At 47.7% G+C, this 139,771-nt stretch overlaps 9 protein-coding genes across 27 annotated transcripts; 8 read left to right on the plus strand and 1 right to left on the minus strand.

Annotated features, from left to right (window-relative positions):
- The first annotated feature begins 801 nt into the window (after nt 1-801).
- anapc4 (anaphase promoting complex subunit 4) lies at nt 802-7,855 on the plus strand. 2 transcript variants are annotated; one of them, XM_028962452.1, is made up of 29 exons: nt 802-925; nt 1,088-1,207; nt 1,657-1,762; nt 1,846-1,978; nt 2,069-2,143; nt 2,219-2,245; nt 2,325-2,369; nt 2,466-2,550; nt 2,636-2,743; nt 2,832-2,915; nt 2,991-3,077; nt 3,421-3,485; nt 3,813-3,855; nt 3,942-4,018; nt 4,116-4,216; nt 4,313-4,364; nt 4,576-4,631; nt 4,717-4,763; nt 5,004-5,060; nt 5,140-5,196; nt 5,263-5,356; nt 5,431-5,528; nt 5,640-5,701; nt 5,783-5,821; nt 5,904-6,002; nt 6,216-6,299; nt 6,377-6,550; nt 6,639-6,762; nt 7,260-7,855. In XM_028962452.1, the coding sequence occupies exons 2-29, from the start codon at nt 1,100-1,102 to the stop codon at nt 7,503-7,505; spliced, it is 2,433 nt and encodes an 810-aa protein (XP_028818285.1). In that variant the 5' UTR covers nt 802-925; nt 1,088-1,099; the 3' UTR covers nt 7,506-7,855. The 2 variants fall into 2 exon arrangements, with proteins under 2 accessions (XP_028818285.1, XP_028818286.1); XM_028962453.1 differs by having other exon boundaries at nt 6,380-6,550.
- A 4,943-nt stretch (nt 7,856-12,798) lies between these two features.
- Nucleotides 12,799-25,069, plus strand: slain2 (SLAIN motif family, member 2). Of its 7 annotated transcripts, none has more exons than XM_028962454.1 (10): nt 12,799-13,391; nt 16,118-16,260; nt 18,260-18,427; nt 18,513-18,683; nt 19,547-19,888; nt 20,022-20,159; nt 20,832-20,918; nt 22,451-22,486; nt 22,814-23,012; nt 23,612-25,069. In XM_028962454.1, exons 1-10 carry the CDS (start codon nt 13,027-13,029, stop codon nt 23,676-23,678), a joined length of 1,716 nt encoding a protein of 571 aa, XP_028818287.1. In that variant the 5' UTR covers nt 12,799-13,026; the 3' UTR covers nt 23,679-25,069. The 7 variants fall into 7 exon arrangements, with proteins under 7 accessions (XP_028818287.1, XP_028818288.1, XP_028818289.1 ...); XM_028962455.1 differs by having other exon boundaries at nt 18,272-18,427; XM_028962456.1 differs by lacking the exon at nt 22,451-22,486.
- A 146-nt stretch (nt 25,070-25,215) lies between these two features.
- On the plus strand, nt 25,216-28,633 carry slc10a4 (solute carrier family 10 member 4). Its single transcript, XM_028962462.1, has 3 exons — nt 25,216-26,141; nt 26,504-26,714; nt 27,393-28,633. Exons 1-3 carry the CDS (start codon nt 25,762-25,764, stop codon nt 27,918-27,920), a joined length of 1,119 nt encoding a protein of 372 aa, XP_028818295.1. The 5' UTR covers nt 25,216-25,761; the 3' UTR covers nt 27,921-28,633.
- A 1,094-nt stretch (nt 28,634-29,727) lies between these two features.
- On the plus strand, nt 29,728-31,406 carry zar1 (zygote arrest 1). The gene is made up of 4 exons (XM_028962587.1): nt 29,728-30,378; nt 30,456-30,548; nt 30,637-30,711; nt 31,182-31,406. The coding sequence occupies exons 1-4, from the start codon at nt 29,728-29,730 to the stop codon at nt 31,323-31,325; spliced, it is 963 nt and encodes a 320-aa protein (XP_028818420.1). The 3' UTR covers nt 31,326-31,406.
- A 787-nt stretch (nt 31,407-32,193) lies between these two features.
- On the minus strand, nt 32,194-85,456 carry fryl (furry homolog, like). 11 transcript variants are annotated; one of them, XM_028961180.1, is made up of 65 exons: nt 85,124-85,456; nt 80,456-80,495; nt 65,719-65,933; nt 64,801-64,854; nt 64,012-64,151; nt 63,211-63,307; nt 62,814-62,893; nt 62,422-62,502; nt 61,909-62,077; nt 61,533-61,625; nt 61,320-61,418; nt 61,132-61,233; nt 60,065-60,109; nt 59,254-59,357; nt 59,057-59,165; nt 58,828-58,914; nt 58,424-58,595; nt 58,205-58,337; nt 58,030-58,137; nt 57,718-57,955; nt 56,770-56,949; nt 56,598-56,684; nt 56,093-56,361; nt 55,750-55,957; nt 55,533-55,657; nt 55,386-55,443; nt 55,210-55,301; nt 54,944-55,116; nt 54,686-54,846; nt 54,471-54,581; nt 54,214-54,368; nt 54,025-54,124; nt 53,757-53,925; nt 53,337-53,605; nt 53,069-53,209; nt 52,821-52,989; nt 52,651-52,732; nt 51,949-52,061; nt 51,707-51,857; nt 51,508-51,611; nt 51,256-51,438; nt 50,892-51,087; nt 50,477-50,598; nt 50,208-50,395; nt 49,894-49,988; nt 49,396-49,688; nt 48,681-49,013; nt 47,726-47,994; nt 47,499-47,639; nt 46,871-47,071; nt 46,352-46,513; nt 46,197-46,271; nt 45,897-46,073; nt 44,146-44,154; nt 43,555-43,755; nt 42,579-42,764; nt 39,088-39,416; nt 37,505-37,712; nt 37,258-37,407; nt 36,810-36,908; nt 36,172-36,240; nt 35,394-35,411; nt 34,488-34,598; nt 33,533-33,720; nt 32,194-33,373 (listed from the first exon to the last, which is right to left on the minus strand). In XM_028961180.1, the coding sequence occupies exons 3-65, from the start codon at nt 65,836-65,838 to the stop codon at nt 33,061-33,063; spliced, it is 9,264 nt and encodes a 3,087-aa protein (XP_028817013.1). In that variant the 5' UTR covers nt 65,839-65,933; nt 80,456-80,495; nt 85,124-85,456; the 3' UTR covers nt 32,194-33,060. The 11 variants fall into 11 exon arrangements, with proteins under 11 accessions (XP_028817013.1, XP_028817014.1, XP_028817010.1 ...); XM_028961181.1 differs by lacking the exon at nt 85,124-85,456 and adding an exon at nt 80,645-80,667; XM_028961177.1 differs by lacking the exons at nt 80,456-80,495; nt 85,124-85,456 and adding an exon at nt 75,886-76,302 and having other exon boundaries at nt 43,594-43,755.
- Nucleotides 85,457-86,438: 982 nt separating this feature from the next.
- On the plus strand, nt 86,439-90,371 carry ociad1 (OCIA domain containing 1). Its single transcript, XM_028962333.1, has 8 exons — nt 86,439-86,620; nt 88,122-88,206; nt 88,294-88,347; nt 88,469-88,516; nt 88,604-88,733; nt 88,925-89,151; nt 89,296-89,451; nt 89,819-90,371. Exons 1-8 carry the CDS (start codon nt 86,561-86,563, stop codon nt 89,854-89,856), a joined length of 798 nt encoding a protein of 265 aa, XP_028818166.1. The 5' UTR covers nt 86,439-86,560; the 3' UTR covers nt 89,857-90,371.
- A 710-nt stretch (nt 90,372-91,081) lies between these two features.
- npl (N-acetylneuraminate pyruvate lyase (dihydrodipicolinate synthase)) lies at nt 91,082-95,038 on the plus strand. The gene is made up of 11 exons (XM_028962073.1): nt 91,082-91,326; nt 91,402-91,475; nt 92,454-92,541; nt 92,631-92,688; nt 92,768-92,843; nt 93,016-93,108; nt 93,499-93,644; nt 93,795-93,841; nt 93,996-94,080; nt 94,161-94,200; nt 94,503-95,038. The coding sequence occupies exons 1-11, from the start codon at nt 91,259-91,261 to the stop codon at nt 94,646-94,648; spliced, it is 921 nt and encodes a 306-aa protein (XP_028817906.1). The 5' UTR covers nt 91,082-91,258; the 3' UTR covers nt 94,649-95,038.
- A 2,003-nt stretch (nt 95,039-97,041) lies between these two features.
- On the plus strand, nt 97,042-100,417 carry sec22bb (SEC22 homolog B, vesicle trafficking protein b). Of its 2 annotated transcripts, XM_028962237.1 has the most exons (6): nt 97,042-97,209; nt 98,044-98,055; nt 98,347-98,456; nt 98,537-98,697; nt 99,415-99,561; nt 99,670-100,417. In XM_028962237.1, the coding sequence occupies exons 1-6, from the start codon at nt 97,135-97,137 to the stop codon at nt 99,822-99,824; spliced, it is 660 nt and encodes a 219-aa protein (XP_028818070.1). In that variant the 5' UTR covers nt 97,042-97,134; the 3' UTR covers nt 99,825-100,417. The 2 variants fall into 2 exon arrangements, with proteins under 2 accessions (XP_028818070.1, XP_028818071.1); XM_028962238.1 differs by lacking the exon at nt 98,044-98,055.
- A 6,716-nt stretch (nt 100,418-107,133) lies between these two features.
- On the plus strand, nt 107,134-137,184 carry notch2 (notch receptor 2). The gene is given in 35 exon segments (XM_028961169.1): nt 107,134-107,416; nt 114,728-114,806; nt 120,839-121,104; nt 121,414-121,758; nt 121,939-122,061; nt 122,144-122,377; nt 122,472-122,627; nt 123,327-123,512; nt 123,704-123,817; nt 124,037-124,150; nt 124,251-124,484; nt 125,245-125,355; nt 125,437-125,629; nt 125,752-125,897; nt 125,997-126,110; nt 126,282-126,401; nt 126,473-126,625; nt 127,586-127,814; nt 127,932-128,133; nt 128,233-128,386; nt 128,602-128,786; nt 128,876-129,008; nt 129,090-129,332; nt 129,434-129,546; nt 130,853-131,382; nt 131,799-132,140; nt 132,260-132,405; nt 132,495-132,696; nt 133,068-133,158; nt 133,253-133,400; nt 133,578-133,879; nt 133,963-134,110; nt 134,382-134,479; nt 134,584-135,809; nt 135,811-137,184. Coding segments are annotated over 35 exon segments (7,530 nt in total). The 5' UTR covers nt 107,134-107,340; the 3' UTR covers nt 136,085-137,184.
- Nucleotides 137,185-139,771: the final 2,587 nt, after the last annotated feature.

Here is a 139,771-nt window from a genome sequence, read left to right on the forward strand (position 1 = left end):
CTCTGAAGCCTTATCCAATTCATCCATGTTTTCTACGTTCTGCAGTTCAGAACTGGGGAGGAAGAACTCCATTTACCCTCTACCTCCTGTTTTCATGTTCAGGAGAGTTGTTTGTTGTAAAGACGCTGTTTCAAATGGATGAACCATGATAAACAAGAGGTCAGGGGTCGCCTGAAGGCCCCAAGGTGCAGGAGATGTGACACAGATGCAGCCTATGGCCTAGAGAGTGCAGCAGGGTCTATTTCTGGGTCTTTATCACAGTCGAGTCGGAGGGAATGACCACTGCGCTATTCCTGTTCCTCCACAACCCACTGATTAGAGCTGGACAGCAGCGAAGGGCCAAAAGGACGTTCAGGAAGCTTCTGCAGAATTTCACCTGGACCGACTTCACAGTCCATACCGTTGTGGGCCGTTTTAGAGCTTCTTCAAACTGAAAGGCTCCTTGTTATGGTTGAAATTATCTCCAAATATCAAGACATTTTTATAATTGGATACGCAAAACAATTTTAAAAAGAGAATATATTATTGTATTTTTTTTAAATAGTTTTGCATATCCCATTCCAAACCATTTCCAAAAATGTTTTTATGACTTTTTTTTTAAATAAAATACTTCATAGAAGGCTCGTCATTTCATCTCAACACAACGAGCTAAACAAATCTTACATTTTCCGTCACTGACGCCTGCCGTTCATTATTCTCGCGCGTTTTTCGGAGCAGCGAGAGTCGCCTTTTTTGTCCCGCCGGTGCCCCCGTCGCCAACTTTTCATTGGCTCCTCAGCTCCGAGCGTGATTGGCCGAGCCGCCCGACTCGGAGTTTTTGATGGCGCTGTACAGTGTGAGAAGCGCACCGTGCCGCGTTTAATACCTCCATTTCAGCGAGTGCGCTCCATTGAAATAAATCGGCATTTACACGCGTTGCATTACAGTAAGTCTACGACGTTTAGCTACTGTTCTACTGCGACGGGGTCGGCTTGCGTTGTGGTTAGCGAGCATCACCCCAGTTGCAATTGATTATTTCGTGTGTATATAGAATGTAAAAATGCAGCCGGAGAGATGAATTTGGTACTTTGCACGTCATGTTTTCCAGGGACCAGGCACCATGCGTGCCTTCCGGCAGGTCGGGGAGAAGCAGCTCCCCAGCCCGGTTCTCTTCATGGCCTGGTCCCCCAAGAGGGACCTGATCGCTCTGGCGAACTCCAGCGGGGAGGTGAGCATCAGGGGTCCGTGCACGTCCACGATGCACGCACGTCACGATGTGGGGTGGTAGTAGCCTAGTGGGGTAACACACTCGCCTATGAACCAGAATCCCACTTACAACCATTGATAAATTGAAGTGATTGTCATTGTGATACACAGCAGCACAGCACACGCTGCTTTTAACCCATCACCCTTGGTGAGCAGTGGGCGGCCATGACAGGTGCCCGGGGAGCAGTGTGTGGGGACGGTGCTTCGCTCAGTGGCACCTCAGTGGTACCTTGGCGGATCGGGATTTGAACCGCCAACCTTCTGTGTCCCTGAGCAAGACACTTAACCCTAACAAAGGTTGATCTTATCTAGTCTTAAGTTGCTCCATGCGGGACTGTCCCTGTAACTACTGATTGTAAGTCGCTCCGGGTAAGGACGTCTGGTAAATGTAATGCTGTTTTCTGACCGCAGCTGCTGCTGCACCGGCTCGCCAACTTCCAGCGTGTGTGGAGCTTACCCCCCAACGAGAACACGGGCAAGGAGATCACCGCCTTGGCGTGGAGACCCGACGGCAAAAGTAACCACTATTCCGTCCTCAGACGCCGCTTGCTTCTGTCTTTGCTCGCTGCAGTGTGTGCTTTGTTCATGTTCGCGTCTCAGTTCTGGCCTTCAGTTTGGGGGACACAAAGCAGGTGGTCCTGTGTGATGCAGAGAGGGCGGAGATCCTCCACCTTTTCCCGGCGGAGAGCCCGGTTTCCTGTATGTACTGGACGGAGGTACAGGATGAGAGCAGGTGTGTAAATGTGCAGCTTTTTTATTTTTTTTTTTTACTCTTGTGAAACTTCCTACGTACGTTAAACATGCCATTGTTTGTCTCTTCCAGTGTCCTAGCGTCATTCTGCGACTCCGAGGACGAGGCAAATCGCTTCTTACCCAAACTGCCGACCCTTCCCAAAAGGTACAATATTCCTCGGCAGGCATGGATTTTATTGTTATTCATTTGAAACCTCTTTCTTCATGTTTGGTCTTGTAGTTACAGCACCACTACCAAGATCTTCAGGTCAGTATCAAGTTTAGCTTGTATGACCATTGTTGTCCTGGCCTGCTGCATTGGGAGATTAATTTTGTGCCTCTTTCAGCGAAGAAAGGTCAGACGAGGTCACCAATCTTCTTGGTGAAGTCAGGTCAGCGTTGCAAAGCCTCCCTATGTCTTTTTACGTCTTGTTTTGTCTTCTTGAGTGCATTATGTGTGTGGTGCTGATCGTGGTTCTGGTTGGCAGGCTTAATGTCTTGGTGGTGGGGGGACCCATGGGCTTCGTGGAGCTCTATGCATATGGGTTGTACAAGATAGCGACACTTAATAGGGTGAGACCACTACTGCACTATACTAAAATCCCTTTAAAGAGACGGTGTGTCGTTTTTAAAACTGCTGTGTCTACGCCCAACTCAGATCCCCGGGACATGTCGCAGCCTTTGTCTCTCCAGTGACCTGAAGTCGCTTTCTGTTGTCACAGAGGTCAGGTCTGACGATGACCGCCCTGAAGTGCATTACGTCCAGGTACAGCTTGCATCACGTACAAATTCACTGAGCATTGAGACATGCGGAGAATATTCTGAATTTGCTTCATACCCTGTCGTCGTCTCAGCTGGATACAGGACTTCTGTCTTCCTGTCTGCCAGAGCTCACCAGGATGGCGCGCAAGTTCACACACATATCCACCCTCCTGCAAGTGAGTGACGTGTTACCCTGGCAACAAGGACCTCCATTAGAGTCCCACTGACCGTTCCTCATCCCTCTCTCGCAGTATCTGCGTCTCTCTCTCGCCTGTATGTGCGAGGCCTGGGAAGACATCCTGCTGCAGATGGACCTCCGTCTCACAAAGTTTGTCCAGGTCAGTAAATCAGGAAAAAGCGGTATTTTCATGAACGTTATGCAAAATTTCCCATACCCAATGAATGTAGGCCACACTTGTTTACATTTACGGCATTCACCAGACGCCCTTGTCCAGAGGGACTTACTATCAGTAGTGACAGTCCTTCAGGAGACACTCCATAAACAATAGAATATAATATTTTTTCCCTTGCTCTGCACCTTTTATAGATAATTTTCAGTTCATTTAATATATTTGAGTGGCCATTCTTTAAAATAATGAATTAATATGTGTGCACCTCATTAGTAAACAAGGTATTAAAGTAGTAATTAGACAGTAATGCATGCTTGGTGTGTTTATAAAGGAAAAGAATACCAGCACGCAGGTGCAGGATGAGTTTCTGGAGCTGTTGCTTTGGGGACATGCGAGGTAAGTGGTAGTGTCACGACTCTTTTTAATTTGGATTTTACAATAGGCCCGGTGCCCAGCCACAGTCTGAGCAAGTTCCTGTCCCAGTCTTGAATTTAATATCGCGGGTGTGAAAAACACATCTGGCCATTTCTACTCAACTTTCATGTACTGTTCAGAAAACGTCTTCAGTGCAGACATGCAAGTAATGCGCCACGGTGCCACAACTGTCCCACCAGATCATAGTCATTCCCTTTGAATAAGGTTCTAGCTTCTTGTTTTTGGGGCATTGCTAGGGTATGGGATGTCAGGAGCATCTTGCACACTCTTTAATCCTCCTTTTCTTAGCCCTGAACTACAAGCCCTTCTTATGAACCAGCTCACAGTCAAGGTGAGTTCTGAATGCATGCTCTATCTGATATTGTTTCCGCAGAGACACTGACGTTGCCACTAACGCTTTATGTTGTCGGGTTTCAGGGTCTGAAAATGTTAGGCCAGTCCATCGAGTCGTCCTACTCCAGTATCCAGAAGCTGGTGATCAGTCACTTACAGAGGTGGGTCGGGCTTCGCCGGCCGTGGACGTTCCATGCAAATCGCTAATTCAGGGTCTCGCTGACGAGCATCGCCTTCTTTTCTTCTTCTGCCGTCCAGCGGCTCAGAGGCTCTCCTGTACCATCTGAGTGAGGTGAAGGGAATGGCTCTGTGGAAACAGAAGTTTCAGCCGCTTGGGCTGGACCCCGCTGCCATAGAGGGTAAGACCAAGAGCTCTCACATTTTCCCAGGTCTGTGGAGCTGTGATCGCTGATATGATTATTAATAGGGTTTTTCTTTTTCTTCTTTCTAACAAGACGCTGTCACCGCGGTGGGGTCATTCACCTTAAAGGCCAGTGAGCTCCTACAGTGAGTAACACTGAAGTTCCCTTTACTAGAGCTGGAGAATATGAGCTATTTACACATCACTATATTGAAATGGGCATTTTTTTGGTAATTGAAACCATATTTCTGTGTTTGTAAAATATAATTGTAATATAATTAGGGAAATGTACTGAACGTACAAAAGAATCCAAGTTATTCTAAGCAGGAGCCCCTCATTCTTGCTTTGCTTCCATAGAGTCATTGATAAAAGCATGAAGAATTTCAAGGCCTTTTTCCGCTGGCTGTACGTAGGTGAGGACAAGTTTGGAGAGACACTAAAAAGGCCTTTACATTCATATCACCCCTTAATATTTACATTTATTAATTCTTTTTCTAGCCATGTTGCGCATGTCAGAGGATCACGTCCCTCCTGAGCTCAACAAGGTGATTTTGATACAACTACACGACTAGGCAAATTTGTACTATAACAATGCCAACAAATCCACGTTAATCTGCAGTTGATGAGGCGGGCGTTTCCATGATGATGTAGCACAGTGCATGGGTGTCACATGGTCTCAGGTCACATGATCATATCAGTCAACATTGTACATTGTCACAAAGCGCCTAACAAACAGAACAGTGCTGAAAGCCCCAGGTGAACATGAGCTGCACTTTTAATTCCAGATGACGCAGAAAGACCTGGCCTTCGTTGCAGACTTCCTGGCGGAGCATTTCAGCGCGGTGAGTCCTGATTCGGTAAGAACATCCTGGTAGCCGGATCATCCCCGAGCTGACGTTCCGCTGCCTTCTGCTCTGACAGAATGAGGAGCTGTTCGACAGAAAGGGGAAGTACTTCAATGTGGAGCGGGTTGGACAGGTGAGGGCCTAATTTCGGCTTGGAGTCGATGGCGCCAGGATCCTAATTCCCTTGTATATGCTGCAGTACCTGAAGGACGAAGACGAGGACCTGGTGTCTCCACCCAACACGGAGGGCAACCAGTGGGTGAAGTTTGTGCAGGAGAGCGCCCACCTAAAAGGTACCGCAGACGCTGGATGTGCTTGCGTGGCTAAAACGTCGACGCCTCACCTGGTTCCATTTGTGCTGATGCAGAGAGTCCGCTGCTGTTCCCCACCTATCCTCAGAAGTCCCTGCATTTTGTGAAGAGGCTGATGGAGGGGATGATTGAACTGTGCCTCCAGAAACCAGCGGTCAGGAGCTCTTGTGGTCATGTGTCACCCTGAGGCCCTTCAACTCCTCATCAGTTCTGGTGAGGGCGATGGATTATATCAGGAGGGCTGATGATGTGTTCTGTGCTTCAGGAGGTGATTGGGAAGTCCGTGAAACAGGCCGTGTGTTTGCCGCTGTACACCTTACCAGACGGGTGAGTTGTGATGTTGATGGCAGTTTTGCCCTTGCTGTTCGTTTTTTTTTTTTTATCCAAGTCTTCTCTTTCTCTGTCCAGCTCTGAAAATACTCCAAGGCTGCTTGAGCTGCCGTCACTGTAAGTTGATATTTTCTTTATTATGGTTGTCCGGCTGCTGAGGCGGCCAATCGGAGCTCGTTCCTGCTTATTTCCTGTTCAGGTGGAACGATAAGAAGGCCGGCATGCACTACGCAGTGTTCTGCATGCAGAGCTCCCCGTCCAAGATCTACTTACTGAGGAGAACCACCGACCCACACAAGTATGTTTCTCACGCTGCTTCTTTCTTCTACCCCCTTCCTTTTCTTTCTTTTCCTTTTAATAAAATATGAAAATTCGTTCTTTTTGAACCTTTAAGTTCTGTAACAAAAAAAAGTGAAATATATCAATGAAATGCAATTGTATGAAGAATTTTCACTAGGAAAGAAAAAGGCTGATGGCCACATTTTTCGTGCGTCTTCTCTGAAATATTTAGGTCTCTGGCCAATGGGCTCGTAGCGCTAGATCTGAACCGAGCTGCGAACACCAGCACTGATGAGGACTCTGCCGGTGAAACCCTGTAAGACTGCTGGCCTGTTGTATAGCAGTGGTGTGTGGTACGGCCACGTCTGAGGCGCGTTCTCTGCCCGTCTGAAGCAGGCCCGGCGGCCCAAGTAGCTGCCTTGACGCCCGCCTGTACGACGCAGAGACGCTGACGGTGGTCCTGCGGGGGCAGGAGGAGGAGGGGCTGAGGGAACATGTGCTGGCTCAGCTGCCACTGAGTGCCGCGCTCGCCAGTTACGAAGAATTTGCCTGGGACCCATCTCTCCGGTGCGTATGTCCTTTTATGTGCGAGCCGGAGGGTTGACCTTTGACCTGGCCGAATCACACCTACATATCTTACTTACTGTGCTGCCAGCCTCGACCAGCAGAGCAGCCTTGTCCCGTCACTCAGCCTCATCTGTGAGAACCAGTGGAGGTGTCTGGACAACATGAAAGCGCAGCTGGTGGCCGTCAACGGGCTCCGCAAAGTGGCCTGTGTGGTAAGATCAGGAAGTCACTTACCTGACTGACATTACTAGAACATTTAAAGGTGCCGTATCATGAAAATTATTTAACAGCCTGTCTATGGTCCTGCAGTGGCTAGAAATGGCGATAGGTGTAAAGAGCGCTTTGGTCATTCTGCTTCGGCAGCTCAGACGGTCGGATCTGGAATTTTTCCTGCTTATTTCGCATTCACACGAGCCTCTGGAGAACCAGCGGGTTCATTTAATTTTTTTCTAAAAAAAAAAAAACGCAGACACGACTTCCTGTGTGTGCCAAAAATTGTACTTGGTGAATTGTGTTGATGACGTCATTTCTGCGAATGTCCCGCTCAACTTCTATAGGCCGCTCTTGTCCCGCCTCTCTCCTCCTCATTAGCATTTAAAGCTACAGACACCGAATCGCTGAATTTCAGAAAGAAACTTCAGAAACCGTTTTAGGGGACCAATAACACCAGTGTGTGTGTGTGTGTGTGTGTGTGTGTGTGTGAACCCAGCTGAGCTCAAACCTGCGCCATGTGCGAGTCTTTGAGATGGACGCCGAGGATGAGGACGAGGAGGAAGAGGACAGACAAGAGTCACAGGACCCCACCTCTGACCAAGAGGGCCTGGAGGAGACATTGACCAGCCAGAACGAGGCTGGCGTGGACATGGAATCCCAGGGTGCGGCTGAGGAGCAGAGCGCAGTTGAGGTGGAGTCCAGAGACCTTCTGGAACAAACGTCCGGGTCAGACACACTCTGACCCCAATGACCACCCCCCCCCAACTGTCCTTCCCACCAGTAACTGGACTCACTGCACCTGCTATAGCCATTAGAACTCACAGCTGCGAAGATAATGGCCCTCGATTTTGGGAAATGTGGACACAGAGGTGAACCACTAGTCTCCCCGTGAAATATAAAGGACATTTTGATCGATAAAAATCATTATGGAAATCTGGCGGAAAAACTAATAATGACTGTAATAAATATAATAATAATAATAATGCAAAATAGTCAAAAGAACTGAATTGTTTTGTAAACTTACACTGATGATAAGTTTAGAATAAGAATTTTCTTCTAAATAAATCTCAACAATTACATTGTTCAAACTTTTCAAATCCAAACAGTTTCATTTCTTTCAAATCACAGCATTCTGTTTTTTTTCATGTCTTCTCTGTATTTGTGGTGGTGAAAGTGTTGCTTTCTCTGGGTTCTGTTTGCAGAGTAAACTTTGCCCGCCACAAGTATGTTCTAAAATGCGGTCGGTGAACGGCTTGCATAGGCTAGCCGTTCTGTCCATCGGACTGGATCAGTAGCCAGAACGAGGCTGGCGTGGACATGTGCTTACGGTAAACTAAGCACGGCCCACTCTCCAAAGCTTCGCTCGAGCACACTACATTCACGTACATACACAACAATTGGCACATGGTGGAGGGTGAATATAATATACAGTACAGGCCAAAAAGTTTGGACACCTTCTCATTCAACGTGTTTTCTTTATTTTCATGACCATTTACCTTGGTAGATTCTCACTGAAGGCATCAAAACTATGAATGAACACATGTGGAGTCCTTTTATTTTTGTTACCAATACACTTTTTGGGGATGTGGGCCATGGAATTTTTTATTTTTTCCTCCAATGGCCGTGACCACCCGTAGGAACAATAAACTTTTTTTTTTCTTGAGTTTCACGTTTTTCTACGTTTTGCCTCCCTGCCTGCCTCATTCCATAAACCTCCAAGACCATTGACACGCTCCCATTTCTACAGGAATCTCGATTTCACTTGTCCACTCCCATGTCTGTCCATTCCTATTCAGCGTCTGTAGCGGTTCTGATGGGTCTGCATAGTTTGGTATGAATTTCATGAGGAATGCACAGGTAGGAATGGACTAACGTAACAGTACATCCTGAGGTCTCTGTGCTTGGTGTCGTTTAATTCCTTCAGCGGTGGTCAATGACTGCTTCCCAGGCTAGGGTGATGTGTTAAATCCAGAGGACATCTTTCAATCACTTCACTTTCATCTTTGTTGTGGAACCGGTTCGTCATTCCTCCAAAGACCACGGCATCATCCATGTAACATACACACAACACGGAGTCCATAGCCTTCTGATGATCCAAATGGAACTTTCCTGAAACAGTAGCACCCTCTACGCGTGATGAATTTGGCCGGGGGTCTGGATTCCGGGGTTAAGTCTCACTGCCAAAGTCCTATCTGCGCACCTTTGTTCCTGTACTGACTGTGATGTACCTTCTGCTGTTGGAACCGGCCGTCTTCCTCGAATCACTGCGCCATTCCCTTCCCCGAGGTCTACACACAGCCCCACTTCTTTTGCATCTTTAGAAGCCCACTCCGATCCTTCATTCACTTCTTTTATTATGTCCTGTTCCAGCATCCTGTCCAGCTCCTGGTTAACAGCTTCTACCATGGGATACGGGACTCTCCTAAAACCGTGTGCCACAGGCCGGACTTTTTTTCATCGACTGTAAACCTTTAATCTGGCTTGGTCCTTTAAAAACTGGACTGAACTGAACTCTTTAACAAACTCATCAAATCTCTCCGCGTCGCTGTGTTCACTTTTCCTCCTGTGTGAAGTATCTTCATTTCAAGGCTTGGGACTTCTTCCTAGAAGGAAAGGTCGCAGCCCTGCTATCGTGTAGACTTTATCTTTCTGTCTTCTTTTTGCCTCAAAGCAAGCCACCCATTTGAAAGTGAAGTGATTGTCACACGTGATACACAGCAGCACAGCACACGGTGCACACAGTGAAATTTGTCCTCTGCATTTAACCCATCACCCTGAGTGAGCAGTGGGCAGCCATGACAGGCGCCCGGGGAGCAGTGTGTGGGGACGGTGCTTTGCTCAGTGGCACCTCAGTGGCACCTTGGCGGATCGGGATTCGTTCCGGCAACCTTCTGATTACGGGGCCGCTTCCTTCACCACTAGGCCACCACTGCCCCTAAAGTGGAGTTGTTTGGGCATAGACTTCTCTTCTTGGTTGGCTTCAGTGTATTTCTTGTGAACGGTGTTGTGTTATACAGGTTTTCTTGTATCTACAACCATTGTCCAGTTACGCTGACTGTCTCAGCTCCTTCAGGATCTACAGAATGGACCAACTCGCCTGAGTCTGAATCAGAACTGCTCTTCTGCTCTCAGTGTTTTACCCGGTCTTTTTTTGTCTCGGAAACACATGCGTAAGTAATGTCCTGTTTTCTGAAAGAGGAGAGGAGGCGCGTCGCCTGTTGTCAGTGTTCATGCCACATCTGCAACACTGGGAGTCGCTGCCGGCTTCCCGATTCACACGAAGCGAATCCCGAAGCGAATCCCGCAGTGAAGCGAGTCCTGTCCGTAAAAAAGTTCCGATTCTGTCTGTGCCGCTTCGAAAACTCTCTCGGTCGACGACGCGTTGTCTTAAACTCAGTCCACCCTCTTTTTCAAGGTACATTTATTTTCTCCCCACAACCGGATCTCTTACGTCGCTTCGATCGCGATCTTGTTCACTAACTAACCGGGGCACTGACGTGTACCACGCAACAGCGCAACTCGCCTCGCCCAATCTGGCAAAATACGAATCCTTCCACAGGTTGCACTCGTCTTTCTTTCCAGCGGGGACGTGGAACCGTCGTTCTTTCCTTCTTTGTCTACGGGTTCTCGGCGCCGAATGTTGTGTCAGGGCCAACAAACAGTTACTTGGTTTGGCTTTTTGTCATTTACTAACACGCACTCGCGTGTTTAATCTCACTGTACCTGCAAGTGGTGAAAATAAAAGGCATCCTATTCCACGTTCTACTCTATTCGACATTCCTTCACGCTCTGTCCGTCGTTTTCGGATCTTCCCGTTCCCCCTACTCTCGCGATATCTTGGTGTCATTAACTATACTGCATCAACAAAGCGATGAGTTTAGGGTTGACCGCATGAAAGTTGAAGGTTTTTTCAAATAGAGCGAGACCGACTGTACGCTTTTGGTAGTGGTGACCCCCGTGTTGACCTCGCTTCCATAGCCCCTGGTGAAAGATCATTGATTACAAACCTGGGTGTTTATTACACTAAGCCTTGGTTATCACAAATCTATGAGGGCGTCAGTCCTTTGTGTGACCGATGTCAGCAGTCCCCTGCCAATATTATTCATATGTTCTGGCTTTGCCCTTCTTTACACCAGTACTGGACTGAAATATTTGACATGTTGTCAGCATTTGTGGGGAAAAGAATAGAGCCCAACCCACTTGGGGCATTGTTTGGGGTTTTCCACTCACCTTCTTACATTTACATTTATGGCATTTATCAGACGCCCTTATCCAGAGCGACTTACAATCAGTATTTACAGGGACAGTCCCCCTGGAGCAACTCAGGGTTAAGTGTCTTGCTCAGGGACACAGTGGTAGTAAGTGGGATTTGAACCCGGGTCTTTTGGTTCATAGGCGAGTGTGTTACCCACTAGGCTACTACCACCCTCTTCATTATCTGTTCATCAAAAGGACATGCTGGCCTTCTCTACCTTACTGGCAAGAAGACTCATTACAACAAACCGGAAATCCTCGAAACCTCCCAGCCAAATTCACTGGATACGAGATATTCTTTATTTTGTTAAACTGGAAAGGATAAGACTTTCACTTAGGGGTTCCCTTAAGACATTTAAAAAGATATGGGGTCCTTTCCTTGATCTGGTCAAGAATAAGAATTTCCCTTCTGGTTCTGGGTGATGCAGTCCGCGTCTCGGTGGAGCTCTGCAGAGGTGGTTTTAAATGTATTTACTTATTTATTTATTTTTGTATAGGTTGATGGTGGGGGTGGATTGTAGGCTGCTTTTTTGTTTCGTGTTTTTTTTTTTGTTTGTTTGTTTTTTTTCTTTCCCTCCTTTTTTGGGTGTAATATCTGAATGTGTATGTATGTATGTATCAATATATATATATATATTATTTTATCTTGTTATTTTTTTTAATTATTATTATTATTATTGTTCTTCTGTTTGGTTGTTTTTTTATTGGGGTCTAGGTTTGAGAGGTTGAGCTGTTTTCTTTTGTAACCTTTTGAGAATATTGTTATTGCCTATGCTCTAATTCTAATAAACAAAGTTTAAAAAATAAAAAAATAAAACAAACCTGGGTGTTAAAATGGACTCAACTCTGAAAATGGATGCACATGTTAACAATATTGTAAAATCGTGCTTTTTTTTCAGCTGAGTCGTCTGACCAAACACAAGCCAGTCCTTTCCAAACGAAATCTGGAAACAGTGATTCACGCTTTCATTACGTCCCGCCTTGGCCTCTGTAATTCATTGCCTTTTGGGATCAGCCAGACATCTCTAGCTCGCCCACAATTAGTACAAAATGCAACTGCACAATTTCTCACTGGTACAAACAGGCGAGATCACTCAACCCCGACCTTAGCCTCAGTACACTGGTTCCCTGTCTGTTTTAGAGTCGGTTTTAAAATTCTTTTATTTAGTTTTAAGTCACTAAATGGTTCGGCTCCAGCCTATTTGTCAGACCTACTCCATTCATTCAGACCACACTCCACCCCGTTCTCTCAGGTCTTCAGACCAGAGACTATTGTCTGTTCCTCGACCTGCCAATCAGTGTCAGACAGTGTCACTGTGTTTAAATCTCATTTAAAAACTCACTTTTACACGCTGGCTTTTAACCCAGTGTGACGTGGTTCTTATACAGTGTTCTTATGCAGTTTTTTATGTGGTATTTTAGGCAGTCCTTTCTTCACTCTTTTAATATTAATTCAAATTGCTGCATGTTTCTCTTATTTTATTTTATTCTGTTTTCTTTCTATTTTAATGAACTTTTTGTCCATGTCTGTCTTGTTCCTGGTAATTTAAGTTATATTCTATTTTAATGTACAGCACTTTGGTCAGCTCCTTTGTTGTGTTAAAGTGCTTTATAAATAAATAATAATTTCACAACAAAGAAAAATTGTAAAATACTGGTAAAAAAAAAAAAAAAACTCAATTGCATTCGTTTTTTAATGCGTTCTGTCAGGCGCGTGTTCCACAGTTAGTTTCAGTGACGTCACAGCGTCGGGGCGATGCGCGTGCCCGCGTCGGGGACGCGCCCAGGCCGACTGGTCACGTGGTGACGTGTTTTCACCGCCGCGCGCTTCTCCCTTCTCAGTTCGGTAAAGATGGCGGCCGCGTGTACCGGAGGCCGGAGAAGATGACGACGCTGCCCGCAGGGAGAGTCGCAGGCGCCGCGCGGTTCTGGCTGTGAACGCGACTGGAGCTCGGAGTTTTGACCCCCCCTCCCCGACAGACCGACCAGTTCCGACCCGGGGCGGGCCCATGGAGGACATCAACTCCAACATAAACGCCGACCTGGAGGTGCGGAAGCTCCAGGACCTGGTGAAGAAACTCGAGCAGCAGAACGAGCAGCTCCGCAGCCGCTCGGCGTTGCTCTCCTCCACCCGGCCGCTCAGCGCCGGATACGACTCGGCCTTGTCCGCGGGCGCCGCGGCGGCGCTGGCCGGCTTCTCCGGGGTGGGGTTCGGCGGGGTGCTGGAGAACTCCCGCTGCCTGAGCCCCAGGCGCTCCTACCACGGCGCCGCCGCCTATTACAACGGGGAGGACGGGGAGGCGTCTGTCCTGGACGAGCTGGAGCTCCTGGACCTTGAGGACATGGACTGTCTGCAGGAGGACGAGGACAGCTGGTGAGTTTCAGAAGTGACGTCACCGAGCTCCATGGCGGCCATGCTGTCAGCTGTCACCGTAGATCACCGGCGTGGGCGCACTGGTCCGCTCCCTCCTGGCAGTGCTGCGTTTCGTGGTTTCTGGACTTGTGGACCTCGAGCAGGTCCGTTGTCCTGCAGGTCAAGGGGCGCGGTCCGCGGCTCAGGTTACTTCAGAGCCCCGAAACACCCCCAGCCTTGACGTTGCGGGAATGCCGCTGGCTGGGACCTTCTCCTTCGCAGCGTTGTGTCACTACCATTGTGAAGGCCTCTAGTTCATTTCCTTCAGAGTGTTCTAATGAAGTGAAAGCGATTGTCACTTGTGATACACAGCTGCACAGCACACGGTGCACACAGTGAAATGTGTCCTCTGTATTTAACCATCACCCTGAGTGAGCAGTGGGCACCATGACAGGCGCCCGGGGAGCAGTGTGTGGGGACGGTGCTTTGCTCAGTGGCACCTCAGAGGATCGGGATTCGAACCGTCAACCTTCTGATTACGGGGCCGCTTCCTTAACCGCTAGGCCACCACTGCCCCGCCTACACAACTGTGACGAGGCACCTACAGGTGTGGCCGGGTTCACTGGGAGAATATTCTGTTATTGGGTGAAGGTGTGACCTCAGACGACCTTTCCTGTAAGCTGCCATGTGCCGAAATGTCCAGGATCCACACTGACCACCATGTACCAGGACACGACCATTTATAATGTAGTACAGTCGCGGAACGACACGCATACTGGTCTTCGGATCTTGTGGTCGGTCGTTTCTGTGGCGCACTGAAGTATAATTACAAGCATTTGAATACGTTTCAAATACTTTAATTGCCAATCACATCAAGTTTATGCAAAGATTCAAGCTGTCAATCAACTTCTGGGCCAAATCCTGACCTATGGCGGCCCATTCCTTCATAATCACTGCTTTGCAAGAATTTGCGGGTTTCTGTTTGTGCGCCCGACTCTTGAGGATTGACCACAAATTCTTAATCAGATTCCTGGCCATGGACCCTAAATTTCAATGTTTTGTTCCCCGAGCCGCTTGGTTCTCACTTTGGCCATTGCGGCGCGGTGCTCCATCATGCTGGAAAAGGCATCGTTCTTCACCAAACGCTTCTTGGACTGTTGGGAGAAGTTGCTGTGGGAGGAGGTTTTGGTACTGTTCTTTATTCATGGCCGCGTTATTGGGCAAAATTGTGAGACATGCATGGTCTCAGGATGCTATGCTGTCTGCACGAGACGGGACTTTTCTTCTCCGGGTAACCATTTTTCCAGACGGCCCGAACAATCGTAAAGGGGCTTCGCCGGAGAAAACTACTTCACCGCAGACCTCAGCAGTCCAGTCCAGTTTTTGCTCAGTGGCACCTTGGCGGTATTTGAACCGGCAACCTGCTTCCTTGCCCGCTATGCCACCAGTGCCCCTTGTAGAATTACCAGACGCCCTTATCCAGAGCGCCTTACAATCAGTAGTTACAGGGACAGTCCCCCCCTGGAGACACTCAGGGTTAAGTGTCCTGCTCAGGGACACAATGGTAGTAAGTGGGATTTGAACCCGGGTCTTCTGGTTCATAGGCGAGTGTGTTACCCGCTAGGCTACTACCGCCTCTTTAAACTGTCCTTCATCGTAATCTCGCCGTTTGTACGTAAATAACGCTAAAGTGGCTTTGAGGCTCAGGTCGCTTTACAAGGATTGTCCTCACCAGGCGGTAATCCTGGAACCACAGCCAGATGGAGGGATTTGTCCAGCGACGGTGAAACCCTGAAACAGCCGGGCGGGGCGGGCCGCTGACCTCACTGTGATGTGGCCGCCAGCGAACACTCGGCTGGAGATGCTGGCGTGGAGAACGGCGACACGCTCCTGGCTCCGTTAGGCCGTTCTTTAATGGGGACCGTGATTTTTGGGGTCTCTTGTAATGTCTGGAGGTCACGTGATTTACGGAAAGCCCATTTTCACCATACTGAAAGTGAAGTGATTGTCACTTGTGATACACAAGCAGCACAGCACACGGTGAAACGGTGTCCTCTGTATTTAACCATCACCCTTGGTGAGCAGTGGGCAGCCATGACAGGGGCCCGGGGAGCAGCGTGTGGGGACGGCGCCTTGCTCGGTGGCACCTCGGCGGCACCCTTCTGATTACGGGGCCGCTTCCTTAACCGCTAGGCCACCGCTGCCCCTTAATCACACTTCCTTCTGACCCTCATTCCTTCCATGGATACAAAACCCCTCGATATGGGATTACAGGTGTCCATGACGGGAAGCGGGACTCGGCTAAACCGGGAATGAGCCTCCGGCCGGATTAGTGCTGCAGCGCCGTGCGGACAGAATGGTCGTGAAAAATGCACAAACTCAAACCAATTAAAGGGGCGGAGCCTCACAGACGCACATTTATCATTCTGTGAGGGTTTCGGGTCCGAGCGTGTTCCGTCGAGTCTTGGCTTTGATTCGGTCAGTGGCGCGTCGTTCCGCTCTCGGGAGACTCCGCCCGCTGCGGCTGAGGCTCCGCAGTTCGTGCAGCGCGCGTCCTTCGCCAGGAACGCTCCCGTCCAGCTGCGTGTGTGTGCGTGTGTGTGTAGTAGGGCTGTTGAACTGAATCTCGTAATCGATGCGGACGTGGATGCCCGTAGTTACTACAGTACCTTAACGTGAGTCCATGAAGGTTCACGCCGCTTGTGTGTGTGTGTGTGTGTGTGTGTGTGTGTGTGTGTGTGTTTCAGGTTGTACGAGGCGAAGCTGAACAGCCCGCTGCAGAAGGCGCTGAGCCCCATCGTGTGGTGCCGACAGGCCCTGGACAACCCCAGTCCCGACATGGAGTCGGCCAAGCGCTCCCTGATCCACAGGCTGGACCTCATGATGTCAGGTACCCGTTTAGTCCTTTTCTCTGGGACGTTTGGACGTTTGTGTGTCTCCCGTTGCCTTTTCAGGGGGACTTTCACTGCGCGTTATTTTTAGAGTCAGGGCCAGTTGCCGTGCGGTTTTAGAACCTGCTGTAGTGAGCTGAGCCTCTCGTGATCACCCACGAGGTCACCACCCCGTCCTTCTGCTCTGTCACCCGTCCTCTCACCCAGTCTGGCCAGAGTTCAGGAACAACAATCTCAAGATCCAACAATCTTCCCCTCGCTTGTTCTGTTGTTTTTGGGTTTTTTTTCCCCCTCATGGATTACGACGACTTCGACTGGAATAGACACCTGGACACACGTACAGGGACAGCGTCCTCGTGATTTTTACTCTTGACGCCGTTCATTCTGCTTCAGATATCTCGTCTCTCGTCTTCTTGCTCCCTCCTGTCCCGGTGAATTCCACTTCCCTGTTTCTAATGAGGGTGTGACACTGCTGGTTGCCATGGCGACACTGCGTGTGTTGTTTTTCTGCAGTGGAGGTGTGAAGGTCCTGGGTTCCTGCGGCCGTCCTGGTCCCGGCTGCAGCTGTGTTTGTGTTTGTCCATGGCAACCGATCCCTTGTTTCCATTCCCTGAGAAAGTAATAAACAATCCCACAATGCACCGCTGAGTCCCCGTGGCTGCGCTGAGGCTGGAGTTCCAGCACGGTCACCACGTCCCCTTCAGCACAGCAGTTAATCGCTTCACTCCGAGTGTCCATCTCGGCCACCAGTTGACAGGCCCTGCACTGTCTTATTCCCACATCAGATGTGTGCCGCGAGCATCGCCCACAATGCCACGGGACAAAGCCGCCCTATTCAGAGCAGAGAACAGACGTCTCCTTCATATGGACATCGCCTGTGGGCCGAATGTCTTCCCTCTGCATCATCTGAGCCGTTTTTCTGGTGGGAGTCGAGCTGCTTCCTCAGGTCTGGGTCGGTCTGAACATGTAACCGGGGAAGGTGAAGTGATTGTCGCTGTGGAGCACGCCACACGGTGACCCCACAAAATGTGTCCTCTGCATTTAACCGTCGCCCTTAGTGATCAGTGGGCAGCCATGACAGGCGCCCGGGGGTCGGTACCTCGATCATGGGGACCTCAGTGGCACCTTGGCAGCTCGGGATTCGAACCGGAAACCTTCTGATTACGGGTCCGCTTCCTTAACCGTTTGAGTGACAGTCACCCGGTGGCCGCACGTTCGGGTCCTTGTTCTTCCACCCGCGCTCTGTCCTGGTCCACGTGCCGATTAGCGGCCAGTAATCCTGACGCCTGTCTGGCCGCTATAAATAACTGCAGGCGGACGAGGGCGAAACTGGCCCTGACCGCTCTGATCTGGGATCAGTTTGCTGGACTTTAATGTTCCGCCCTGAATAATGTAGGAGGACAGAGTGGTGATGGAGGAAGTGAATGCAGCAGCCGAGTTGGCCTTCTGACCTCATTATAACTGGAGCATTTATCAATGGAACGAGCTCTCTCTGTGTGTGTGTGTGTGTGTGTGTGTGTGTGTGTGTGTGTGTGTGTGTGTGTGTGTGTGTGTGTGTGTGTGTGTGTGTGTGTGTGTGTTGAATGGTCTAATTGAGACAGTCTCGGTGGTCAGACACTGATTCTTTGTGCTGCTGGGTGTGGAGTGTGTTAAACTCTGAACATCAGTGAACAGAGGGCAGCTAACCCCGAGTGTCTCTAGGGGGGGACGTAAGTGAAAGTTAAAGTGAAGTGATTGCCATTATGAAGCACAGCACACAGTGAAATGTGTCCTCTGCTTTTAAACCATCACCCTTGGTGAGCAGTGGGCGGCCATGACAGGCGCCCGGGGAGCAGTGTGGGGATGTCTTGGCCTTCCAATTACGGGTCCAATTCCTTACCCGCTAGGCCGCCGCTGCCCCTAGTCGCTCTGGTAAATGCTGTAAATGTGAGTGTGTGTGAGAGAGGAAGACATGGCCGGTTTGACAAGGATGTGGTAAACTCCTGTTGTGACTGTCAGCTCTTTCAACAGCAAATAAACGCAGGAGTATGTACGGCGGCGGCGGCAACGGAAGCCCATACAGCACACACACCGCCAACAGCCCCTACAGCAGCGGCTTCAACTCTCCCTCGTCCACCCCCTCCAGAGTCCCCATCGTCAAGCAGCTGGTGCTGCCCAGCAGTGCAGGTGACGTTCGCCTTTAATCACGCCACCAGCGAAGTGCACGTTCACCGCCGCCGCAAACCTGTAAGGATCCGCGTTTGACCCCCAGGTCACCAACGAGGGGGGGCAGACAGGAACCCCCCCGCGGTCAGTCCCCAGTCCTCAGTGGACAGTGAGCTGAGCACGTCAGAGATGGACGAAGACTCTGTCGGTTCGTCCACCACCTACAAACTCAACGATGTCACCGACGTGCAGATCCTGGCCCGTATGCAGGAGGAGAGTGAGTGTCCCTTTACTGTCACACACACACTCACACACAAGGATCACATCATGGGGGCTTTAAGATCTTACTTCGTTCGTCGTCTAAAGCCACACCCACCCCGTACAACAGCGCTGCTTTCTTAAAGCGACTCCCACACCTTACAAGTCGCATGCATGACGTCACAACAACAGTCCAGGCGGGAATGAATATGGAGTCGGGCGACGGTGATCATTACCTAAAACATCCCGTTTATATCTGCCAGTTCCTATATCGTTCTATATGTAGTACATCTTTCTTCAAATGGGCCTGTTTTTGAGAAAATTCTTATTGCTTTATTTTTATTATGCTGCAGTATTGTGGGAATGACATTCGCAGTGATTGCAAGGACAGTTAATATATCAAATAAAAATATATTACTTAAGATCAAATACTATTAATATTAACTGATGAGCAAAAATGATGATCACGGTTAAACACAAGCTTTTCATATATATGGCCCCAGGGGCCAACAAGTTATGTGTTAAAAATGTGTACATTTTGTCATCACCCATGAATATATATTAGTTCAGTATATATGTGTGTGTGTGTGTGTGTGTGTGTGTATATATGGGGTGGTAGTAGCGTAGTGGGTAAAACACTTGCCTATTAACCAGAAGACCCGGGTTCAAATCCCACTTACTACCATTGTGTCCCTGAGCAAGACACTTAACCCTAAGTTGCTCCAGGGGGGGACTGTCCCTGTAACTACTGATTGTAAGTAGTAATGCTGTAAATGTAAATATATTGCCATTGTAGCACCAGAAGTATGAATATTAAAGTTATTTTGCTAAATTTCTGTGTTTATGTGCATGATGTGACACTCTGGCCCTGCCCTCTCTCAGGTCTGAGGCAGGACTATGCAGCCACAACATCTCGCCGCAGCTCCGGTTCCTCCTGTCACTCGCTGCGTCGGGGCACCTTAAGTGACGATCAGGAGGTCGACGCCCACAGCCTGGAGGATGACGAGGACGCGGCGGTACACCCCGCCTTCCACCCGCCCCTGAACCGCTTCAGCCCCTCCCCTCGGCACTCACCCCGTCACTCGCCCCGCTCCCGCTCGCCCGCGCGCACCCTGGAGTACAGCCGCACCTCCCCTCAGCCAATCATTAGCCGACTGCAGCAGCCCCGCCTCTCCCTGCAGAGCCACGCCCAGGACTCCCAGGCAAACGCCATCAAGAACGAAGGTAAAGCCACTAAAGGGGGGGGCTTCCTTAACCGCTAGGCCACCCCTGCCCCAGCAGTTATAGTTGCGTGCGGTGCATTGTGGGTAATATCTGGACCTTTTTTTTTTTTTTTTTTTCCCCCCTGTGTTTGTAGAGAAGCTCAGGCGCAGTCTTCCTAACCTCTCGCGCTCCAACTCGGGCCACGCCCCTGAGCCAGTCAAAAACAGCCGGAGCTGCGAGTCCAACCTACAAGTGCCAAACGGATCCCCCAGACATCAGAGCCAGTCAGCCAGTGAGTGTGTTTATATACACACACACACACACTCACGGAAGCCGGTCAGCATGCGGTTTTCTCACCGTTATTTTGTTAATTTGTGTATATATTTAGTACCGTAGCACTACTGGTTTTGTCTTTCCTCCTTTTACTTCCATTCCGCTCTCTTTCACACGGTCCTACTTTCAGGACCTTTTCTTAATGAACTCGTAATGAGTATGGGGTTCAGAAAAGACGGTCGAGGTTCCAGAATACTCATTTTAATCTGAATCTATTAAAATGACCGTAAGTTCAGAATGTCCTGCTGATTCGTGCTAAACAATATTCCGTAGTTAGCAGTAGAGAACAGTGGGATTTGGTCTTCATTCGTCTTCATAATCCTGGTCGTCCACAGTTCTGTGTGGTTTTAGTAGATTTGCACGCCTCTCCTGAACTCCTTCAGCGAGAACCTCTCCTGCTGCTGCTGCTCCTTCTGCTCCTCCGTGGCTGTGATGCTGGTCGAGCACGTGCCGCTTCCCGCTCTTGGCTGAGATTACGGCGGGTCTCTCTCTCTCTCTCTCTCTCTCTCTGTCTCTGGGTTGAGCCGCAGCTCCCTCTAGTGGCTTCCGCTGCCGCACCTTTTCGCTGTCCCCTCCGCGCCAGCGAGGCTCCGGCCTCGGACCAGAACCGTAACGTGTCCTTGTCTTCCAGCGGCGCTGCAACAAAGGTTCTCCTCCACCCCCGTCCGCTCAAGTCCGAAAACCAAACAGCCGCTGCAGAGCCCGTCGTCCCTACGAGGTAACCGCCCGTCACCATGGCGATGGGGTAGGTCTGGTGCAGCCTCAGGCCGGAGAGGATTTCCTTGGTTTTCATCGGTTATTTTGAGGAACCATGATGGCAACTCGCCTGTGCATCCAGGATAAAGAGAATTTCAACTTCGGTCTTAATATCAGTTGGTCCAGATGATATTAGGTCACCTGCGACCAGGACTCTTGTGAAGAGTAAAAAAAAAAAAAAAAAAAAAAAAGTCTAGTCAGTAGGGGTGTGCAAAAAAAATCAATTCACAAAAGAATTGCGATGTTATCTCTACCGATTCAAAATTGATTCACACATTTCCCATTTTGTAACGCCGCGAGGTAAATTGTTCCTCCGGATAGGAGTTTGCCAATCCTATAGATGGCGCTATGCTCGGATAGTAGTCCTTGGTGTGAATAAGGACGCGCGAGCAACGGATGGACGCGCCATGGACAATGCAATGGAGACGGAAATTCAACCTGCCCCGTCCTCATTTAAGGCAGATGTTTGGGCACATTTTGGATTCTACAACATCGATGGCATGGAAGAGATTGATACGTCCCACGTCATACGCAAGCTTTGTAAAGCTAAAGTCAAATATTTTGGAATCAATACAAACCTCAGGACTCACATGGTACGTCATCATCCAGAGGATGCAGGCGAAGTTCAGCCAAAAGTAAGACACATTCCTGGAGACCAACGCGCACTCTACATCAATGTTGCAAACTTCCAACCAACTCTGGACGGGCAAAGAAAAGAACTCGGTCCGTAGCCTGTTTTATTTCCAAAGGTCTGCGTCCCTACAGCGTTATTGAAAATGAAGGCCTTCGGTATATATCAATTTGTATAATTTAAGTTGAAGGTTTGCAGTTTATATCTTTGTAATGTGACTAACTTATCTCAGACTGATGGACGATAAAAAAATAATGAACGTTTTGAATCGCGAATAGTTTTGAGAGTCGAAATCGAAGAGAATCATGACATTATCTGAATCGTGCACCCCTACTAGTTAGTGAAACTGAAGGAGATGTGCGGCTGCTGCTGCTGGGAGTTGTAGTTTTTTTTGCTGGTCTTCCGGGAACTGGATACCAGCAGACCAAATGAACTCACAGCTGGACATGGAATGCAAATAAAACCTTTAAAAGCATTATTTTATCTTTGGGAGAGCTAATAGCATTAATGAAGATGTGCTAATGAACGCCGCGGTCTTCATTTTTAGTGAAACAGCTGATGAACGTTGTTTTCGTGTCTGAATCACGAGGAGACACGTTGACACGAGGATGATGCTGAGCACAATGTTCAGGTGCACATGAGATTAAAAGTCATACATGTGAAGGTCATGTGACATACTTTAATTAACACGGTCCACATTATTACCTTAACCACGGCCGCCCTACTCCTGATTTCAACAACTATAACACTCGTACGTACGCAGCGTGTAAACGGGATCTCCTCCGGGCTTGACTAGTGCGTGTGTAAAAGTGGGCGGGGCTTCCTCTCCAGCCACTCAGCACCTTCTCTGCTCTTCTGTTCAGTCCCCCTGGCCTGTTGCTTTGGAGAGGAAGACTTCAGTGAGTATTGGCCTGGTGCTGCAGCGCCCCCTGCATCTGTAATTGTGGTGGTGGTTGGCTGTGATTGGTCGTGATCATGCTGTGATTTATTATGTCCCAACCACAAGGGGGCATTGATGCCCAGTTGTTGGGTACGTGAGGTGTGTGTTGTGCTTGTTGTGTTTAATGCACCCTTGTGAAATGTTGCCGTCGTTTGCGTATGTCATGGTGATTTAGGAATATTGCTGTTTGTTGTGGTTATTTCATGCCGCATTTCTCTCCTCATCAGTGTTTGTGTTCCAGTTTTCGGGGCCGCAGACCTGAACTCACCTCCATTTTCTCTCTCAGTTTCTTCACCGAGTAAATTGAGGAGCCCCGCCCCTTCCCCTCTGGCTCTGAAGCAGCCGGTGAAGGCCCTGTCCACCCCCGGCTCCACCCCGACCCGCTCACTGGCCACGCCCCGCAGCGGCCTGCCACGCCCCGGGGGCCCCACAGGGACCACCGGCGTCCCTGTGTCCCGCAGTAAACTGGCACAACCTGTCCGCAGGTACACACACACACACACACACACACACACACTAGGGACATTGAAATGATTCTCATAATCGATGTATTGTGATGCAGACGTGGACGAACATGATCGGTTCTCTGGCGGCGATATAAAAATTCTCCAGAGTAGTTTGTTGAAATTTGTTGAACTTTGACCCGCTGTGCGACCAATCAAAGCGTGAATGGAGGAAAAGCGGATCTTGTTAGTCCCTGAGTGTCCGGAGATCCACAACACGACATTACCATCTTACCGGGGGTTTACATTTACATTTACAGCATTTATCAGACGCCCTTATCCAGAGCGACTTACAATCAGTAGTTACAGGGACAGTCCCCCCCTGGAGACACTCAGGTTTAAGTGTCTTGCTCAGGGACACAATGGTAGTAAGTGGGTTTTGAACCTGGGTCTTCTGGTTCAAAACCCTGTGGGTTTGGAACGAGACCTTAACTCTTGTATTAAGAAACCTCGTGAAAATTTTCTGGGATGCGTTGATAATCGTAATCGACTCGTGAGACCACGATTCCTCCGGACGTTTCAAGAAGTTACATTTTTCTGGAATGTTAAAATGTTTTTTTTTGGTTGTCTGTGGTGTGCAGGTCCCTGCCGGCACCGCGCTCCTACAGCGGCGTCAGGGATGAGAGCTGGAGGGAGGGCTGCTACTGACTGCACAGCCCGCAGACAGAACAACACGGCACTTTAACGGAAAAACGCGAACGACGTATTATCATCGTCATAATCGTCATAATCATCATCACAATCGTGGCTGAAGTGGACAGGCTGGAGTCCGGAGAACGCCAAAGAAACCAGCCAAGCTCCAGATGCTGCCGCCACCAGGGGGCGCCGTTGCCAAGCAGACAGAGATCCAAAAATAAATTTCACTCCCAATTCATTACTTTTTTTTTCCCCGAAATTCCCGTCTCTATTGTCTCCGCCCCTTTCACCTGCCTGAATTTCCACTGGAGACCCTGCAGGTCCAGCGTCCTGTAATGTTGTGAGATGGTCTGCTTTATCGCTTGGTTTGCTGAATGCACCTCTTAAGTGGCTTTACGTTGTCACAGAATCAATTTCATGTCAGTTTCATCCACGATGGTGTCTTATCTGTGTGACAATTATTTATGAAAGATAATTATTTAAAAAGTTCCTTTTCAAAATATATCCATGCACAGTATTTCTTTTTGTATGGTTGTTTTATGGATTATTTTTGTATTGCTGAATTTGAACCTCACCTCGAAGCTAAATCTCCAAAGCGTTTGGAAGGAGTCACCCATATTTGAATAGTTAAAAGAAGCACTGTGTCGCAGCTCATCTTCACTTTCTGTTATTTATCCAAGGTCACGTCTTCTGTTTCATTGAATGAGGAGAACAAGGGTCACCGGGTTCCGGGTAAAGATTTTTCAGACATTTCTGTGGCCTCCATATCTAAAAAAAAAAAGTTTAAACCACCAGCCACGACCTCTGCTGCCGCTTTAGCTCCACCAGTTCAGCACAGAGGTCGTGACTGGAGGTTAAATGTTTTATTTTATTTTTTTTAAGCAAATCTTATTCTTATTAAACTCCAGAATGGATCTATGATTGTGACGTTCCTGCACAAAGCGCCTCTGAGCAGCGAAGACGAATCTGTCTGGGAAAACTTAGTGCCTATGATTTACAAATCAAAGATTTTTTTCGTTTTGTGCCAATTGTACTTTATTTTTTTTAGTTTTGCCGATATAAATTGCTTCAGGGGTCTTCGCATTTCTGCTTGTTTACATTTTAAACTTTTTGTAATTGCATTATTAATACATTCATCGTTGCTTTTGGTCAAAGTATGTATAAAGACGCCTGGATATTTAAAACTAAATGCTCTGCTGTGGTATGAGAGGCTTTTAATTTATTTAAAGGAGCGCTGCCTGGACGTGGGGTGGGAGGTGCAGAGGGACACGTGGGCGTGGCCGGCGGAAACGCCACGCCCCTGTGGCTGGACTGTTTCCTTTACACTTTTTGTATCTCCACGAAACATGACGCTCAGTTTTCTGTGTAAGTTCACGTTTCAAAATAAAATGGTGAGAACGAAAGAAAGACTTCTTGTCGAGTGAAAGAATTGTACTTGTCGACCCATCATCATCTTCATCATCTCAGCGCACCGGCAGGATCAGATCCGGTCTTCAGAACCCACCCGCCACGCAGGTTTCTCGCTGGGTTCCTGGACAAGCCATCGGTGATCTAGGTGCACCAACTGAGCCGAAGATCGACCAGCAGCACTTCGATCTCCATGAATAGACCTGCTGGACCTTTTGCCACAGAAGACCGGCTCGATCAACGCCGAACTTCTGGTGCGCTCTGGTGCCAGGGACTCCTCTCCTGGTCCTCGGAGACGTCGTCGATCGATCGTTTTACGCAGGGTTCAGGGGATCATAGATGTGCGCGAACAGACGCAGGTCGAGTTCAGGTGAAAGCCTCGCGCCCCGGTGGTCGTTCCCGCCCGGGCTCTCGCGCTGATTCGGTTCCCGGGGCGCGCGGGAACCCCGAAATTACCGCGCGTAACGCGCCACTCCCGGACTGTCACCAATCGCCGCAAAGAAAGCGACGTTCACTCCTGACTGCGCAGAGGAGGGTCCATCTGACCGCGTCCTGGTGCGCAGACGCGGGACGCCACTGGGCTCTTTAACCCGGGGACACCAGCGTCCCCCCCCGTCATTGGTGGCAGCAGGCGACGACGACGCGCAGGGACCGTGAGAGACCCCCGGACGCGGCTCCTGGAAGCTCCATGGAGAACCCCGCGCTGTCCAACGCGACCGGAGACGTCGCTGCCGGTCTGTCCGCGGGACACCTGGTGGTGGCGTTCTGGGACTCCCCGCTGAGCCACGGCGTCAACGTGTTCGTGGGACTGGTCCTGTGCTTCACCATGCTGGGGCTGGGCTGCACGGTGGAGGTGAGTGAGATCGGGGAGCACGTCCGGAGACCCGTCGGGGTCCTGCTCGCCACGGTCTGCCAGTTCGTCATCATGCCCCTGGTGGCGTTCCTGCTGGCGCTGGCCTTCTCCCTCGACGACGTCGCCGCCGTCGCCGTGCTGCTGTGCGGCTGCTGTCCCGGAGGAAACCTGTCCAACATCATGTCCCTGCTGGTCAACGGCGAGATGAACTTAAGGTAGAGAATCATCACTAACACATCAGCAACTTACAATCAGTAGTTACAGGGACAGTCCCCCCCTGGAGACACTCAGGGTTAAGTGTCTTGCTCAGGGACACAATGGTAGTAAGTGGGATATGAACCTGGGTCTTCTGGTTCATAGGCGAGTGTGTTACCCCACCGGGCTACTACCACCCAGCACCCATAAGACTGTTCAGGATTCCCAACTGAGCTGAAAGTGCATGCACGACATGAACAGGGCATGAAAGTGGGAGTCTGCTTGTGTAGGACATTTATGACGGATCATTTTTGGACTAAACTTTATTTTCAGATGAATGAGCTTTTTCAGCACAGGTTGACTCCGTCTCATCCCCTCCCAGCATCATCATGACCATCTCCTCCACCATCCTGGCGCTGGTCTTCATGCCGCTGTGCCTGTGGATGTACAGCCGCGCCTGGATCAACACCCCCGTGGTGGACCTCCTGCCCTTCGGTGCCATCATCCTCACGCTCTGCAGCACCCTGATCCCCATTGGCCTGGGCGTGGCCCTCAGATACCACTACACCCGCGTGGCGGACGCCGTCCTCAAGGTAGGACCGTCCAGCCAGGACGTGATGGGGGGGCGGGGGCGACCGGACCTGTCACCATACGGCCGCCGGTGACGAGGACGGCAGGGCGGGCCACACTGCTGCTCTGACAGGGCAGAGCGCCGCACATTATCTTCCAGGGATATTCCACTTTATTCTAAAATAATCCGGTCAAAACCAGCAATCAGTCTTTAAATTACGATTGACGAATAGTTATGGATAATAATCGGTATAATGATAAATTAGATAGATTGCTCATTCATTGCAAGAAGTCAAGTGATTGTCATTGTGCTGCACAGCAGCACAGCACACGGTGCACACAGTGAAATTTGTCCTCTGCATTTAACCATCACCCTTGGTGAGCAGTGGGTAGCCATGACAGGCGCCCGGGGAGCAGTGTGTGGGGACGGTGCTTTGCTCAGTGGCACCTTGGTGGATCGGGATTCGAACCGGCAACCTTCTGATTACGGGGCCGCTTCCTTAACCGCCAGACTAGAGCAAGGGCCATACTCTGAATATTCACGATCAGGATATAATAGAATAAGAATAAGATACCTGAAATGAATGTACATTAAAATCTTATTTAATTAAGTATTTCTTCTACCTGAAGTACGTGTGAATTGAATATAATGATAACAATGCCGATATAATAAATGAAAATTCATCATCTTGTCCCCCCAGGTGTCCCTCTGGGCTCTGCTGGCCACCCTTGTGATGCTGTTCTTCCTGACGGCGGCCATGCTGGGTCCTGAACTTATCGCCACCATCCCCCCATCGGTGTACCTGGTGGCCGTGCTCATGCCGCTGGCCGGGTACGGCGCCGGCTACGGCCTGGCGAAGCTCTTCGACCTGCCGCCTAACAGCTGCCGGACCGTCTCCATGGAAACGGGCTGCCAGAATGTGCAGCTGTGCACGGCCATCTTAAAGCTGGCGTTCCCCCCACAGCTGATGGGCGGGATGTACATGTTCCCCCTCCTCTACGCCCTGTTCCAGGCCGCGGAGGCGGGCCTTTTCATCCTGGCGTACCGCATGTACCGGAAGGAGGTCCTGCACAAGCAGGACAACCCCGAGGACGACGACACAAACATCAACTACAGGACCCTGAAGGAGGAGGACGCCGGCTTCGAGGCGGCGTACGGGACCATCACCGTCAGCGACCCCGACTCCATCCGGCTGGAGTCTCGAGGCGGGAACCCGACCCCCGTATAGAGGCTCTACCGGATCCACCAACAATCATCATAAATCCGTCATCAACTAATCAGTCCTAGTTTATGCTGATAGAAACGCTATTAAGGTGCGAAATGAGACCAGCCCTGCATCCGAATTCTCTGTAGGTCCACAAAGGCCCTGAGATGTTGAGAAACCTTCAAGGAGCCTTCGAACTGGGCCCGGCCGTTGAGAACCAACTTTACGTTTGCTGGGAAATTCTACTGCTTCTTTAATTTTGTCTCCCGCTGAATCATGGGAAATAGATTCAGGTGCAGGGCTGGACGTTTCTTTGTTGGAGACGTTTGTAATGAGGTTTAATGTATTTAATGTATTGGACTGGTTTTGGATGCACCAGTGACACCTGTATAAGCTACACGCATCACATCATATGAAACTCGCATAAATGTATTATATTTACATCACTGGACATTTCCATTTCATCGGTGGCCCATTCAGAACCGACACATGTGTACATATAATCTATATGTGTATATATCAGATGTAAAATATGAATAAATAAGCTGCAAACTCGCCTTTGCACTTTGTTGGAAGGAAAACCGCCAGTTGACGTGACGTTTTCATGGATCCCGGACTATAAAAAGTCCAGTTTGGGGTCTGATGGGTGGATCCCGGACTATAAAAAGTCCAGTTTGGGGTCTGATGGGTGGATCCCGGACTATAAAAAGTCCAGTTTTGGGTCTGATGGGTGGAACCCGGACTATAAAAAGTCCAGTTGGGGGTCTGATTGGTGGAACCCGGACTATTCAAAAGTCCAGTTTTGGGTCTGATAGGTGGAACCCGGACTATAAAAAGTCCAGTTTGGGGTCTGATGGGTGGAACCCGGACTCTAAAAAGTCCAGTTTTGGGTCTGATCGGTGGAACCCGGACTCTAAAAAGTCCAGTTTTGGGTCTGATGGGTGGAACCCGGACTCTAAAAAGTCCAGTTTTGGGTCTGATGGGTGGATCCCGGACTATAAAAAGTCCAGTTTTGGGTCTGATGGGTGGAACCCGGACTCTAAAAAGTCCAGTTTTGGGTCTGATCAGTGGAACCCGGACTATTAAAAAGTCCAGTTTTGGGTCTGATCGGTGGAACCCGGACTCTAAAAAGTCCAGTTTTGGGTCTGATCGGTGGAACCCGGACTATAAAAAGTCCAGTTTTGGGTCTGATGGGTGGAACCCGGACTCTAAAAAGTCCAGTTTTGGGTCTGATCAGTGGAACCCGGACTATTAAAAAGTCCAGTTTTGGGTCTGATCGGTGGAACCCGGACTCTAAAAAGTCCAGTTTGGGGTCTGATTGGTGGAACCCGGACTCTAAAAAGTCCAGTTTTGGGTCTGATTGGTGGAACCCGGACTCTAAAAAGTCCAGTTTGGGGTCTGATTGGTGGAACCCGGACTCTAAAAAGTCCAGTTTGGGTCTGATGGGTGGAACCCGGACTCTAAAAAGTCCAGTTTTGGGTCTGATGGGTGGAACCCGGACTCTAAAAAGTCCAGTTTGGGGTCTGATTAGTGGAACCCGGACTCTAAAAAGTCCAGTTTGGGGTCTGATGGGTGGATCCCGGACTATAAAAAGTCCAGTTTGGGGTCTGATGGGTGGAACCCGGACTCTAAAAAGTCCAGTTTGGGGTCTGATCGGTGGAACCCGGACTATTAAAAAGTCCAGTTTTGGGTCTGATGGGTGGAACCCGGACTATAAAAAGTCCAGTTTCCGGTCTGATTGGTCCCCATTCTCACCTGGCGCCAATCAGACCCGGTTAAACCCGCTTTACTTAAACCGCTCCGCGGACCCGCCTCCCCCGGCTAAGCAAGCATGGCTTCCTACGGCGATGACACGATCGACGGTTACCTTTACTCCTCCTACAACCCCTACACCTACAGGTGCCCCAAGCCCCGGTCGTGGCGGCACAAGGGCTACCTGGCGGCGTACGGCGACGCGGAGAGCTACTTCGACAACCACCAGCGCGCCCAGCTCAAGTCCATCCTGGCCCAGATCAACCCCAACCTGACCCCCAGGCTGCGGAAGGCCAACACCAAGGACGTGGGCGTGCAGGTGAACCCGCGGGCCGACGCGTCGGTGCAGTGCTCCCTGGGCCCGCGGACCCTCCTGGCGCGGAAGCGCGACGCGCTGCGCCGGCGGCGCCAGGACGCGCAGGCGCCCGGGAGCCCCGGCGGCGGCGGCGCGGTGCGCTTCCCGCGGACCCTGGCCGTGTACTCCCCCATCGCGTCCCGGAGACTCGTCTCCTTCCTGGAGGAAGAGGAAGAGGAGGAGGAGGCGGGAGGGGAGAAGGACTGCGGCTCATCTGCGGGGAGCGAGAAGGGCGCGGAGGAGGACGTGTTGGAGACCAGCGTCGGAGGACCGCTTGGCCCCGGCAAAGAGCGAGGAGACGCGGATCGGAGCGAGGAGGAGCGGAAGATCGGGGAGAAGGAGGAGGGCGGCACCAAAGCGCGGGTGCGATTTCAGGTGAGGCCCGGACGCGCGTCACCTCCGGCGCTTCGGTGGCTTTTGATTCTCACCGCTCCGTGTCACTTGTCGCGCAGTTCCTGGAGCAGAAGTACGGCTACTTCCACTGCAGGGACTGCAACCTGCGCTGGGAGAGCGCGTACGTGTGGTGCGTGCAGGGGACCAGCAAGGTGCGTCCCGGCCCCGCCCACCCCACCCACTCGCCCGGCTCCGCCCCCCCCCCCGTGACGTTAACCCCGCCCCTTCTGCCCCGAACAGGTCTACTTCAAACAGTTCTGCAGGACGTGCCAGAAAGCGTTCAACCCTTACCGCGTGGAGGACATAACCTGTCAGGTAACGAGGTTTTTTTTTTTATATATATGTACTGTACAGGCCAAAAGTTTGGAAACCTTCTCAGTCAACGTGTTTTCTTTATTTTCACTGAATGCATCAGAACTATGAATGAACACATGTGGAGTTATGTTATGTAAAAAAAGGTGAAATAAGTGAAAACATGTTTTATATTCTAGTTCCTTTGCTCTGGTTACTGCTTTGAACACTCTTGGCATTCTCTCGATGAGCTTCAAGAGGTCGTCACCTGAAATGCTTCTCCAACAGTCTTGAAGGAGTTCCCAGAGGTGTTTAGCACTTGTTGGGGTCCAGCTCACCCCAAACCATCTGGATTGGGTTCAGGTCCGGTGACTGTGGAGGCCAGGTCTCCACTTTAAGTACCGGTCATTATGAGAAGGTGTCAACTTTTGGCCTGTCCTGTATCTACGTGTATGATTTATCCGCTAAAGAAAGGGGCGTGGCCGTGTTTTCAGACGTGCAGGAAGGCGCGCTGCACCTGCCCGATGACGCTGCGCCACGTGGACCCAAAGCGTCCCCACCGCCAGGACCTCTGTGGAAGATGCAAAGGGAAGCGTCTCTCCTGCGACAGCACTTTCAGCTTCAAATACATCATATGACGCGCCCGCCTCACCTCCGCCTTATTTATTTACTTTTCTGCCTTTTTCTCCATTTTTCTTTATGTTGGACGATGATTTGCTGCTGCCACTTCTGAAAGTGTAATAAAATGGCAATTCCCAGCACCGCGGTGATCTGTCTTCCCTCCATCATGGTTCCGTAGGTGTAATCAATGGGACCTGGAAATGAGGCAGTTTCATCATTTTCATGTGCCGGGTGGGGTACTTTCCCTACTCTCCTCCAAACCAGACGATCACAAAGTCCTGGGTTCAAACCCCACTTACTACCATTGTGGCTCCAGGGGGGACTGTCCCCATCACTCTGGATAAGGCTGTTTGGTAAACGTAATACAGCTCGTCAAAAATAATAATTCTGGCTCATGTGGGTGGTTCCTGGGGGACACCAGTCAACTTTACAGAGGCGTGCTGAACCAGATAGTTTTATAAAAAGGAACGTGTAGAAATGTGACAACATGCTGAGAACATGAATGCAGCAGCTCAGACAGAATACATGAGTGGGATTTTATTCATCCAGTTGGGGAAGAATTAAAAAAAAAAAAAAAACCAGATGGATAAACCGCACATGGAATAAAGCAGCTGCAAATAGCGGATCTCATTTAATCATGAAGGACCGTAACGTAATGAAGACCGTGATTGTGTGACTGCAAGACGCGCCCCGCCCTGAGCGGGCGGCACAGTGGTGTTCGGGTCCCCCCTCAGGGCAGCAATGCTGGGGGGGTCCCGGGCCGGCACAGAGGTCACAGTGGGGCTGAGGGATGCAGGAGGCCGCTGGTGATCGGCTGGAGGCAGGGCTTTGCTCCACCTTGCCCACGTCAGCTCAGAAGCGCTGGTCGCAATAGTGAAGTGGGTCTTTCCTTAATGAATTTTATTGATTTATTTATTGTTTTTGCATTAGCTTCATACTCTGTTTGGATCTGGAACAGTGCATTACACAAATGTACAAGGAAAAAATACTGCTTTTACACTATACAGTTTCTAAAATATATACAGGATAAAATAAGTTATTCATATTTCCATAAGGAGTTGCAGCCAGTCGTAGCACTTAACATGTAATGTGTGTGTGTGTGTGTCTCACACACAGACACACAGAGATGTTTATGGATCCTAAAGGCAGCTACTTATTTGGTTAGAAGGTAATATTTTTGTTAGAGACCCCCAGCGGGGTTTGGGGGGGGGTCAATAAAGTTAACAGATAAAGATCGCTTTGTACATCTCCCGGAGGCAAACAATTACACATTAAATATCCTAACATGTACAGCCAGGGTGGGTTAGCTCTAATAAAAAATAAATTTCTCTCAAAAAAAATATTTCTTGCAGTGCTTCGCTCTCAGTCAAGCATGCAGTTCTTTCCTTTTCCAGGTCGACGAGGTTTTTTTCCCCCTGCGTATCCTCTCCCGGATTTCCTGCTTGTTCACGTCGCTCCATCTCCGCGGCGACATGCCACATTATCCAATCCACTGTCCAAAAGGATTGGTGTCCCAAAAAGCCACTGGGTCAAAGGCCATCCCATGTCCGTTAGTCCCAAAGTCACAAGACGAGTTATTGCAGCTGAATTTTTGCACAGTTGTGGGGGAGGGAAAGGACTAAATTAAACAGATGACAGATTTAGTCATGCTGGCCCCCCCCACCTCCTTTAGCCCTTTGAGGTGAAGTCTATTAATGGCCCCGCCCACTCCGGTCCTTGCGGGGATGCTGTGCGAGGGAGTGAGGGGTAAACTCACAGCCCAGTGCTGAGTACGGTGGCGTGGGTCTCCGTCGGCTCCTCAATCTGCGTTTGGTTGTGAATGAAGGTGTGGGTGGGGGCGGGGGCAGGGGCGGGGGCGGGGCACACCTGCACCTGGCGCAGAGCCTCTCGAATCTGCAGGTTGAGCTCCATGAGGCGGCCGCTGGCCTGGGAGAGGTCGCGGCTCGGGCCGACCACCGCCAGGCATCCTGTCTGGCCCAGCGTCTGGTGGCGGAAGTAGATGTGCAGCAGCGTCTGGACAGCATCGTCCTTCTCGCTGCCGAAGATGTCGTTGGGCCACAGAGTCCTGAGGACAGAGGGGAGGTATGGAGTTCCTAGAATTTTGCTCAAATCATGTACAAATAGTATGAATTGTGGTTTAGGCACTAAACATGTTTCTAATTTATTTTGTGTGTGTGTGTGTGTGTGTGTGTGTGTGTGAGAGAGTGCGTGCGTGCGTACAAACCTGAAAGCTTTGACCTGTGTGAGAGCTGCACTGAAGTCGCGCGCTCGCAGGCTCTCGATCAGGGTGTGTATCGCCGTCTCAGTGCTGCTGTGCACCACCTCCAGCACACACACCTCCTCCTGTCCATCGGACTCCGCCTCCTTCAGGCAACTCTCCAGGAGGGCCAGCTCCTCAGACATATTAATGACCTGCAAAACACAGTTCAGTTATACACACACACACACACACACACACACACACACACACCGAAGTCTAACAGCCCTCATGTGATTATCCTGAGAAGCGGGCCTGTGTGAGGAATGAGCAAAAACCAGCAGAGTAAATGTGATTAGACTCCCACTGAGAGGAAAGATGACACAGAAGACTGATGATGATAACACATGGCGTGTGTGCGCGTGTGTGTGTGAATGTACACAAAGTAAAAAAAAAAAAAAAATGTATACGGTCCTATTTCTTAGAAATATTAAAAAAAATTAGTGCTTAGTGGAGAAGTGTCCACTAGTGAACTATATACATATAGTCGATTTGACAGTCTCCCTCTGTCAAATCGAATGCTGTAAAGAGGCTTGTCTCAGCCAACCCCCCACCGACGACCTGAAGCACAATTATAGCCTTGACATGTCCTCAAGTCCCAGTGAACAGAGAATGTTTTAATGTCCTCATAAAGACATATAACTGACATTTCAGGTCACCATAAAAAAAAAAAAAAAACACAAAGAAGTCCTTGCAGAGAAATGCTTAAATAAGAGCAGAAACATTAAAACACTGCTATAACATAACTAAAATATATAAACTAAATAAACATATTACATTTCAACTGTGCAGTGAAATGAAATTGAATAATGCTAAATATTTTGTGCACACACACACACACAGACACACACATTGCCTTCATCAGACCAAACTAGAAGGTGACATGAAGGAATGGAAGTGATGATGTGATGCACAGGCTGACCTCCGCCTCTCTCTTGATGGTGTCAACTCGACTGATGAGTTTGCAGTAGGCCTGGAACAGCAGTAGGAGCTGGAAATGCAGCTTGTAGAGGCGGCGACACAACTCCAGCTCCTGGGCGGGCGGGGCGGGGCGGGGGAGAAGAAAGGAGCGTTATAACCTTCAGAGGCATCTGCCCGACAAAAACCACAATCGTATGGGTGGATGGATGGATGGTTGTGTGTCCTGGGTTAGACGCGGAGAAGAAGATGAAGGGGTTACTCAGGCGCAGAAGAGAGAGACGCCCCCTACTGGCCGTCCTACAGGCGGTGCCGCCCACAGATGCCCATTCATAAGCACATGACATTCTGCAGCCAGCGCTCAACTCGCTGAACGGGGTGCAGTGGATTCCTCTGTAGCATCAGGAGGAAGGAGAGAGAAAAAAAAAAAAAAAAAAAAAAAAAAAAAAACAGGGAAAATGGAGGGGATGAGCATGCAGCATGGAAAAACGAGCTCGCCTCACTCCATCCACTCCTCTCTCGGTAAACCCAGGGCCAAACACCAGTCCCCTCACGGGGGGTCACATCATCATTATCGTCGCAGAACCGACAGGAAAGGTCCATTAATAAAGGGTCAGTGCAGAGGCAGGGCCTTGCAATTGGCACGTGGTTTGAATATTAATGATTGGCTTGGTGTTTAGCAGGGTTAGGAGCCGGAAGCAGGAGCCTAAAGTCCTTGGCTGCGACAGAGATGGGGAGGCTGGCCGCGGGTGCGCACTCACGCGCGTGTGTGCGCTACGAGACGTGCACACGCGCACGCACATCAGCGCTGCGATGCACATAGGAACAAATAAAAACGTGAGGCATGGTCAGTGTGTTGCTGAGGCAACGGGATGATTAGAGGAGGATCTAGAACACGAGAACCACTTACTGCTAGAACTTCCATTCGCTAAGCAAGAGGGAGAGCAGGTCACAAAAAAAAAAAATACACATAAACATAGGAGGAGAAAAAAAAAAAGGTCAGAATTAGTGAGCATCACACTGCCACCATGACATTCCTCACACAACACAAACACCCGTACACCACGCCCTACATGTCTGTCAGTGTGTGTATGTACGGACCGCTGCAGGGATACATCAGAAAACAGAAGTCGTGGACGAGGCGTTGGGACGACCAACCACGAAAAGGCGTAGAATGAAGGGAGAGAGGATATGAAGACACACAGAAATGGAGGATGTTATTAGTTCATATCACATGTGATCCGTGCTCTGTGTGCACTTGAGGGAGAGAGAGAGAGAGAGAGAGAGAGAGAGAGAGAGACTGTGTGTGTTTGGGTTGTGCCAGAACAGGATATGAATATCTGAGAGTGCATTCATTTTAACACAGATTTTGAGCAGCAGGTAATAAGGAGGAAATGAAACTGGCGTGGGAGGGGGAGTGGACTGATGAGAACTGATAGACCAGACAGAAGAGGAAAGGTGACCAGCGGATGAACAGCAGCTGTTCATGACTCAGGAAATGGCGCTTTCCCCACCCCTGTTGTTCCTCTCCTTGTTTGTCTGGCATTGAGAAGACCCAGAGCCCACCCCCCAGTGTCTGTTGAGAAGCTGTGATGGGTTGTCAGGAGAATGAGGGCAGCACTCACGTTCTCTCAGGTCACCTGAGAGCAGAAATAAATAGCGACTCTGAGTAAAAGCCGTGGCTTTACCTGGGCTCCCGTATTGGGCCGATTGCAACTGTCTTTGTCGCCAAAGGTCTTCCTACAGTTATCCAACCACTGCACAAAGAAATAAAATCAGATAAGAAATGAGTCTGTGTCACTTGAACCTGAATGCAGCATGCGAGACTGCTCACTCCTGCCCATACAGGCTCCTTTATGTTTCTTGTGTATTGTTGGGGGCAAATAGAACAAGCTAAGTGTGTGTGTGTGTGTGTGTGTAACTGAGGGTAATTGAATAAGAGTGCTGTACTTAGTGAATTAAAGCGGACCGGGGAGGGCGGGGCCTCATCTTGGGGGCGGGGGGGTCATTCCTTATTCAGTTAAGAGTGCCCCAGTCCTCTCAACCACCCCCACAGGCCGCCCCTAAACCATTTAAGGTCGACAGAGACGTATTTTTAGCCACTAACGCGCACAAACCCCGGGCTACATCTGCTCAAGTGTGCCTGTGATGTAAGTCGCCAGGACAGGCGCTAACAGGCTGGACATGAGCCACATGGTGAATGTGTGATATGGGCATATTTCCAGACACAAAAGATCCTCAACAAGGACCAGTTTATTAATAAGCCGGCAGTTTAACGTTGAAAAAGAACAACGAGTGGAGGAGGGTGGAGTCACGGGGCACTGACCTCTTGCACGGCCTCCCTCTTGCAGTTGTAGGTGTCCAGATGCTCCTGTAGTTCGAGGATGCTAAACTTTAGAGTCTCCAGAAGTCCACAAGACACCAACTGCGCACACACACACACAAAAACATTTATTCTAAAAGTTCTCTTTCAAACATTCGCTCGATATGTCACTACAGGAACGCCCTCGGCGTGACCTCACTCTGTTTATCAGAGAACCGGGGTCACATTGACTTACGTCTTGCGAAAATTGACTTTTAACTCAAGAGTCAGAGGACTGGGTGGCTAATAATACTAATGCATCCACATTAATCGTTACAGTGCAAAACAATCCTGATCACGGCAGCAAAATGTAAGGAGAATCAAATAAATAATATAAGATATAAAACAATGTAATTAAAAAATAAAAAAATGCTACATGTTTCAGATTAATAAATGTAAGGTTTGTTCTCACCGTTTCAGCATCCAGTAAGACAGTAGGGCACTGGGAGCAGGAGGTCATGACCTCCAGAGAGCTGAGAAACTGGTTTCCCATTCTCTGCAATCGGTCTCCCAGGAAGTGCACAGAATCATGGGTAATTGAGTCAAACTTTCGCTGGATGCTCTGTGAAGAGTTGAAAAATCAGCAGGTTTTTACACACACACACACACACACACACACACACACACACACACACACACACACACTACATAACACGAACCTTGAACAGTAGGGAAAACACATGAAAAGTGTAGACAGCAGAGGAGCCATCAGTGTCTGAGAGCATCTGGTTGACGTGGCAACGCCAGGCGTCCTCCTCATTGTCACAGGCGATGGGCTGGAATGCTGCCAGGATGGCGGACAGGAAGGGCGATGGAGGAGGAGAGGCCTGGATCTCGGGGAAACAGTCTGGATCTGCCTCATCCTGACTACAATCACAAAACACACACACTCAGGTAACATACACAAGGATATACAAGCAAGATAAACACGAAACCATCCCGTCTCCACTGCAGTGTTTAAAGCCACAATACACTGCACAGTGTATCAACCACACACACACACACACACACTCACAGGCCGAACAGCCTGATGAAGCAGACAGAGTAAAAGTATCTGAAGCGCGCGCTGCTGGGTGCCATGGATGAGACGCTCTTCATCTTCATCTTTAAACCCCCCCCCCCCCTCTGCGCCAGTCAAGCCGAGACTGCTGCTCTCTATCTCAGCACGGCACAGGTCTGCGTACGTACGCACACACACACACACACACACACACACACCCTCCCTCTCCAGCTACATCCTTTATGCTTGCGTAGGTTGAATCCGTTGGAAAGCCGCCATCAATCACATCGTAACAGAACAGGACAGAGCATCTTTGGAGGAACACCGTGTACCCCACGTCCTCACAAAGACAGGAGCACATCGCTTTTTATCATTTAGGATATATGTAGTTCATATTTAATGAGACACATAGTCAGATATGTCTTTGCAATGGTAACATTTAGACTCTGGGGGGGAGAATACAATTCTTTGGTCTAATTGCGAATATGTATTTATTCAGACTGTACGCAACTTAATACGAAATATTCTAAACATGTGCCACCATTCAATAAAGTGTGCACCAGTAAAGACAGCACCATTAAATCAGCAGTGCTTTTCTGCACATACATACGAGCAGGGGCTGCAACATGGGAGGACGTGGTTCAATTACATCCGTCCTCCACACAATGCTGGCCCACCTTCAAATGAGCGCGGAGATGCCAGAGCCAGGCCCTGCCAACACCCCCCCTTCCAGCCTAAACGGATTTGGCCAATTAGTCTAATGCTCTGCAGACGGATCCAAAATCACAGACGATGCAGAGATCCTGGAGGATCTAGATTAACTTGTAACCTTCTTATCGTCTAACTTATGTACAGAATCTACAACAAGAGTGAATAAAAAAAATTAATAGCTGAGGGTCCTAATGAACCGGAACTGATCTCTTCATCGATGGTAACTTGAAAGCACGTTGTAAGTCGCTCTGGATAAGGGTTAGATTTAATAAGAGTCGATTTAAAAAAAAAAAAAAAAAAACACCCAGTGGAAGACAACAAGGTCCGTCCTGCCAGCAACAGATATTGTGAATATAGTCAATTTCCCTTTCACAGGAAGAAATGTTTTCAAATTTAATTTCATGTGAGCGAGAGTTTCTTCACTTTTTTTTTTTTTTGCTGGTATTGTAAAGCATCACAGAACTGACAGTACTGTGATATCATCTGGGTGGGCATGTTATGGGCTCTTTATGTTACAGGTGGGCATCTGACCTGGACATGCCAGAGAAGTCTGCTTCCTCCTCCTCGCAGCGCTCGTCCAGCTCCTTCAGCGCGAGCGTGACGTCGTCCTCGCACACGGAGCCACGGGGGCTGTCGGGCAGGGGGGGCGGCGGCTCCGCGTCCTCCTCGCACAGAGACCCGGGCGGGCTGTCCGCCGCGGGCGGGGGAGGCGGGGCGGAGTCCAGCTCGTCGGCGGGCTCCTGGGAGTCCGGCAGGTCGCAGAGCTCTTGGGGGTCGGAAGGGAGTGGGGGGGCGCTACAGAAACCGGTGTCCTCGCTGACGCTGCTGCTCAGCTCATCCGCTGCCGTTACGCTGACGTCCTGCACACACAGGAAGCACACACGTGACGCTGGGACACGTTTGTCCTTCAGACACAACCACACAGTCTCTACACCTTATTCGTCAAAGTGGTTGTCATAGTGATACACTGCAAAGCACAGTGAAAGGAGTCCTCTGCATTTAACCCAACAACGATGGGAATTCCAGTTCTTTTAACAGAGCCGCCTCTCCACTGGGGCGGCGGGGACCTGGTGGGTAGAGAAGCGGACCCAACGTAAGGTTCCTCGAAACCCAAACCGCCAAGGTGCCACCGAGCAAAGTACCGTCCCCACACACTGCTCACTACAGGGTGAGGGCAGAGGACACATTTCATTGTGTCACCGTGTGCTGTGCTTGCTTTGCATCACAATGACAATCACTTCACTTTCACTTTTTATAGCTCTGCTTCATTACCAAAAAATAAATGTAAAATTATGTGAAATTAATTGCTAACAAAGTTTTGTATCAAATTATATCAAATTTATATTAATTATATGGCTTATAACATGGTAAAGAATAATACATTTTAAAAGGTACAATAACAAAACCATCTCAATTTGAGAAAAGCGTCCAATATTTTTTACTTTTCCTCTCACTGCACTGATTGATGTACAGTTCTCATGCGCTGATGCAGGTTATTTGTAGAGCCGGTTCAATATGAGAGTTTAACCTTGCACGCTCTGCAGTCTGCCTATTTATCATCAATGTAATTGAAATGTATCCATATGCAAATTTAACTCCGTTTCCTGCCGTCCTCATTTTGTCGCGCACGTTTCCTTCCTGTTTCTCCCTCTGTGCGTGCGTTTGCGGGATTTGTCTGCGGGTGCGTTCGACTACACACAGATTTTTCTGTCCGAAAACGTCACCACCTGTCACCACGTCACATGGTACAAAAGTCACAAGAGAAAGATAACTTAAGATTTAAGTGAAACACACCCTGTAGCACCGCCCCTCACCCTCCTGCTCTGTACTGACACGCATAGTGACCAATACAGTGCAGTTCGAGGGAGAAACAGAATTTAAAGAATTTAAAAGAATAAAAAATAAAGAAACAAAAATAGCGTCTCTGACACCGGCTCACAGGCCTGATCGTTCACTTCGAAGTTGCTGTTTTTAGTAACATTTTACTATATATAGGGACATTTTAGAGTGAATTTGAATCTACTGCCAGGCTTCACCAATCACAGAGGGAGTTGGAGAGGCGATTGGCGGTCAAATCAAATCAGCGCTTAAAATCAATCCTTTTCCAGGTGACAAAGGAGCGGTAGTAAAAACATGCCGCCAGATAAAGCTGACCAATAAACACAAGATTTGTGTTCCGCCACTCCAGACAACAACACAAAAAGCGTCAACCAGTCGCTACCACTGATGAGCTATAAAACACACGGAAATTTCTAGACTTAATTGAGCTGCCAATCAGCCATCGTGTGTCCTGGTGCTTAATAGAATATTTTGTTCCATGGGGGAAACAGAAGGCCTGGAGGGTCCAGACAAGTAGAACTTTAAATTTATCATTACAAGATGGCTGTGGCCATAAACTGGCCTGGCGGTTTCGGGAAGCTGGTGATCTCCCATCCACCTAATGTTTTATTCAAATGTTCTCAGGCACTTTGCCAGGCATGACCTCGGGAGAATGAAGGGATGGCTCTCCATGGGATGGGAGAACATCTAATTGGAAGCCTTCATATTCTCTATTTTTTCATTTACCTTATTTAAGAGTCAAATGCATTAACAGAGCGGCGTGTGGCAGGCAGCCAAAGTGGCTGCTGCATTAAAGGAAGCTTTTAAGACTGCAAGGGAGGGGGTGAGTAAGAGTATTGATGGTTTTATCTGGGCCTCATTACACTAAGAGCCAGGGCCGATTGGCAGGGAGATGCCCTTGGGCTGATATTGAGATATGACAAGGAAGCTCACAGTCAGGTTTTCTTCTCCTTCATAAATCGGGCCGGGTGAAGACTAGGGGTGTCGAAATGAATCTCATAATCGATGCATTGCAATAGCATCAGGATTAAATTTGCTTGATTATTTGGTGGCGGTATAAAAATTCAAGTTAAAAAGTAGTGCCGGTAGTGACTGCGGCGGCCTGATCTGAGTACAGTGCTGCGCTTTGTAGCTACGTTCCATTGTCGTTTCTCTGGCATTTGCCTGATGCTCTTCAAGGCTTGATTATCGATGAAATAATAGTCGTAATTAAATCAAATTGAGAGACCAGTTAAAGTTCACACATCTAGTGATGACTAGCATGTGCCTCGTTTGACTGCACTTTTCACCCATGAAATCCCATGGTCACTAAAGGAAAACTGCTGCTTCCCACTGGCTTGCAGTACAGAATTTCACCAAGTGCTACATCAAAGCACCATTCAATGTCCCATGCGGTATATGTATACATTAAGGGAATGCTGAGTGACTGCTAAATTATGTGAACATACACCCTATAAAATCTTCATGGACAAATACTATTATTCTGTGAGACAACTGCAGCACTCAAACAGGAAAATTTACAGTGGGTGCATCATGTTTTAGATATTTACAGAGGCATTAGTCATGTTAAGCATTTCAAACAGGATAAAGTGCTAAGGAGACACCACAATGCATGTTAGTTTGTTAAAGCTCTCTCTATTTCAGATTCTGGTTATGGTTATTTTGTGTGAACTGTAGGTTAAGATACATACTCACACATGGGCAGGTAGGTCCCACTGATGGAAACGCGGCTCCAGTAAGGGTTAAACAGCAGCATTTTGTTAAAATAGGAGTTAGCTTTAGCACAGCAAGCCTGAGGTGTGTGCTGCATTTGGCAATCATCTCTCCCCAGATTACATAGCAAGCAAACAAGCAAGCAGACATTTGACACCAGAAAGAGAAAGCTCTCGCAGAAAAGAACAGCAGGATGGAACAAAACTGGAAAGCTAGAGAAAAACAGTGCCCAACTAACACCACCTGCTGGCCCAAAGAGCGCAGCAGCCAAAATGGCGTGCCACAGGGTTCAATACTTGGACCACAGCATTATTGTACTCGCCACTTTGTCAGCCTCAAATGCTCACCTCAAGCACAGGAGGACCGCAAAGTAACAGTATGTGGCACTAGCACCAAAACAACAGAATTAATAGGAAAGGCTAGAAAGCACCCGTGCACCACAATTTCCTGCGGCTCCCAATTGGTCCCACCTCAGGCGGCTGGCTGCTGCTATTGCTGTCGGAGCAGGCAGTCTCTGGGAGAGGACTGTCAGGGCGGGGCAGATGCGGAAGGTGTGAGGCTTCTTCTGTCAGGGCGCTGCTGGATGACTCCTGTGACTGCTGCAGCGAGTCCAGAAGATTTGATGTAGCGTCATCTGTTGCCGAATCGCTGTTCATCTGTGGAAAAAGTAGGGGAGAAGAGAAATAATTCAAACTTAACAGCCAACATAACATTTTAAACTAAGCACACAATACAGTGTAATATTATTGGAAGCATTAAGCATCCTTTAGCAGTATTTTGTTGCTGCATCACCCACATTCTGTTTTGCAATAAGACCATCAGGCTATGTGTTAATTATAGCAATTTCCCCATTATGCAGTATAAGCGCTGAAGAGTGAAGCCAGGCTGCTTGGCGCTCAAGACCCTACAGTGTTGCTCATAAAGCGAGTCAGAACAGCAGAAAATGAAAGGCAGGTGGAAGAAAAGCAGCAGTTTAACTACGAAGCAGTTTAAAAGCACATAGGCATTACTGGTATTTGCTGTGCTGCCGAGACTCTTAAGCAAGCACAACAATTAGGGGGAATTTAACCTGATCTCAGGGCATGGTCACGACAAGCTGAAAACACCAATTCTGAGATTCTAGATTTACGCATCCTTTTACGGCTCATTAGATTTTGGATCTTTTTTCTTCTTAGATATATTACAGAACTGCCATTACTAAATAAAATTCTAATAATTTAGGTTCAGGAAACCACTTGACAAAACCACCTGACAAAAGTCAGATCAGGTGCTCTGGGGGTGGGGAAAGGCAGGCTGAGGGGGTGAGGTGAGGCAGGTTGCTGCTGGTTACGAGTGAAAGCAAGCGTCTCTCCTCTGAGGGGCATGGTGCAGACTAAGCCCGGCCCAGCACACACTCACGCCATGCTGGTGGCCCACGAGACGGTCGGGACAGGGGCAGGGACTTACGAGGTTGGAGTGGCTGAGAATCTGGCTAGCACTCAGTACCTCCTCCTCGGATGACTCGTCAGTGTCCTCCTGATTGGTGAGGTTGAGGCTGGGCGTGCTGCCCGTGTACTGGCACTCCTGCAGGGATGGCGTGTCACCCTTGTCGATGCTGTCCAGTGAGCGGCGTCGCACCCCCCAGTTAAAGTTGTCCATGCTCTCCCCCTGCAGCATGAGAGAGAAATTAAAACAATTAATTAGTGAAATTAAATTAATATAATTTCACCTGTGGTGATGTACAACGTATAAAACAAAACAAAAAAACAGACACCACCACAAAGCCTGGTTCACAACACCACCTCACTACAAAAACATGCTGCAACCATGAACGCAGATTTGATCTAGCATATGAAGCGCAGGGGACAATTACACCATCTACGTATCGTTGTATGATGCTGCATGAGTCACTGTCTGCAGTGGTCAGGGTGACTGACTGGGCATAATAAGCTGGTTGGGAAACAATCTGACCGATGACTGACAGGAGGCCAGCAGGGCGGGACACAGGAAATGGAAGAGTGTGAGAGTCGCTGGCCGAGACAATCACAGATAACTTACCTGCAGCTCCTTGTGGCAAGATAAGGGGGAAAAACAAGGGTGTTAGAGACACTGACCCCAGAAGAAACATCTCAACGACAGCACACACACACACACAAAAGGACAAACTAGACCACAATATCACTTAAAAACAATAAAATACTTTTTCACTGACAGCAACACTCCTCCCCACACATACACTAACAGTAACGATGAGGAAATGTTAGAAATTTCCTTAAAAACAGAAATGTCTTAAATGGAGACACTAGGCCAATCAGCACAAATAATAAATAAGTACAGTGAAAGTATTCACATTTAGTTTTGTTACAGCCTTTTCAGAATGGATCAAATGCATTTTCTTCCTCAGAACACTTTTTAAAAAAATGTTTACTTGAGGTATTTAATTAGAAATGTATTAAAAATAGAAAAACTGAGAAATCACATCTACATAAGTATTAACAGCCTTTGCTCAATACTTGTTGATGCACCTTTGGCACCAATTACAGACTCAGGTTTTTTTTATTATAATGCCACAAGCTTGGCACACCAATCCTTGCCCAGTTTGGCCCATTCCTCTTTGCAGCATCTTACAAGCTCCATCAGACTGGATGTGAGGCGTCGGTGCACAGCCACCTTCCAGAGATGTTCAATCCGATTCAAGTCTGGACTCTGGCTGGGCCATGTGGCCATGCCACCACCATGCTTCACTGTGGGAATGGTTTTGGCCTAGTGATGAGTGGTAACTTGTTTGCCCCAAACATGATGTCTGCCATTTACATGAAAGAGAATTTTATTTTTCGTGGTCTGAGCGTCCTTCAGGTGGCTTTTGGCAAACTACAGGCAGGCTGCCATGTGCCTTTTACTAAGGAGTGGCTTCCATAAGATAAGACAGAGATAAGATAAGATGACAAGTGGGAAATTTACATTGTTACGGCAGGAAGTGGACAGTAAAAGATATGAACAGCAAAAGACAATAGCACAGACACTATGTTGACTGCATAATATAAAAGTTTACTTTACTAATAAGCAAATAAATGGTCCTAGAATAATCCGTCTGGCCTGATTGGTGAATTGCTGGAGCTCTGACAGAGGGACCATCGGGTTCTTAATCACCTCACGGACTAAGGCCCTTCTCCCCCTATCGCTCAGATGGAGGACACTGTGCTCATTGGGCCTTCAAAGCGGCAGAAATTGTTCTGTGACCTTCTCCAGATTTGTGCCTCGAGACAACCAAAGACAATTCCTTTGAATTCATGCTTCGTTTGCCCTAACTGTGAGACCTTATATAGACAGGAGTGTGCCTTTCCAAACCATGTCCAATCAACTGTTGTTCCACAGGTAGACTACAAGTAAGCTGCAGAAACATCTCAAGGATGATCAGAGGAAACAGGAGGCACCTGAGCTCAGTTTTGAGCTTCATGGGAAAGGCTGTGAATACTTATGTACACGTGCTTTTTACATGTGGTGAATAAATTAGCCAAAAACTCAAGTACACTTTTATCATGTTGTCATTATGATAGTTTGGTGAAGAATTCTGAGGGGAAAAAAAAATCTATCAATTTTGGAATAAGGCTGTGACAACAAAATGTAGAAAAAAAAAGATACGCTGTGAATACTTTCCGGATGCACTGCACTGCGCGCGCGCGCACACACACACACACACACACACACACACACACATATATATAAAACAAAACACACACACACACTCGATCAACAGCATTCAACATTACTTTTATAGAGCTATAGCGCTCTCCAGTGGCCACCCTCACCTCTGCATCTTCCAGTTCGACATCCAGAAAGTCAAAGTCCTTAAAGACCCCAAACTGCTGCTCACTGCCCGCATCTTCGGCCTGCACTTCCTCTTCACGTGACACTTCCTCCACAGTCGGGATCAAGCTTGTCTGCTGGTCACCTGTATCCAGGTCCTCATTAGAGGAGAACACCACCTAGAGAACAGAGGAGTTAATTTTTTTTTTTTATTGCAATCCCTCCTTACATTGGTCAGTCTGCTTGTTTTTATAAGTAGTAACTTATACTTAAAACATTAAGTACTGAGGAAAGGGTCTCACCGAGGGATTCTTGGGAAGGCCAGACTCAGGACCACAAAGTGATAGGACATTCATAAGCTTCTCTCTGGTTCTCCTCTGTGAAGCAGAGAAAAAAAATTAATGAAACGCAACAACAAGGGACTAGAACCTGCAGGCAGCTCTCAACCAGACCACACCTGAGAGAGCTGAGGCCGCTTCCAGCTCACTGGAACCAGGCCATTGGAGTTGGATCCAGAGGAAGTAGATGAGGTGCTGCGGGTCACAGCGATGACCTGCGGTTTGCCGTTGCGGCCTGCAGCTGCGCGCTGGTCCCCGTACTTGTGTCCTATGATGGGTGTCTGCGGAGGAGCAAGGTCAGAGGTCAGAGTGTGACCAGAGAAGAGTTAGAGCTGTTGATCTCAAGCTAAAGTTCTATCATTTTATTCAAGCTCTGGTCCAGTCTGGTCGAGCTTGTGCAGCAAACAGGAACTTCTGGCTTATAGTACCTATCCTTTCCGAATTATTAGCTGATTTGTTTTGGTCTATGTTAAAACGGTCGCCTCTGGTGATTTATGCTTTAAACATGCTTATTTCTCCAAACATTTCCTTTCCCTCTTAGTCTATTGCTCGTAGCGAGCAAAGAAAACTGGACGTGTCATGTTGGGTCAGTTTCTGTCGGATTACAGCTCTAAAAAGTGTGTGGGACCAAGCTGCACCTCTGAAATGTCGAAGTGGAAGTCCAGTGTCTTGCCCGGCAGCTCTTTGGAGGCGTTGTTGAAGATGCGCGTGAAGGCGATCTCAGGAGAGCCCGTTGACTCTGTGCTGTAGGAACGTTGCATCTCATCTGGAACCACCAGGCTTGCTGATCGAGACACCACCAACTTGAGAATATTCTGGGCCTCTTTCCAGTATGGGCTCTGTGCAAAACACAAGAGACAAAATCTCCCTTGGATGAACCCAATCAGGCAGAGAAGCAGCACCGTGAGGGCGGAGCTCTGAGTGAATAACCCATCCTCCACTCCCGGCTGTGCTCAGAGCAGCAGAAAAAAAATAAATAAATTGCTGAAGCCAAATATAGTATTTGGAAAAACACAAATATAATTGTAAATTTTATGGTTTTGCTTTTTTTTTTACCGTACACTCAGATGGAAAGACAGGAGCGCCACGGTATTTAACATGGCTGCTTAGGCCAAAATAAACCCAAACCGTTGATTATTAATTATTTATCTATAGTCAGTCCTGCATTTGATTAATTCAAACCTGCCCAATCATTCATGTCAATTAGTGCTTAATGGTATATACTTCAAGTCTAGAGAAGATGTATGAAGGAAATAAAATTCTAACCTGGATGTATTTCCCTATGACCTTCATGATCTCCAGGTTGAATTGTTTGACCGGTGCAGCTGACAGGTCGATGTGACTCAGCAGGCTATAGATGATCTGCAGCAGGGACTGTTGCATGCTGGGAAGCCCCTTTTCTAGTAGCTGTGAGGGACAGATCAGGTGACAGGCCTGAGCGTGAAGTTCCCTTAAATGCCCTGTTAAATAGTGACGGGTGGTCTGGCCATTACCTCTGCCAGGTAGGTGACCAGGCTGAAGGTAATCTCAGAGAAAGCGTCGTGCAGGTAGCGGCAGACCACATTGATCCAGTTGTTGCAGTCTCTGGAGTAGCTGTGGGTGGAGTACAGGCTCATCATGTGCGCGAGGTTAGCCAAGGTGGCCGACTTCTCTTCGGCACACACCTTGGCGATGCGGTCTGCGGTCTCCTTACAGAACACAGTGGGGCTGTCAAAGTGCTGGATGAGCTGTGGCAGCAGGCACAGGATGTTCAGAGGAAAGCCTGGATCAACAGTGACAGCACAAACTCAACTCAATCAGTGCAATAAATGATGAAAAGTTTAGTCTTAATTTTAATTTTAGTCTAGTCTTTGAGGACCAAGGACACGCTGGAGAAATTATATCCCCAATCTGGTGTGGGAACGCCTTGGGGTCCTGCCGGAGGAGCTGGTGGAGGTGGCTGGGGAGAGGGCTGTCAGGGATTCCCTACTTTTTTTTTTTTTTAATCACACATTCTGTTATCTTTTCTACTTCATTGTAAAGACAGTGTGCCCAAAGATTGCTTTGCAGTCTTCTAAACTCCCACCATATATCTATAATCCACCACAAGCATTCTGAAGTATAAATAATGCGCAATGAGTGACGTCATCTGTGACCAAATGAGAGACACAGGAAAAAGAAATCCTGCATATTGAGAATAACGTGATTAAATTAAAGGAAATAACACCTTGTCGCTCTCAACGAAAATTAAGAGATATTTTAGTGTAGTTTTTATCTTGTAAACCACATGGTACATTTTGTTATATTTATGGTCATGTCCAGAATTTACGTTTTTTATCATCTCATTTATGTTACGTCATTCAAGTTTGTTGATATATTCATGGAACATTTCCTTTCGGTGCGAAAACATTAATGAATATAACCAATAGTTAAACGAATCAAACACTGGTAGAGTTCGGGGTCCCTGACCTGCCACTTGTGAAGGGTCAACGATCTTGTTCCGGGACACACTGATGAGCTTGCTGAGCAGGTGCACCGTGAGCTCCTGGGTGGCGGCCGAGGTGAAGCCCTTGAGAAAGAGCTGCAGAAGGCCTGGGAAGGTATACCACTTCAGCTGCGTCTGCACCCGCTCAAGCCTCTCGCGGCTTTCGGCTCGCTCCAGCGGCAGGTGGGCCAGCAGTCGGTTCAGCAGCCGCAGAGCCAGCAGGTATTCAAACTCGTAATCCGACTCCAGCAGTGAGGTGGCAATCCAGAAGACCGTGGCCATGAGGTTGGTGGGGTCCTCTGGTGGCCCTCCATCACCTGGATCAAAAAAGCACAAGAAACGGTCACAAAATGCCTAGAAAATGACTGTTCTGTTCCTGAGGGTTACTAGCTTATAATAGTGACAATTCATATCAACCATATATCATAGACCATATATCATAGCGTTCAACCATCTCCCCTTAAAAACAAAGATTATTTTTAACCTCCCAGTAGATTGAACTAAGGTCAAAATATCCATTATGAAGTATTAGTAGATTGTAATGTTAGTATAAAGAGGTAAATATGCAGTTGGATATAATTTTGATTAATATTAAAATATTATTTATATTTTAAATTTTTTTTTTTTATAATATATTATGATTAATATTAAAATATTATTTATATTTCAGTGGCGACTGAGGTAGAAAGATTACCTCACCTTGACCCGTGCCCCCTCCTCCGCCATCTCCCCCTCTCCCTTCCCGCAGCGATGTCAGACTCCGTGTGCGTGCCAGGTTGCCGTGGCTGCCGCCGAGGCGATCGGCAACACCCAGCGTGTTGCTGCGCCGCCGGTCATCCCGCCGCTCGCCCATGAGGCTGGCCCGCAGCGAGTTGCTACGGGCGTGGCTGTACAGGCCATGCAGTGGCACCACGCTGCCCAAATTCAGCTGCCCAGTGCTCTTCCTGTTGGCCGCAAACTTAGTGCCCCGCAGGGGATCATGGGTAGAGGCTCTGCAATGAAGCACAAATCTGATCAGTAGGGCTCTTGTAATATTATTTTTACCCCAAAAACCAGTGTTCAGGAGACCCTAATGAGAAAACACACACTGCACGAATCTCATTATTAATTAAATTCCATTGGATAACTGATGTTACATAAAGGACATATTACGTTCATTATGTTTCATTTCATATATTAGCCATTTTAAAGTCTTACTTGGATAACGCAGTGAGCAAGTCGTAGTTCTTCATGGTGTCTGCAAGGGTGTCAATGCCAGCTTCCAGAGTCAGTAACAGCTCGATGACAAATCCCTTAGATGCACAGAATTATCAGACAGAATTAAGGTCCCAAAATCATAAAACATGAACTGAGTTTGACATGTGACTGTGAGGCTAAAAGTGAAGATGCACTGTGCCACTAAAAAAGCCACTAACACAGAATGAGTTATTAACAGGTGGAATGTGATCCGGTTGTTTTTACTCCACCATCACCTATTTTAATTTAAAATAATTTCCGTTTTTTCCTTTTACCTGGGCCTCTTCCCCAGGGTCTCCCACCGTCTCCACCAGCCGAGAGAGCATGTCTGACAGGGTGGAGGCAGTGAGTGGCTGCTTCAGTGCTCTGAAGATCTGGAAGGAGCGGCCGGCATAGTGGCGCGAGGAGCAGGACAGGGCCGTCTGGAGAGCCACCTCGCTCAACACCTGCTCCAGCTGGAAGCCTGGACATATAGAACAGAATCGTGACCAGAGGTCGGGCCGAGACGAGCCAACGTGCCGCAGTGCACTGGGCTGGGTCTTACCAGATGGGGTCTGTTTGAACACGGCCACCACATGCCTGAGGAACACACTGAGCTGGTCAGCGCTCTTAATGGTGGGGTTTTTAGGGGACACGTCCTCTTGGTTCCATAAAGGACCCCGCTTCCTGTGGGCAGGAGAACCGAGAGAGTTAGAATATGGGGGCAGAGTTAACTGCACACAGCACACTATGGTATTAAGTCACCCCAGACTTTCACACACTGCATTCAAATAAAAGAGAATATCATATATTTTAAAAACCACACGCATGCAATAGTACCACATCCCATCAGACACAGCTGCAGGTAAAACAAGGGGAACACACTTCGTTATCACCTTCATTAATATCGTGGTAACCAATAGAAACAGGCTCAGGCTCATTACTGAGGAAAGTGAGTCTGCATTTTGAATGCCTTTTACCTGGAGGTGATGAACTCGATGAGCCCTTTGACCTTGTCGTCCTGCTCAGCTGAGAGGTCCACCTCATTGAGCAATGTGGAAGTCAGGTGGGGCAGGGCGGAGCCTCCCAGGCTGATGCTGGAAGAGGTGGAGCTGGAGCTCAGTCCTGAGTCTGTCATGGGAGATGGCTGGTAGTCCGGCACAAGGTCACACATGCCTGTGACGTAGAAGGAAAAAAATTCAGAGAAATGATCATATGCACGCATTAGTATGCATTAGAATAGCAGAATACAACAGATGCAGACAGAAGAAGCCCTAGTGCACTATATATAGTAGAACATCTCTGCCCTCTGGTTATTATAATGCAACTGCAGTTACTTCTCACCTGTGAGAGTAAACTCCAGTGGAGATGGTTTGACAGTCAGCACCTTGGGCTCATTAAATTCGCGGTTCCGGAGGAGCACCGACGCCAGTGATTGGACGTTGTTGTTAGTTGCCTGGACAACCAAAAGATGAAGCAGAAGGCGCTTGCAGTGTTCATAGACCTCAGGGTGCTGGTGGTCTAAACCTGAATACAAAGACAGCAGGTGAGTAGTCAGAAAGGCAGATGGAAGTGGAGATTTGGGCTGATGGGTACCTATAAAAATGGTGTGAAGGAGCAGGTGCAGGTACGCCCCCCAGTCCACTTTGACCCCATGGTCCACAACGAGATCGGTCAGCAGGATCACTGCTATGTTACACCTGCAAAAAAAAAAAAAAAAAAAAAGACGAAGCACTGAGTCTTCCCATCAGACCTGCAGCAAGCTGGCGGAAGAACCTGACACCGGTGAACGTACCTGTGCAGTGACACTCCGGGGGTGTTGGTCTCAGGCAGGTAGTCCACCAACGGACACCAACAGCCACCGGTGGGGGGTAACGGCAGAGGTTCAGGCCGGTTGTGGTCCATCACTTTTAGCCGCCAGTTGGCATAGACTGGCATGGAGTCACCTACAATGCAGAGAGAAAAAAAATAGTCATTTCATGACAGGCATGTTTACCAGCTTCATGTGGAGGCACTTAAATATGAATGACGCCTTACTCTTCTCCTCCTCATAAGACCCTCCAGAACTGCTGCTATAGCGAGATTCCAGCCGGTGGTGCTGCCTATTGACATTACTGTTCAACCCTCCGTAAATGTCCAAGTGTGTATAGCTACAAGCAAACAGACATGTATCACATGCAAAAGCAGACAAAGGTAGCTTTAAAAAAAAAAAAAAAAAAAAAAAAAGAATAATTGGGAAAATACAGAAATTATTGGATTATTGATGGAGAAAATATTTTTTGACAGGCTGGAGATAAAAGTAGTCAGAAAGCAAAAAGGTGGGCTGTTTTTAAACCACAAAGTTAGATAAACTCTTTTTATACTTACTAACTGATTTACACCTAGTCATTTAAATTTTGGGGAATGCAATTGACGCAAGGAAAAGGCACCGCTCCCAAACAGTCTAAAGAGTAGACAGGGGCATTATGGTCTGCATCAATGTACATGTTCTTAGGTGCGAATGTTTAGTGGTGGCCTAGCAGGTAACCAAAAGGTTCCAAAAGGGTTGAGAGTTTAAATCCTGTACTGAGGTCCGCTTGATCAAGGCACCGCTCCACGGGTGCTCCATGGGTGCTCCATGGGTGCCCACTGCTCACTAAGGGTGATTGGTTTAATGCAGAGGACACATTTTGTTGTCTCACCGCGTGTTGGCTGCAGTGCATCACAATGACAAAAACAATCACTTATGCCTTCACTTACTTATCCTCCAAATTGGGGTCTTTGATCTTGTCATGAGATGTGTCTGTCCCAGGCACCATGGTGTTACTGCTAGATGTGGTTCCTGCAGACAGATCAGCACAGATCATTAGCTGAAACGAATTGCAGTGACCATGAAAAGCATGCATGTGGATTGTGGGATGTGCCCGTGCCTGATGTGACTGAGGGGATCTTGTAGCTGGAGGTGATGCGGTAGTAGGGCGGGTTGTCCATGTGGGTAACAGCTGAGCTTACTGGGTCAGTCAATTCCAGCTCACACATCAGTTCCTCCAGCAGCTGCATGGTTTTATCTCTGCCCAAGTACACGACCACCCGCTTCACCTAAAAAAATGATTCGTAATAAATGAAGAGGCCTTTATGCAGCTTTAGAACACAGCTGCTCTACAGGAATGGAACTCACGTAGGGCAGGAGGCTGGGGTCGCTGCTGACGCCTGACATACTGATAAGGAAGTGCAGGATGATCTTGAGGTTTTTGGGCCAGCTGTCAGCCAGTGTGGTCCAGACATTCTCTATTTCAGACCAGGCAAATTCATCCCCATACTACAGATACAGGTAGAGCACAGGTATAACGCACTGAGATTCATTAAGTGTAGATGGAGTAGTAAGAAAAATTAATAAAAAAATTTTATTCTCCATTCCAGCCCTTAGCTGAACTGCGCATCCGTACCTTTGCGGTCATGAACATGAGGTTGTTGAGCACCATTGTGGTTGCCTGGGGTGAGCCCCAGCCCTCCCCCCTGAGCCAGCGACGGCTGTTGACCATCATCATCTCATGCTCACGTGCATCTTCCTCCTCCTCGCAAGGCAGAGGCTCCTCCTGCCGCCGGGCTGAGGGCTTGAAGTCAACTAGCTCCACATTGTTCATCCAGGGCAGGAGGTAGTGCAGCATGACCTGTCGGCCACCAGGGTGCGCTGTCTGGATGCGCTGACTCACCTCTGGACAGAAACAAAAATAAATAAATAAATCAGAGTGAACAACGCTGCAGCGTTAAATAATAATAAAAAACTACAATATTTTAATATTGCATACATGCATATTTTATGCATTCCTTTAATATGTTTGTGATCTCAGTGCATGCAGACTCACCTGAGAATATAGGTAAGGTGAGTTCTGGGTAGGTCCCAGCAAGCTCTTCACTCAGCTGGTAATATGACACAGAGTAGAGGTGTGGCAGAGGCGAGGGTGGGGTCAGGATGCCATCGGTCCGCTGGATTTCCAATTTGTGGGCGTAACGGAAAAGCTTTGGTTCCAAAATCTGACAACATGGAAACATCCAAGTTATATTTAGCAATTTGTGGAGAATATTCAGCTCTCGTTTCAGCTACTGAACTGTTTTGACTGTGTTTGCACCAACCTGGAGCAGCTGCATGGCCACTTCATAAATCTCTCTGGACGAATCAGCGGCTTTGAACAGTATCAGATTGAGCAACACCACAGTGTCGAACTGGTAATCCCTGAAACCAAGACCAGGAATCACCATAAAAAAAAAAGACTTGTCGCCGCATAACTGAAAAATCCCAACACACACCCACGATATACGTACCTGATGTGAAAGACGTTGGCGATGGCTTTGAAGCAGCCTGACGCGACGCGGCGAGAGCCGGTGTAGCAGCGATCTACCGCCCAGAACATGAGGTTACTCTGATCTGGGTTGAGCTCCAGTAACAGCATCACAGCCTCACAGCCCAGCTGGTGGACCTGAACGGGGAGGGAGGAAAAAAATAAGGATCAGTGATGAGAACACACACAACCAGAGAGAGAGAGAGAGAGAGAGAGAGAAATATGGGGGGCGGGCTCTACCTTGCGGTCCTGAGAATCCAGAATGTTGTCCAGCCACTTGTAGAGGTAGCCATCAGAGGATAGGCCTACGTTATCAGCCACTGGTCCACAGCACAGCACAGCAGACATGGCCTAAACATACACACAGAGGTTTACTCATGTCATGCCATTTGCAGATTTATTTGTGTGTGTGTGTGTGTGTGTGTGTGTGTGTGTGTGTGTGTGCGCGAGCGTACCTTTAGAGCGCAGTACTGGTGGCGGTTGATTTGTGTGTTGCGGTCGCTGTATCGGTCCAGTGGGGTGAACATGATGCTGAAAGGCCCTGCCCAGTGGCTGAAGAGCATGAACAGACTGTGCCGCAGAGACTGCTGGGGGAAGATACTTCTCCTCTGGTGTACTAGCCACACACAGACAAGGACACACTTAAATGATTATTCAAAACACGGAGGAAGAAAGAAAGATGCACATACAGCAGTCAGACCGAAAGGTTTTACCGGGAACGTTCTGTATGATGTTGGCCACCAGGGCGCTGAAGTGACTGCGGATATCTCTCAGTGTATCAGAGTCTTTGTCGTTCTCGGCCTCCAGGAGCTGCCGTGTCAAATCCACGTACTCCAACAGTGTCCCATTCAGAGAGTGCGTCTCCCCATCCAGACCACCACTCGTGCTGCGACACACACACACACACCTCATCAGCAATCATTATTTATAGCATGCATGATTCTGGACAACATTGGGGTGAAGGCGAGGACTGACTCACGTCTGACTGATGACTCCAGCATCAGCAAGCAACTCAAAAATCCGGACCAGCTGGACTCTGAGGATATCTCGACGCCGGCGCCGCTTCATGTTCTACACACAGACAGCACGCGTCAAACACGCTTATCAGAAAACACACACAAGTGATGGTGCAAACCAATCTTTATCCCTCTTCACCTCTGGCCTTCTCTCCAGAGCCTCTTTGATGATGGGGTTGAGCTCCTCCAGAAGCTCTCTGGGGGGAGGGGTTAGAGTTACTTACACAACACGGCCTGTCGAGAGCTGCACAACTACACATGCATGATGGACGGAAACCCCACCTACCTGAAAGCGAGGGGGTTGGTCCGGCCAAGCCCCAAGACGAGGGACTCTGTGATGTCCATGCTCTCAGAGCGCATCATGGGCACCACATGTTTAAAGAGGGAAGAGGGGGACGGAATGCCTATTATCTGTGGACACACAGACATATACACACATTTAAAAGCGATTTCATGACGAGAATTCTTTGAAATTTTTTTTTTCCCCCCGACACCAGTCCCACCTTGGAATCATAGCTGTAGCCACTGTCCGGCGTGGACGCCAGCGTCTCGGGAGGGGAACAGCGGACTGAGCCGGGGGCGGAGGAGGACGAGGATGAGGAGGAAGAGGATGATGAGGAGGAGGAACTGCAGCACAGAATCAGGTAGTTTCTCCACAGGCCCACGTACGAGTCGCTGCTGCTGTTCACTTTCTTTGCATTGATGGGGCTACTGTAGGGGAGAGAAGGTCAGGGGTCAAAAGTTAATTAAAAACAAAACAGACAATAAAATCCAGACAAATAACTATCAGAAGACAAAAAATAATTATTTTTAAATGCAAACATTAAAAGCAAGGAAGCTACTGACTTGATGTCGACTTGTGGGGAGAGGAGCTGCAGACGTGTGCAGGCGAACATCCAGGCGTAGCCCAGCGCAGTGGGGCAGTGTTTGGGCAGGTTCTCCTGCCGCAGGTAGCTGGAGAGGCTGATGACCCAGGGGTCCTGGCCCTGTGTGACGTGTGCAAACACCCAGATGTGCGAGGGGCTGACCACATCAAACTGGTGGCTGATGGGAGACGAGCTCCACTCGGCCAGTGTCTGCAGGTCAATGCCACTGGGGCAGTACAGCAGGTTTGTCTGGGAGGGGAAACGGGAACAGGCACCACTCTTTATCCCACATATTTCAAACACAATATTCACATATGCAATACTATAAATGACAGTTAATTCCATCACACACTAACATATGAACCCACTTACTATGCCTCAGCAAGACACTATACTTTGGGTGTTCCTGAATCTACTGATTGTAAGAGTCTTAAAAAAAAAAATAGGGGCATCTACAAAAATACTGTAAACATTTCTGCCATCACCTGGTCGGCCCCAGTGAGGTGGATGAAGCTCTCCAGCACTGACGCGCTCATCCTGTCCATCACATCAATGGCCAACTCTTCATCTCCCTGTGAGGAAAGGAAAAGAGGGAAACTGAGCACAGCACATATATAAGAGCCCAAGAGTGCAAGGGATGACCGTGGTGAGGGTTACCTTGGCGATGCCGAGCGCGGCATGCAAAGCCCGGACCTCTTTGAGAATGTTGACGCCCAGTCTTCGTGTGGTGGGACGACAGCTGCACAGCACCACAAGAGCCAAACCCTCTGCTAGGTGCAGCACACCCCAGAGAGGAGAACGTTCCAAAGGCAGGCAGGGGCTGGAAGTAGAACAGTGCTGGAATACAAAGAAACACAAATCATCAGAACCAGCTTCTGTGGAGGAGCATGGTCAGTGTCACAAATTCCCCTGTCCTGAATGTTGCTCAACAGTGGCATGAAAACAGTTCAGGTTATGTATAAAGTGATGATATGTGCTAGTGTTGCCTTTGTCAACAAAATATCTTGGTAAACAAACCTTTATGATGTGATGAAAACTAGATGAGACATAAATACTGTTCATGTGACAAGAACGCTAATGAAATATATAATGTAATATTGTTTGCAAATCAAATGTTTGCAAAATAAAAACTATACTAAAATGTGTAAATTTTCATTGACGAATACGAGATGTTTTTCCTCTTGTTTAATTGCGTTATTATATTTATTAAGTATTTCTGTTCTCACGGCTCACATTCAGTCCCTGTTCATGCATAATTTCTATTTCAGAATGCTTGTGGTAGGTCATAGACCAGTGACATACACCTTTGGATGCAATTTCTTTACAAGGATGTGGAAAAGAAAAGAGAATGTGTGTTGAAAAACAGGTAGAAATGTGGCCACTGGAATGGATGTAGAGCATTCTCGAGTCTATAAGGTAACAACAATATAACAAAAAGATAAAATAGTCTTGGATAATTTTGAATTAAACAAAGACTAAAATGCACCAAAAACAACTATACTATGCACTTAAGAAGCAATTGCAACTAAAATAAATAATAAAAACAATATGCAGAGATCAAAAGCAGAATACAAAGATGAATACATGATGGGATGATATAGACACCTGAGATTCATGGCTGCGGTTACTGGACTGGACCGCCTGCCTCCACTGGATGATGAGCTGAAGCAGCATCTTGACTGCGTTGTCCAGCAGGGTGGGGTGCACATCAGTCACCTCCCTCACGATGAAGTAGACGAAGCCTGACAGCACGTCCTCGCGCCAGTCAGGGAAATCCATCATCAGGGCCTGCAGGGTGGTGAAGGCCAGACCGCGCAACTCCTCGTCCATGTGAATGGTCAACCTGCAGGCAAACAAGAGCCTGCTAAAAGTGTGTTCTTTTAGAGGACTAAGAGAAAAAAGGTCAGGGGTCACTACTTGGCCAGCAGCTCGATGAGGTCTTGTCTGCTCATGCCGTCGGGGATGAGTCTGGGGATGGCCGCGACACACGTGCGAAAGAGGTCGATCTTTGGCTTCCTCTCCCCCCTACATAATCAACAGATGTTCATTAACAACGTGTACAAAAGTTCCTCTCCTTCCCTCACACACTCACGTGATCATGTCCTCCGGTTCCTTATTGGACATCTGCACGTTGGTCATGCTCATGCTTCGCCCCACTTCTTTGTCCAGGTGCCTCAGGATGTTGTCCAGAGCTTTGCGCACTTGTGGGTAGTATTGTGACATGCCTAAAAACAGTGCACAACTGTAAAATGACCTTGGAACGGCACCACAGATGCACAAACACTGGAGCAAGGCCTGCTGGGACACACACCGATAACCTTGGCCTCCTCGTCGGTCAGGGTGGTGTTGAGGAAGATCTTTTTGACGCGCAGGGTGTTGCCAGAGGGGAGGATGACTCCAGTGGTGGGCATGGGTGGCTCTCCGTCCTTCTGCTGTAGACTGTCGGCGATGACCAAAAACGCCCGCAGGCCAATATTCATCCTCTGTAAGACACAACAGGGCGGACAGGAAGCAGTGTTAACGTCAGAGGACGTCAGTATCAATTGTTCATCACGTTTTTGATTTTGTGTGTAGACATGATCATATTTCAGATTCCATTTTGAAGATGTTACATTTGCAACCAGGCTCTGCAAATACTAATGTGTGCAAGTTATGGAAATTTTTCTTTAAAACATCAAGTTTATACAACTTGAGGTTATACAACCTTTTGCATACCTCAGGATTGATTGTGAAAGTCTTGTGAGATTTTCCAACACAGAGGAGGTCATAGATGATCTCTTTCATGGCAAAGTCCAGTCGTTCCTGCAGACAGAAATGCGTCACTAATGTCACACGCAAATCAAAGAGTACTAAATGTTTACTACACATGTATGTGTCTAAAACAGATATAAAGTTCACACTGATCGGGACACAATGCTGACGTGGTTGACGACCAGCACTGTACCTGAGCAATGAACTGGATGATCTTGACAAAGATGTTGAGGGGCGTGTCCCGCGGCACCACACTACGAGAGCCTTTGGGGAAAAGTGCTGAGACGATACTGAGAAGGCGGCTGAAATGGGGGCACACACACACATACCATGAGACAACATGTTGGCGCGACGTTTTTGATCCGCTCTGTTTTCACGCATGCCTCTCACCTCTGCGTGGTGGTGTTGCTCTCACATTTGATCCTGATGATGTAAACCCAAAGCAGCCGGTAGAGAGACTCCAGCGCCACGCGAGACATTTTGGGGTCTTTGTTCTAGAGGATGATGACAAGATCACATAAGATGCCATAAAAAACATTGTAAACTCCCCACAATAACTGATGCACAAATACAAACTTGGGGGGAAAAGACGTATTTTGTAACACCTTGAATCAACAGGTACACAAACCAATTCTGAATAATAAGCAGCTCAATAACCATTACCAGCTCATTTAAATTAAATGTCAACAATAAAGCCTGGTAGGAAATAAAGCTCTACAGGATTCACAACTGAACATTAATGAGTCAATAAATGCAGTAATTTCTGAATTAACCACATTGATCCTCCAGCAGGGAGGATTCATGGCTTATCTTTAAACCTGAGGCCTGGTAATGGATCAGTGATTAAACACGTTGGGGCTCTTTTTCCAGATAAGGCTGACTAAGCAACACACACACACACACACACACACACACACACAGCTGACTGCACCCGCTCTCCAGTAGGGTGTTACTCCCATTGTTCACCATAGGGGGCACTGCTGCCTCATTCTTCATTGCAGCAACCTCAACATTTACAACCGTTAGCGCTACTAAAATGACAAAAGTTGCACATTGCAGAACATCCAAACACCAAATGCTCCAACTCCCATAATTCTCCACTGCAAATCCTTCTCTAGCGCATGCTGGGAGTGTCTGGCCATTTGGCAAATTGACAGGTGACCTGTTTGTGACCTCACAGACAGGATCCTAGGTAACTCACCTGCAGCGTCTCAATCTGCTTCCTGATGCTGTTGTTAGACGGCATCTGGAGCGAACGAGTGTGAGAAGTGACCGAACGCCCGGGGGTGTGACGGGAGGACGTGAAGACATGCAGGTTAGAAAAGAACAGTGATGCCAAACAAAACAAGCACAAACTAATACGAAAAAAAAATGGTCATGTCAGGGGAAAAAAGGAAAATTTGGTGAGACGGAAAACCAAAGTTGATAAAGTGTTTCGCATATACTTTCTACAAACCAATTAGCCTAATCGTTAATATAAATAGTAGAGATGTGCATTGGAATGGCCAGAAACGAGCAGTTGGCAGTGTGGGAGGGGTTAGAAGTAATGACTGCCGATAGACATAGAAAAGACAGTCAAGAAGAGAGGATGAGGTCGAAACGGAAGGAAGCAGAAAACTTGAGAGAATTTAATTGGGTTAAAAACACGCCCACCAGAGATCAGAGAGTTCACTTTATTTCAATCATGACGGAACAGCCTCGTTTGGGAGCAAGAAGTGTAAACCAGCGGCAGAATGATTTACTTCACACGGACATCACAGATGTCACAGACATATCCCGAGGTCAGCATCGTTCACCATAAATCAAACACCCAAGGCTGACAGTGAATTAAGAGTCTCTTCTCTCGCTCTCATACACACACGCACCAAAAAAAACAGCACTGCACGATCACGTGTGATTGTTTGTGGAAAGCTTTGTGATTGTCGCTGATTGGGTAGCGGCCTTGTTTGAGCAGGAACATGGACAGAAGGGAGATAGGACATCATACTTACCAGACACCTGTGGGGAAAGCAATCATAAATCCTACACTATTACACTTTGGTTACGTTTAGAGAATTCTGAAGAACTGACGACACTGGTGGAATTACAAATAATAGGATAGAATAACAGAAACGGGACCAGTTTTAGTTAATATTTCAGCAGAACTGATACTTGTGACATCCCTACCCATGGCAACAACATAACCAGTTGAACTAGTGAGGCCAGTAGAGTAACCCATATGGACATATTTTACAAAATATGACCAATTAGTTAATTAGCTGGGCGTACCTTCAGGTGAGAAAGGCAGTTCTGCAGAAAGATGTGCCAGTTGGTGAGGAAGAACTGCTTCTGACTGACACACAACAGGCACGTCACCAGGGGATACAGGGCCTGAGGAGGACGGACAGACAGAACGCGAGATGATTAATTTGGCTCACATGTTCATGACATGAGGACATTTGAAGCACGTATGTTACCAGAGAATGTTTCTTCCTGGAGCTCAGATCAAATGTGGTCTGATAGAGCGTCTCCACAAAGTTCTTCAGACACGGTACATTCACTTCATTCTTCACCGCCTGAGGACACAGTGACAGCATGAGTGCACTTCAGTGCGGCAACAGGGCCTCATGGTTAATTTCTGTGGGACAAGGTGTGTGTGTGTGTGTGTGTGCGCAGACAGGCATACGCACAGCAGCAACAGGGATGAGGATTTCCACAAACAAGCCAGCGAGGGCGTGCTTAACGTCCTTATCCTTAACCTCCAGGAAATACTGCGCACACTCCTGTCGAACAATTAAACAGTCAATGACAAGCACGCAACACTCCTTCAGACTCCTAAAAAAGAGGTGATATATCGAGTCCGAGCCTGAACGCCTCCAATAAACCATCTGGTCCTGGTTTCTCTGCACCGTGCTGACTGTAATGAAAAATCACTACTGATCAGCACCTGACTGCAGCTCGTAGAATTTTATGGGCTACACTACAGAGAGCTTCAGACGGATGTCAACGAGAGGAGAACGGGGATAACTGCAAATATGTGGTGAGGTGGTGGGTGTGCCAGGCAACCTGCATGAACTGGAAGGAGGCCTCGAAGTCCTCCACAGGGTACATTTTGACTCTGAAGAACTTCATGCCCATGATAAGGCTGATGATGCTCTGGACCACGTGGGGGCTTTGCTCCTTCTGCCGGAGTTCCTTTAGCTCTGTAATGAACTTCTTCCTCACTGCCTGAAACCTACACAAACAATAAGGGTGTTAGAAAATATCGATACAGCAATATATAGTGATATATTACATGGTGATATTGTATTGATACTGGGACAAGAAAGTTATAAATATTTTTGTATACAAATTAAGTTCAAAATCCAGTTCTGAGTTATGTTGTTTTGGCTGAATTATTAATGTGATTTGATCCACACAGATCATATACAGCATATTATCTATCAGCTTTGTTTTTACATTTTCAGTCAACTGTAGAATATGTACAATATGGCAATATATCATGATTTAACTGCATTGTGACTCATATATCATGATTCATGTCATATTATGAGATCCAAGAAGAATTCTGATTCTTACTTGGACTGGGTGAGAACTCCGATCACCTCGGCGTAGAGGTCAGCTATGATGTGCACGTTCCCAGTGTTGGGGCCAGAGTACCTGTCATCATAAACCGCAGTATAACCCACAGAGCGCCAGCACTGTCACTTTAGTATAGAGGGCATAATGTAAGGTGAGTAATAACGCAGACAGCGCTGAGCGGCCATAAAAGCACGAGTAATAAAACAAGAGTCATAAAAGAGCAGCTCCACAATGGAGCAGTCAGTGTGTGCGTTAAGCCGATATGCTGGGTCAATAATGGTTAACGGGGTCCGTCACTTTCCCTTTCCAGGACTGTAATAATACATTTTATAGATTGCACACTTTGCATTAGAAATTAGTCCAATGTGTATAAGCTCTTGTTCACTCACCCCTCTTTGTGTTTAAAGTGCTTGAATGCCAGGTTCAGAACTTCGTGTATTAAAGCATCTGGTACTGGATGAAGTGGTATCTGAAATGCAATAAAATCCCATGGAAACCCTCTTTCATTCATTCACTCTCATATAGTTTCACTCACTTTTGACACCATGTATTTCAAAATACTCTAACTGGCTAATGTAAAACCCTCAAATTCCTGAACCTTGTCTCGGAGCACCAGCTCCAGCTTTGCGTGCTGATTGGACGTTTCTGGGATTTGAAAAGTGAGGTCAGTTTGGTTGATTTTAAAAGGGACATGGAATGTTAACAGCAAGCCTCCACCTGCCTGGTCTACAGAGAAACTCCCTACTGTGGTGCAGAACACCACACACACACACACACACACCTTACCTGTTTCAAAACCTCTACGGATACTAGACAGAACATGAAGTCTATGGCTAAGTCCCTTCGCTCCAACAGGTAATCTTTATCCCGATGCTGTTCATCCCTGCAAAGAGAGACACAGAGGGGTCAATGACGACGGTAGTGGTGGTGGCGATTACGGTTATAAGTAGAGATGTAAACCCTTCACTGGTCTCATGATTCATTTTGATTACAGTTATCATGCATCATGATGATTCCAATCAATATTTACTTCACATTATGTTTTGAAATACATCAGTGAGATGAGAGGCCTCATTCACACGAACATCTGAACCAGGTGTTTTTTGTTTTTTTTTGTGTCCGCGGCTGTTTTTCTGCTCATTAGAGCAATTCAAAGGGTCACACAGCGGTTCCACACCAGCGCTCGGTCGGCTGTGCATTTGGTCAAATAGGCAGCATTTTCTTGGCGTCAATTTCTGCCAAAATGCTGACGAACACTAAACAGCGTCAAGCGAATGCAAAAAAAGTGCAGCAAAAACACGTATAAATGTTCAGTTCAAACGTCCATGTCGACACCAAACTCTTACCTGGAGCGCCGCTATACTCAGATAACTGCCACAGACGCTATGAGCACATTTTAACTAGTATTATTATACCGCCTCCAGAAAATCACCAAGCAACATCGCTATGAAATAAACGATTATGTTCAGCACTGCATTGATGCCGAATTGATTATGAGATTAATATCAACACCCCTAGCAACGATGAGGTGGGGGTAGTTATACAAAGGAAGAGAGCGAGGAGGAGGAGAACAGGATGGGGTCTCACCCTTTGGACTTGGTGCTGGAGCGCGGCCGGTACTCGTAGGACTCGTCCTCCGTGCCGCTCTGCCGACGGTACCAATCAAACAGCGTCCTCAGCAGCGAGGGCAGACAGTGTTCCGCGATGGAGCTCATAGAGCTGATTAACTATGGGAAATAAAGAACACCACGAGTAGATGAGCGTGTAACCGAGGTGATCAAAGCAAAAAAACTAATTTACAGCATCTCTTCAGAGAGAGAAGAGTGCCTTACATGCCAGCATGCAATCACATGTGTGTGTGTGAAGGTAGAATAACTAGTAAGAGAAAGAACACGCAGATAACCAGCATATTACACGTTTGCATTTGTTCGTATTTGACTGTGTGTGTGTGTGTGTGTGTGTGTGTGTGTGTGTGAGCGTGTTGGAGAGAGAGAACAGAATTGCAACGTCATCCTCAACAGTTAATCAGTGCAGGGTGCTAGAGTGTGTCCGGCTGGCGCCGGGAGGGCAGGGAGAGCGGTTATATAACACCCCCTAACCGCATCAATCATCTGGCCTTGCGCTACTGTCACGCACACACACGCACACACAGTCAATGCAGACCCATTCAGGAGAGACAGATCGGATCCGAAGTGTGTGCAATTAACACACTGACTCTGTTCCCTCTCACAGAAACACCGGCTACACATCACACACAAGCAGTATGTGCATTAATGCAGAGATGCAAACACACCAAAGCACACACACACATATGCAGACCCCTGCAGAGTGCACTGCGCAAGAAGCACATGCACAGGCACACAGACATACACGCACCTGATCGAACTGTGGATCCTCCCCTCTCTGGAGAGATCGGGATAAGGGTTTTTCCTGAAAACAACAAAATGGAAATTAGAATTAAAAACACAGATTTATCCAGTAAACAGGAATAAAATTAATAAAATGATGAATGTTCATATTCATATAAATGTACATATGGAGAGATATTTGGCCCATTGTGCTCAGCATATGATCCACAACTATCATCTGATAACCTCAGATGTGGTGGTTAGAGGATCAGGAACAGCAACGCAGACCCAAATATTTCTGACTAAGAGAGCTTGTGTTAAGTAATCAAAAAACATGCTGTTACCAGACAGGTTTGTTTGCATGTGTGTGTGTGTGTGTGTGTGTGTGTGTGTGTGCACACGAGAGAGAGAGACTGATCATATGACCTGACAAAGAAAAACTAGAATTTCCATCTCATGCTTGTTTGCCCTCCCAAACCTTCTCCGTGATCATCCAGACATACTCTTGACCTACTCTTGCCCCTGAACTTGAACCTTATCTAGCAATTTATAAAATTCCCTTTGAGATGTGTGGATTATTAAAGTTCTCCAGTCAAAAAAAAAAAAAAAGTAACTATCAGGAGCACCAAGAACGACTGCGCACTCTTCTGTCCCTTTCCCATTTGTGTGTGAGGAATTATGGGTAAAGACTGGGAGTATGATATTAGCTTCTGCATGAACTTGCCCTGCCCTGTAGAGTCTTATACGACATCTGTGCTCTGATGGCTGTTGCGTCGTGCAGCAGGGGAGGACAAGGGCGTGGCTACAGCACCTCCAGGAAAACCTTCCAGGAATTATGGAGACGCCTAGATTTTGCCACTGAGCTGCTGCTGTCATGTGATTGTTACTGTCCTAAACGTGTGGACTAAAAACAAAGCATCTCCTCTAGCCTTGCAGAGGAACGTACCAGTGGCTCGGCCATCACCACCTCGATCTTCTTCTCGGCGAGCACGGCGAACTCGGCGAACAGGCTCTTGATGACGAACTCGCCCGGCTTGAGCTCGGGGTCGATGGTGATGCTGGACATGGCTGCAGGGCGAATGCTGCGCTTCTCCCAGGACGGGGGTGCCGAGGGCGGGCCACGGCGTCTAGTTACGCTGCTGCTGCTGACCGGGGCCGGAGCTAAGAGGGAGGAGCAGAGCACGGGGGCGTCATCAGGACAGCAATAACACACGACATCACCATAACCATAATACTGCAGTGCTTCATCACAACTGTAACATCCATCATGCAACACATGTGTTTTCATAACGATAAAACATTTTTAATATATTGATTTGTCAGTACAGCACGCCAACATATTGATCTGTGTTAATATCAAAATAAATAGCCTATTTTTTCCTCAACACCAAAGTCTCTGTGTGTGTGCGCCATTGTGTGTCAGGCTGTGAGTGTGAAACAGAAGCCTTTCAGATTTATACAGGCTTCCTGGAAGAGCCCCTAGATACACACATTCCAGCAGAGGTCAGTAGCAGAACAAAAGAGTGTGTCTGTGTGTTACACATTGGTCATAAGAAAAGCCGATGCTATTGTGTAAGTGTGTGCGTGTGTGTGTGTGTGTGTGTGTGTGTGTGTGTGCGTGTATGTATGTGCGCGTGTATGTGTGTGTGCGCGCATGCATGTTTAAGAGCAAATCTAGCGTCCTTGTTTGATCCGTGTGCTGTTTCAGCCTGCTGGTTACCATGGTAACAAACAAAAACAAGACGCCTCCTGCTCACGGAGACGAGTACATTATTTTAACTCTGCATCATTTCCTGTCAGACTGTGAAACTACACACAAATCAGCAACACACACTCCAGTACAGCAACATGCCACACCTACTTCAGGAAAACCAGTAATGATTTGTTAATTAACGCTAAATTCACAAGCAACACCTGAAACACACATCAGAACCAGGTCTCTCTCTCTCACACACACACATTCCACCACCCGCCCAGGAAACCCCTCTCGCAGTTTCCTCATGGTTGTCTGGGAAACGGTAATGTGCCCAGAAAAGCACAAACAATAATAATAGCATCAAAAGGCGGTACAATTAATGAGTTTTTCAGAAGAGGAAAAAGAAGCATCACACCCAGCTACAGCACTCACTCACACACACACACACACACACACACACACACACACACACACACACACACACACACACACACACACACAGAATCTAGGGTAAAGGCACGGTGCCAACGACTGGAAGTTGGTGTTTGCTGGGTGTTGATGGTGGGGGTGGGCTGCTGGAACACTTCTTCATTGTTTACGGCGTTGCATAAACCACCCCCCCCACACACACACACACACACACACACAGCCAGCTCAGGGCATCCAATCGACGGCCAGAATTCCCAGGCCCTCCTCTAATTGGCCGCTTGGCCTGCAGAGGGGTTTCGAGAAGAAAGAAAACCCAACATTGTTTGTACTTTTCCACTGAACAATCCCAGGCATCTCCTGCCCGACCGAACCGAACGTGCGCGACATTCATTCTGTCTGTCTGGCGCCCAATTTGTTGATCTGAGCACGTTTCAGCACCTTACATGGCTGCCACTGACCCCATTGCACACATTTCGGCCTCAGTCAGCGATGCGCTCACAGCACTTGTGTGAAACATGGGAAACCGGCTGTGCTTCCTACAAGCCCAAAAAAATGGCAATAACAGTCTGAGGCACTAATAAATTACTGAACTGATCAGAAAAGATTTACATGTGACCATCATTCATAACCAGGCATACATAAACAGATGAAGCACAAAAGCTAATTCTAAAAGGTGCTACCTGAGAGCAAGACTTGAAATGAATATTTCAGTATTTACAGCATGTGAAGTACTGCAACCAGCTGGAGATGCTGGTCCAGTAGTCTGAATTAAGGATTAGTAATGAGATTCTGCAGCATTTATATCGACCCCTGCAGGTCCTTGAAAGCTACTAGTCTAGGCTGCATTAAACAGATGATGACTTGTGATCAATGGGACCCTGAGTGAGTGTCAGCAGACAGGCACCGTTGTAATGTGAGGTGTGTGAGTGTGTGTTTCTCCAAGTTTAAGGAAGTCAAATTTAAATTTTTTTTAGATCTTTAAGGCAACTTTCAACAAATTTAAGACCCTGCATCAGGGTCGTCAACTACATTTGTCCAAGGGCAAGAGTTTTTCCCTCTGCAGCTCTTCAAAAATACAATACATTAATATATTGCTATTTGATCTATTTCAATCATGGCATTGTGGATGGAGGAGGCATCAAGGGAATCTCCACATATATAAAATTATAAAAAAAAAAAATTCCAGGGATTTTTTTCCCCCCGGGTCAATGGACTTATTTTTTGCATGCTTGGGAGGTGAGCAGCAGCACACTTTTAACACATAACTTGTTGGCCCCTGGGCCTCTATCTATATATCTAACAGCCTAACCTGACAATCCTGATTATCATTAGTCAAGCAGGGTCCATGGGCATGCGCCACAGTGAGAAATATATATATATTTATTTATTTATTTTTCCAGTAGCATTTTTGTGCAGAGCACCAGAGTTCTTGAGACCCTGGGCCTGGTAGGCATGTTCAGTAATCCATCCCTGCTTTTAACTGGTCACTTGTCTGCCCACCTATTGCTTGCATAGCATACTGAGACTAAGATACTACAGCCATACCAAGAAAAGTCAGTAGGTGGCAATTATTAGTACTCCAAAGTAAACCGGGAAAAGATTAGTAGCCACTGACTAGAGAACACAACAATTTGCTATTAAATAAATTATAGAGTTATGACTTTTGATAACTATTGTATTTGTACCATAATTTCACCCCCTGTAAATCCAATAATATACCATAATTCTACCCCCTTCATTTTAGGGCTAAGTTATTTCATGCGCAGAACGAAGTACCAATATCTGTTTTCATCTGGCAGTTTCATCGGGGCAGTGGTGGCCTAGCGGTTAAGGAAGCGGCCCCGTAATCAGAGGGTTTCCGGTTTGAATCCCGATCTGACAAGGTGCCACTGAGGTGCCACTGAGCAAAGCACCGTCCCCACACACTGCTCCCCGGGCGCCTGTCATGGCCCACTGCTCACTCATGGTGATGGGTTTAATGCAGAGGACAAATTTCACTGTGTGCACCGTGTGCTGTGCTGCTGTGTATCACATGTGACAATCACTTCACTTTCACGAGCAGTCGTCTCGTTTGCCTTTACAGTCAGACAATCAATGCACGATATAAAACGTGGTGATGCATCAAGTAAAAACTGATAAATGAGCATATGCAACAATTTCTTCAAATGATAGTCTGGGCTGTTGTAGTCTGGGTAAGTAAAAGTTGCATTACTACTAACTATAATATGCACAGTCTATGATAATATGTGTGATTAAAGCAGATTTTCTGAGAAACGTCAGAACGAAAATAATCAAAATACGATTATTTTAAACGGCTGTCAGGATACTTCAAAATTTACGATCTGGCAACACTGCTGAATGCATATTTTCTGCGCGAGCTAAGACCAGAGGCCGACTAAAATCAATGATAGAAACCTGCCAAGATTTAAAGATTAACATGAGGGGTGTTGTATTGCTTGGACTGCTGCGTTATGACTAGGGCTGAGCCTCTCAGATATACGGTCTGATCAGTCTGCAAAATTTTATTTTATTTTTAACATTTTTTTGCAGCCATATTGGTAAGACCGAGATTCCGTGCCTGAAGGAGAGGTGTCGGCGGCCAGGGCTGCTTGAGCGCGGGGCGGCTATTATATATAACTGCACTTCTGTAAACCCAGCACATGAAGTACTGCCGTGACCGGCGGATTACTGACAGGTTGAAGGCTTGTTTCATTTGTTTTTTTGGGTCTGCAGTATTTTTAAGGCCTTTCATTACGGATTTAACGATTAATAGTCATTTTTGATAATTTTGGAAAATACAATGCAAGACGTTTTAAGGATCCGTGGAAACCCTGGTGCGTGTAAGTGTGTGTGTGTGTGTGTGTACAAGCCACTTCCGATAAAGTTGATGTCTTGGCATGCCCAGATCCGGCATCGGCCTTTTCACCTTGAAGCCTATGGTACACAGACTGTCAATACACACACACAAAAACCCCCATTCCAAGGTGCTGGTGTTTTAAGAGAGGATCGATAAAAAGAGAGAGAAAGAGAAACGAGAGGGAAAGAGAGAGAGAGTGAGCAAGGAGAGAGGGATGCAAGTGAGCAGGGTGGCACTGTAACGACAGTTGAAACCAGACCTTGCTTCTCATTGTCTGAGCTAAGAGGCCCAAACAAAAAAAGAAAAAAGAAAAAAGAAAAGTTGGCAGTGCAGGAGCGAGGGAAGGAGGGAGAGGCTCTGGAAACCGCTGTTCACCCGCCGCCACGCTGAGAGCCCTTTCTGCTGCTCTTTGTTAGCAGGCTGGCTAACCGGAGTGGTTTCCCCGCGCAATGGCCACTGGATCTGTGTAGATATCACACCATACAGGAAGCTGATAGATTTCTGGAGAACCTGTCACGACACCACGTTCTTACAGAAGTATTGTTTTGATGGTCAGAACGAAGCAATCACAAACCCATAGAAATATTTCATTCAATCAAATAATCCAAAGTGTGATCAGAGTGCAATGAAGAGAGGGGGGGGTGCACTTTCTTACTTGGAATGCATGTCCTTGTCAACTCTGAGATTTACCATGAGATTAATCTATGTCGAGAGCTGGATCTCCAGCTTGGAATGAATATCTTCATCTCTGACTGCGTTCCCAAGAGGAAAAGCAGAACGGGACAGGCCAGATGTTGGCCTGTTAAGAATTTGCGGAATTTCTCAGGGGGGGATGTTTAATTTCAACCCACCTGGAACAACATGACCGGAAATCCAGATATCGGACCTGCTCCCCAACAGTGTGGAGAGCTGAGACACGCTTCATACACAACCTGTGACCAGCAGCTGCTAATGGCCGAGGGTTCCAGATGGAAATGTAAAAATATGGTAAGGAGAGGTTTGGACCAGCTGGCCCAGACAGGAATAGTTTGATAGTAAAAAGCGGAGCGAGTAATGCAGCCCTGTTTTGAATGATACTCAAATCGGCATCTCAAGTTACCCTGAGTCCAGCAGGCGACCGGGCTGGGAAGCCTGAATAGGTTCAGGAGGGTCAGTTACGGACCAGAAAGGCCAGTAAATAAATGAATAAACTGTGGGACCCGAGGGGAGGTGAACCCCAGTCAGCCTCCTGCTGCTCAGATCATCATCAAGCATGAATGGACCTGAACTTCACACAAAAATCAGAGGCAGGGACACAGTTAAGCCGTCTGGGAAGATTCAATGTACCTGATCCAAAGACCAAGACATAATAAATAAAAACCCCCCCACAGAAGTATCTTTTTTTTTTTTTTTTTTATTATTATTATTATTATGGATGAATTCTGATTAGAGAGTTTTCTAGCTGTCTGCACAGAAGCGCTCAGTCCAAGATCAGAGACTTTCTCCCGGCTGGACGACCGGTTGTAATGGAAGTCGATTAGGAGACGGATCAATGAGAGGAAACATTAGCAATCCCAGTGGGCCAGGGGAGAGCTGGGGGGTTCAGAGAGATTTCGCTCTCACACACACACACACTCCCTCTCTCTCTCTCAAAAAAGCACTTCCGACATCACCTACGCTCCACAGCAGAAAATATACACCTCCAGGGACCAGGAGAGAGGAATGAAAAATTAAAAATGTTTCCCTTCAGAGACACAGATTAAGTTTCAGGACAGAAAACACATACAGCAGCACATTCATGGAGTGCAACGGTGTGTGTGAGTGTGTCAGTGTGTGTGAGAGACAGAGAGAAACAGGTGCATTACTGGGTCCTAACTCTACAAAAAAAAAAAAAAAAAAAAAAGGCATAATTATAAAAAAATTGTATGAAATGTGACGCTGACGTTGCTGTGACTTGAGGGTTCTGTCCAGTCAGGATAAAGGCATTTACAGTGATGAATAATGATAATATACATCAGTATGGTTTCATATGCAGATCATTTCATTGAAAGGCAGCTGCAACATGGAGCAATTGAATGAAAAGACAACATCTTGAGTACATTAATTCATGTTAATGTAAACTATAACAGTGTTAAAACGTGCTAAACCCCAAAAATGCAGTGGCTGCACTGTTTTGCAGTGTGTGTGTGTGTTTGTTACTCACAGCTCCACGACTTGAGCAGAGACTTGATGCTGATCTCAAAGAACACAGAATCCTGCAGATTCAGCATGATGCCACCAGAGAATTGTGGGTAAAAGATACAATATTTTGCTGGTCAGTCCTGCTAGCGTAACGTTCGGCCTTCCTAGTCTTCTTTGCACACCTTCTCTCTCTCTCTCTCACACACACACACACACACTTGCTCTGAGGGTGAAGTTTCAGCCTCCACCAAGTACAATGAAGCAGCGCATGATGCTAAACACACAAAAAGCCCACGGGTCTCTCTCAAAACGGCGGCGATCCGCTGCAGGGTGGAGACGGCTCCATGGGGACAAGGCTTCAGCAGACCGAGCCGCCCGGGAGGACGTACACAGCCGTCCCAGGGTCCCGCGTCCTGGCGCGGCGAGTGGTGCAAAGAAACTTTGTTCCGGGCGGAGGAGTCATGCTGCAAGGCGACAGGCTCCGGGCGGAGCGCCGCGTTCCTCTCTCCGCTCCCCTTCCTGCGTGCGCCTGGTCCCGGCGCTGCTCACGCCCCGCCCCCCTCGCTCCATTCGCTCGAGCCGCCCCTCCTCCCTCTCTCGCTGGTATTCTCCCTGTGATATATGCTGACTCCCTCTCTCTCTCTCTCTCTCTTTCTCTCTCTCTGAAAACAGAGCGCTTGTTTCGGTGGCTGGGAACAGGGGGGTGATGTCATCAATGTGCTGCGGCGCGCGCCGACTGGCCGCCGTCCAGCGCCGTTAAAAGCTGCTACTGCACCAGCGGCCAATCAGGGCTCGCTTCCCGTCCACAGCGGGACACAATGAAAACGCGAAGACAAAAGGAGGAAGGCCGAACACGGCCGCGCGTTCAACTCCGAAGCTCCCACCTGGCCGTCCGAGCTCACCTGAACACCTGCCGAGGGCGTGGCAGCTGCGTCAGTACACACACACACACACACACACACACACACACACACACACACACGGTCCGCTATCATGTGAACCTTTTTTACTTTTACAGCCGTTTTTAACTACTACAAAAATAATTAGATAGATATTCTAAAGGCAAACAATTAATTCCGGGAGATCCATAGTCAAACAGAGGACACACGTCTTCGTCCAACCATCAGGAGATAAAAGAGAAAAAAAACGCAGAGACAGACGGACAGAGAGCCTTTCAGACGGGGGACAACAACAATCAGCCATTCGCTTTTGTGCAAATCGTCACATGACGGACCCTCCCTGCCGGAGTTATGCAAAGCGGGAATCCAGCGTTGTAAACAAACACTCCTTCCCTCTACAAAGACCCGTATTGTGTCGAGCGGGCTGAAGGGTCTCCCTGTAAAACGCGGGCGATTTCGGGGCGTTCAAAAGGGGAAAAGAATCAGGTGAGGGGGTTGCGGTGACGTACGCAGCGCCGGACTCCAGAGCGTCTGCAGGAGCCGCATCACGCGGGACAACAAGATCGATAGGAGCCGTAACTCTAACCGCGACCTCCACCCCCCCCCCCTCAGAGGTCACGCGGGGCGTCCGGAGCTGCGGCCAGCCCTGCGGCACTCCACCTACTGCAACACAAGCGCAACTCTGACTTTACTCGCTGCGCCACGAACGTTGCCCTCTAATGACAGAAGACCGACTGCAGCGGCGCCGCTCTCCTCCGCCGAGGCTCTGCAGCAGAGGAAACCCCTCCCACCATTCAGCCGCGCTTCCTGCCCGTCCGTTGCGGCAGGGCTGAAGAAGCCCGGCCAGGTTTTGAATGCCAAATGCAGCCGGAGCGCTGAGTCACTCCGGAGTCGAGCGGCGGAGAGAGAAGCTGCGGGTCGAACCCGGAGCCCAGGGGCCGCTCCATTCACAAACATGCGCGCAGACACACACACGCACAAGCACACACACACCCTGCTTCAACAGAAGCCCTCGCACCCGGTCAACATGGTTCAGCTGCTCTCTGTGCTGATGTCACTGTGCGTTCAAACAGACACGTCACGCAGAATGCGTAAGAAACAAGGAGGGACAAGCGAGAAGCGCGTGTGACTGATGGCTCCAAACACGAAGAGGGGAACAGGGGAGGTGACTGATGTGTGTAAACACACACACACACACACACACACACACACACACACTACCCCGATGACTAATTCAAACACACAGTTACTGACTGACATCACTCTATAGTGATCTTCCCACAGTCAGTGTGAGTGTGTGTGTCATTATACAGGGTTCTTACACATTTTACAAAATAATTACCATGACCTTTCAATTACTTTAAGGAAAATAGTCATGACCATATGTTCTCTGAAGGTTCTGTACAAAAAAACACCACGACAAAGAGTCAAATTTGCCTGAAAAATGTTAAACTATTCTTACGATAAGCTGGAAAGGCTTAATTTAAACAACAGTGTTTCTTCCTCGCACAACCTGAGTAAAAATGGAGCCAATCGGGTTCGAGCACAAATCAGCTGACTTTCAAAAGGAGACACACGGCTGTGGAGGTTCTGGAACATGGATGCAGTACCACGTGACGTGGTTCACTACTTCACTAGGCGAGCAAAGATACTACATACCTGGGCTGGTTTTAAACATAGAAAAACGCTTCCCACGCAGTGTTACGGGAACTATGTACTTTGTTCGTACTATACTTTTATTTATTCTTCCAAAACTTCAAGACCTGGAAAATTCTCTTTTCAAATTCCATGACTTTTCCAGGTTTTTTGATAGGAACCCTGATCATAACACTTCCTCTCTTTCACACACACAGCAGGAGAAATGGCTGCGCTTTAAAGAAATCAGGGTGTTTCTTCTCTCAGCAGATGAACAAGTTCCAACAGGCCGGAGAAACACAAAGGTCCCCAGATACACTGATATAATGCATCGAAGGACTATAATGTTCACTCTGTACTGGAAATCAACATATCAATAAATCACAATGTCGTCTTTTTGTGACAAAAAAAAACACTAACTTTAATAATAAAGCCGGTTATGAAACATGATCAACACAATGAGCATAACATTTTGGCCACCTGACTAATACTGAGACACCTTTAAATCACCACATCAGGCCTGAGCCATCAAAGCATGGACTCCCCACTGGACGCCTGAAGGTATCTGCTGGGGTATCTGGTACCAAGAAGTCAGTAGCAGATCCTGTAGGTTGGAACATGGAACCTCCATGTGTCGGGGGGGTATTACCAGAAGACCAAAGTCCCAGGATCAAACCCCACTTACTACCATTGTGTCCCTGGGTGTCACCAGGAGGGCACTGCCTGTGAAAACTGACTGCAAGGAGGCCTGTAAAGGTAAACGTCTACAACAGCGTTCAGGTAGGTGGTAGGTATCAAAGTAACATCCACATGATGTACGCTGTACGCTGTGTCCAGTGCATCTACATGACAGACCGGGGCCACCCTGTTCTGCTGCTGCGTGATCCTGGTCTGATGCTGGCATGGAGATATGCAGAGAACTTTCTACACTGATATTCCAGTATATTGTTCGAGTCACTGTACTGGCAGTTCTTTTATTGTGTTATCAAACGATAGCGCTGCATGACCCAAACAATGCAAATCAGTCCATATCTAATTCACAACTGATACTATTAGAACTTGATCATATGGCCAACGTCAATCAATCTCCATAGGAGACAGAAAAAACACACAATTCAGGGTATAGCCACTTACTACCAGGGTCACACACACACACACACACACTGGAGGACAGAGGGTCACATAGACCCTGAGACACTGAGGGACACTGAGGATCGAACGTATTTAAAACCAGCAGCAGGCCAGAAACTCAGCATTCCAGTCAGCTGACGCAGGAATCTGCTTTTTTGCCAGTCTCATGCCAGAGTTTCAAATTCTAGTGTACCTTCACCTAACCCCCACCCACCCGCAAAGTCCCAAAACAACTCTGTTCAGTGACGCAGTGTGTGGAGAGACGAATCTTTTAAACACCCCCTTCCCACAGGGGCCAATTAATACCTCTCAGCCGGGGTCTTCCGCAGGGAGACAACCCCTCTGGATCCTCTTCAATGCTCTGACCCATAGCCAGGAGACCCAGCCGCCTCATCCTGAGCAGCCGAGGGCCCGTCTCCCGTGGCAACGCCCCCGCCAGCTCCAGGGCACCCCCCTCCCCGGAGATGACTGAGGGCACGAGGCTCTTCAGGAACTCCATGACACTGGCTCAGACCAGCCGACTCCGGTCCGACAGAGTCTCACCACCCCCCCTCCATCTTCCACTCCAAGAGTCCAGCCCCACCAGTCTGTCCGTTCACCAACACCCCTTCACCTGAACTTCTGGAAACTGGAAAGATCAAGCATCCAAACTGTGGCTTCTTTTTCATTTGTGGAGTCCGGTTCCTTCGGTCCTCAGCATTCACTAGAAAACCAGTCAACAGAGCAGCGAGCGAACGCCTGTAAGGTAATGCAACTAGTGGGCGGGGCTAAGTTCCAGGCACTATCAGGGGCGGGGCCTGAAACATGTTCCACCGGAGATAACAACCGCCCGGGCCCTCGGCCAATTGCTGCACGAGGCCACGCCCCGGAGACCGAGAGGGAGAGACGGGGGAGAAAGAAAGAGACGCGTTTTTGTGGTCCATGAGAGAAAAAGAAAAGAGGGCGTGACTGCTGCCTGCTGCTCCTGATAACCCTTATCATTTCAGCCAAATATTAACACACACACACACACACACAGTCTGACACAAAGAGAGCAATATATAAGTCATTTACAAAAGCAAACACCCTATAATAAATCACACATACACTGATATAATCTGATCTGAGTTCATTTCACACCTGACCACCATCTCCAAGAACCATATTTTCACCAACGTATCAGCATTTACCTTCTGACTTTACAACTAACGACTCACCCAGCCATTTTTGTTGGTGTAATTACTTATGACAACCAGACTATGAACTCTAAAAGACTTTTTTTTTTTTTTTTTATTTAAATTCATTCTGGACGATTGAAACACGAGCACACAGATTAATTCCACGTTCTGATGGGTGAATTACTGAACATAATTCACACACTCGCCTGTGAACCAGAAGACCCAGGTTCAAACCCCACTTACTACCATAGTGTACCTGAGCAAGACACTTAACCCTGAGTGTCTCCAGGGGGGGACTGTCCCTGTAACTACTGATTGTAAGTCGCTCTGGATAAGGGTTCAATAACTAGAGGAGCGTCGTTAGACCCCAACAATTATTAGTGACTCAGGGGAAAAAAAAACGGCTGGTTTTGGTGTGAAAAGTGATTTTTACTGACGTCAGTGCTGCTGAGCAGCTTTTTTTAAACAAAGCCGGCCGAGTACTGCTGACCCAAGCGTTTCAATGAGCCGAGCACTTTTCACTGACACCGTATGTCAATATAATGCCACCGGGGCCACCGCCCCACATCCACCCACACCTCCAGAACACAGAGCATGACATCATGCCCTTCAACACAACGCACCACGTCCAGAGCAGCGGCATCTCGCCAGCTCGCCCGGCCACAGACCAGCAGATGCAACCAGAAACCCCCGGCGGTGGCGAAGGAGCATTAATGGTCTGATGGCCTGTTTAATAAACGTGCAGCCAGTCAGACAGGAAGTGAGCAAGCGTCCGTTCGTTTTACTCAAACACACTGCAGGAACTGATAAAGACCTGCAATTATTTTGGATCTTATTTCCTCTGGTGTAAAATGTGATTGGTTCACCGCATGCAGGTTCGATACGGATGTCCGTACAGTTCTGTGCCAACAAACGTGCGGCTGACAGTCTGGGAATGATGCGTTTGAGACCAATGAGAGATGTAGTGCTGCGCCGAGGCTTCATTTTTAATAATACGATGCCAGTGATGAGCAGCTTTACAGTGAAGATAATGGTTTATTACGGAAGGTCATGCTGGAGCCGGAAAATAATGCTCTGCGCTGAAGAACATGGTGAGGAGGACGACTCAACAATAAAAACAAATGCAGGGTCGCCACACCTAACAAAAAAAAAAGAATACGACAAATTATTTAAAAAATATCAAATTCTCTTTAAACAACAAGACAATAGATTCAAGATTGGTTTATTGTCAGAACGACAGTACATTTACAGCATTTACCAGACGCCCTTGTCCAGAGCGCCTTACAATCAGTAGTTACAGGGACAGTCACCCCCCTGGAGACACTCAGGGTTAAGTGTCCTGCTCAGGGACACGATGGTAGTAAGTGGGATTTGAACCTGGGCCTTCTGGTTCATAGGCGCTGATCCTGTCCCGTTTAGTGTCCGCTCCATACCAGGCGGTGATGGAGGAGCACAGGACAGACTGTTGACGGATGTTTCCTGAAGTCCACGGTCATCTCCACAGCCTTGAGCGTGTTCAGCTCCAGGTTGTGTTGACTGCACCAGAGTACCAGCCGCTCAACTTCCTGTCAGTATGCAGATTCTTCACCATCCTGAATGAGCCCAATGACGGTGGTGTCGGCTGCAAACGTCAGGAGTTTTACAGTGGAGTTCCTGGAGGTGCAGTCGTTGGTGTACAGGGAGAAGAGCAGTGGGGTGCCGTGCACCAGTACTGAGGGACCGTGTTCCAGAAGTGATCTCCCCCAGCCTCACTTGCTGCTTCCTGTCTGTCAGGAAGCTGGTGATCCCCTGGCAGGTAGCAGGTGACACGCTGAGCTGGGAGGGTTTGGATGTGAGGCGTTCAGGCACAATGGTGTTGAATGCAGAGCTGAAGTCCACAAATGAAGTCCAGGATCCTGGCGTAGGTTCTCGGGCGGTCGAGATGTTGCAGGATGTAATGCAGCCCCATATTCACTACACCCACAGACCTGTTTGCCCGGTAGGCAAACTGCAGGGGGTCCAGCTGGTGTCCGGTGATGTTGTTCAGATGGGCTAAAACCAGGCGTTCAGAGGATTTCATGACCACAGACGTCAAGGCCCCCAGTGATGGTGGGTTTCTTGGGGACCGGAATAATGGTGGAGCGTTTGAAGCAGTTGATACACCACTTGTGTATTGCCACAAAATTTTTATATAGTCACGGAATACACCGTAATATTGAAGAGACAAACTTAATATGGCATTTACCCCATATTCATAAAAAGAGAAAGCTGTTCTGCTTTCTGGACAGAAAATAGGGAAACAGCGCCACCCACAGGTTAAGGATGGAGGAAAGAGAAGTTCACACACAAACTTAAAAATAATAACAATAAAAACATGTCTACAGCAGAGATCTTCCCTCTGAGAACGTGGCCTCAGTCACGCACCACAGGAAGTTCACACCCCTCGGAGTGTGTGAGCATGTCGGCGCGGGGTGATACGCGCATGTACCGTACAGTGGTGGCAGTGGTGGCCTAGCGGTTAAGGAAGCGGCCCCGTTATCAGAAGGTTGCCGGTTCGAATCCCGATCCGCCAAGGTGCCACTGAGGTGCCACTGAGCAAAGCACCGTCCCCACACACTGCTCCCCGGGCACCTGTCATGGCTGCCCACTGCTCACTCAGGGTGATGGGTTAAATGCAGAGGACAAATTTCACTGTGTGCATCGTGTGCTGTGCATCACATGTGACAATCACTTCACTTTAGTACAGGAGAAGTAAACGCCACTTACAGACACATCGCACTCTCCTTATGCAACCCTCTGCCTCTAGGCCCAGTGGTGGATGAACTAATGATGTTGCATAAGCAGGATGAGGACGAGGCCTGGAGGTCAGGCCCTGAGCCCCAGGTGACGGCGCCCCCTGGAGGTGAGGCAGGGTCAGCAGCACATAAGAGGCCAGACTGCAGCACTTGCGGGACCTTCGGACTCCTGTCTGTGATTTTGTAGGTGTAGGTGTGGGTGTGTGTGTGTGTGTGTGTGTGTGTGTGTGTGTGTGAGGAGAAAGCAGCAGTTTAGATCAAACGTTGACCCGTTAACAGCTTATACAGCTGCTTAATGTGAAATTCTTCGTACGGCAGAGAGACGGTGAAAAGATTAAAAAAATGACAGCGTGGTGGTGAGACAGGGAGTCAACGACTAACACACGACTGCCATCTGGCCGGTCAGCAGCCGCTTCTGATGGTCAGGCAGGTCTGAACAAGAGCCAACGGCCCGACGCCGATCCCAATCAGCTCAGGAATGCAGAAGAGGAAGCGGCGGGAACAATGCAGCGAACAACGCTACTGCCACCCTGCTCCCCGCCGAGCAAACAGGAAGCGCCTGCGACTAACTGACACACACACACACACACACACACACACTGCAGAAGACTACCTGCTGAAATCATCAGTTTCACTGCTCTCAGGCCGGGGTGCGAGTGAAGACAAGTTCGTTCACCTGCCTTCGCGTCTCGCGACACAGAACAGGGCTCCTCACACACTTCCTTCTGCTCTCGGGACGGAGGTCAGCGAATGAACGCGCAAACAAAACACAATGAACACAATGGGGTCGAAGGTTGAACATATCCTCCAAGCACAAGAGGCAACGACATGGACTAAAGTCTCTCAGTCCATACATTAGCACATCAAAGGTGTGTGTGTGTGTGTGTGTGTGAGTAATTAGACTATGATTTGGGTCAACACACACACACGGTAAGGTGGTCTTACCTCTGGGCCATAGATCAGCGGAGGGGGTGAGCGCAGCAGTCTGAAAGCAGAAACAGGGGTGTGTTAGTAGTCCATCATCAGATAAATCTGAGATCAACCCCACAGAAGCAGAGAGGCCATTAAGGGCTGGACTGCTTCCATGGGACTATAGGGCACTGGGGAAAAACACACACACACACACACACTCACCGGCAAACATCACCAGGATTAACGGCCTCTCCTAGGCAGTAATCTGAAGATTATACTCTCCCCGCACACTCATTCATCCGTCCCTCAGACTATCTATCCAGGAGCCTGTTACGCAATTGGATTTCACAGCCCCGCCCCATCACTGTGTGTCATCGAGCATAATTACTGCCGTTAGCCGGGCCGCTCGTAAATTCTGAGCTTCATAGACATGGAGGAAGAGAGAGCTGCTGGTGGCAGCGGTTTATCATTAAAAAAGGTGAATAATAGTGAAACTGAGTGAACAAGAAAAGCGCAGCAGAAAGGGGGACTGGTGATCGCACTTCCTGTTGCAGTTCAACAAACCCAACGAGTCTTTCGGATGTCAGAACTATTCTTGTCTGTAGTCACAACTGAGACATATCACACATTAATTTCCCACGGCCCGCCCTCGCTCTCTCTCCATATACTGCCGAGGTAGATAGCGTGCAGAGGTACAGTTGCTTCTCGGGTAGGACGGCGACGGCCGGTACCAATGCTCGAACCCGCAGGTGCAGCCCAGGGACCAGCAGAGGTCAAACGGAGCCCAAACGAGTCGGACTCTGCATCCGTCCAATCAGGGATTCCTCGGCTTGGTAACTACGAGGTCAGGTTTAATGTCGGCGCATCATGCATGTCATGTCAGCAGGCCACATCAGAGTGTCGCTGAAGAAAGGAAACTGTGGGTCCCTTCATCTTTAGATATCCCACTTGCAACAGGAAACTCCAGACGAACCGAAAAGTTCATGCATAAAAATACTTAGAAAAGCACTTTTCTCAAATAGTTAATGTAACACAATTCGGTTCATAAAGCCGATAACAAGGGAGACCATGAGGAAAGTTCAGTTGTTTCATGATTAGTGTCAATTATGATTCTTGATAGTTTTGAATCTGGTAGTCTACAAAGGTCTAGAGAACAATATTGTACAGCTGCTTAGAAAAGATTCTCTACACACATCACGTCATTGTGCAATAAAAAGTAAGGAAAATTCTGCAATAAACACTTTGGGTAAATAAATATCTGATCAGAGTTTGACGTATGAGTTTTTTTTTACATTAATAAAGTGGTGGTGTTTTCTCTGGACTGCACATTACTGTATGAGATATTATCGTCTGTGAAAATATCCCAATTGTTATTTTAATTGTGTTGTCCCATAACCGTAGAGGACAAATTAGAGTTCCCGGCCATATGGACTGTATAGGCATGTAAAGTCAGTACGAAGCAAAAATGAGACGGCACAGCAAACAGCATCAGGGCATAAAAACGCCTTCTGCGATCTGCAAATTGTGGGAATTGGGCTGCTGTCACAACGTACCAGCTGGTGACCGCGGTAACTGGTGAGCTGTGCACAGGAGCGTTCGGGTTTCCTGCCGGTGGGGACATCAGCAGATTTCAGAAACCAGACGAGACATAAGAAGCAAATGTTTTACACACCGGCAGTTGACGATTAAAAAGTCGACGTTTAAAAGTTTAAAAAAAAAAAAAAAAAAAAAAGACTACGCTGGTCATTTGAATAATGATTTTTAAATATCGTCTAGATGTCAAAAAGGATACATGACCAATTTTACAATCATGAAAGGGAACTTAACATGTGAGAATTTCTCTTAAGGAAAGAGGAGTTGGGCATCAGTCACTGCGGCAGGGGCCTAGCTGGTAAGGAAGGGGCCCCGTAATCAGAAGGTTGCCGGTTCGAATCCCGATCCGCCACGGTGCCACTGAGCAAAGCACCATCCCTACACACTGCTGCCCACTGCTCACTGTGGGTGATGGGTTAAATACAGAGGACAATTTTCACTGTGCGCACTGTGTGCTGAGTATCACAATGACAATCACTTCACTTTACTTTACAAAGCACCGTCCCCACGCACTGCTCCCCGGGCGCCTGTCATGGCTGCCCACTGCTCACTCTGGGTGATGGGTTAAATACAGAGGACTAATTTCACTGTGTGCACCGTGTGCTGTGCTGCTGTGTATCACTTCACTTTACTTTACAAAGCACCGTCCCCATGCACTGCTCCCCCGGGCACCTGTCATGGCTGCTCACTGCTCAGCAAGGGTGATGGTTAAAAGCAGAGGACACATTTCGTTGTGTCACCGTATGCTGCGCTGCAGTGTTTCGCAATGACAATCACTTACTTAAAAGTGAAAATCCATGCCTCCACTCAGCATGAACACACACATAAGCTCAATTAGCAGCTATTTCCAGACTTGGGTCCGTTTCAACTTTCCACGCCAAAGCACTGAACGCAAGGGGTGCAGAACCAGCCAGGCTTCTTCACCTGGACATGCAGAGATGGAGCTTTATATAGACTGCGGACTGACAAAAATAACGCCTTTAACACTGCAGCTGAGCCTCCAAGGGCCTGAGTCAGACCCCGAAACGGAACTCGCAACACACACACACTCGTCAAAGTGTGAGGGAACGCCTGGGGGCTCTCACCTGGTCCACACTCACAAAGGCCTGACCTCACCTGCACTGACACCAGAACATCCAGCACAGGAACCAGCTGCAACCACCAACAGCAGCTGAACCCGCGATGATGTAGTCGAAACACCACAACTCATCTCAGGCAGCCGCACGGCGAAACCAGAGGCGCCGCCCTTCACCATCCTCTCCATCCAGCCTTGTTCTGATTGGCTAGTTCTAGGGCTGGGTTCTTCCTCCTTGCCAACTCGCAGTGATTTGTTGAAATCAAAAATCATCCCATCTTAACGGAGGTCAGAGTTGCTGTTAGGCAGGGCCCTATGATTTTCACGATTCGGATAACACAAGGAATCGAACGAATAAAATGGAATCTGTTGTAAAATGCGGAATTGCATTTAACGGTAGAGGCGAGACTTTCACACGATCGGTTTCCACGGCGTTCAAACAAATCAGCTGATTCAAAACTTGATTTTATTATCATGGTTCCAGTTAATAATGCAAGTCGGCACAACTTTGGTATTCCAGGTCTCCCCAATGTTTATTTATTTGAAACTTTTATTTATTTATTTTACTTCAAATGTGAAGCACTTTTATTTTAAAAATGGAAGAATGTAAAATATGTAGAAATCTTTCTTTCTCACGTATTTTTTTCATGTAAATGGATTACAAAATTAGCACTTAGCTCAACGGTGATTAAATGTGATTTGTCATATTGCATTTGTTAATTTTTTATAAATCCACTCCATAATCACAGTTTTTAGGGGAATAAATATGGTTTTATAATGGGAAAACATGGAAATCAGAAGCATTAAAATGCATAAAAACAGGGCCCTAGTTAGGTTAAAGACAGAAGCAGCCGTGCGTCCACCCCACTTGGCCTTTGCGTCACATGTGCCTCAACGGTACGGGAAGATGAGAAAATGCAACTTCTGGCAGACCGCTTGTTGAAACTTGCGAACTTGTAGAACGGCATCTTATAGGAAGCACGTCTCTCGGGCGGCAGTCTCCCACGGGCCCGTCACCCGTCCACCTACTGCAGACTGGCCGGCGACCTCTCCCATACCAGCGACAGGCGCCCGGCGCAAGAAAAACAAGGCGGCCATTGTGCGCCCTTTCCCGTAACCCTGCCACGGAGCAGATAAAGTCCTTGGGAGAAGTGTCAGAACCGACATTCAACATTCTTTGAACGCATACCACGGCGAGAAGCGGAATAAAGGCCCGGCCTGTTTCACTCGTCCCCTCGCAGCTCTTCTCGTCCCATGTCCCCTGGCGCGGTGACACACAAAGTTGCCGGTGACAGAAATCAGGCGACAACAATACATTCAACAAGCACATCAGGACGCCAGTTTGACACAACAAGAGAGATCATCTAACAGGCCATGATGGCGAACGGTGACCCTGACCGTCCAGCAGCACAAACACACGAGGCCACCAACTTCATTCTTTCTCCCAGAAGCTACTTTTCATGACATCATCTGACGACTGCGACGCTGCACGGTCCCGGCCGTCAGAACACGACGTTCTCGATCAACGAACGGGTGTCAACTTCATCGCGACCGAACGGCGGAGCGGAGCGGAACACAGCGCCGACCAACGTTCGGCCGTTCGGGCCTGAGCGCCGACCGCGATTTTGCCCCGGAGAACGAAGCGGACGGGGCCTTTTTAAAAGGTGCACGCCTGGGCTGGCGGACACGAAATTACTACAGAAGTTCCGCCTCACGGGATGGAAGCTAAACTGGAAGCTAAACAAAAAAAAAGAAAAAGTCCAGAAAGAGTCTGAGGGGAAAAAAGCGGCAAATTCGCACGAAACCGACGGGAGCAAACGAGGGTTGGGGGGTTGTGCTCGACCCCCAGCATTTTCCCCGCTCGCCGGGCTGCGGCGACTGTTTGCTGCTCGTTTATCGCCTTCATAAGTCGACAATAAGCTGCCAGCTGAGAGCGCGTTAGCACGTTAGCTTAGCGACGGCACAAGCGGGCAGGTTGGGCCCCGAGTGTAGCCCGTCGCGGCGGCTCGGGAGAGCTCCCAGTCGCTGGGTACCTTCGTCCGCGGCGGGCAGCTGCTGCTGCTGCTGCTATTCTCCAGACGTATCACTGCTCGGCGACGGCGGCCCTGGCGGTGCGCGGTTCTCCAGGTGCAACAAGGCAGCGGATGAAAACGCGCATTTGTTCGGTGCTGCTGCCGTCGTCCTCTTCCTGGCCTCGGTTCGCTTGTTGTTGTTGTTGTTGTTTTTTTTTCGTTTTTTCTTTTAACAATAAAATTGTTTAAAAGAGCGGAAAGCGTCCAAATGACAACGTCCCCACCTCCCCGTCCGCCAGACTAGAGCTACGCAGGGCAACGCCGCGGTTAATCGCGGCTTCTGGTAGTGCAGAGCTGCTGTCATGCCCCCGACCCGAGTCCCCGCCCCATTCTTACTGCCATTGGACCAGCTGCCAGGCGTCAACAACCGTCCTATCATTCGATTGGCTTCAGGTCCTGCCAATCATGAGAGAGTCGCAACCAATTGTCTCACGTTCATTTGTCCTGACGAGTTCGCGACTGTGATTTCGAAAGAAATGTTAGAAATCGATCGATATAGGTAAATGTATATGTATTTTTTATTGTCTCAAACACGTTCTGTTTACCCAGTGCATGTATTAATTGTACGTAGTTATTACGTGTATCACAATTCAAGTAATCATGTTGAAAATGCATACATGTCTAATATTTCTTATAAAACAAGGAATGATTAAAGATGAGATACAGGACAACACTGAAGACAGTAGTTTTTTTCTCAGGTGTTAGAAACGCTCTCTCCTATTGGCTTTAATACGAGCACATTAAAGTAATTGGAGACTTTTTTCAAAAAACGAACTGAAATAAAATCTCTATATCTTTAGCACGATGTGTTGTGCTAACCGATTTACGCAGACGCTCTTTGAAAGCAGAGCAGCCTGAAATTACTTTACTTTATCTAGCAGACGCTTTTATCCAAAGCGACTTACAAGAGGAAGACACCAGCAATTCTCGTTCGATTTCTATAGAATATTGAGTTTTACAAACTAAGAGCCCTGATAAGGCTCAGACTTGTCAGTGAAGAGCATGCTCAGAGATTGTTAGGTGCTAGACGAAGAAAAATTATAATGTATTTATACATTATTAGCTTTGTGCTCAGCGCGACACTTTAACGGGAGGCACATTTTGTAGCATCGCACTTTGAATTTCAGATTTTATCGTGGTCTCAGATCATCTGGGCCATCTGTTTGGATAAGAACGACAGTTCAAAACTTGCACCGTTGCCCTAGACGCGGAGCCGTTCGGCTAGCCAGGAAAGCGCTTCCGGATTAGGCAAGTGCGTTTCCGGGTCAGTATTACGACTTCACCCGTGAGGTGCAGCGCATTGGAGGTCGTTGCAAGGGAGCTCCGTGTTACAGCATAAGACTCCCACTATTATGGGTTATGCTCACGTCCGCGCTTGGTAATTAACAGCCTTGAACAATGTCCCAGGCTTCTTCGGGCTTTTCTGGTCCCCGACAGGAGCAGCGGCGGGATGCGCAGGTCAGCCAGCACAGTCCACACTAGCTAACGTTGCTGAGCTGCCGATGTCCGCACTGGCTAACTCGGTCTAACCACCAGCGATCATGCTGCCTAAATAGATGCTCCCACCAGCGTTCGTACAAGCCAATTCGGCCTAATTGAAACATCCGTACTAGCTAACTCAGGGGTGGGCAAACGTTTTAGCTCAGGAGCCACATTGATTTTAATACTTGACACGGGCCGGGCCAGCGCCTGATGCACACTTATCAGACATGCAGTACAGGCCAAAAGTTTGGACACACCTTCTCATTCAATGTGTTTTCTTTATTTTCATGGCCATATACGTTGGTAGATTCTCATAGAAGGCATACAAAAAAAAAGTGAAGACCTGGCCTGGATCGCAGAGTGAAGGCAAAGGGGCCAACAAGTGCTAAACACCTCTGGGAACTCCTTCAAGAATGTTGGAAAACCATTTCAGGCGACGACCTGCCAAGAGTGTGCAAAGCAGTAATCAGAGCAAAAAGTGGCTATTTTGAAGAAACTAGAATATAGTTATTTCACCTTTTTTTGTTAAGTACATAACTCCACATGTGTTCATTCATAGTTTTGATGCCTTCAGTGAGAATCTACAAATGTAAATGGTCATGAAAATAAGGAAAACACATTGAATGAGATGGTGTCCAAATAAAAAAAAGGCATTACAGTGTTCATATTTACACAGCCAGAAACGCAGAAAGTCAAGGACAGATACACTACACTGCAAACAACTGCCCCCAACTAATCATGTGCGTTTTATTATTAAGTGGCTTTAAAAAAAAAAAAAATGACCGTTTACCACGCAAGCCAGTGTAAAAAACGTCGGGTTCGGGAGAAGAGCTTCACCACCTAATGCACTACCTGGTGTAATGTCAGACATTACAGGAAAAGGTCAAACGAATGCAATTATAATTATGGGCAATTATTTGGGCAATTTGGTACCAATACAGGGCGGTTAGGGAGGCAGCCCCGTAATCAGAAGGTTGCCGGTTCAAACCCTTATTCGCCAAGGTGGCACTGAGGTGCCACTGAGCAAAGCACCGTCCCCACACGCTGTTCCCCGGGCGCCTGTCATGGCTGCCCACTGCTCACTCACTGATGGGTTAAATGCAGAGGACAAATTTCAATGTGTGCACCGTGTGCTGTGCTGCTGTGTATTACAAGTGACAATCACTTCACAAATATCAATGTTTTTCTATACAAATTTAGTCCAGCGTCAGTGTGCAACTACAACCTCCACTCCTGTAGGTGGCGCTGTATATCTGGGTATTTTGAATTACTGCTTGCCATTTCAGGCAGAGTGAAAACGCAAAAAAATCATGACAGACCGATCACAGCATCTTGTATTTCAGCTCTGCTCTTACATTTCTAGTGAACTGTACAATATCACAATATGTACAGAATCACAATATGTCATGATATAATTGTATCGTATTGTGAGATCCTTGCCAATGCACACCCCTAATAGCAACACACTGTCTTGCAGGCTCCTCTTAGTTCAGGCTACATCCCCACTGAAGATGAGAAACGGGTCTTCAGAGAGTGTAATCAGGAGAGCTTCTGGTACAGATGTGAGTTTCACAAAGTCACCCGTGCGTCTGTAAGACACGAGTTACTCCTCACATGGTGCTTTAATGGTTTGCCGTTTCTTGTTCCAGCCCTGCCCTTCTCGGCTTTGGCAGTGGCAGTCACACAGGTGCTTATATCAAGAGGTAATTCCAGCCTACGTGCATGATGCTGTTCTTACATTGATCCCTTCAATTACCTGTGCGTATTTATGAGAGGAAAATGGCTGCATCGTGTTAAACTAGTCGTTTGCCTTCCCGTTTATAGGAGTGCTCACTGGATCCCCGCGCTTTGGCTCCTTACCCAAAGTTGCCTGTAAGTTCTTCTCTCTGCAATGTAAAGTTTTGTTATTCTGTGTTCTCCGAGTACTATTGATATGCAATGTTTTGTGCAATAACACAGTTGCTGGCTTAATGGGATATATGGGAGGAAAAATGTCCTACATGAAGGTCTGTCAGGAGAAGTTCAAAAATCTAGAAAACTCTCCTTTGGGAGAGGCTCTCCGGCATGCTCAGCGACAGCAGGCTCCTGGGTTAGTACTCTGAATGTCTGAACACTTACTTGAAACATGCATATGCGCACGTACATGAATCTTTGTACACGAATAGTGCGTGTAGAAATATTACGTGTCGAAGTTGAGATGGGGAATTGTTTGAACAATTAAATTTTCTGGGTCATTCCTGGCTGCTAACCATGAACAATTTTCTTCTTCACTCGAACCAGGCCGAACCAGTCAGAGTTCTGGGATCCGAACCAGGCAGACCCAAATCAGGCCACCTTTGAATCGTCTTTCCAACCAGCGACCAATTACCAGCCTCCGGCAGACTCCTACAGCTACTCCAGTGACGACTACAGCAACCCCTCTTTTTCTAGCTTTGAATCCGCCCCTTTTAGCTCCAGCTTCAGTGAGTCCGCCCCCTCAGGCATGAGAGAAGACGCCATCCCACAAGGTCTGTTTTGCCCACTTCGGGTTTTTTATTGTGTAATTTGCTGCCTTCCTTGTGGATCAGTCTGGATTGAACTAAATCAGTTAGTCTAATGTGCAGGATTCATTATTTCATTTATTCCTTCTGTCTTGTCTCATGGCCCTTCAGCACCAACTTTCCAGGAAGAGGACACGCCCAAGAAAAAGGCCATCCTGTATGAAGAGCTACGCAGCAAAAACCGGGAGAACTACGAGGTCACGTTGACACAGAAAGCAGAAACGCTGCTCAAACCCCAGTCAGAAACATCAGCACCAAAGAAAGAGGGTATGTTCACGTGCTCGTAGTCCCTCGCAATGGGGTTGGACATCATATCCATTCGCCTTCTTCTTAAACCAGTTAGAAGTTTTACTTCTCTCTTTTTATTTTAAAACAAGAATTATATAGCAAAATGTGCTTTAGATTTGATTTTGTGGCCAAAATAGCAACAGTTAAACAGCAGAAAGATTTGCTGAAAGAATTATGGACGTGTGACTGTTCTGCCATTGTCCTACTTTTGTTTTGATGAGAGGGAAAATTATATTTCGATTTTTTGAACGATTCACAACTAAAACTGAACTGTTTTCACAACTAAAACTGAACTGAAATGTTTTAATCATGGGATTAATGGGACTAATCTTTCTGATTTCTCTAGTCAAACAGAACCAGTATGGAGATGCTTGGGAAGAGTAACAAGGTCCTGCAGAATCTGCCTAGACTTCTGACGCTGTGCTGGTGTCATCGCTATCAGGCCACAGTCATAAATAAAGGCTTTTGTTGTGTCACCCAGAATGTTTTAACGCATCCTGTTTTCAAAGGCAATTCAGTCCTTCTCAAGGCAGACGGCATTGTTTATACCTGCATTTTTTTTGTTCCATAGCTGAACTTTTAGGAGAGAGATGTAGCCTGTCATGGCCTTCTATTTTCACTGATCAGGTTTTATGATTCCATATATAGCTCTTGTGATCGAGATCTCTATACAGCTGGCTGGATCAAGCTGCAGTCCAAAAACATCTAGTCCACTTATGAACTTAAGATTCTTTTGAAGTGGTTAACTTAATTTGGTACCTCAGATGGATATTAAATCCTTACTTTGGATTTCCTCTGCTTTTTGTCTGACAGTCAGCCAAAATAACCTTTTGCTTTATGTAACTTTGTTTAATGTGATTTAAAAAAAATATGCTTAATAAAACCAAATTGGTTGTTCATGAAGCAGCTGTGTCTTTTTAGGTCATGTTTATATGATACCCTGGCCCAAATTCATGGTCAGTTTTTGATCTGGTGCTCCTTCAATGAGACCAAAGCATTTATTATTGTCCTCATCTAGGACCATTTAAAACCTTTAAAACCCATGTGATGTGCTATGTCATTGCACCGCCAACAAACAGCGTCCACCCCGCAATGATCCACATATTTTGTAACATCGGCGCTGGTATGAACAGCCCAGCAGGAAATGAATGTCTTCCCAAAACAGCCGAGTAGGAAAACTGCTGTGCACCCTGTCCCACTTTGTTATTCCAAAAGCACGATTCGTAAATGTCTTAACCCGTCAGACTGTATATAATACAAAGTTTGTCATTTTTGCCATTTTACGTTTGTACCTGTTTCCAAATAACTCTTATTTTACGTGGAGACGATTTTTTTGTAAATAATTTAGGAAAAAAGCTGATGAGCCATAACATTATTACCAGCAGCCTAATATTGAGGTGGCGCCTCCATTGGGCGAGGGATGGAATAAACACGCTCAGGATCCCTTTAAAATCAACAGCCATTCGTAATCCACTGTCACCTTACTGTTGCATTCTTTCACTCTTGTTGGTAGATAAAGATGATTAAGCAAGAGACGCTCGGTTTAGTAACGTTTCAACGCCCTTCCCAGCGGGACCCAGCCGGAGACTACATTTCCCAAGATGCACCGCTCACGTGACTCTGTCTTGTGACCCGCGTGTTGGTCGACGGCAGCAGTTTCGACAGCTTCACTGGCACCTAAGGCATCAGGAGCCAGCAAGTGGTCAGAAAGTTAATATCCTTACTGTCCTTGCTGTCGCCATCGTCGCAGGTTCCTTAACGAGTTCTGCCGCGATCTCGGTCCAAGATGGAAAAACCGTGGAAGAGGCTTACGGGTCTTGTGGCCGCCACATTCACTCCTCTGACAGCCCAGGGGTGAGCGTCTTCTGCTACCGGTGGAGCGTCCGATTGCTCTTCTGTCGTTTGATTTCTATGTACTTTTTGCATAAGGGAGGTGGACCTCTCCGTGGTGGAGCCGTACGCCGAGTACTTGGTGCAGAAGCAGGGGGTGAAGCAGGTCTTCTGTGAGTATCTTCTTCTGTCTCACGTCCAGCCATTCAATTTTTTTTATAAACAAAACCAGTGTCATAAAATTGCAGTACAAAGGAGTAGACGTGCAGCACAGCAAAGCTGTAAAGAATGAGACACAGTGAAATGCACCCCGAACCACTCTGTTCTGACTGTGCATAGTCAAAGCAATAGTTATAGAATTCAATAAAACAGAGTAAAAGGAGAATAAGGCTAATAAAAAAATTGTAAAACAGTAGGCAAGCAATATATTTATGTTCAATGAGAACATGAGACACAGACATCATGGGTTGTGGTTATGTATTCTGCTTAAGTATGTTTTGCATAGATTGACCGGCGTAACAGTAAGAGATAGCAGTAGACAATTGTAAACATTCAGATGGTCGGGGTTTGAGGTGGGAGGTGTGGTGACCTGAGTCTCTCAGTGCTGGCCATGACACCCCAAAACAGGCTGTTGTTGGGGTGTGTTTTGTCCTCAATAACTTTGATTTCCCGGGTCTTACATCTGCTAGAGTAAATGGCAATTTAAACTAAATACATTTACAAGAATTTAGCAAATGGACAACAAATAAGCGAGCACCCCCCAATTTAAAATAGGTGAATAAATAGTACCTGTTATTCACCCAACACTTTTTCCTTGAGACCATATGCTAATTTCTCTGGTGGCAATGAGTAGGTAATCTGTGCCTGCCACAGATTTCTGGCTCGAACCAAAGTAACAGATTAGAATTTTTAAACAGGCAGTTCAATTAATTAAAATTCCTATCTAAAAAATTAATAGAGATTTCAGCTAATATATAGTAGACATTTTTCTTACCAGTTATCAAGATGTAAACTGCCTTTCCAGATCTGTAAGATCTGGGCTTCCCAATGAAGGCAGTGATTGTAAAATGTGTCTGATTTGTAGAAATCTTTTAACATTTTTTCCTGAATCCGTCAGGCAGTTGGTATATTTTGTGTGTGTTTATCACCAGTGAATGGCACCACTGGGGAAAGTGTGTCCCTGAGTGTGGAGGAAAGGAAGCGGCTGGCGGAGGAGTGGTGTAAGATTGGGAAGGGCAGGTATGTACATCATCCCCATACCGCCGCACATTTTCAAACATTTAGCGGTGGCATTCGCGTGAGCTGTGTATGTACGGTCGTACTGTCAGACTCGACCAGGTGGTTGTCCACGTCGGCTGCCCAAGTCTCAAGGATTCCAGGGAACTGGTGAGTCAGACTGGTTCATATGACAGAAAAGGTGTCTCTGTTAAGGGAAGGATGAATTTTGACTCGTGTTTCTGAACAGGCACAGCATGCGGCTGCTGCAGGGGCTGACGGGATTGCCGTGATCTCCCCCTCGTTCTTTAAACCATCTAGTTCAAGTATGGAGATGCCCTTTTAGTTCAAGGAACCATTTAAATTCACTTATACACACCGGCTGAAACTCTAGGGACAGCAGACACACAAGCAGAGCCACGATAAACTTGTATCAAATTTTAACGCACATTCTATTAACGTCATCATGTTTTGTCCTGTTCTGTCTGTTTGTGGCAGCTGCTCTGAGGATGTTCCTTAAAGAGATTGCTGCTGCGGCTCCATGTCTTCCTTTTTATTACTACCACATCCCATCAATGACCAGCGTCCACTGTAAGACCCCCTGCCCTCGTCTGTTGTCTTCTAGACATTTTCATTTACCAGACGTCCTTATCCAGTTAGTAGTTACAGGGACTGTCCCACCTGAGACACTCGGGGTTAGGTGTCTTGCTCAGGGACACAATGGTAGTAAGTGGGGACTTTGTGGTTTTCTGGTTCATAGGCGAGTGTCTCACACACTCCGCTACTACCACCCTAGAATTATATCACTTAGCCTAAATAAGTCAAACATTTACAGCATTTTGCAGGCGCTTTGAAGTCCACATCTGTTCAGCTAGTCTTAAAAATCAATCATTTATAAATGCGAGACATAAACTCTCCACTTTTCCAGGACCTGGATTGGGAAACCTAGTTCAGGATGTTGCATGTTCCTTTTCATTCCAGTGCCTGCCAGAGATGTGGTACGGGGCATAGAGAAAGAGATCCCTTCGTTCCGAGGAGTGAAGTTCAGCGACCAGGACCTGCTGGACTTTGGTCAGTGTGTCAGTAGCTGCCCCTCGGACTGGTCACTCCTCTATGGCGTGGATGAGGTTGGTCAGACGTGTGCCGCCGCTCCTCCTCTCTTACAGATGAACAACTTCTGACCATGTTGAACCATGTGACCACCTCTTCTTCTTCTTCACTGCGTGTTGTACTGGTGTAGCTATGCACGTGACGAATAAAAATCTTGAATCTTCTAGCAACTGCTGGGGGCCCTGGCCATGGGCGCGACTGGGGCAGTGGGCAGGTAAGACCACACAGTGCGTACAGGTGACTGGAAACTGTGACGAAACGTCTCCTTGTTCAGTGTGATGCTGTCATGCGTCCTCTAGAAAAAAAATTTAAATGAAAGAGATGCCTCATACTGTCCCCGTAACTCTTTCACCTGTACGTCGGCTCAGCACGTATAACTACCTGGGCAGGAAGGTGGACCACATGCTGTTGGCGTTTAATAAAGGCGATCTGGTGCAGGCACGGGCCGTGCAGGTACTGGGTCCATGCGCGGCTTCTTCTTTTCGCCACACTGCTGTATGAACCACCTTTCCTCATCATTTTTTCCTTTCAAGTGTCAACTGCAAGAGTTCCTGTCATTTGCCATTGGACATGGTGAGCACTTAAACAAGGCGCAGTTGAAACCAAAAGTTTACATACACTGTTTAAAGGCAATTCTAAAAATGCTAATTTAATTTATGTAAACTCTCACACATTATTTTGACATTTAGCAAATATAAATTATTTTGGGAATCCGAACGGGCCTAAAACTGAAATGGTTTTGTATGATTTAATATCAGACAGTAAGAAAAGGAAAAAAAAGTTAGACGTAAACTTTTGGTTTCAGCTGTATATTTAACAGAGATGTCAGGCTCATCCGTGGATTTTGGTAATAAACTCTCCTGCTGGCTCCACAGGGTTTGGGTTGCCCATGAATAAGCAGCTGATGAGCGAAGTTTCCGGTCTGCCTCTGGGACCCCCGCGCCTGCCACTGTTGCCCTGCCCTGAACAGGACGTCAGAGCCGTTGTGGGGAAACTTCTGTCTATTTTGGGGGAGGAGTGATTGAGTGGTTAAGAAAACTTTCCTGACTTTGAGGCTAGATACTATAAACACACCGTGTACAATCAACTGAACACACTCCACACACAAGTCCCTCCCCTCATATATCACGTCTGAATCGTTTCCCTTTTTTTTCCCAATTGTGTCGTTCCTGAACGTGTTTGTGTGCTGAACAGTATTTCAAACGAATTCAAGTAAAGAAGGGTACCAGCCGATCCCAGGCAGGGCCTTGGGTATATCGGCTGAATGAAAGTAATTTTGTAGTTTTTAAAAGTGCAGTGTATTTCATCGAGGACTTTGCACTGGGACAACAGTACAGCATCCGTCTTGGTATTCACTCCTTGTATTAAATGTTTTTCATTTTGGAATAAAAAAAAGGGAAATTAGTGTGCACTGGATTGCCTGTGGTCAGAAGGCATCATCTGGCTGCCTGTTTATTTAGACACGCTGTCTGTACTCTTTTATTCTGAAGTGAGCACATGAGATCAACTCCAAGAAAAAGTCTCATGAGAAATAGATTTTCTGACACCACCACAAGAGGGCGAGCTCTAAACAGAAATTCCTCCCCTGCCATGATATTCTTTATGGAACCCGTACGATGTTTATAATGTTTTATACCAAGCAGCAGTGCCGGTCCGTGGAATAGTCAATATAGGCAAATGCTAAGGGCACCATCCATCCAGAGGGCGCCACAAACGGTGGAAGAAAAAAAGTGTCTAACTTTAGTTGGCATTAATGTGTCTTAATATGAAAAGAGCAAGCCAAAATGAATTTACCTGCGTAGCAAAGCCTATTAAGTAGTAGCGGTATCAGGCCACAACAGCACAGCCCACTTCCCCCTCCACTACGGCAAGCCAACTGGGCGAATAATCTTTACAGCACGTTTTTAAAGGCAATGCCATAAAAAAAAACATTTTGTTGCATTTTACGCCACTTAGTGGCTGGGCAGTGGAGGCCTAGCGGTTAAAGAACCAGGTTGCTGGTTCAAATCCCTGATGTGCCACTGAACAAAGCACCGTTCCCACACACTGCTGGCCACTGGTCAATAAGGGTGATGATTAAAAGCAGAGGACACATTTTGTTGTGTCACCATGTGCTGTGTTGTAAGACAATCGCTTCACTTTCAACGCCATTGGGCGTTCACATGCAAACAACGCCTTTAACCACTCAAGTGTCATTTTACATTTTCAGCATTTATCAGACGCCCTTAACCAGAGCGACTTACAATCAGTAGTTACAGGGACAGTCCCCCCCTGGAGACACTCAGGGTTAAGTGTCTTGCTCAGGGACACAATGGTTTGTAAATGGGATTTGAACCCGCGTCTTCTGGTTCATAGGCGAGCGTGTTACCCACTAGGCTACTGTCACCCAGGGTGGTGTAAAAAGTGCCGTTCTGGCTGCAACAATTCCCCCAACACACACAAATCTTGCCTTGGGCAAGCATGGTTCAGCTCGAATCCAAAAAGTGTTCAGTCTTAGAGTCCTGTTTTTTAGCAAACATTTTTCATATAAACTTTACCTTACATTTACCTAACCACAGTAGTTGGGCGTGGTCTCCTTAAAGAGGTACCGTCACTTACGTTGATTGGATGATGTCAAATTACAAAGAGTGATTAAACTGGTGCTGATGCCTTCCAGGATCAGACGAGACTTTCAGAGTGGTCAATGACATCCAGGCCATCTCCAATCTCACCTCCTTACCCACCTGGTCGAGGAAGATGGCGGAGAAGAAGCACGGATAGATGCAGGCCCCGATTCTGCACTGCAAAACTTTTATTCAACTTGTAGAAAAAGAAAATTAATTTTTTTCCAGATTGTTTCCAGTTAAGCACGAATCCACCCAAATAAAACTGAGAAGAAGGGAAAAAACTCCTTTTGTAGGCTTTGTAATCCTTCACACTCCAAGCAAAGTCTAGGCTCTTTTGAAGGAGACATAAAAGGTGAACGATAAATTACAATTTCAATACGACCTGCAGTATAACGAATTCAGAAGAACAGAGACAGAGCGGTGGGGCAAATTATTCCACAGTTCAGGGTCAGAACTCCTCTCCGTTTGATAAGCCGGGCCGAGTCCCTGAAAAACCCAATTTCGCCCAGTCTTTCAGTTAAATTGTCGCATTTTCCAGTCACCAAGTGATAAAGAAGTCCTTGGGTTTAGATAAAAGCATTCAAAGCCAAAGAAGACAAAGCGCTTACTTGAATTATACTTGAACTACTTAACCCGGGGTGGCCGGTCAACGCACAGCGATAATGCTACAAAAACCCAGGTCCTGTTTTATTATTATTATTATTATTATTATTATTATTTTAATAACGTGCTCTTCCCGACACGGACCGGACGAAAGGGCGGAACCATTAACGCGAGCGCCGCCGGACACCTTTGGTCGGCGCACCACGCATTTCCGGCCAGCTCAGCGCCCGCTCCGCTGCGCTCCTGTCGTCGTCTGTCCCGTCATCTTCCCCGCAGGTGAGAGCCCCTCCACGCCGCGATGGTGCTGCTGACCATGATCGCGCGTCTGGCGGACGGCCTGCCGCTCGCCGCCTCCATGCAGGAGGACGAACAGGTACGAATGTATGAATGTGACCGTCGGTTATCGGTTTAAACGAGAGGAAATCGGTGAAAGGCGAACTTCCCGCGCCTGTAATTGGCCCCGTGGTCAACATGCATCACGTCGGCATAATAAAGTCTGATTTCGTGCGACGTCATGTCGTCGCCGGAGATGAAGTTTGGATTCCTGCATTCCATCCGATCGGCGATATTGACCTGATCATTCTGTCCAATCAGCACACAGCAAAAAGTCAATGATTACGGGGTCCCCTAGTATGGAAACGCGACTTTGTGAGATGATTTAACATCAGCATCGAGCCTGTCGATGATCCTGCAGGGGCTAGAAATGGCTGTAAATCGTGTTTTGGTCATTCTGCTTCACTGTTCAGGGAGCAGCAGCTCAGACGGTCGGATCTGTAATTTGTCCCCCTTATGACGTCATACGGGGGACGTGGCAATGACGTCATTTCTGCGAGTTCCCGCCTCTCTCCTCCTCTTTAGCATTTAAAGCTACAGACACCAAAACAGCACATCCTGGGAAATCTCATTGTGGGACTGGGACTTTGATGTCTTCAGTGAGAATCTAACCGTGTAAATGGTCATGAAATAAAACACGTTGAATGAGAAGGTGTGTCCAAACTTTTGGCCAGCACTGTATATTACAGAGTGAGCACTCGACAGATACCAAAGGGAAATTCTGTTGGTTTTTTTTTTTTTTTTTTTTTTATAAATGTTGCCTTGAGGTGACGCTAGATGTGTTGACAAGATGACTACTGCGCCGTCTATCGTGGATTTAATGTTCTGCGTCTAACGTGTCTCTTTTCTCACCTTCTCCACTGCTTTCACTTAGGGGAGTGAAAAGGTTGGTGTGTCCCGTTTTTCCTGTGCGTTTTGCGTCCATCCTCCCTTGTTTGTTTAAGTGTAGTGTCCTGGTAGGGCTGGTAATCTGATCGCTCAGGTATTGTTACCGCAGGTGTTATTTCCTTTTAGTTAGTTTATCTGCTGTCACCCGTCATCAGAGTTAAAGGTGTTGTTGGGAGACTGAAGCCCAGCCATCCTCCGTTCAGAGACTTCTCATTTCTCTTCATTTTGACGCGCGTCCGCGCACCAGGGACTTGTGTGATGCCATCTCTGCGTTGTGCTCTGTGTGCAGTTGGGCAGGGATCTCCAGCAGTACCAGAGCCAGGCCAAGCAGCTCTTCCGGAAGCTGAACGAGCAGAGTCCCACCCGCTGCACTCTGGAGGCAGGATCCATGGCCTTTCAGTGAGTTTCCCCCTTAACCCAGCTAACCGCTGAAGCGCCACGCTGCATCTTCTGAAAGGGGTGTGTGTTTTCTCTCTCAGCTATGTCATAGAAAAGGGGGTGTGCTACCTGGTGCTTTGTGAAGCAGGGTTCCCCAAAAAGCTGGCCTTCGCTTATTTAGAAGACCTGCAGGCCGAGTTCCACGAGCAGCACGGGAAGAAGGTTCCCACCGTCTCTCGGCCGTACTCCTTCATTGAGTTCGGTAAGGGGGGGGGGGGGGGGGGACACACGAATTGCAAATCCGGCAGAACCGCCGCGCTGTGATAGTGTGACCTAGTGGTGTAATTACAAATCCAAACATTTACAGCATTTATAAGACGCCCTAATCCAGAGCGACTTACAATCAGTAGTTACAGGAACAGTACCCCCCTGGAGACACTCAGGGTTAAGTGTCTTGCTCAGGGACACGATGGTAGTAAGTGGGATTTGAACCTGGGTCTTCTGGTTCATAGGCGAGTGTGTTACCCACTAGGCTACTACCACGCTGCAAACAATGAAGCAAGAAAGGGACACATCACCCAGTGAAATGTGGTCTCTGCTTTTAACCCGTCCCCTGAGGTGAGCAGTGTGTGGGGACAGTTCTTTGCTTAGTGGCACCTTGGCGGTTCGGGATTCGAACCGGCAACCTTCCAATTACGAGTCCGTTTCCTCGCCCGCTAGGCCAACCACTGCCCCACAAGACACTTAACCCTGAGTGTTTCCAGGGGGACTGTCCCTGTCACTAATGATTGAAAGGCGTCCTGGACCAGGGTGTCTGGTAAATGTCCAAGTGGTCACGTCCCACCTCCACGCTTGCTGGGAGGAGAGCTGTCTACGACAGAACAAAATTTATTTGAATAAAAAGTTGATGGTGTAAACATTGTCTCTTATGGTCTTTATGGAAATCTATATATTTTTTCGTGATCTTGTTGCTGAACAGACACTTACATCCAGAAAACCAAGAAGTCCTACATTGACAGTCGAGCTCGCAGGAACCTGGGCAGCATCAACACAGAGCTGCAGGACGTGCAGAGGATCATGGTGGCGAACATCGAGGAGGTTCTGCAGCGAGGAGAAGCCTTGTCTGGTAAGGGCCTGTTCTTCTAATTGGACTGACGCCTTTGCTGTAAATGCAGCGAAGGTCGACTGTCCAGTCTGATCTGTCCCTTTCTGTTCCCTTTCCTCACCCCCCCAGCTTTAGACTCGAAGGCTAGTAACCTGTCCAGCCTGTCCAAGAAGTACCGGAGCGACGCCAAGTACCTGAACACGCGCTCCACCTACGCCAAACTCGCCGCCGGCGCGGTCTTTTTCGTCATGCTTATTGTCTATGTGCGCTTCTGGTGGCTCTGAGGAGGACAAGGACGGCAGAACGGGGCTTTTAGACGAAGACATGACAGCAAGCAAAAGACAAACCTAAAATTTCCATCTTATTCAGTATAAAACCCCCCCCCCCCAGCCCCCCACCAGAAAAGGACTACAAATGCAATTATTCACGTTTAAACTGTTTTATTAACAGATTGTGTGTGCGTGCTGCAGTCTGAGAGCATGCGACGGAGGAAGTGTGCGTTTTCCTGTACACGTTTAGCGGAACTGTAAAGACATGTCTGTTTCGTTCGCCGCGCCGCAGTACGGCGAAACCTCGGTCTCGCCTGCCCTCGGAGGGCGTCTGGAGCTCTGCAGACCCCCCTCCCAGTTGGTGGTCCCGTCGTGCGGGGCCTTTAATGAAAGGGGTAGTTGTGTTGCGTTTGCGGAAGTGAGAGCTCCTGCTGTAAAACTCAGATGCCCTTGATCGCCCCGCCGGTTTCGGATTCGGTCGTGTAACCCGCCGTGTGTCTCACCTTTTCTCAGTAACCTTTTTTTTCTGGATGAAAAATATGTTATAAATGTAGTCAAAATGTGTTCCTTTACTGACTTGGGAATAAATATAGAACTGTTGATTTCAATGTTTTTGGTTAAATATCATTTTAAGGACACAGACTGAAGAATATGCATTTGGTGTGGGAATCAAATACTACAAATTGAATAAATTAACATTTGAGTTTACACTTGTTGTGGTCATTATCAACCAGCAGGGGGGGGCGCTACACCAGATTTACAAACCATTTACTTCCAGGCCGCTGCTTCTGTGAAGAACATCTACGGCGTTTACCAGAACCCCTTATTCAGAGCGTCTTACAATCAGTAGTTACAGGGACAGTCCCCCCCTGGAGACACTCAAGGTTAAGTGTCTTGCTCAGGGACACGATGGTAGTAAGTGGGATTTGAACCGGGGTCTTCTGGTTCATAGGCGAGTGTGTTACCCACTAGGCTACATCCAAGAAAAGGTGGGACGTGGATGCTGGTCCCGTCGGAACAGAGAACCGGTGTTGGCCGTGTGGGGCACTGTCTGCACAGGAAGTGGGCATTGCATGAGAGTGAAGTAGTGCTGGTAGCGTGCAGAGCTAACCACAGGGCACATGCTCAACTTTTCACCTCTTAGTTGCGTTCTTTAAAGGAAGTCAGAAGTCAGAGCCTGCTGGCCTGTGTTCTGGGGCAAAGTCATGGTGGCCAGATGGTGCAATCAAATCACATGCAGAGCTGATCTATTCAATGAAAGTTTTTTTTTTTTTTTTTTATGAAGCATTGTGTGACTAACTCAATACATCATATTCAACTTTGATGTAATGTCCTTAAAATAAGTCAAAATGAGGCTCAGTAGTGTGTGTGGCCTCCACGTGCCTGTATGACCTTCCTACAACACCTGGGCATGATCCTGATGAGGTGGTGGATGGTCTTCTGAGGGATCTTCTCCCAGACCTGGACTAAAGCGTCCCCCAACTCCTGGACAGTCTGTGGTGCAATGGCATTGGTGGATGGAGTGGGACATGATGTTCCAGATGCTCTATTAGATTCATGTCTGGGGAACGGGCGGGCCAGTCCATAGCATCAATGCCTTCGACTTGCAGGAACTGCTGACACATTCCAGCGTCTCCCGATTCTGTCACGTCTGTCACATGTGCTCAGTGTGAACCTGCTTTCATCTGTATGAAAGTACAGGGCGCCAGTTGCGAATTTGCCAATATTGGTGTTCTCTGGCAAATACCAAAGCAGACACATGCACATTTGTGGCCTCCTTGAGGTCATTTTGCAGGGTTCTGGCAGTGCTCCTCCTGTAGCAGTTCTGCTGCTGGGTTGTTGTCCTCCTACAACCTCCTCCATGACTCCTGGTAGCACCTCCGTGCTCTGGACACTACGCTGACAGATACAGCAAACCTTCTTGCCATGGCTCGCATTGATGTGCCATCCTGGATGAGCTGCACTACCTGAGCCACTTGTGTGGTTCTAGACTCCGTCTCATGCAACCACTAGAGTTAAAGCAGCACCGGCATTCAAAAGTGACCAAAGCATCAGCCAGAAAGCACAGGAACTGAGAAGTGGTCTGTGGTCACCACCTGCAAGACCACGCCTTTATTGGGGACCTCTTGATAATTGCCTATAATTTCCATCTGTTGTCTATTCCATTTGCACAACTGCTTGTGAAACTGATCATCAATCAGAGTTGCTTCCTAAGTGGACATTTCGATTTCGCATTTGTGCGATTGACTTTGAGTTACACTGTGTTGTTTAAGCGTTGTAGCAGTGTAGTTTAAAATGGACTTTTCAGACAAAAATGTTCCAATCCACACATACAAACCGTTGCTTGTTTAATGCGGCGAGTGCACCAGGATGAGGCCAGGATGAAAATATGCGCAGATATCGAGCCAGAGATGCGAGGTTAGGAGCTGCGCTGAGAAAGATGGAGAGTACAGATAAAGACAGAGGAACACACTGTTGGGTTCCTCGTCTTTTTCCCTTCCTCACCATGTTACCATGGTAGCAGGCGGTGCATGACCGTCATGTGAAAACGAAGCTGATTGGATTAAAATACTTTGTGTGATCAGGGGTCGGGAATACTGTGCACACACTAAACACCATAAACTCATTACACGCACACAGACACACACACACACACACACTCTAGCGTATGGCACGCTGTAGAAAACGGAACAAAAGCTCTGAAACGCCTGCATCTTCCTGACTGCTGCCTTTAAAGTATCAGGCCCAGAGCTGTCCTCTTGAAGCTGCGTGTGAACCTGGTTCCATGCTGGAGCTGACAATTAGAGGTCATATTCTGAGCCGAAAGAAAGTTATTATATATATATATTTATCATAAAATGCTATATTACTAAATGCCTGTTATCAGACCTATATCATGTTGCACGTATTATATCATATCATATCATTCCACCGGTGGGTAAATGCTTCCGACATGTCATCATCAGTGAAAATATAAAAAATTTGTATCATTTGACATCAAGACACTGGATTTTTATTTTGAACCTCACAGGTGCTAAAAGACACGAGCAGCCCAGAAAACACTCCCTTCACGTGGCACTCCCCCAGAGACCCTACTGAACTGTGCACGCAATGCATGCTGGTACTAATCCACAGTATGTAAAGATGAATCCTCACTACGTGACTGCAAAATATTATACTGCTGTTAGAGTTGGTTTACTCCTCATAGAGTTGTAAACACTCTATCTAGGTTAAAATAGCTTTACTCTGAAATACTGACACTCCATTTTTTACTGGTTAATAAGGCTGCATGAGGTCCTGTTGTGAAATTGCATGATCCTCCGTCGCTCCTCAGCTTCCCGGGTGTCTCCCGCTTTCCTCTTGTTCCTCTTCTCTCACGCTCCCCCTCTCCCGAGCCGAGAGTGACAGCAGCTGTATGGCAGTGGCCAGGGGTTGTAAAAGTGGAGGCCGAAAGAGGAAGTCGGGGAGGTCTGGTGAGTTATTGCCCCCTACGTACACACAGGGGGCCTGGGAACGGTCCTCTTCTCACGCGGGGTCAGATGGGGCACCGGCCCTGTCACCTGCATCTTCAGGGAGGTGATGGAGAGCAACCAGGCGCAGCTTCAGGATTCAACAGGTTCTGCGCCATGCACCGTACCACTCAGCCTCGCAGGGTTTTAAGTTGCCAGTAGAAGACTAGGCCATATTTTAAAAAATCAGTTCGAAAATGAGATCAGTGGGCGGATCAGTAACAGCGTATGAATGAAATCAAGTCTTTTGAGTCTACAGACCAAATAGAGGAGAAGGAAGCTTCAGATATTTTTCTGCTGTGCTCTTCACACTGCCCTTATTTCTTTCATTTGTGTTTGTGCAACTGGAAGGTGTTGCAAAAAAGTCCCACGCAGGCCCTGACATCGACTCAGGTTTATTAATAGGGTCATATCAGGGTGTCGGTGAAAGAGAGAGGCCTGAAGTGTGAATGCCGGTCATGCCTGCTCTCTCGCAGCTTGTGAATTTATGACACGGTTAACCCCGCGCTGGGGGCGCGCCATGCACACTCACTTTGCACTTTCCCTCCGTCTCATTCCCAAGCGCGCATTCGTGTTCACACGTACACAAAGCATGTGTCAGACACGCAGTCGGGCGAGTGAGCAAAACAAACGCCGATGTCAGGGTTCGTAACGATCGTGGTCCCCACAGCTTGTTTTTAAATCATCTCATCATCAAATCAACTCGTGACATTATGGGGCCTTCACGATTTCACAGATTACAGGTATTGGCAAGATTTGCGAGGTTCACGCGCCACTGTGCCGAACAATCTGACGTATGATGAAACTTACAGAGCTGTGCTTGAGAGGATCAGATCTTCTACTTAGAATTAAAGCACCTTTTAAAATTTTTACCTGGACATCATGGTGATTTCACAGATCTGCACTTCAGGCTCAGATGAAAGGGCTGCTGGGTATCCGGTGTTTTGCTTTTAAATACTCAATTTTACTGTGTAAATGGATGGTGTGGCACAAGCGAACGTGTCCAGCACAGTAATTCCAGGGCTGAAACCGGCCAGTCAGAAGTTTAGGGGACGAGAAGAGAGAGTGGCAGTGATCCACCACAGTTCCAGGGTCGTGCCACTGACCCGGTGACTCCACGTGACCCCATCATTCTCCTGCCCATTTCTGTCACATTAATTACATGAAAACAAACACACCCTGACCCCCCGATGTCTGCAGACCGGGCCTGGTGACCAGAGCCGGGTCCACAGTTTACATCTTCAGGTGGCCACCTATAAATACCCCCAAGGAAACCCGGCCTGCAAATCCGTGCTTTTCCCACGAACCAGTATAAATAGCCCAGCGCAGCGTGACCCCACACACAACGTCCCATCTACCCCCCACCTGTTCCTGCCCACACCTCAGGCCTCCCTTCCTTCCACAAGTCTCCTCGCTCCTTCCCTCACCCAGCTTCGCAGTGTGCCAGCGCTGAGCAGGCCTCGCATTCTGACCGAGCGTCACCCTCGACCTCCACGGAGGTCTGGCAGCTACCAACGACGAAGTCACACAAAGCAGCGGGCTCAGGGAAACGTTCCTGCTGGAGTCGGTGTCACAGTATCTGTTCCGAGATCAAAGTCTTTATCTTCAGCGCTCCATGCTGTCCTTCTCACGCAGACAGCCAGCGAACCGCGATGCGTGAGCGCATAACGGCTCACAAAGCAAGTTTCCACATCAAATGTGAAATCTGACAGCGCGCAGCACCTTCCAATGCAGTTTCCACTGCAGCACTCACCTGTCACCAATGCAGCGGTGACGTTTTCTTTCCTATTTTGGCTTCATGTCTCAGTTTCTGACGTGCTGGAGACTTTTTTTTTTAGTTTGTTCAGTTCACAGCTAAATGTTCATCACGTGAGAGCATACAGTCTCAAATATCTTCCATGTGAATCCAATTTATTAAGCTTATCTTTATTACTAAACAGCATAACATTTTATCATAGCACAACACCTATAAACCATGAAATGATAAAAAATTATATATGTTAAAAATGAAAGAATTTTGTAAAAATGTAATCTTTGACCACACTCTAAAGTTGAATTTTGACCATTATCCCGTATTCAGATGTGCACCCATTCACCTTTTTTGTAGAAATGTTATCCAACCTGTTGTCCACTCTTAACATCCCCTGCTGTGTGCATGTTATTTGTCCAATAAACAAAAATGATGGAAAAGATGAACACTACACTACACCTAAACCTGAGCTGAGACTGGGGAAGGCCCTCTGAGAGACGGACTCACCAGCCTCTCGCTGCTCTGTAATGAACGTAATCGCTCTCCTCGTGCTGCACATTCCCTCTGCTTTTTCTAGTACGTAGAAAGCGGTCCGCATTTCCCGGGGGAAATGTAGAGAGGTCGGGGAGGCTGAGAGATAATCTGCCCTAAATATACCCCCCTTGCTTCCTGTCACCCATCTCCCCTTTCATTTCAAGACAGCATTAGACAGGCAACACTTCCGACAAGGCGTAAAACTGTGCCAAGGCTTGTGGGCACAGATGCTTGGGGCATTATCACCTGAAGACAGACTATCTGGCCATGCTAGAGGAAGCATGCAGCCAACACTGTTTCCTTCCGTCTCAGCGCTCGCCTCGGATATCAGCTCTTCTCAGCCCGCCCCTCTCCCTCCTGATCTTTAAACCAGCTTCCTTCTGGAATGATGGGGCAGTGATTTGGCTCGTCATAATTCCCATGCTCATGGAAACCAAAGCCTAGGCAATTACACTCCACTCGTCTCCCTGGTAAACGTATATCGTCCCTTTATCGGCCCTGTGACGCGCATGACCAGCCGAGTAAATCTCCACTGGCAGGCAGATTGCTGACTTTAAATCTCCCGAGGTTTGTAAAAAGTGTCGTGGTTTCTTGACATAATGCACGCTTGTACGCACAACTTATCAGCAGTTTAATTTATTGCTGAATGTGGAAAAAAAAATCACAGTTCTGTAGACGCATGACAATGTATGACTTTTTTTATTTGACAAAACAGGCCAACATCAACATCATTTTATTTTATGACACAATCAATTGTGAAATTAGATGTGACAAAGTTACAAGTGTTTCTAAAAACCTCATAGACCCACATCACATGCAAGCCGTAAGGAAATCTTAACTTCTTAAATAGCCTTGGCAGCAAAGTGTTAGAAATGAAATTATATTTCTGCATAATCATGCAAAACACAACTGTGCATATGATGCAACATGCATATTATCCAGTCAATAAAAACCCAAATGCCACATTCATAGTCATGCATTTACACACATTCATATTTCTCCATGAAAAATGCATGGTGAAGTGGATCTTATTTCATGGTTACGTGTTCTTTCCAATGCAGAGTGCTTTGTCTGAACTTCGTAACGCAGACATCTTCAGAATCGAACGCACAGCGCACATACAGTGCGCATGTATGCGTCATTCTTCACAGATTAAACGAATCCTCAACGCCATCGATTCTAAAAACACAAATGTCGCATAGTCGGTGGATTTAAGGGTTCGATCTGAGTCGCTGAAGGGGTTAACTTGAGTCATACGGAGAAGTTGAAAATAAGTAAAAAATTCCTCCGCCGCGGCAAGAGGGGAAAAAAAAAAAGTTTTAGGTGTAATTTTTTTTTTTTACTTTTCGCTCGCGTATGTTAAAATCTCCGCCCTCGGTCCACGCAGCGCGGTCGCGGGCGTCCGCTGACAGATTTACTGCCGACGCGACGGCGCCGAGTCGCGTTCGAGCGCAGAAAGTAGTCCCAGGCGGCGGGGCGGGCGGAGGCGCACGGCGCAGACCGAGAGCGTGGCGTGGCGCGGCGCGGCGCCTCAGGTCTCCTCACGGCCGGGAGGGAAACGCGTGAAGACCGGGCAGAGTTGCGGCGGAAAGGCGGCCGAAACGCGTCGTTCCCGGAGAGAACGTCTGGTTTTTTTTTGTTTTCTTTTCGCCGACCCGAGCTGTTTGTTTCGGCGCCTTTTTAATTTTATTTCCCCCGAGCGTCGCTTGAGAGACTCTATGTGGATTTCGGAGAGAACATGGGCCAGTTTCCCGGTATCGGTTCGGGCAAAATTCTACTCCTGCTCGCCTCCTGCCTCGTCCGGCTCTCGTCAGGTAGGAGCGACCCCCCTTTCCCCTCTTTTTTTTTTTTTTTTAAATTCTGTTGAAATCTCAGCCATTTGCCGCACGGCGCGGTCCGCATTTCTCCGCGCAGCCGTGACATTTTCAACTTTTTTTAATCCTCTGGTCTTCTGACTAACTTCATTCTACCCGCTCGCAGTTCTTCTACAACAAAAACCTTTTTCCTCAGGGTTCGTTAACTTAGTTGAACAATTTCTCCGCATTTTGTGATTGTTAAATGTATATGGTTTTTTTTTTAACAGTACCTCGTTTTTTTTGGTCCTTTATAAAAAAAAAAAAAAACAGAACCATTTAAAAAAAATCCCTCTTTGGCTTTTTATTTTTACGAAGTCGTGCAGTTGTAGGTTTACTTCACCACAGCAGCAGAACCCTTGCGGCCTGGAAAGATGCTTCATGATCAGAAAATGTGATGAAGCGATTAAAACACACACAAAAAAAGTAAAAATCTTCCAGCTCTTCCTGGAGGCCAGCTCCGCATGTGGCTTTTCTCTTGTTGGTGGTCCTTGGACTGGAGGTTCGGCACAGCTGCCCAGATGTGGGCTGCAGCTCCATGTTATTCGGGGCGAAGGAGAAGAAGAGGGAAAAACTCAAAATGGACCCTGAGTTTCCCCTGTGCGGGACGACGTGAAAAGGGAAATGATTTTTCACTTTCGTGTTCACTCACGCTGCAGGGACGCGCTGACTTTATGGTAAATTACCCCCCCTGCCACCTAAACCCGTGCTTATAGTCAGGGCTCCGCGGCTCCAACACTACAACTTTCGCATACGACTAATCATCGTGTTTCGTTGAATCATAAGCAGCAGTCAGTTTCACTAATTTAATAGTCCACACCCATCATTCTCACTAATCAACACTGAATCATATAGAATCATATGGAAGTGTCATATTCACTAATGCATATATTTAATCGTTCACCGTCGTAATAATCACTTATCAACACGTTTCATTGAATCATATGGAAGTGTCGTATTCACTGATGCATATATTTAATTGTTCACTCCCATCATAATCACTTATCAACACGTTTCATTGAATCATATAGAAGTGTCATATTCACTGATGAATATATTTAATCGTTCACTCCCGTCATAATCACTTATCAACATGTTTTTATTGAATCATGTTACATGTGTGTCTGAATCCAGAGATCCAGCATGGTTCTAGGTCTTTTTTTTTTTTTATATTGCATGTATTATTATAATTAAGAATTTATTCTCCCTCTTATTGTGTGTTTTTGTCTGTTGAATTTCATCTGGAGGAGAGGGAAGTGAGGGGAAATGGAGACGAATCGTTGCAGGCAGGGACAACGCGGGAGGAATGTTGCTGTTGGTGTTTCGCATTCCTCGTCCACTAGCCCTCTCATGGGTTTATTGTCTTACACACACACACACAGACACAGAGACACACTTGAGCTGAAAGATAACACTGCTGCTGAGCGTGTAACCGGATGATGCAGTGTTTGTGTTGTGCCATATAACGCGGGATCCCTGCAGGCGTTTTTTTGTTTTTGTGGAACGTCCGGGTGTCCCGGGTTGTAAAAAGTGTTAACGAAAGTGTGAAAGTGAAGTGATTGTCGTTGTGAAAACACTGCAGCACGGCACAGGTGACACAACGGTGACACAACGGGCTAGCTGTGCACGGGGACAGTGCTTTGCTCAGTGGCACCTTGGTGGCTCGGGATTCGAACCGGCAACCTTCTGATTACGGGTCCGATTCCTTACCCGCTAGGCCACCACTGCCCTGGGGGACGTCACTGGCGTTCTTGTTGTGTGTATTCAGTGCCTGAACTGAACATTGTTAATAACATTGTTAATAACATTGTTAATAACATTGTTAATAACATTGTTAATAACATTGTTAATAACATTGTTAATAACATTGTTGCATTACAGGGTGGTGGAGGGATGGGACTGGAACTGATGGAACCCAGATGTGGGTCCTATGGTCACTCTACGGTCCATGATACGGTGTTGGTGTGTTGTGATTGTTCTGTGTTGAAAGTCCCGGTCACCGTGAGGCCAAGTGGCCGCCTGCGGCCCCGCCCCTGCCTGTTGTCGGGGTGTGAAATGTGATTTATGGGCGCCGCGCTCCCACCACTGCGAACACTAGCCGCTGTCAGCCTTCCGGCCCACTGCGCTGCATTGCTGAGCGCCGGCGCTGCCCACTGACGCCGGTGGTTACAGTGGCCGTCACCGTCACCCATTGTCCGGCTGGGCGTCGAGTTTCACGTTCCCGCGTTGCGGATCATTCCTCGGTTCTCTCCCACCTGATGAACCCGTGGCTCCCAGCCTGCGTTTTGGCGGCTCGTAAATCTCGCAGCAGATCTGGCAGCGGCTAGGGTGGAGGTTCATGGGAAAGGAGGACGATACAGATGTGGTTTCAGCAGAAGTCCCACCAGCACCTCTGATGAGGGGGAAATAGGGGGTGTAACCTGAGTATTTTATTAAACTTTAGAATGTCAAGGTTTTCTTATATACGTCCAAGTAAAATAAATCCATAAAATGGCGTAAATGGCGTCCATACTGTGATCACAGAATAAATATCAGCATGTGATACGGTTCCATATTTGCCAGTATTGAACGTATTGTGAAGAATTTGTTTTAGGGCATATAGTCCCAACTCGTCCGTGTACTCAGATGGAAGAAGGGGGTGGGACTTGTGTGGAGGGCTGATTGGGATTAAGAGGCAAGTTGCCTCGGCATTAAAATGTCCTGCATTCCTGCCCAGCATCACCACGGTAATCCTGGTGCCTGGGTGGCAACAGCAACCTACCAGGTATTGTGTCCGGGGTATACTGCCGGCGAATCGGGTTCTTAGTTTGTTTGTTTGTTTTAACCCTAGGCCGTAAAGTTGTCCCTCTGGCAAAAGATGGTCAAACATTTAGTTTGGTGCATTTTATTGAATGCCCCCATGGCGACTGTTTGCAGAAAGGGAGAGCAGCTGGATTCGCAGCAATTCCAGGAAACCGAGTTACTTCCTCACTCGGCGTGAACAACTTCCTTCTCCCATCCTGTTCGCTCCGCGCGCAGCGCCGAGGCACTTCCATTTGTGTGTGTACTTGCCAAGACTGTTTCATAATGACTTCCCCTTATCACTCAGTGGCTATTAGCGCTAAGCCCGCCTGTCGGCCCGCGTCTCCGCTGCAAATGGCCCCCAATAGCCGACTCCCCAGGGGCTCCCAATAACCCTCCCTGTGGCTGGCAGGGTAACGTGCCGTGCAGCTGTGTGTGTGAAGTATTTGGGGTTTTTCTTGTCCCCGCTAGGAACAAATACAGAAGAATTTAATTTCTTAAATGGAAAAATTTGGCCTTTTTGCTTGTTGCAGGTTTAGGGTCATAAAGATCTGTGTGTGTTGGGGGTTATGTTATTAGCAAAGATTTTGTGGGGACATTATGTTCCCGGAGTAAAAAGTTTGCTTTTGTTACCTAGACAGATTTTAAATGCGTACATATGTGTGTGTGTTGGCTTGACTTTCACTGTAGTTTGCAGTTATCGTTGCTTTTGTATTTATAGACTTGACTGCCTATTATCACCCACCAATCACAGTTTCCGTCAGTTTCTATTCACAAGTCTGTAACTGTTACAGCTGGACCTCTACGGCCCTATGAAATCAGTTTTATTTTTTCCATGTTTTCCGGTATAAACGTATTTATTCACCCAAAAACTGTGTGATTGTGGAGTTGGAGTTGGAGGGGGGGTTTGCAATATAACAAATCACATTTAATCACTGTTGATATTATGCTTGGGCATTTACTGCGTGGTTTTTAACGACAAACACAATTCTTCCATTTGTAAAATAAAAGTGCTTCACATTTGAAATCAACATAAAAATCATGTCAAATAAATAAACATTGCGTTTAAACAATGCATTTGCTTGCATGACCAAGAGTTTTTCGCGCTATCGTGCCTCTTCCCATTCATAAAAAAAAAAATCCTTTGAGTATTGTTCAGCTCTAAACTTAAGTAAGTAAGAGTCGAATTCCGTAGTTTTTTTGAGGACGTTGGTGTTCCAGCGACCCTTCTCGCCATAGCTGACCACGCGTTTACGTTACGTTGGTGTGCGCGAACGCTGTACAGCAGGCTGCATTGGCCAAAACTGTGAATTGTATGCAATTCTGCGTTCTACAACAGATTCCATGTTATATGTTGGATTCCACGATTCTGACCCTAGCCCTAGATATTCACTTCGTCCCAATATTTCTCTTAAGGTTTAATATCTGCACTTGGACAATGTCTCCATCTCGGTGGGCTGTTGAAAAGCGTAGCCGATTTTATTTCCCCTGCCTTCAGAAACACCAGCGCTCTGTCAGCCTGTTAAACAAAAGGGGGAAAAAATGGGTTGTTCTGGGAATCAGTTATGCACCCCTGCTGGGTAAAACGGGGTCCAATTACTTGGTTAAGGCCCACGGCGTTTCTTCTGGAAGGGAGGTTCAGCCTGACGTGGAATCGGCTTTAGTTTTTTTGTTTTTTTTTTCTTCTCGTTTGGGTTTTTGTTGATTCCATTTTATGACTTTTCCCCCACTACGTTTGAAACGGTTCTCTAAGCTCCTTCCTTTCCTTTTTCGTAATTGTGTGTGCGTTTCAATTCTTGCTCCCACCCGCGGAACAACCACAAATCCACCATATATTGTTTGATGTGCCTTCACTCTTTTCTCTGCCGTATTTACCTTCCAGCCTTTCATGTGGTCACCCGTCTCCTCACCCGTAATGACCCGAATGCAGGTGTTCATCTGGACCCCTCGTTACTGGCAGGGTGCTCCAGACCCCTCTGACCTTCGGGGGAGGAGGGAGTGAATAAACGCAGGGAGTTTGGGGCATTTAGCTCATGAAGAATTTGCCTGGGGCTCTGTGGGGCCAGGCAGGGCTGGGTTCTCTTCCAGCTTCACTTGTTTAGGTAATTAGAGGATCTTATTGGCTCAGGATGTGTCTTGACTGGGATCTTATACCACTAGTAATACACATGCATGTTTGGAGTGTGCATTCTGTTTATTTTCTGTTTAGGCAACATGGTGGTGATTTATGCTTTTTATTTGGCTGAGGCTGGTTATGTTCTCTTATGACTCCTAAAAATGATCTCAAACAACACACCATGACCGTTTATTATTGATTTTAATGCACTGAACTTGTAAAAATTGTTTATTAAAGGCTCATGAATGGCTGAGTGATATAGAGATATCGAGTAAGAGTAGGCGAGGGGAGAGGCGCAAGAGAAGGTTCTGGTTGGCGTTAGCATCAAGCGCTGTCACGCTCGTGTCGGCAGGGTTCTCAGGGTCCTCTTTCACCCCGAAGCTATAAATCTCATTCCTGCATCCTTTTTTCGGCTCATTTTAATACCTGTCTCCACCTTAAAAGCGGTGGTCATGGGGGGGTGGGGTCAGAGGTCAGGAGTCGGGGGGGGTCCTGTTGTGAGTTATTTACTATTTACTTTGTGTATTTGACTCACCCTCATTTCATCTGATTCTCTCTCACTTATCACCGCAGAGTAATACAGAAGACAGATTGATGAATGTGTTATTTAATATCACGTACACTAAATCAATAATCAACCATGAACTCCCGTCTTCATGTCAAGGGGTTGAAATGATTGCAAATTAATGTAATTGCTCCATAATTGCCTGGTAATCTGTATGGTTGTGTTTTGATTAGAAGGTTTAGGAAATAGTTTTTACGGGCTTCTTTATTGCCTGTGGTGACGGTGGTGATGATTATGATGATTGTATACGACTCCAGGTCTACACATCTCTCTCTCTCTCTCTCTCTCTCTCGGCGGGCAAAATAAATGGCATCTCAGAATCCTGTGTGCTCACGTCATGACAGGCCCCACCCATCCTCCACCGCCTTCCATCTCCATTCTTTTGTGGCTGTCAGCACCCCCCTCCATGTTTTGTGATATCCTGCATTATGAACTTGCTTTTAGCAGCGTCTCCTCATTTCCCTTTTTTGCCACGGAGGCCGCTGGAGTAGTCTTCTTCTGCTTTTCCTTCCTTCCTGCCTGTCGCTGCAGTGCTGTACTGTGCTCAGATGGGAGAAATGCAGCAACCATGTGCCATCTTGCATAACAAGAGATGACTGGGTGTCCAACAACACACACACACACACACACAGAGGGACTCCAGTAACTCCGTCCTGATCCACAGTAAGCTCAGTTATGAAACTTTAAAATCCTGTTGAGAAGCATGTGAAGCGAATGATGAGGTCATTGTCTCACCACGCTTTACCTTATGATGATGGTGCTATGTTCTGTTCAGCTGGACCTTTCTGTGCATCTTCTGTGCATCTCACCACGCTGTGGTGGCTTTGGGGGGAGTTGTGATGATAATTGATCCAACCTTTGTATCTATGCTTTTTTACTGTAATAAGGAGCTGTGTTGGAGTCTTTCTGTCTGCTTAAGGGGCGGGTCCTCTTTCACAGTAGCCGCCATGTTGCTCTGCCAGCAAGGAGTAAATGCTATGCATTTTATGTAAGTAGAAGCTTATAGTTGCTCAAATCCAGTGGCAGTTGTTATTTCTCATCCACCCTGTGGAAGGGGATGGAGGTGTTCAGTCTGTAACACCTGTTGCTGCACCTTTTGCATTTTTCATTTATCCTGTGAAACAAGTGTTTTCATCTGTCACATGTTTCGCTCACGATACAGGAAGTACTTATAGTGCTGAGTGCACTTCCTGTGGCAGCGCAGTGCCACTGCTCTGAAGTCATCTGACCTGCCTCGGTCTTATTGGGTGGTGATGTTTTTTTTTTTTTTTTTCTCAAATAACAGTAGTGCAGTGAGTCCTAGCTGTACTACTGTGGGTTCGGGTTGGCCTCTTATCTCCTTTCACCATGCTCACAATGGTGCAGAATGATGAAGTTCCATTCAGTCTGCTCATACATACGTTTACTGCACCGCTACGCAGGCTCCTGCCCAGGGGATCGCAAAAGAGAGCAGATTTGAATCACTAGATGTTTTATTGCACAACACAGGCAATTTTTGCTTATTTATTGATGTTTTTTTTTGTTTCTCCTCTGATTCTTATGATCCTTGCTATCATGGTCACATCTTACCTGAGAAGAATTTTTTTGGGATGTTCACATTTCTCCTCTGACAGAGTCTGAGACATGATGCTGCTCTCAGTTCTTTTTTTTTTTATGGTACTGGCACATGTAAATCTGTTTCTACCTGATCTACGGTTATCGTTGTCCATGACCGAGTCTTTATTGGTCAACAGGGAAGTGAAATGGTGTGTGGTTGTGTTGGCTATGATGTTGTGTTGATACCACTGTGTTTCTGTCCCTCATCCCATAGCGCTGCAGTGTGTAGATGAGACCAAACCGTGTGTGAACAACGCCACCTGTGAGCCCATCAACGCCACGGCATACTGCAGGTATGTAGACCCCCCCCTCGCCATATCTACTCCTCATCACATCACAAGTACTCACTGCAAGCAATACCTGTTCTGTAGTTCTGTAGTAGAACATGCAAAGGTGTAGGAATTAGTATTGTATAGTAGAACAGATATTGGTGCAGGTGTTGGTATAGTGTGGTATTTGTATAGTAGAACAGGTAAAGGTGTAGGTATTAGTATTGTATATTAGAACAGGTATTGGTTTAGTGTGGTATATGTAAAGTAGAGCAGGTGTAGGTTTGGGTATAAGTATAGTCAGTGCTATTCATGTTTTTCTATACTGTAGGTCTCTTAAAGTTGAGCTTTTGAAAAGCCTCAAAGGTGAATATATGAATTATAAAGACTTTCATTATTTTAATTATGAGTTCATTATCTTCTATATTGTGACATTGCTATTAGGACTTTGTATTCTGTAAGCGTGAAAAGGGAAAAAAATATTTAGATGCTAGATAACATTTAGATGTTCTACTAACTTAGTGTTAAAGGTTTGATTTAAGCAACAGCATAGTCATTGAATGTTTTATGTGATAGTGATCCTCTCTCACGTACATACTTTGTAGACGTTATTCTAATGCATGGTTCCATAATATGGATTGTGTCACGCAACAGTAAAAGACCTTTATACTATTTAAAATGGATCTCCGTTCATATCAGAACTCAGTCGACATGACCGTTCCTCTTGTGAGCTGATCGAAGTACATTTCATGTCGCTGTGACATGATGTACTAGACCGGTCAGTAGATCAGCGCGTGACCCATACCTCCCTGAGCTGAGGATATTCTGGATTTTTTGGCTTTATGTGAAGCTATGTGACCTGCTGATTACAGGAATCACTTCTTCTTGCCAAATCAAGCAGCCGGTCTTGTCCCTCAAAGCGCCTTCCCACAAACTGCTCTGCCGCATCAAGGCGTCTTGATTTAAATGCAGCGCTGTACAAATAGTTAGTGCATGGCCGTTTGCCTTCACAGTCGAGCCTAGCATTTTGTCAGCAGGCACTGCTCTCTGTTTTCCTTACGCATGATGAACGTCTGCTGCCGTTTCTTCCCCCCCCTCATTTTTTTTTTTTGGGATGCATGGCCATACGTGTAATTACTGCACAACTTAAAAGTGCTCAGACACTCCCAATCATATCACCAAAATAAGTGGCTGCCTTGCGAACATATCATGTTGCATTTAATGGGTTGTGAAACACTCGCCGAGCCTGTTCCCAGCGCTGGAATCCATAAAACTCATCAATTTGCTGCTCAAACGGAGCGACGCGTTACTGGAGCCCAGAACCGCTGTTGCAATTTATGTTGCCGTGACCTTGTTACCGTTTCTTCCAGAGAGCCTACTTTGTGACACGAGTGAGTCACGCTAAATTTTTAATCTTAGTCGAGCAAGTCAAAGTTTCAAAAGATGCTCCGTGGACCTGACTTCAGCTCCTTCACCTCCTGCGGTCCAAAGATGAACTTTTTCTATGTTCAGTTAGAGCTGCAGGGACCCAGATGAACCCGTCTACTCATCACATTCCCAATTTGCTTCTCGCCGTTTATCAGATTTCTGCATTTTTCAGCTGCGTTGGTGCAGCACTGTCTGTCATTCCTGACGTTTTTTTGGTGTTTTGTACTAATCTTGTCAAATTTGTATAATATGTCTGCTGGCCACCTTTTTTCAGGCCCCCAACTTTAGCACAGTTCCTCTTTCAGGGGTAGTGGTGGAGAGATGGGACTAATTAAGCCTGGCGAGCTCTGATTGGCTGAGCTGACATCCTGTGTGTGTGTGTGTGTGTGTGTGTGTGTGTGTATGTATGTACTTGAGAGAGGAAAATGGCTGCCTGCCGGTTGAGACTCGCAGCAGAAGTTCCCCCGCTCTGGGTGGATTTGGTGAAATTAGTAAAGTTTCCTGTGTAGGAGACACCTGAGAGCTTTTTTTTTTTCCCCTCCCTCACCGCCTCTCTCTCTCTCTTTTTTTTTTTTTTTTTTTTTCTTTCTTCCTGAGTTGCTTTTTGTTTTTTTTTTTTGTTTTTTTGCACCGCCAAGACGCATCAGTAAGTGTTTGGTTGGCGAAGCTGTTTGTCTCAAAGCGGTCAAACCGGTGGAACTGAGCCTGAAGCCAGGGTGTGAGGGAGAGATGCGTGTGTCATCGGTGGGTCTGTGCCACATGTGTCTCACAGTGTTACGTGAGCAATGTCGAAGATCGAAACCCTGTGTTCTGGTCCTGTTCAACACATGCGTTGGAAGATCCATTTGTACACACAGACGTATGTACAGATCCGGCGTTGGTGACCGTGTCACGAATGCCGGCAGCAGTGTTTCCGGAAAGATACGAAGGACGTCTGCTAGAGGTGTGAACCTTCACTGGTCTTATGAATCGATTTGATTACGATTATGCCGTGTTCAGTCTGAAAGCTGCTATAGATTTCCTCCAATGAGCTTAACAGGTTGTAGCAAATCAAATCAAAGACCTTAACTCTTGTATTTGGAAACATCATGTCACTGTAGAAGATTTACGGGGTGCATCGTGATCGAATTGAATCTTGAGGCCAGTGAAGGTTCACACCACACCTCTACCCAACATCTGCAGGAACGAGCGAAAGTCCTGCTTGCCGAACCCACCATGGCGGAGGCTCTGATTTATGGTATTTATGGTGGTGCCCACTGGTTGTCTGCTACCAGCGCATCCCTCTGAACAAGGTCCCATTTTGTCTCTGCACTTGAAACAGTGGTGCGGATGCATGAACTCTCTCCCTTTCCCTCTGTCCCACCCTCATTGTCTCACGTTGTCTCAGAAGAGTTTTTTTTTTTGCCCTGAATTTGCCCTGCAGGTGGGGGGAGGAAGAAAGACGCAGAGGAAGAGAGCAGATGTGTCTGTGTTTTTTTTTTTTTTTTTTTTTTTTTTTTTTTTATGCAGCTCTGAGGCTGTAACTGGAGATGAGACGGAGCTGGAGGAACAGAGATGGATGTGTTGATGGGTGGAAGTGAGGAGAAAAGACAGTCTGTCGCAGCCCCACCCTCATCAGCGCCGCAGACGCTTCACGTGTCTCAGAGTTGGAGTAGCGTCTTAATCCCTTCCTCTGTTAGAAAAAAAAAAAAAAACTAATTGAACCAGTTCTCCTCCTTCTCACATTCTATTAACACTCGACTCACACTCTGCTGTGCTCACGCTCTCGTTTCATCACATTTTACTCTGTAACACTCGCTGTCCTCCACACGCGTTACTCAGTGTCTAGTACTCCTCTTCAGAGACGAATGCTCCAAATTTCCCATCAACCCTGCAGCTCCTCCACCTGCAGCTTAAGTCAACATAAGTTCTGTGTGTTTGTGTGATTAGTAAAGTACACTGAAGATAGGCCATGCAGGGCACCTTGATGCTCTGCGGGGTGGAGAACGCAGAACTCTTCCTCTCTCTGTCGGGGCCGCGGCCCCGTGGCCCGGTGGGGAATGTGGCAACCAGATCCTAAAGGCCGCTGACATGTGTCTCGGCGTCCCGACGACCCGCGGTCACGGCGCGATGAATCCAGCTCCCTGGGCGTGGCTCTCAGGTCGGATCTGCTCTCGCTATTCCTCGGAAAAGGAGCAGAAGCTGGAAATGGAGGGATGAAGGGAGGGGCGTTGGGTGCATACTTCTAAAAATAAGGCCGGCCATTTCATCGAAGTCGCTCGTGAGATGCCTGAGAGTCGGCCAGGAAGTGAAAGGGGAAAGCAGCGCCTTGTAATCTTCTCTGGCCTTTACCAGTCGCAGCAGGATGTGTGTGTGTGTGTGTGTGTGTGTGAGAGAGAGAGAGAGAGAAAGAGAGAGAGTCAAAGACCAGAACTTTCTTTCCACCCAGTCTTCCAAACCTGACTGGGATTTCACACTCGCTAAGCAGAATGACCTCAGGCTGTCCAGCCACGCGGGGACCCGTTTCAGGGGCCGTGTCCATGGTCTGGACTTTCGTGGGCGTGTGGGTGGGTGGGTGGGTGTAGGTGGGACAGGGCCTCCGTGGACAGGGCAGGGAGACGAGGGAGAGAGCTGGCTGAGGGAGGGGCCACTAATGTGAACCAGCTGTAGAAACCAGACACCCGAAAAACGCCGGAGAGGAGGAGGAGGAGGAGGAGGGAGGAGGAAAAATCCACATGCTGGATAACAAAGACTCTCATAGATGTTCAGCGTTTGGTGTGGTTTCAGGCTGAACAAAAACACAGATCTGAACTTGTGTGTTTGTCTACCGTACATCTGTGCCCTTTGCCCACACTCGAATAAAAACATTGTCCTTTTTGTAAAAGAAGCTGTTGGATATTTGCTGTCTTACTGTGTTCAGATTTCTTTTCTTCAGTATTCATCAATTAAGAGAATATTGATTCAACGCTGCATCAGTGTTTATATCAGTTGTTGGTGTATCATGAAATGAATCAATCAGTGTAGATCACATGTATTTATTGTATAAAATTATATTCTTTTAAAGCCTGCGGGCGTTTCTGCGACGTTCTCTTTCAACAGCTCGCTGCTCCGGACTCTTCTTATCTCGTGGTAAATGGTGCAAATGGAAAGCTGACATGACCTCTGCGGTGTGTGTTTCATGTGGGGGCATGTCTCTGTCTGAACCAGCGACATCACACTTCCTCTTAAAGTGTTGTACACGCTTCCTCCATTATGAGGCGATGTCGCTGTTAACGCTTAGAACGTGGTTTTGGACAAAATGGGTAGATCGGCGCTAATAAGCCTGGTCAGTGGGGAATTTTTGGTTGCCTGTTTTGGTTATTGATTTTATTTTCGTGGGTTGTTTTGAGCATAGTGTGCTTGTGGACAATACCAAACCATCTGATTTTTCATGGGGCATCTCTGTTCTGTGTTTCCCTCTGAACCCCTCTCCAGGACACCTGAACCTCCACAGGGAGGCATGTGTGGAGGGTCACACCCAAGTGGCCAGTCTAGTTGGGGGCGTCCCTATCCTGGACACTGGGACGCATAAACACATGCACTGTGACACACACATGCATTCCGACACACTAGGACACACATACAAAGAGACACATATACACACGCGCACACACACACACACTCTTAACACACTAGGCCATACATCTAAAAGTGCTCAAGCACGCACATGAGGGTTTAAAATATCTAAAAAAAAAAAATACTCTGATACTAATCAGTACAAGAATGTCATATCAGATTAAATACTTAATTACAAGAGGATCAATGCTAACGCTCCAAATTCATAACGAATTCTGGAACGTCACAGAAATCCCCGATGGAAGCCGAGAAAGTCGACAAATTAGACAAAGACTAGTTTTATTTTATTTTATTATAGAAATGACTTCTTAAATATTATCATTGATTTTAGTGTTTTTGTATGCTTGTTTTTTTTGTTTTTTTTCTTTCATTCATTTTCTTGCGTATTCTTATCAAATTGAACCCAGAGAGCTAAATGCACTGGGTATATACACACACATGCACAAAAGTGCGCTTAAACATGCACGAGCCATACGCTCACATGTAGCGTTCAGCCCCTTCATGCTTCCTTGCAACACACCAGCATGTCATAATTTCTCTGACAGCAGGTGACTGACCTTGATCCGACCCCGACAAGTTTCTTCCTTTATCTCTTTTCCCGCAGCTGTGAGGGGGGTGGGGGGGGCAGTCAGCATTCTCCGTATCTTCGGGTGAACTTTTGTTTCGCAATTTGGTATTTTCCTCTGGGTTTTATACGTCATGTGCCGAGATCTCTTGAGGTGCTGGTTGATTAAAACCAGCGGGGAGATGTGCCCTTTGTGTCTTGTGACCACACACACACACACACACACACATATGCAGTTTCCTTCTGCTTTTGTGCTCTGCAGAACATAGCTGCTGTTTTATTTGTCACTGAACAGGAAGCCCCTCCTGCTTCTGGGCAGTGTGACATCAGCATACAGAAGACAGTCTTAGAACACAAATAGGACAGGAGTCTATATTTTTTTTGTACTGAAAATACATAATCTGTAACAGATGATGTTTTTGTGAGTAAATTATTTTCTGTGTGTGATGTCAATGCTCTCTGTGTACAGATGCACTCCTGGCTTCATCGGTGAGTACTGTCAGCACCGTGACCCCTGCTACCGCGACTACTGTCAGAACGGGGGAAAGTGCTTGATCAACATGAAGGGCATCCCAGGCAGCCCCAGCTGCTCCTGCGCCCTGGGCTTTACTGGGCAGCGCTGCGAGACGCCACAGAACTCCCCCTGCTATCCCAGCAACCCCTGCGCCAACCAGGGACAGTGCGCCCTGCTTGCGCTGGACGACTACCAGTGCCACTGCACCCACGGCTGGATAGGTCAGGGCTATTCTTATTTTCTTTCTTTCCGTATCACTTTGTAACTTGCTCGCAAATCTCCCCAAAAATTATCTGGCAATGCCGAGCGTAGTCACCTCCTCCATCAGCTGACATCGCATGACCGAATGTGCAGACCAATTATCAGAACTTTTATTGAGGAACTGTGACTGGATAGCGAGGGACTCCTGCTTTTATTTCCCAGATCCAAACACCTAACCCTCCTGCGCTGCTCCATTTCTCAATTTGAACCCTTTAAAGCTTCACCAACCATAATTTATATTTGTCTTCATCTTCCTGTGTGTCCCTCAGGCCGTCACTGTGAGAAGGAAGACAGCTGCCTCTCCAGCCCCTGTGCCAGTGGGGGCACGTGCACCGTTCTCGGCGAGGGCAAGTATTTCTGCAACTGCCCGCCAGGGTACCAAGGCCCCCGCTGTCTCAACGACACGGACGAGTGTTACCCCTCCGAAAACCAGCCCTGCCAGAACGGAGGGAAGTGTGTGAACGTGCCCGGTTCGTACCGGTGCAGCTGCCCTGTGGGCTTCACCGACCACCACTGCGAGACGCCTTATGTCCCCTGCTCACCTTCTCCCTGCCTCAACGGCGGCACGTGCCGGCAGACGTCCGAGTTCAGCTACCACTGCCACTGCCTGCCCGGTAGGACGAGTGTTAACTCAGAATAAAACAACCTCTCAGTGTATGTCTGTCTGTGTGTGTGTGTGTGTGTGTGTGTGTGTTTTGAGTTTGGGATTAGCCAGCTTGTTGCAACACATTTACCTCCCACGTTGATTCTGTGGGAGCAAATTTCTATTTTACATACTTTTTTCTTCTGAACAGGATTCAATGGAACCAACTGTGAAAACAATATTGATGACTGTCCGTCCCACCGCTGCCAGAACGGTGGAACCTGCATGGATGGCGTCAATACCTACAACTGCCAGTGTCCACCAGAGTGGACAGGTGAGGGACTCGGCCATTACAATTATTTCCCTTGTTTGTTCCACAAGGCATCGCTGATCTCTCCTGCCCTTCTGCGTCCCAGGCCAGTTCTGCACTGATGATGTGGACGAGTGCCGTCTGCAGCCCAACACCTGTCAGAACGGAGGCACGTGTAGCAACAGCGTGGGCGGCTACAACTGCGTGTGTGTGAATGGCTGGAGTGGGCCGGACTGCTCGGAGAACATCGATGACTGTGCCACAGCGCTCTGCAGCGAGGGCTCCACCTGCATCGACCGCGTCGCTTCTTTCATCTGCAACTGCCCGTACGGAAAGACAGGTAGCTGCCGCCGCCATTGCTGGTTGCTGTGTCAAGAAATCAGTCCACCAGGAGCGTTTGGTCTTGTTTTTATTTATTTATTTTTTTGCCGTAGGTTTGCTGTGCCATGTGCCAGATGCCTGCATCAGTGACCCATGTCGAGAGGGATCCAACTGCTACACCAACCCAATCAATGGAATGTACAACTGTAACTGCCAGACTGGATACAAGGGCAGCACCTGTCATGAGGACATCGACGAGTGCATCATCGGTGAGTAGAGCACTGCTGGAAACCCTTCCAGGGGACAGTGAACTGGGGTACAAGAGTCAGTCAGTAGGCTGTCAGATTGAATTGGTTCTAAATTAATCATTTACTAGTAGTGGGGTGTTGACTCGTTTTGATCACATGACCTTTAGAGGTGTGAACCTTCACTGGTCTCACGATTTGATTCCGATTATTAATGCCTGGATATCTATGCAATGCGATGCATCCCATTATTGTCACATGATGTTTTAAAATACAGGAGTTAAGGCCTTGTGCACCTGTGTGGCCGCTTTGATTTGCTACAATCAACTGGCGCCATTCGGTCCGCGTACATACTGGTAGTTCTCTTTAAAACGCACCCGGCACTATGCTGTGGGCGGAGTTAGTTGTCTGCCCCGGTCCAGACTGTTTTTCTGCTCACTGGGGAAAATCTAATCCCCATAAGATTTGCTTTGATTCCATTGGTCAGGCAAAAATACGGACCCAAAGTAGCGCTGTTCTGAGATCAGGCAGCCGCAGTCATTACCGGTACTACTTTTTGACTAGAAAGACACCAAGCCAGAAAATGACCAAGCAACGTCGTTATGATATAATCGATTATGGTCTATCGCCCATGTCTGCATCACGGTGCATCGATTATCCATCCAGACATTCATGCTAATGTGTGTGTGTGTGTGTGTGTGTGTGTGTGTGTGTCTTTTTCAGGAGTGAACCCCTGTGAACACTTCGGTCAGTGTCTGAACACCGATGGCTCCTTCACCTGTAACTGCCTCCCGGGCTACACGGGCCCACGCTGCGAGCAGGACGTCAACGAGTGCCTGTCCAACCCCTGCAAAAACGACGCCACCTGCCTGGACCAGATAGGAAAATACACCTGCATCTGCATGCCAGGTGCCCAGACCACACACTGACATGCACTTTTACATAAATCACACACACACACACACACACACACACACACACACACATTTAATGTGTTGACATCTTACACTCAGCACACACAGACACTTGTAGCGTCTTGTTGCTGTAACACCTTACCTTTATCCCCAGACAGCGTTCTGATCCCTCTCTTTCGTCACCAGGCTATACGGGCGAACACTGCGGGGAGGACATTAACGAGTGCAACAGTTCGCCCTGCCTGAACAACGGGAAATGCCGAGACGAAGTCAACCGCTTTGTGTGCGAATGCCCACAAGGTGTGTACATATGCATGCCTGACGCCATCTTTTTGTCCTTGTTGCAGACAAACTCCCTTTTACGCTGGTTCTTTGAAATAAATTGTTTCAAATTTTTCAGAACTTATGAAAAGGAAGAAAAATTTGATCCTGAAAAGGGCCATCGTTTTTGTACTGTATTAAATAGACCTGTGTTGTTTTTATTAGGGTTTTATTACATTGTTTGTTCTGTGTCTGCAGGATTCACCGATGAGATGTGTCAAGTTGACGTTGACGAGTGTGCCAGCACTCCATGCCAGAATGGTGCCGTATGCAGCGACCGGCCTAATGGATATGACTGTTTGTGTGCTGAAGGTACCGCAGAGCTTTGGTCAAATTTTTATTTATAATTTTTTTTCGCTTTGAGACTGCAGATATGTATTTTTACTGTATTTCATTGGTGTGCTTCCCGTAGGGTTTAAGGGGCATCTCTGTGAGGAGAACATTGACGACTGTGACCCAGACCCCTGTCACCACGGGACGTGTTTGGATGGGATTGCCTCCTTCAGATGTGAATGTGAGGCGGGATTCACTGGCCATATCTGTAAGGTGCAGATCCAGGAGTGCCTCAGCAACCCCTGTCAGAACGGCGGCCGCTGCATTGACTTGGTGAACCAGTACAAATGCGTTTGTCTGGCTGGAACCTCTGGTAAGAGCTCGTATGTGGTGTTGGAGGGGCTCGTTTAATGGAGAGCTTTGGTCGTACAGAACGCCCAGCTGTTGTGCAGGAATGCGGTTAGACATGCTGGTTTAAGGCTTGCTGTGACTCTGGGCTCTCGTACATGCGGCCTGAACCCTGTGGGGCGCAGCAGCTTTTCTCTGAGCCGCACCAGCAGTCCTGCATCACGCTCGGCTCTGTGTGGACGCCGCCGTCAGGCCCCAGGCGTGTGCTGGGCTACCCACACACTATGCAGTCAGTTCAGGTCACGCTGTACCGCTTGTGCTCCCTCACTCCCCCTGCTGGTCATATCTGGTCCTGAGTCAGAACTTTAAAAAACTTACTCGTATTCATGCATTGTTACTTTAATTCATGTTAAGTAATGTTACATTCATGCATTTAATAGATTTTCATATACATGAAAACAATTGAGCGAAGCAACCAGGAATGAATAAATCTCTATAGAGGACGAGTTATAACAAAGGAAAAAACAGGGTTCACTGGTCAGGAAGGATAACCGAGCAGCTCGCAAGTTGCAGCTGAATCAGCGTGACCGACCCAGGTCACGTGGGTCCTCAGAATTATTGACCTGGGACGAACATTCTTTGTTTCTTGTGGCGCTATAGCCACATTCGCAGACATGAGAAAGGTGTTTTAGTAATGCACATGCACGTTTGTTACCCTCTTATTTAAGAAAGGTGGCCACACCCGCTGCTCTCGGCTTAAACCAGTTTTCCCTGTGACTTTTCAGGAGACAATTGTGAGAACAATGATGACGACTGTGCCAGTAACCCCTGTATTTATGGAGAGTGTCATGATGGAATCAATGAATATTCCTGCGTTTGCTCACCAGGATACACGGGTACGTGAGACAAACTGCTCAACACCTGCCTTTAGTTTGATTTGAGTCAGTTCACCGAGTCTCTGTCTCCCGGTGACACAGGAAAAAAATGCGACGTGGACATCGATGAATGCCAGTCAAACCCATGTCTCGGTGGCGGTACGTGTGAGGACAAAGTTAACGGCTTCAACTGCCTGTGCCCGCCTGGCACCCACAGGCCTCTCTGCCACTCTGGGGAGGACCACTGTGCCCCGCAGCCCTGTGTGCATGGACTGTGTGTGGAGAAACAGGACGGGTATGGGCGTGTCTCTGTGTGTCGCACATGCCATTCCTCCCACGAGAATCCGTTCCCTTTTGGTCGCATTACTTAACGTTTGCACTTGCTGATCTTGACCTTTCACCTCTAACCCTGTACAGCTACCACTGCGAATGCAAACCTGGCTGGGTGGGGCAGCATTGCGATCAGGACCGCGATGAGTGCCTGGCCAACCCCTGCCACAACGGCGCCACCTGTCACGACGGGCGCAACTCCTACACCTGCAAGTGCAGTCCCGGCTTCTCAGGTGCGTGTCTGAGCGGGTGCCTCTCAGCTCTTAGGCGTGGCTCTTTAACTGCGTTGACAGTGTGGGAACGTTGCAGCGAACGATCTCTTGTGCTCCCAGGTGTGAACTGCCAGATTAACGTTGACGAGTGCGAGTCGAACCCCTGCCTGAACCAGGGAACCTGTGTGGACGGCGTCAACGGCTACACCTGCCTCTGCGCCCTGCCTTACACAGGTAACCCAGAGACAGAGGAAGAGACTGGGTCAAAGGCGCCACTTTTTCTTCCTGTCTCACTGCCTGAAATAAGCATGCTCAAGTTACCAACATCTTGCCAGCTCTAAAACGGTGAACCAGTCTTCTTAACAAAAGCGTAAATGTCGCTGCCCCCTTTCCACACCCTTACAGGCAGGCACTGCGAGGAGGACCTAGAACCATGCAAGTCTCATCCGTGCCACAATGGGGGAGTGTGTCAGCCTTCCCTGGACTACACCTCTTTCGTCTGCCAATGCTCCAAAGGCTGGCAGGGTATGTCTGTGTCCGAGTGTGTGCGGGACCTCTGTTGTAGCCTGTGTAACGCTGGCAGTCTGCTGTTACAGGTCCTCAGTGCAGGGATGATGTGGACGAGTGCAAAGCGAACCCGTGTCAGAATAAGGGCGGCTGCATTAACATCCCCGGAAACTATGTCTGCAAGTGTGAGCGTGGCTACAGCGGCGTGCACTGCCAGAACAACATTGACGACTGCACCCCCAGTGAGTGTGACTTTTAAAATACACACAAACACAAATACATTTGATGGGAGCTGAAAAATATTCAAGTTCCAGTTCTTGTTATTTGTTGAATGTTACTAGCCTAGTGGGTAACACACTCGCCTATGAACCAGAAGACCCAGTTTCAAGTGAAGTGAAGTGAAGTGATTGTCACTTGTGACACACAGCAGCACAGCACACGGTGCACACAGTGAAATTTCTCCTCTGCATTTAACTCATTTACAGCATTTATCAGACGCCCTTATCCAGAGCGACTTACAATCAGTAGTTACAGGGACAGTCTCCCTGGAGCAACTTAGGGTTAAGTGTCTTGCTCAGGTACACGATGGTAGTAAGTGGGATTTGAACCTGGGTCTTCTGGTTCATAGGCGAGTGTTTTACCCACTAGGCTACTACCACCCCCATCAGTGGGCAGCCATGACAGGCGCCCGGGGAGCAGTGTGTGGGGACGGTGCTTTGCTCAGTGGCACCTTGGCGGATCGGGATTCGAACCGGCCACCACTGCCCCACTTACGACCATTGTGTCTCTGAGCAAGACACTTAACCCTGAGTGTCTCCAGGGGGTGACTGTCCCTGTAACTACTGATTGTAAGTCGCTCTGGATAAGGCTGTCTGGTAAATGCTATAAACGTAAATGTCCCTGTTTCCACTATATGTAGCCCAGTTTGTGTGTGTAGCACACATGCACTTTATGTCAGTATGTAACTTTGTTCAAAAGTGTAGCACCAGGTTCCGGAGAAATGTTACCTCGTTTCACTATGTACTGTCGAACATTTGTCATTATTTGCTGTATCTTTAGTGCAAAGTAGCAATACAATGCTGAAAAGTCATGTGCAGCGGACATGTTTGTATCAGGAAGGTGCAGAAGCAGTGTGCGGCGCTGTCTTCAGAAACTGTTACAAGTGCTTCCTGTCCAAACCACCTCGTCTCTGTCTGTCTCAGATCCCTGCCTGAACGGGGGCACGTGTGTCGACAAAGTCGGCCGCTACTCGTGCGAGTGCCGCTCTGGTTTCTTCGGCGACCGCTGCGAAGAGGAGGTGGACGAGTGCGCCAGCTCTCCCTGCCGTAAAGGTGGCCAGTGCCAGGACTTTGTTAACAGCTACGTCTGCACCTGCCAGCCGGGGTTCGAAGGCCTGAACTGTGAGCGCAGCGCCCCTCAGTGTTCAGAGAGGTACATTACAGCTGGACCACCATATAATCATCTGAAGCAGATGTCCTTAGTCCATTGCCACTCCATCATGTTAAATTAAGGAAACAAATGAATGACCACCAAGTGACTCCTCCTCAGCTCCTGCTTGAACAACGGCACTTGTGTGGAGGGACTGAAAACCTTCACCTGTCACTGCCGGCCAGGATTCACTGGCCCGTACTGCCAGTATGAAATTAACGAGTGCGACTCTCAGCCCTGTAAGAACGGAGGCACCTGCATGGACGGTCTGGGGTCCTACCGCTGCACCTGTCCCCTCGAGTTTACAGGGACCAACTGCCAGGTACAGAGAGCAAGAGTTCATTTTTTCCCCCCAATCGGTCTCCGTGTTTTACTCCTGAGCATCGATCATGTGGGACTTCTGTTTGTTCGTTCTGTTCAGCTTATGGCCAACCTGTGTGGAAAAATAGTCTGTCAGAATGGAGGATCGTGTTCTCAGTCGAAGATGTCATGGCGCTGCATATGTAATGAGGGCTGGTCTGGCATCTACTGCGATGTGCCCAACTTGTCCTGTCAAGCTGCTGCTCATCGTAAAGGTGAAATATTATGCTGTCATGCTGATTTTATTTATTGAATCAAACAAATTACGAATAAAAAAAATGTATACTCTTTCCCTCTCTCGAAATATAAACACTTCTAAAAAAAAAAATAAAAATACTGCTCCTTTTAAGGATTTTGTTGGACAGTCATGCACGTTTCATAAAAACCCACATGGTGGACTCCCTCTCATCTGTTTCTCTGTGTGTGACAGACATTTCAGTGGAAAAACTGTGCCAGCACGCGGGCCGCTGTGAGGACACCGGCAAAACCCACAAGTGTCACTGCCAGGCTGGGTACACGGGCAACTACTGTGAGACCGAGGTGAACGAGTGCCTCTCCAATCCCTGCCGCAATAGTGCCACGTGTGTGGACTACCAGGGTGGATACGAGTGTAAGGTGCGTGGAAGTTCTCCAGCTCCACGTCCTCGTTCTCTTTATGTTTTTTTATGGGCAAATAAAGAAAACCTCATTGTTCCTGTTTACAGTGTTTAAAAGGCTTCCAGGGCGTGCATTGTGAATATGACGTGAATGAATGCCTGTCCCTCCCATGCCACAACGGTGGCACCTGCATCAACCTGCTCAACCGCTTCTTCTGCTCCTGCCCACCGGGCACACGCGGTAAGGAGTTCAGTAACCTGTTAGGAAATATTTCCGTTCTCAGGACAAAAAGTGACCATCTGCTGCCGATTGACACTTTAGGTGCACAGTGTGAGGTGAACGTGGACGAGTGTGCAACGGAGAGGGGTCCACGCTGCATGAATGGAGGCACGTGCCTGGACGGGATCGGCGGATACATCTGCTCTTGCCCACCTGGCTTCACCGGCAAGCACTGCGAAGGAGACATCAACGAATGTCTGTCTAGCCCCTGCCACGCACCGGGCAGCCTGGACTGCGTTCAGCTGGACAACAGATACGAGTGCCGCTGTCGCTTTGGTTACACGGGTATGAGAGTCACCTTTCTTTTTCTCAATTAAAAAAAATATATTTAAAATCAGTTCTGAGTAGCAAACCTCAGGGTGAATTCCTCACACATCGTCTCTCAGGTGACCACTGTGAGTCCATGGTGGACCTGTGCTTGTCAAAGCCCTGCCACAACCGAGGGGAATGTAGGATGAACGTGAGCTCGGGCCATGGCTACACCTGCATCTGCCCGCCGGTGAGTTCACTGGTCTGCTCCTCCACTTTGCGTCCTTTCGTTTCTCTTCAATTCCAGAGCTTCATCTGCCGTGTTTTGTCCTGTCTTTTCATCTTTGATCTTTGGAATGGGAATGGTGCAGTGCTGGACAATCTCCTCCTTTCTTTATTTCCCTCCTCTCTCCCGCTGCTTCTGCTGGTGCCTATTCACAAACTAACCGCAATGTATTCTTCTTTTCCTTCTCATGCTTGCAACAAAGAGGTTACAGCTGCATAGCTCAGGTATGATTTTAAAGGCCTCTGTGCTTCTCTGAATCCTTTTTTCATTTTTCTTGGCATTTGCTTACCTGGAATCTGCACTAATCTACATTTTACAATGTTGACCCAAATATACAGTCACATGAAAAGGTTTGGGAACCCTCTTAATTTTTGGATCATTTGCTGAGCTTTGAAAGTAGCAACATCCAATACATTAATACCAATAATATTAAAAAAAACATGTCACTGCCAGTAATTAAAAAAAAAATAAAATAAAATCAACCAAACTGTCAAGTACTTTGAGTCAATGCCATTGTGGAGCTGTGCTCTAAAGGATTTTAGATAACAGGGCTGCACGATTTGGGGAAAAAGACATATTGCAGTTATTGAGATCAATATTGCTATATGTGATTGCGATATGATAAAGGGCACTTGCTTGTATAACTCATGTTTGAACATTATCCTGAATAATTTGTCGATATTGGTACTAATTTCTTCATATGCCACTCCTGTTGTTTTCTTGGCTTGCCAGCCCTACGTTAACCGCAACTATGCCTGTGGAATTCCATTTTCTGACTACATTCTGACAGTTTTAACGTCTGGGAGAGCATGATACTAAACTATGACACTGAACAATCTCTGACATCAGATCTTTTGAGAGTTATGTCGAGGATCCCATGGAGTCACTCTTTTTCATGTGATTCTCGAGGTTTTAACGGACTAATCTGGTGTTTCAAGTAATCAGTTTTGAGCAGTTACATGCATTCAAAATCAGCAAAATTACAAGGGTACCCACATTTTTGCAGTTACACAATGCAGTTCCAAACTTTGTTTGGAAAACATCCCAGTACTGTTATCTTAAAGCAGAGTAAATTATTATGCAGGCTGAGAGGGGTCCCCAAAATATATATCTTCATGTATAGACATTCATTACAAAATATCATATTCGGAAAAAGGCCAAATGAACATTTCTCCTTACCACAGAAATGCAAACCCGGTCTCAAATCAGGGCGGAGACACTTGGAAGCTGATTGTTTTTATGAATTGTCTGTGTTCTGTTTGTGTCCCAGGGCTACACTGGCTTTAACTGTGGGGATTCTGAAGTCTACAGCTGTGCCAACCTGCAGTGCCAGAATGGTGGCACCTGCTACCAGATATCCGGCCAGCCGCAGTGCCACTGCACCCCAGGCTATAGTGGCGCACGCTGTGACCTTGTCCAGACTTGCCCGTGCCAGAATGGGGGATCCTGCATCAGAGACCCCCAGAATCCCTACAGGATCTGCCAGTGTCCCCTGCACTTTTCAGGGAGGCTCTGCGAGACGCCCCTTCTGCGCAACATGCCCACCTGCCCTTACGTACAGTGCGAGCAGATGTCCAGGGACGGAGTGTGCGACCCACAGTGCAAGAACCAGGAATGCCTGTGGGACGGGGGGGACTGTTCCCTGCACTGGCCGGACCCGTGGAAGTACTGCTCAGTCGGATTGAACTGCTGGGATCTATTCCACAACGGTCACTGTGACCCTGAGTGTGACAACCCCGGCTGTCTGTTTGACGGCTTTGAGTGTCGGAAGAACTCAACGGGCCCTGCCAGCAGATGCAAGTAAGGGAGCATTGCACAGTGTAAATGATTATTTATTCTGTTGGAATTAATCTCTCCAGGTAAACCTGGAGAGGGCAGTGGTGGCCTAGCGGGGCAGTGGTGGCCTAGCGGTTAAGGAAGCGGCCCCGTAATCAGAAGGTTGCCGGTTCGAATCCCGATCCGCCAAGGTGCCACTGAGCAAAGCAACGTCCCCACACACTGCTCCCCGGGCGCCTGTCATGGCCGCCCACTGCTCACTCAGGGTGATGGGTTAAATGCAGAGGACAAATTTCACAGTGTGTGCTGTGCTGCTGTGTATCACATGTGACAATCACTTCACTTTTTTTTTTATACATGCTGAGAGGTTTATATGTTGAGAAACCCACACTTTTAAAACGTACCCTCTGTCTGCCTTTTATTTTCTCTTTAATCTGCAGGTACGATGACTACTGTGCTGACCACTATGCCAATGGCCACTGCAACCAGGGCTGCAACACGGAGGCGTGTGGCTGGGACGGCCTGGACTGTTCGTCTAACACCCCTTCCAGACTGGCTGATGGCGCGTTGGTGATTGTGGTGCTGCTACAGCCCGAGGAGCTGAAAAGAGACATGAAGGGGTTCCTGCGTTCGCTGGGTGCACTACTGCGCACCAACCTGCAAATCAGACGCGATGTGAACCAGAACCTGATGGTTTATCCTTACTACGGTGACGAGCAGGAGGACGGGGCGACCACCATGAAGCGGCGGGGGAAACGGGAGCTTGGAAAAGAAGTCATTGGGTATGGCCAAGATGGCTGCTTTTCTTATCCTCTTTGTTGCTGGTGTTCATTACTTAGGAAGAAACATCCAAGTAAAAGTTCTGCTTTTTCCTGACGTATTTTTGACATGTCCACCACAGATCTAAAGTGTACCTGGAGATTGACAACCGGCAGTGTGCTCAAGGGTCCACAGAGTGCTTCTCTCGTACAGACCAAGCTGCGTCATTCATTGCCGCAGAATCGCTGAAATTGGAGCTTCCTTACCCCATTGTTTCAGTCAACAGCAGTAAGTTTTGCGTCAGGAGCAGTCACGACCCACAGCCTCACTACGAGAAGAGGCTCGTAAATGAGAACATGTTGATCTGTCCCCTACAGCTAACCCACCGTCGCCTCCACCCAACCCACTGTGGTATCTGGTGGCAGTCGCCGTGGCAATTGGGCTTCTGATCCTGATGTTGGGAGTGCTGGCTGCCAAGAGGAAGCGCAAGCATGGAATACTGTGGCTGCCGGACGGCTTCCTGCCCAATAGCAACAATAAGCGACGTGAGCCGGTGGGCCAGGATGACTTTAGCTTGAAGTGAGTATGAGACTCCATTGTCTTCAACATACTTACATTTACAGCATTTACCAGACACCCTTATCCAGAGTGCAGTCAGTAGTGACAGGGACAGTTCCCCTGGAGACACTCTTGCTCAGGGACACCATGGTAGCAAGTGGTGTTTTAGACTGTGACTAACACCTTCTGCAATGACACATTTTGTTGGAGTAAAGTCCATCCATACCCTGTTCACAGCCAGGTGATACTGAGACCAGACTCGCTAGGTGCAGCAATCTTTAAAATTTTGTGATAAGAACTGATGTACTATTTCAAAACGGTCTACAACAGCACTCATGTTGATATCTACAGATTAATGTCTGTTTTTTGACAAGCATGTTTTTGAACCTCAGGAGCTTGCAGAAACCCCAGGATGGAGCTCTGGCAGATGGCAGTCAGTCCCATCGGTGGCCAGAGGAGGAGCACCCATCCAAAAAGCCCAGGGTACGCTGGATGCCCCCGACTATGTAAAACCAGTCACTTCTGGAACCCCTCCGCACAAATGACTTTTCCATCGTCATTGTGTCCTTTCCTGCAGATTGAAGACAAACCTCTGCTGCCTATGGACAGTGGAGTGGACCACCGGGAGTGGACACTGCAACACCGCAAGGCTGCCGACATCTCCCTCACACCGCCGCAGGCTGATCTGGACACTGACTGCTTGGATGTCAATGTGAAAGGACCAGGTACGTGCCTCATCCAGACATCCAGACTCTTCCCAGTGGAGATTCTGGTGAAGTGGAACTGAAGCAAGTGCAGGGAGTGAAGGGCCTGAAATTACATCAAGATCTCCGCACGTAAAACATGATGACAACCGTTTGAATGATCACCAAATCCTTTTTTTTTTTTTTTTTCTCCGGCAGATGGCTTCACCCCACTCATGCTGGCCTCACTGCGGAGCAGCGGCATCGAGGATGACGAGGAGGACAGTGAAGCTGAAGAGCCAGGATCCAGTGTCATCTCTGACCTCATTGCACAGGGGGCCACACTTATGGCCCAGACGGATCGCACCGGGGAGACGGCACTGCACCTGGCCGCCCGCTACTCCCGTGCCGATGCCGCCAAGAGGCTCCTGGACGCCGGTGCAGATGCAAATGCACATGACAACATGGGCCGCACGCCGCTGCACGCTGCAGTAGCTGCAGATGCTCAGGGCGTGTTTCAGGTGCGGCTCTGACTTCACAAAAGCCTCAGTCGTTTTTCTGTGCTGCACCGTAACCATGGTCACATGGCCTTTTTCCACTGCAGATTCTGATCCGTAACCGTGCCACAGACCTGGATGCCCGCATGAACGATGGGACCACGCCTTTGATCCTGGCTGCCCGGCTGGCAGTGGAGGGGATGGTGGAGGAACTGGTGCATTGTCATGCTGATGTCAATGCCGTAGATGACCATGGCGAGTTCTCTTCTACTGTCTCTCACATCTAATCTGAGCCAACCTGGGAATTTTTTTTTTGCAAAAAGCTGTAAACTGAAGATGGTCAAACACTGAATATGGCCAAAGATTAATCAGTATTTATTAACAATCCTGAATTAATTGAAGCTTGGTAGCCATATAAGGGATTATTGAATTGACCTAATGTATTTATTGGCTGAATAGTTAGTGTATCCAGAAATATATAAAAAATGTTTGAAGCTCATCTAATTGATTCTGCTTCCCTCCACAGGCAAGTCTGCTCTCCACTGGGCCGCTGCTGTGAACAATGTTGAGGCCACGCTGGTGCTGCTGAAGAATGGAGCCAATCGGGACATGCAAGACAACAAGGTGAGGGTCCCTGAAAACATTCAGCCAATCGATGTGTAGGTGATTTAGAAAAAAAAGAAAAAAGTCAGCATCCCTCGATCCTTCTGTCCTCTTCTTCCCACCAGGAAGAGACCCCGCTGTTCCTGGCAGCACGGGAGGGCAGTTTTGAGGCTGCCCAGGTGTTGCTGGATCATTACTCCAACCGTGACATCACTGACCACCTGGACCGCCTACCCAGGGACACGGCCCAGGAGCGCATGCACCATGACATTGTGCGGCTTCTGGATCAGTACAACCTGGTCCACAGCCCTCACACTGGCCCTGGCCATGTGGGAGGACCCGGGCACTCTTCTCTGGTCTGTGGAAACGGAGGCAACGGCTTTATCGGCATGCGGTCGGGCCCTCAGGGCAAGAAGAACCGGCGTGGTGGTGGGAAAGTGGGCGGCGTTGGGGGTGGAACAGCCAAAGAGCAGAAAGACATGAAGGCCAAGCGCAGGAAGAAGCCACCCCACGCGGAGGGTCCTGCTGTGGTCGCGGTCGGGGGAAACGGCGGCACCAAGGCCGCGGGCCTGCCGGAGAGCTCGGTCACCATGTCCCCCGTGGACTCGCTGGAGTCCCCGCACTCGTACACAGGAGACGCCGCCGCGGCCTCCACCGCCACCGCCACCTCCCCCGCCCTGCTGGCCAGTCCCACGTCCCGGCCCCTCCTGCCGCCGGTCAGCCACGTGCTGGGCAACCATCAGCAGAGCTGGGTGGGGATGAACAAGCACACTTATGGAGGACATGTGTTTGGGCTGCTTCAGCACCAGATGGGTGCCGGGCACCACACCCTACCGCAACACCACAGCCCGCAGGGCATGCTGACGCCCATGAACGTCACCATGAGCCGAGAGCAGCTGCCTCCCATCGTCACGTTCCAGATGATGGCGCCCGGAGGGGGACAGCCGATGATGAAGCAGGCAGCGGCGGTGCAGATGCAGGGCCAGGCCCTCGCGCAGCAGGGAGCCGCCCACCTGCACTGCACCCCCGGGCTGATGTACCAGATGCCCCACCCCCTCACTCATCAGCACTCCCACTCCATGGGTGTGGGCATGGTGGACGGCCAGGGCCGACAAGTGGCCCCTTACCAGCAACTGCAGAGCCCTGTGGATAAGTACCCCACTCCTCCTTCCCAGCACAGCTACCCCGCCTCTGGCTCAGAGGGCACCACGCCCGGGCACCCGGCCCAGCCCCCGAACGAGCACCCCTACCTCACCCCGTCGCCAGAGTCGCCGGATCCCTGGTCCTCCTCCTCACCCCACTCCAACTCAGACTGGTCCGACGTCACCACCAGCCCTACGCCGCTGGGCAACCCCCACACACTGGCTCCTCCCCGCCACACACACATTCCAGATCAGGCCCAGCTGCAGCCGCCGGCGCAGCCGCAGGCGCCGCAGTCCCAGCAGCCGCAGCCGGGCAGCGTTTATGCATGAACCTTGGACTGCGGCCCACGCTGCACAGTTGTGTCGAATTCTGTTTCTGCTCTTCAGCGCGTCTGCTTTTACACACACACACAGCCGCCTGGTGCCCGAAACTGGAACAGTTCACCGCGTGAGAACAGGGCGGGTACAGAAGATACGTACATGAAGAAGCATGGAACTCACACGGCCAAACTTTCAGCTCGGGCTTTACACAATTTGAAGGAAAAACTATATATATATATATATATATATCAAATGTCAGTTTTTTTTGTTCCAGTCGTTTTCTTTTTGGTAAGACGTGATGTTGGATGATCTCCTGGACTCCTGTGCTCTGTGTGTGTGTGTGCTTCATGTATACGGTCCTCTCTTACACTGTTAGCACTCCTTATTAAAAAAGGAGCAGAAAACACTAAAGAGCGACACGTAACCGAGTGTGTGTGTGTGTGCGCATGAGCCACGTGGCTGGTTTTTAACAAACGAACGGTGGAGTTTCAAGTTACTGTTGATCTCCTATGTGTTACAGACCTTGTAGAGGCGTGGTGTTACGTAGGTCAGGGGTCAGAGAGCTTTAGTGTTTCCGACGACCCTACATTGGTCTGGATTATAAAAAACACGACCTTTTGTATTAATGAGCTATTTTCTTTCCTCAATCATTCTTTGTTCAAATATTGCAACCTTGTCTGAAACCTTCAAACCCTCATTTTATGATTTTATAAAACTAAATCAGTGCAGTAGCCAAAACTCTTGTCATTGTGATTTTGATTGTTTTTTTTTTTTTTTATGACTTTATAGTGAAATTTTAATGCTGGTCTTTTTTTTTTTTTTTTTTTTCCCCTTGGTATTTTAGCTTTATGAACAGGTCAGTGTTATGTCGTTCCAGGGTTTAGGAACAGGATTGAGAAAACTGTGTCGTTGTTGGTTTGGCCTCAGCTTATGGCCCAGCATCTTTAACCTTTTTATGGCACTTAGTCCCTTTTCCGAATGACTGTAAATGTGCTGATGTGGAATTCTTTGCCTTCAGGACGATCAATTCAGCGAAGTGCAGACAGAGGTTTTCTCTTATGTATTATGCAAGGCCTTTTTTTGTATTTGGTGTAAATAATTTTTTTTTAATTGATAGTATACTTCTTCCTGTTAACCAAATATCTATAATATATATATACACACACCATATATATATCATAGGAGGTAGTTATTTTTCCTTTTACTATTTGTACAACATTGATGAAAATTGAAAATAAACAAGTATAATTGAAACAAACCAAATAATTCAAATCATGTTTCAAGTGATAAAGGTTTTTTAAGTACACTGTTTTTTAAATGTTTTTCGTTTAAGTATTTTCACAAAAAGGTCAAATTACACATGCATAGGGACGTATAGGGAGAAGTTTCTTTTACACATTATATTCATTTAAATTTTTTTATATAAATAAAATAAAAACAACATGGAATGCTGTTGAGATTTTTGCAAATCCCCCCCCCCACCCCCCCCACTCCCTGTAAATACTGATTGTAAGTCACTCTGGATAAGGACATCTGACAAATACTATAAAATTTAAAGTGCTTATGCATCCCACCTTTTGTATCTGAAAGCGGCAAATGAAAATGTATTTAACAATACTGTCATAATACCTAAACAGGCAGTTATTAGTTTCCAAGATTGCCGCTTACCACATAGGCTGGCCTAAGTAAGCGAACTCATAACTGGAAGGTTGCAGGTTCAAATCCCGAACTGCCAAGGCACCACTTAGGTCCCCTCAATCAAGGTGCACTGCTCCCCAGGCGCCATTCATGGCTGCGCAAGGGTGATGGGTAAATGCAGAGGGCAGCTTTCATTGTGTGCTGACTGACTATTCAGATCCAGCAGATTCCTGTTGACTGTGTCTCAAGTCACCGACTTCACTCTGGTTTTCTGTGTCAGAGAGCGTTCATGGCTAAAATACAAAATTAGAGCTGCATGATTAATCTAATCGCAATCGTAATCGCGATGTCAGGCTGTGCGATTACATGAACGCAAAAAGCTGCGATTTAAATGATTAGTACATGGATTGGATTGGCAACATATCCGATCCATTCTCTCATCCTCAAAGTTTGCGAGCTGACTGAAGTCTCACTTCAGTCGGATGTGACGTGTTTGGTCACATGACTTTCGATTCGGAGACATATGGTTAGACGTACGTCAACGTCGCCGCCATATTGCGAGAGGCTCTGCTGTGGCGTGAAGCATATACATGTCTACGGAGAGAAGTGCATAAAAATGCCTCACTCTTGTGCTGCTTGGGGCTGTACAAACCGCTGTACGCTCCAAACCAGATCCCGGGGATTACATTTAGGTTGGACAATTGTTTTGAATATATTTGGCCATTATAAAATCCCGTTTTATAAGTCTTAACCTTAGCTAAGCTAGCGAAGCTATGCATTCCTGTGTTCAAGTCAGCCTCCAAACAACGTTTTGGCTAAACGGAGGCATTAACTATTTAGACTGTTCTTAGCTGCTTAGTTAACTTTTCTCAAACTTTGAAGGTTTCATAAAGAAATTAATCTCAGTTTACAAATCTTAACCTTAGCTAAGCTAGCAAAGCTATGCATTCCTGTGTTCAAGTCAGCCTCCAAACAACCTTTTGGTTAAACGTAAGAACTATAATACGGGATTTTATAATGGCCAAATATAATCAAAACAGTTGTTTAGCCTTACCAGGGTTTGTCGTTCGACAGTAATGTAAAGAGTTTTTTGTGATTTATTTAATTTTGTAGAATTATTGCATTTTGTTATAAGTAGTTTGTATGTTTCACTTTGAAATTAAACATTTCACTATTAGTATGTGACTTTTCATTGATATACAAGCAAGTGTCCTTTATCATATCGCAATCGCATATCGCAATATTGATCTCAATAATCGCAATATGTCTTTTTCCCCAAATCGTGCAGCCCTAATACATATCACAAACTTCACGCATCTATTCAGCTATAACCATATTCTCTATAAGACCATTATTCATGATTTAATTAAAACTGAAGGTGAGACTGAAAAGCTTGAAATAGATTTTTTGATATGTAAAAAAAAAAGTTAGTAAGCATCAGGTGGAAGAATTCCTTGAATTTCTGTCATTTCACAAGGTAACAGCATAAAAACTTTTCATGCATTACAGCATTAATTGTAGTTGCACCGCACTGTTGTGTCAAAGTAGAGCCGGGCCTGTGGTTTGGTGCACACCTTGACACATAGCATTGGCTCTGGAACCAAAGTCCTTGAGAGAGGTTGGACACTCTCCTTTACTGGAGTTGCTCTGGGTGAGAGGTGGAGGGCTGGGGCTGGCTTTTTGTTAGCCCCAAGACTCTCACAGTCTGTTTGTTGGGGTTTACCCTGGGGGACGAGAGGGTAGCTTCCCTGTGCCTTCAGGTCATGGAACAGGTCCTGACTGTTGTTTGTGCCGCAGTTGGGCCATAACGAACACCATGTTTGAACATAAGAATGCCCATCGGTACACTTCTTACCAGGACAGCCTTGGTCGCAGGTCGATGATTGACTTTGTAGTCTTATCATCTGACCTGTGACCATATGTTTTGGACATATGGTCGCAAAAGAGAGGAGCGGAGCTGTCAACTGAACATCACCTGATGAAGAGTTGGATCTGATGGCAGGGGAAGATGCCACGTAGACCTGGCAGACCCAAATGTATAGTGAGGGTCTACTGGGAACGCCTGTCAGAAGAACCTGTCAAGATGGTCTTCAATACCCACCTCCAGCAGAGCTTTGACTGAGTCCTGAGAGCAGTGGGGGACATTGAGTCCGAATGGACCTTGTTCCGCTCTGCAATTGTTGAGGCAGCTGTTGCTAGCTGTGGTCGCAAG

Source organism: Denticeps clupeoides, chromosome 19 (assembly GCF_900700375.1).
Source record: "Denticeps clupeoides chromosome 19, fDenClu1.1, whole genome shotgun sequence".
Taxonomy (NCBI): Eukaryota; Metazoa; Chordata; class Actinopteri; order Clupeiformes; family Denticipitidae; genus Denticeps; species Denticeps clupeoides.

Bases quoted from the DNA above. Each gene is read 5' to 3' on its own strand.
- anapc4 (XM_028962452.1), top strand. From the start codon at position 1,100: ATGCGTGCCTTCCGGCAGGTCGGGGAGAAGCAGCTCCCCAGCCCGGTT. The intron at 3,856-3,941 runs GTGAGTTCTGAA...GTCGGGTTTCAG, and splicing joins TGAACCAGCTCACAGTCAAG to GGTCTGAAAATGTTAGGCCA. The intron at 6,763-7,259 runs GTAAGATCAGGA...GTGTGAACCCAG, and splicing joins TCCGCAAAGTGGCCTGTGTG to CTGAGCTCAAACCTGCGCCA.
- slain2 (XM_028962454.1), top strand. From the start codon at position 13,027: ATGGAGGACATCAACTCCAACATAAACGCCGACCTGGAGGTGCGGAAG. The intron at 18,428-18,512 runs GTGACGTTCGCC...TTTGACCCCCAG, and splicing joins GGTGCTGCCCAGCAGTGCAG to GTCACCAACGAGGGGGGGCA. The intron at 18,684-19,546 runs GTGAGTGTCCCT...GCCCTCTCTCAG, and splicing joins GGCCCGTATGCAGGAGGAGA to GTCTGAGGCAGGACTATGCA.
- slc10a4 (XM_028962462.1), top strand. From the start codon at position 25,762: ATGGAGAACCCCGCGCTGTCCAACGCGACCGGAGACGTCGCTGCCGGT. The intron at 26,142-26,503 runs GTAGAGAATCAT...ATCCCCTCCCAG, and splicing joins AACGGCGAGATGAACTTAAG to CATCATCATGACCATCTCCT. The intron at 26,715-27,392 runs GTAGGACCGTCC...TTGTCCCCCCAG, and splicing joins TGGCGGACGCCGTCCTCAAG to GTGTCCCTCTGGGCTCTGCT.
- zar1 (XM_028962587.1), top strand. From the start codon at position 29,728: ATGGCTTCCTACGGCGATGACACGATCGACGGTTACCTTTACTCCTCC. The intron at 30,549-30,636 runs GTGCGTCCCGGC...TGCCCCGAACAG, and splicing joins GCGTGCAGGGGACCAGCAAG to GTCTACTTCAAACAGTTCTG. The intron at 30,712-31,181 runs GTAACGAGGTTT...CCGTGTTTTCAG, and splicing joins TGGAGGACATAACCTGTCAG to ACGTGCAGGAAGGCGCGCTG.
- fryl (XM_028961170.1), bottom strand. From the start codon at position 76,078: ATGGAGTTCCTGAAGAGCCTCGTGCCCTCAGTCATCTCCGGGGAGGGG. The intron at 55,444-55,532 runs GTAGGTGGGGTT...CCCTCCCCCCAG, and splicing joins ACCAACCCCCTCGCTTTCAG to AGAGCTTCTGGAGGAGCTCA. The intron at 42,765-43,554 runs GTAAGTCCCTGC...CTTTTTCCACAG, and splicing joins TTCTCAGCCACTCCAACCTC to ATGAACAGCGATTCGGCAAC.
- ociad1 (XM_028962333.1), top strand. From the start codon at position 86,561: ATGTCCCAGGCTTCTTCGGGCTTTTCTGGTCCCCGACAGGAGCAGCGG. The intron at 88,348-88,468 runs GTAATTCCAGCC...TCCCGTTTATAG, and splicing joins ACAGGTGCTTATATCAAGAG to GAGTGCTCACTGGATCCCCG. The intron at 89,452-89,818 runs GTATGTTCACGT...TGATTTCTCTAG, and splicing joins ATCAGCACCAAAGAAAGAGG to TCAAACAGAACCAGTATGGA.
- npl (XM_028962073.1), top strand. From the start codon at position 91,259: ATGGAAAAACCGTGGAAGAGGCTTACGGGTCTTGTGGCCGCCACATTC. The intron at 91,476-92,453 runs GTGAGTATCTTC...GTTTATCACCAG, and splicing joins GGGGGTGAAGCAGGTCTTCT to TGAATGGCACCACTGGGGAA. The intron at 93,645-93,794 runs GTTGGTCAGACG...TGAATCTTCTAG, and splicing joins TCCTCTATGGCGTGGATGAG to CAACTGCTGGGGGCCCTGGC.
- sec22bb (XM_028962237.1), top strand. From the start codon at position 97,135: ATGGTGCTGCTGACCATGATCGCGCGTCTGGCGGACGGCCTGCCGCTC. The intron at 98,457-98,536 runs GTGAGTTTCCCC...TTTCTCTCTCAG, and splicing joins GCAGGATCCATGGCCTTTCA to CTATGTCATAGAAAAGGGGG. The intron at 98,698-99,414 runs GTAAGGGGGGGG...GTTGCTGAACAG, and splicing joins GTACTCCTTCATTGAGTTCG to ACACTTACATCCAGAAAACC.